Source organism: Lepidochelys kempii, unplaced genomic scaffold (assembly GCF_965140265.1).
Source record: "Lepidochelys kempii isolate rLepKem1 unplaced genomic scaffold, rLepKem1.hap2 scaffold_54, whole genome shotgun sequence".
In the NCBI taxonomy this organism is placed as follows: Eukaryota; Metazoa; Chordata; order Testudines; family Cheloniidae; genus Lepidochelys; species Lepidochelys kempii.
In genome coordinates, this window is record NW_027333639.1 from 217,336 (window position 1) to 361,514 (window position 144,179).

The 144,179-nt window shown below is 48.1% G+C and overlaps 4 protein-coding genes and 4 pseudogenes across 4 annotated transcripts; 2 read left to right on the top strand and 6 right to left on the bottom strand.

The window, feature by feature from the left end:
• Positions 1 to 675: 675 nt before the first annotated feature.
• On the bottom strand, positions 676 to 1,614 carry LOC140904642 (olfactory receptor 2AP1-like). The gene has a single exon (XM_073327072.1). It carries the CDS (start codon positions 1,612 to 1,614, stop codon positions 676 to 678), a length of 939 nt encoding a protein of 312 aa, XP_073183173.1.
• Positions 1,615 to 24,404: 22,790 nt separating this feature from the next.
• LOC140904649 (olfactory receptor 10A7-like) lies at positions 24,405 to 25,374 on the top strand. Its single transcript, XM_073327082.1, is given in 2 exon segments — positions 24,405 to 24,722; positions 24,724 to 25,374. Coding segments are annotated over 2 exon segments (969 nt in total).
• A 13,342-nt stretch (positions 25,375 to 38,716) lies between these two features.
• LOC140904631 (von Willebrand factor A domain-containing protein 5A-like) lies at positions 38,717 to 55,926 on the bottom strand (annotated as a pseudogene).
• LOC140904641 (olfactory receptor 6F1-like) lies at positions 55,596 to 85,844 on the top strand (annotated as a pseudogene).
• LOC140904650 (olfactory receptor 287-like) lies at positions 65,423 to 66,275 on the bottom strand (annotated as a pseudogene).
• Positions 85,845 to 88,327: 2,483 nt separating the features above from the next.
• On the bottom strand, positions 88,328 to 89,281 carry LOC140904647 (olfactory receptor 14A16-like). Its single transcript, XM_073327079.1, has one exon. It carries the CDS (start codon positions 89,279 to 89,281, stop codon positions 88,328 to 88,330), a length of 954 nt encoding a protein of 317 aa, XP_073183180.1.
• A 22,600-nt stretch (positions 89,282 to 111,881) lies between these two features.
• Positions 111,882 to 112,841, bottom strand: LOC140904646 (olfactory receptor 14A16-like). The gene has a single exon (XM_073327078.1). The coding sequence runs from the start codon at positions 112,839 to 112,841 to the stop codon at positions 111,882 to 111,884; it is 960 nt and encodes a 319-aa protein (XP_073183179.1).
• A 16,502-nt stretch (positions 112,842 to 129,343) lies between these two features.
• On the bottom strand, positions 129,344 to 130,300 carry LOC140904632 (olfactory receptor 14A16-like; annotated as a pseudogene).
• Between the last annotated feature and the right edge of the window lie 13,879 nt (positions 130,301 to 144,179).

Here is a 144,179-nt window from a genome sequence, read left to right on the forward strand (position 1 = left end):
CCTAGGCTTACATTGCAGTATAGGCACATCCTTATGCCCCTTCTACCCATTGCAAGATGGCATATAGTACAAGAGTGGGAAGTCCAGTACAATCTTCCCAGATATAAACTTATGGAGCTTTTGGGAATCTAGGAGATCAAGGAGAGAGAAAATATTTGAACCAGCTAATTCCACCCACAGGGATCTGAGGCCAGTGCCAAGTAAAACATGGCATTTTCCCAACTCAGAGAGAGCAGAGAAATAGATGAAACACGTATCGGAAATCTCAAATGTCGCCATGTGGAGTATAGAGTGCAAGACAGTTAAGGTTTCCAATTAAGGCAGTAGCAAGTTTCAGCTTTAGCCATGAATGGGAATGTCATTATCACAAAATGTAGTATGTCCTCACATTCCCCAAAGCAGTTCACATTGGCATGAGCTAGGGCCCTACTCGATGTAAACTTTTCTTACTCATTGAGCCACATAGATTCCTTCACAGATCAGTGACTCCATCTGAATTCATTTGAGCAACATATATTAACTGGTTTCAGAGTAACAGCCATGTTAGTCTGTATTCGCGAAAAGAAAAGGAGTACTTGTGGCAACTTAGAGACTAACCAATTTATTTGAGCATGAGCTTTAGTGAGCTACAGCTCACTTCATCGGATATTAACTTCATCATATCACTTCATCATATTAACTGATGACTTTTCTCAGGGCCTCCTTCACCTCTTTGTTTCGCAGGCTGTAGATGAGGGGGTTGACCAGGGGAGTCAGGACTGTGTAGAAGACAGAGAACACTTTGTTCAGGGCTACCGGTGTATTGGTTTTTGGTAGCAGATACACAGTCATTAGGCTCCCATAGAAAACTGTAACCACAATGAGGTGAGAGGAGCAGGTGGAAAAGGCCTTTTGCCTCCCGGTGGTGGAAGGGATTCTCAGGATAGTAGCAATGATACAAACATAGGATGTCACAGTTAATAGAAATGGGCAAGGCGAGTCGAGGGAGGTGAGTATGAAACTAACCAGTGTGATCGTGTTCGTGTCACTGCAGGAGAATTTTAGCATTGGAGAAAAATCACAAAAGAAATGGTCAATTTCACTGGGGCCACAGAATGTTAATTGTGACATAAAACACATCATTATTACACAAGTTAGGAATCCGCTTATCCAAGACCCCCCTACTAGCTGGAGGCACAACCTGCTGTTCATCAGGGCTGCATAATGCAGGGGTTTGCATATCGCTAAATATCGATCATAAGACATTGCTGCTAGGAGATAGCATTCTGTAGCTGCCAAAAAACCAAAGCAATACAACTGTGCAAAACAGCCACTGACAGAAATGGTTCTGTCTCCAGTCAGGAGGCTGGCCAGCATCCTAGGCAGGATGGCGGAGGTGTAGCAGGTCTCCAGGCAGGACAAGTTCCCCAGGAAGAAGTACATGGGGGTGTGAAGGTGCTGATCAGCCACAACTAGCGCAATGATGAGGATGTTCCCAGACATGGTCACAATGTAGATCACTAGAAAAACTAGGAAGAGAAGGATCTGCAGTTCAGGGAGATCCCCAAACCCCAGGAGGATGAATTCTGTGATGACCGTTCGATTGTCCTCTTCTGCTTTCTCTATGAGGTGCATCTAGGTACAAATAAAAATACTAAAACTCAGAGGTGGGACTTTCAAAGGCACAAACATCCCATCAACTTAAGCAAGGGCAGAAGGACAGATATCCAGAGGCATTTAGGCACCCAAAGTTGCAGATAGACGCCTAGTGGGATTTTCAACAGTATTTAGGCAACCTAGATTTTTAAAGCTATTTAGTTGCTGCGGCACTCAGCATCACAATGCCCAAGCCTAACTCACTTTTTCCCAGATTTAGGCACCAAGGAGTTTTCATTCTATTGACAGCCAATGGGATTTAGACTCCTCCATGCCTATATCCCTTTTGAAAATGGAATTTAGGCTCCTCAATCAGTTAGGCATTGTTGCAACACTGAGCTCAGCAACCCCAAATAGCTTAAAAAATCTGGGCCTGAGGGCTTTGCTGAATCAGGACATTAATTCAAGCTAAGCAGAGCCTCGAAGGATCTGCTGTTCCTCAAAGGATGGTAGCCACTGGGAAGTTTTAGACCACACTAAAAAGGTCAGCAGAGCTAAGAGTGAGTAAAGGAATTGCTTTAACAATAACGATCTTGCAGCCTTTCCTCACATGAATAAATCCACGAGGTCTAATTCTGATCTCACAAACTGTTTTTTTGCAATATTAATTTCTGCTAGAGATCCTCCCATTTTACAGCTTCCCAGGTGAGATCAGAATCAGGAGCTGTAAATTCCGTGTACATGTACATCCTACATGCTATGTATTTTATTTTTAAATAACGGACTGGCTGCACTGAATATATATTAATTATTATTATTATTTTAATGGGAATTGGGGGTCCAAATTCCTTAAGTGGGATAGACAGAGGAGTAGGTGTGGTTGATCTACTTTGTAATCTGGAAGAACACTGCAAAGAGATGATGCAGTGCTCAATGCCTCCCGACAGCTCTTGAGAGCTCTCAGCTGACACTCCGGTCAGTGGAGGAAAGGCTCTGCTGAAGACAACCAGCAGCTACAGGGTCAGGAACATGCACAGAACTTCCACTTTATGGGAAATCCAGAAGGACATTTTGAAAACAACTGAGGAAAGGAGTGAGAATCCATGTGAAAGAGGTGAGTTGTCAGGGAGACAGAAAGGCATGCAAGCCCTGTCTTAAGGGGTGGGGGATGGGAGATAAAAGCTATGAGAATTGCCCTGGGTACTGTTATGCTCACAGCATACAAACAGGGAAGTTAGATTAATACATCAAATACTCTCTCTGGAAGGTTGCAATGGAACATGACTTTATTGCATAAAATCCAGAACCCTAATGCACAAGAACCAAAACCTGAGAGAGAAAAAGCAGGCTGCTCCCTATGGCAGAGAGACCCAACTCACCCAACATTGCTCTAGGCTGGCTCTTTCCAGACTGACTGCTGAAAGACACTGATCTCATGCTTCCCTACAGAGCCCCCTGGTTTGAAAGCAGGACCAGGAGAACCCTTGAGAGTTTAAAGTGAGAGCATATAATTTTAACACAGTTTTCAATACACCACAGATGCCATAGAAACAGAGGGAAAGATACAGGCAAAGAGAGAGAGAGACCGACAGACACAGAGAGACACATGCAGACAGACAGAGAGACATCAGACAAATAGAGGGAGATGTGTGAAACACCCCTATTTAACATTAGAGATGACGGATTATTTTTCCTTCACAGAAATGTTTGACTTTTTGTGAAAAAAATTGACAATCAAAATGTTGTGGCTGAAAACTGAAAATTTTCCACCAGAAGCTGAAAGCTTTTGATTTTTGACCAAATATTTTTCAGTTTTTGGCTGAAAAGTTTTTGGGGTTTGGCCAATTTTTTTTTTAAATGAAAACATGCCATTTTCCAGGGAAAGCAGACACTTTTCATGAAAAATTCTCATTTAATTTGAAAACCCAATTTTCCATAACAAACAAACAAAACAGTTTTGAGAAGAAATTTTCCAGAAGCTCTATTTATCATAAGAAATGTAACACATCTGAAGAGGCAATATAAAAAAACCCCTCTGCATTCCAATGTTAGAGAAATAAAGAGACAAATTAGTAATACACTAGATCAGTAATGTACCACTGTAACCAATTTCACTCAAATGATCACTGAAACACCAAGTCAGCTGAAATGTGTCCAAGTTATCAGTTAACCAAGGCCTTGTCTACACTATGAAATTAGGTGGAATTTCTCAAAGTCGGTTTTGTAGAAGGCGTTTTTATACAGGCGACTGTGTGTGTCCCCACACAAATGCTCTAAGTGCATGTAGTCGGCGGAGTGTGTCCACAGTCCCGAGGCAATTAGAGAAGGTGTATCAAGCCACAGTCTGGCCATGAGCCACCTGAGCACAAGAATTGATTTTCCTTATGGAATTACAGAGCAGCTGATTTCGCACAGACACACCCCTGGAACTGCGACCTGAGATATTCTATCTACTACCCAAGATCCATAAACCTGGAAATCCTGGGTGTCCCATCATCTCAGGCGTTGGCACCCTGACAGCAGGATTGTCTGGCTATGTAGACTCCCTCCTCAGGCCCTATGCTACCAGCACTCCCAGCTACCTTTGAGACACCACTGACTTCCTGAGGAAACTACAATCCATCGGTGATCTTCCTGAAAACACCATCCTGGCCACTATGGATGTAGAAGCCCTCTACACCAACATTCCACACAAAGATGGACTACAAGCCATCAAGAACACTATCTCCAATAATGTCACGGCTAACCTGGCGGCTGAACTTTGTGACTTTGTCCTTACCCATAACTATTTTACATTTGGGGACAATATATACCTTCAAATCAGCAGCACTGCTATGGGTACCCGCATGGCCCCACAGTATGCCAACATTTTTATGGCTGAGTTAGAACAACGCTTCCTCAGCTCTCTTCCCCAATGCCCCTACTTTACTTGCGCTATATTGATGACATCTTCATCATCTGGACCCATGGAAAAGAAGCCCTTGAGGAATTCCACCATGATTTCAACAATTTCCATCCCACCATCAACCTCAGCCTGGTCCAGTCCACACAAGAGATCCACTTCCTGGACACTACAGTGCTAATAAACGATGGCCACATAAACACCACCCTATACCGGAAACCTACTGACCGCTATTCCTACCTACATGCCTCCAGCTTTCACCCTGACCACACCACATGATCCACTGTCTACAGCCAAGCTCTGCGATACAACAGCATTTGCTCCAACCCCTCAGACAGAGACAAACACCTCCAAGATCGCTATCAAGCATTCTTACAATTACAGTAGCCACCTGCTGAAGTGAAGAAACAGACTGATAGAGCCAGAAGAGTTCCCAGAAGTCACCTACTACAGGACAGGCCTAACAAAGAAAATAACAGAACGCCACTAGCCATCACCTTCAGCCCCCATCTAAAACCTCTCCAACGCATTATCAAGGATTTACAACCTATCCTGAAGGACGACCCATCACTCTCACAGATCTTGGGAGACAAGCCAGTCCTTGCCTACAGACAGCCCCCCAACCTGAAGCGAATATTCACCAGCAACCACATGCCACACACCAGAACCACTAACCCAGGAACCTATCCTTGCAACAAAGCCCGTTGCCAACTGTGCCCACATATCTATTCAGGGGACGCCATCACAGGGCCTGATAACATCAGCCACACTATCAGAGGCTCATTCACCTGCACATCCGCCAATGTGATATATGCCATCATGTGCCAGGAATGCCCCTCTGCCATATACATTGGTCAAACTGGACACTCTTTACGTAAAAGAATAAATGGACACAAATCAGATGTCAAGAATTATAACATTCATAAACCAGTCGGAAAACACTTCAATCTCCCTGGTCACGCGATTACAGACATGAAAGTTGCGATATTACAACAGAAAAACTTCAGAAACAGACTTCAACGAGAGACTGCTGAATTGGAATTAATTTGCAAATTGGATACAATTAACTTAGGCTTGAATAGAGACTGGGAATGGTTGATTCATTATAAAAAGTAACCTATTTCCCCTTGTTTATTCCCTCCCCTCCCCCCCAACTGTTCCTCAGACGTTCTTGTTAAACCCTGGATTTGTGCTGGAAATGGCCCACCTTGATTATCATACACATTGTAAGGAGAGTGATCACTTTAGATAAGCTATTACCAGCAGGAGAGTGGGGTGAGGGGAGAGAAAACCTTTTGTAGTGATAAACACCCATTTTTTCATGGTCTATGTGTATAAAAACATCCTCACTGTATTTTCCACAGTATGCATCCGATGAAGTGAGCTGTAGCTCACGAAAGCTTATGCTCAAATAAATTGGTTAGTCTCTTAAGGTGCCACAAGTACTCCTTTTCTTTTTGCGAATACAGACTAACACGGTTGTTACTCTGAAATACTCACCCAGCCACTATATCTCATCCACAGTATAAAAAGGGGCTTGGAAAACAACAGTGGGCTGAAAAGCAAGGGCAAAATTTCATAGAGAGGACTCAAATGCAGGCAATCAAAGAAACACTGAAACACCTTGTCTGGGACAGGATAGAATGGGAAATGCTCAGAAACCAAAAGAAAGAGAGATAGACAGACAAAGAGATAGATCCTTTGTATTTCAAGCGTTTTCCTAGTAGTACACTGCATGGTCTACAGTCCTTAATCAGCCTTCACTCAGTGAAAATTCCCATGCACCGAGAACAATGGAAGTGTGTTGGTTACAAACTGAGCAAAACCGTCGTATCTGAGCACCTCACAGTCCTTAATGTATTTATCCTCACAACGCCACAGTGAGATTGGAAAAGGGTTTTGTGCCCATTGTACAGAGAACGCAGAACTGAGGCCCAGAGGGCCAGGTTTGATAAGGTGCTTAGTGCCTAAAAATGCAAATCAGTGCCCAGTGAGATTTTACAAAGTCCTTGATCAGGCTCAGTGCCTAACTCCCATTGAAGCCAAAGGGAGTTAGGTGCCTAACCTGCTTAGATGCTTTTCAGCATTCCACCTGGTGCCCATCTACATCGTTTGGTGCCTCAACACCTTTAAAAATCTGGCCCTAATCAATTCCCCCAAAGGCCTCCCCAGGGAGCCTGCAGGAGAGCAGAGAATTGACCCCAGGTGTCTAACATCCCAGGTTAGCCCCCTATCCAAATCTATCCATAGCTATAGCTCACCACATTATTCAGTTTCCTGAATTACAAAATGATCTCTTATGATAGTGAGTTCCAGGAGACAAATACACATTATGTAAAAAGAAAATATTTCGTGTCTGAGTGTTAAAGGTGTTGCCTGTTAAGTTGATTAGGAGGTGCACCTGATGGAGTTTCTCTGTCCCATTCATTAGTCCTTAACGTCTCGCATGTCCCACCCTGTTCATCTCCTCTTCAAATTAAACTCTCCGAGCCTTTTCTGAGTCTGGGATATTCAAAGGGACCTAAAGAAATTAGGCACATGTAAGCAGTGTCAGGATGAGCTCCACCCTGACATCTGGTGGTGAGGTGTGGCAAGTTGTGGAAAAGAACTTCAGGGGCCGATCTCATTTGCATAGGCACACCCACTCCACCTAGAATGAGGCCATAGCTGCCCAAATGGTCACTTTGGCTGCTGTGGGATCCCCAGTGTCTCTGTTATTGGGGCAGGAAGAATAAATTGTTATTACCCTGATTATGGGAACTGTGTTTGGAACTGTACTTGGCCTTTTGTTATGATGGAGGGATTCACCATCAACTAATGGTTTCAGAGTAACAGCCGTGTTAGTCTGTATTCGCAAAAAGAAAAGGAGTACTTATGGCACCTTAGACTAACCAATTTATTTGAGCATAAGCTTTCGTGAGCTACAGCTCACTTCATTGGATGCATCCGATGAAGTGAGCTGTAGCTCACAAAAGCTTATGCTCAAACAAATTGGTTAGTCTCTAAGGTGCCACAAGTACTCCTTTTCTTTTTACCATCAACTAAATGGCACTCACTAGGCAAGGGTCATGGGTTCCAAAACTGTGTGAATTGAGAGAGGCTGGGGACAAGTATTAATACTTGGTGGCATGGGCCCCTTGGTGAGGGCCTTTCATGCTAATTGCACTTCCTCCTCTCTCCACTGTGGAATATCAGAGCTAATTTTGGTTTCATTAGAAGTCTAGTTACAGGCTGCTGAGCTCACTTTGGGCTAACAGTGCACCAGCACTGAGGCTCCCCTACTACAAGCTGAATTCACCAAAGAGCTGAACTGACTAAGAGCTGAAATCACTGAGTGTTGTGTTAAGTAGTGGGGGAGGCTGAAGATACATTGTGGAGCAGTTTGTGGGACGGCTGGAGTGCCTTGTGGACAGGCTGGTGGAGCAGTTCGTAGGACGGTGGGAGCTGCTTGTGGGCCGCGGAGCGGAGCCGAGCGGAGCGGAGCGAAGGAGTTTTGTGGGGCGGCTGGCGGAGCGGAGCGCCGCTATGGAGCTGTGGGGTGGTCAGCTTCAGATCATTTAAGGTGCCTCTTACCCCCATCCCATCTCCACCCAGGTTGGGACGTAAAGCTCCGAAGATAAACTTTCGAACTCTGGGGCTGCCCTGACTAGGGACAGAGACTTTTGGGTCATTGGACTTTTGGGACTTTGGGTGATTTCGGGTTGCTGGACTCAAGAACCAAAGGGAAAGGGCATGCCCCAATTTGCTTGGGATGGGTTCTTTTGCTCATGGGTTGTGTTATGAATCCTGTTGGTGGTGTTTCCCCAACATAATGCCACATTATTTCTCTCTGTTATTAAAAGACTTTTGCTACACTCAGACTCTGTGCTTGCGAGAGGGGAAGGATTGCCTCTTGGAGGCGCCCAGCGGGGGTGGTATATATTTGTCCCAGGTCACTGGGTGGGGGCTCGAGCCGGTTTGCATTGTGTTATTGGAATGAATCCCCTAGATATTGAACCCGGCCCTTGTTGCTGCCAACTGTGACGGGCAGAAGGGTTACACACAGTTGAAAATCAAGGGGATTTGGTCACCTGACTCCCTTGAAATTCCCAGTCCCATTAAACTCTGCCCATCCATGCATCTGCTTCTCTTCTCACCCTCTGCTCCATTCCCAGCCCCATGCAGCAAATGGGAAAAGAAGAGACGCTCTCCTCCCCCAGCTCTGAGACGGCAGGTGCAGCTCAGGAGCCTGCATGCCACAGCCAGCAGAGCGGGGCGTGAGCGCGCGCTCCTCATGCGAGTGCCTGAGACACTGAGAGCGTGACACTGACCAGCAGCGCAGCTGGGAAACTGCCTCTGCCCAGCGCCCTGCCCCGTGCACAAAGGGAACACCCCGAACAGCCACACACAGACCCCTCTCCCTTTCCTTCCCTCCCCAGCACCCTGAGACTCACACTACCCCCGCTGCACTCTGCAGCCCAGCTGAAGCGTGAGAGTGTCTGGGCCTGGATTTCGTGCAGCACCCCTGGTGCAACAGAACAGCTGGAACTCAATGCTCCCAGCCACGCTCTGCAGTGTCGCAGCTCGGCCCTGTTAGGGGCAGGGCTGAGGCATATCAGGGGCAGAGTAGGAAGTGAGAGGGAGCAGGATATGCACAGCTGCGGTGTGCGCCTGAGAGAGGCTCATTCCCACTATGGCACCGTTTCCTCCCTACGTGAGATCCCCAGGATCTGACTAAGGGCTTGTCTAAATGGAGAGTCAGATTGTGGCAAGCTGGGGGGTGAGTCTACAGCGCACTAGCCTGCCACGTACTAACACGCTGTGTGGACCCTGCTCCAGTGCACGAAACGTTCCCTAGTGCGCATTGACCTACCCCCATTTCAAACAGCGCTCGGGCAAAGGCCACTAGGGGACTTTTAGTGCTTGATAGCGGGGTCCACGCAGCCCCTTACTGCACAGCAACCTACAGCACAGTAGATTTCCACCCCAGCTTGCCACACACTAACTCCCTGTGTGGACAAACCCCAGGAAGTTCAGATTTACCTTTAATCCTCAGCAAGAAGTGGCGACCTCTCTGTTGACGCCGAGTGGGTGTGGGGATCAGGATCTGGTTTCCACTTCCATGCTGCTCCCCTCCGTGTCTCCTGCTCTCAGAGCTTGTCTACAGGGTGGGGAAGTGCACTCAAGAGCAATGGGATTTCTAAAGGGCACCAACGTGTGGCTCGTGAACGGGCTCGTGTAGACTCTTGCTGGCGCCCACTGAACGGTCCTTTGTGCACGACACATTGGGACACTTTAGAATTAACACCCCGCTGTTGTGCACAAGCGCCCCATATGGACAAGCCCTCATTTGCTCTGCAAAGACATCTACCTTCTACTGCTGCACTGGGCTGGCTCTTGATTTCTTTCTTGATGCACACACCCGTGTATATTACAAGAGACCTGCATGCCTCCTGCTCTGGAGCCTTCCAGGGTTTATAGGGGAAAGCAGCCTCACGCTGGCTCAGACAGCTGTTGGGATCTCCTCTGAGGCTGCTGCTAATGATCCCTCTGAAAGTGCCCTCAGGAGGGAATTCAATGCTATGGTGCTTGTTAAGACAGTGTAAACACAAAGGCCATTGACGACTGAGGCCTGGTCTACACTACAGAGCTCGGTCGATGCAAGGCATTTTATGTTGACCTAATTATTGAGGCGTTTACACTTAAATTTCATTCCCGCCAATGTAACTGCCCCGCTACGCCGACTTAATAACCCCACCTCCATAAGCGGCGTAGAGTCAAGGTCGATGTGGTTAGTGTCAATGTAAACACTGCATTGCTTATGTCGACTGTTACTGGCTTTCAGGAGCCTTCCCGCAATGCCCCACACTGACAGTGCAATCCGTGCACATGCTGCTGGTGAGATCATGCACCGCCGACACAAGGAGCAAAGTGCAAACACGCACAAGTGATGTAATTACTGCGGCGGCTGCATGCCGATGTCAGTTAGGTCGACTTAATTTTGTAGTGTAGACATGTCCTGAGTTAGAGAAAAATGAGTTCCTTAGGATTTGGCCCGTAGAAGTTATTCTTTGCTGACCATCTGGGCTAGATTGCCTATTCTGGGATGAATTAACAGGAGTGTTGTATGTAAGACCTGGGAGGTAATTTTTCTGCTCTACTCGGCACTGGTGAGGCCTCAGCTGGAGTAGTGTGTCCAGTTCTGGGTGCTGCACTTTAAGAGGGTTGTGGAAAAATTAGACACAGTCCAGAAGAGAGCAACAAAAATGATAAAGAGCTTTAGAAAACCTGACCTGTGAGGAAAGGTAGAAAAAATCGGGCCTGTTTAGTCTAGAGAAGCGAAGGGTAGGGGGGCTGTGATAACAGGCTTCAGAGCTGTACCAGGTTGTTAGAAAGAGGGTGATGATCCATTGTTCTCCATGTGCACCAAGGGTAGGACAAGAAGGAAACTATAACAAAACATGCCGAGGAGTGGGGAGGAGCACTGTGGAATCACAGAGCAACTGTGTGGCCCAGTGGAGAAACCACTGGATTGAGACTATTCCCAGATCTGCGACTGGCCTGTTGGATGGCCGTGGGCAACTCACCTCGCCTCTCTGTGCCTCAGTTTCCCATCTGTAAAATGGGGATAATGGTGTCAAGCTCTTGGCGATCTGCTGATGAAAAGCACAATATAAAAACTAGGTCTTTTATTACCGAGCCACAGTAGCACATCAACTGCAAACCTAGGTGAGGACGACAGCTGTCTAAACAGACAGTAACTCCCGCCAACAAACATTGCTCCTTCTGTTTAAAAAACTAGGAAATAAAATGTCACAAAAAACCTTTGTTAATGCAGAGTTAAGGTGCCCTGTGATAGCTAGGACCCTTCCCAAAGGCTGAGTTCAGCAAAAGTCTGACTTCTGAGAACCAGGAAATACAGAGAGAAGATAAATGCCCACACAACCTTAACACTTCCCTATTTGTGCGAAACCCCAAAATACCCACACCACACGCTCCCACTCCACCGTGTCACTGCAGTGGGCAGGTGCTCCCTGCCCTGGCCCTATGTTCAAACACTGATCCCACTCCCCCAACAGAATACCACACTTGTAAAGTGTAACGGCAACTTCACACCCTTTTCCAGCCCCTGAGTTGCTGAAGTCAGGGGAGAGTATTGTCATACTTTTCAAGACCACCTGGCTCACTCATGCCATCCCTGATGACGGGGAAAGAAGAGCTGTCAGGCTGTCTGGAGTGGCTGAAGAGCACGGGTACCAACCTCAGGGCAGACTGTTCAGAAGCAGGGCACAACCCCCACATTGGCTGTGAGTTCTAGACTTACATTTCACCAACCAAGTATCAAGTGGGAACTCCTTAAGAACTACAACAACCTTAACATGGAATCACAGACAGTCCCCTTGGGCACTCCAGTCTGTCTTGCCACCCAGGTGAACTTGCCTTTGCAATAGATGGCCCCTTACACCAAAAATCACAATATTCAGGTTATTCCCAGTCCCAAAGGACCAGTCACTTACCCCAGGTCAATTGCACTTTAGATATTACACCAAAGATGATTCTTGTAGCCAATCCTATAGTAAACTACCTAAGGATTTATTAGCTAAGAAAAACAAACATATCTATTCAGGGGACGCCATCATAGGGCCTAATCATGTCGGCCACACTATCAGAGGCTCGTTCACCTGCACATCTACCAATGTGATATATGCCATCATGTGCCAGCAATGCCCCTCTGCCATGTACATTGGCCAAACTGGACAGTCTCTACATAAAAGAATAAATGGACACAAATCAGATGTCAAGAATTATAACATTCAAAAACCAGTCGGAGAACACTTCAATCTCTTTGGTCACTCGATTGCAGACCTAAAAGTGGCAATGCTTCAACAAAAAAACTTCAAAAACAGACTCCAACGAGAGAGTGCTGAATTGGAATTAATTTGCAAACTGGATACAATTAACTTAGGCTTGAATAAAGACTGGGAGTGGATGGGTCATTACACAAAGTAAAACTATTTCCCCATGTTTACTCCCCCCCCCCAGCACTGTTCCTCACACATTCTTGTCAACTGCTGGAAATGGCCCACCTTGATTATCACTACAAAATGTCGTTCCCCCCCCCACCCCCGCTCTCCTGTTGGTAATAGCTCACCTTACCTGATCACTCTTGTTACAGTGTGTATGGTAACACCCATTGTTTCATGTTCTCTATGTATATAAAATCTCCCCACTGTATTTTCCACTGCATCTATCCAGGGAAGTGAGCTGTAGCTCACAAAAGCTTATGCTCAAATAAATTTGTTAGTCTCTAAGGTGCACAAGTACTCCTTTTCTTTCTACAAGGGAAGAGGCAATTCTTGATTTAATCCCAAGTAGAGCACAAGATCTGGTCCAGGTGGGTAAATATAGATGAACTACTCAGTTACAGTGACCGTAATGTAATTAAATATAAACATCCTTGTAGGGGAAAACCCCCACAGTAGCATTTAACCTCAAAAAAGGAGAACTACACAAAAATGAGGATGCTAGTTAAATGAAATTAAAAGGAACAGTCACAAGGGTGAAATGCCTGCAAACTGCATGGAGAGTATTTAAAAACACCATAATAGAGGCTCAAACTAAATTTACCCCCCCTCAAAGTAAAGAAAACCAGAAAAATGGCTAACAGCAAAGTAAAAAAGGCAGTTAGAGACAAAAAGATATCTTTTTACAAATTGGAAGTCAAATACTACTGAGGAAAATAGAAAAGAGCATAAACTCTGGCAAGTCAAGCATAGAAGTATAAGTAAGTGAGGCTAAGAAAGAATCTGAAGAACAACTAGCTAAGGACACAAAAACTAAAAGCAATTCTTTTAAGTGCATCAGAAGCAGGAAGCCTGACAAACAGTCAGTGGGGCCACTGGACAATCAAGGTGAGAAAGGATCACTCAAGGAAAACAAGGCCATTGCGGAGAAGCTAAACAAATTCTTTGCATCAGTCTTTACTGCAGAAGGTGTGTGGGAGCTTCCCACACCTATGCTATTCTTTTTAGGTGACAAATCTGAGGAACTCTCCCAGATTGAGATGTTAATAGAGGAGGTTTTGGACCAAATTGATAAATTAAACAGTAATAAGTCATCAGCATCAGATGGTATTCACCCAGGAATTCTGAAGAAACTTATATGAAATTGCAGAACTACTAACTGTGGTATGTAACCTAGCACTTAAATCAATCTCTGTACCAGATGAATGGAGGGTAACTAATGTAACACCGATTTTTAAAAAAGGCTTCAGAGGCAATCCTGGCAATTACAAGCTGGGAAGCCTAACTTCAGTACCAGGCAAATTGGTTGAAACTATAGTCAAGAACAGAATGATCAGACACACAGATGAACACAAAGTGTTGGGGGAAGAACCAACACAGCTTTTGTAAAGGGAAATCATGCCCCCCCCCCAATCTATTAGAATTCTTTGCGGGTGTCAACAAACATGTGGAAAAGGGTGATCCAGTGGATATAGTGTACTTGGACTGTCAGAAAGGCTTTGACAAGGTCCCTCACCAAAGGCTCTCAAACAAAGCAAGCAGAGAGGGGATAAGAGGGAAGGTCCTCCCATGGATCAGGAACTGGTTAAAAAAATAGGAAACAACGGGTAGGAATAAAAGTCAATTTTCACAATGGGGAGCTGTAAATTATGGCTCCTCCCAAAGATCTGTACTGGGACCAGTGTTGCTCAACATATTCATAAATGATCTGGGAAAAGGGGTAAATAGTGAAGTGGCAACATTTGCAGATGAGAGAAAATTACTCAAGAAAGTTAAGTCCAAAGCTAGGAAGGTGCATAGGAATCTGCCCCCAGAAAAGTCTGGAGAAGCAGCTGATAAGTAGTTGAGAAACTGAAGGGCAAGGTCCCTGAAAAAACAATGAGTTCTCAGAGAGAGAGAGAAAGAGAGAGAAAGACAGGAAGCGAGAAGGTGAGGGACAGACAGAGGATGAGTAACAAAGGAGATCTCACAAAACTGGGTGACTGGACGACAAAATGGCAGATGAAATTAATATTGATAAGTGCAAAGCAATGCACACTGGAAGACATAATCCCAATGATGCATACAAAGTGATGGGGTCTAAATTAGCTGGTACCACTGAAGAAAGATCTTGGAATCATTGTGGGTAGTTCCCTGAAAACATCTGCTCCACGTGCAGCGGCAGTCAGAAAAGCGAACGACGTTAGGAACCTTTAGGAAAATGGTAGATAAAAAGCCAGTAAATATCTTACTGCCTCTCTATAAATCCATGGTACGCCCACACCTTGAATACTGCGTGCAGATGTGGTCGCCCCCTCTCAAAAAAGATATATTAGAATTGGAAAAGGTGCAGAGAAGGGCAACAAAAATGATGAGGGGCATGGAACAGCTTCCGTATGAGGAGAGATTAAAAAGACTGGGACTGATCAGCTTGGAAAAGAGACGACTAAGGGGGGATAGGAGAGAGGTCTATAAAACTATGACTGGTGCGGAGGAAGTGAGTAAGGAAGTGTTATTTATCCCTTCACATAAAACAAGAACCAGGGGTCACCCAATGAAATTGATTCATTCTATTCAGCACAGCTTAATTTCTCAGCCATTTAAAGAAATCATAATCTAACGCATATCTAGATAGATTACTTACTGAATTCTAAGACTCCATTCCTGTTCTGTCTCTGGCAAAAGCATCACACAGACAGACTCTTTGTCTCTCCCTCCCTCCAGCTTTTTAAAGTATTTTGTCTCCTCATTGGTCATTTTGGTCAGGTGCCAGCGAGGTTACCTTTAGCTTCTTAACCCTTTACAGGTGAGAGGATTTTTCCTCTGGCCAGGAGGGATTTTAAAGGGGTTTACCCTTCCCTTTATATTTATGACAAGCTGTCAGGCTGTCTGGAGTGGCTGAAGAGCACCGGTACCAACCTCAGGGCAGACAGTTCAGAAGCAGGGCACAACCACCACATTGGCTGTGAGTTCTAGACTTAGATTTCACCAACCAAGTATCAAGTGGGAACTCCTTAAGAACTACAACAATCTTAACATGGAGTCACAGACAGTCCCCTTGGGCACTCCAGTCTGTCTTGCCACCCAGGTGAGCCTGCCTTTGCAATAGATGGCCCCTTACACCAAAAATCACAATATTAAGGTTATTCCTAGTCCCAAAGGACCAGTCACTTACCCCAGGTCAACTGCACTTTAGATATTACACCAAAGATGATTCTTGTAGCCAATCCTATAGTAAACTACCTAAGGATTTATTAGCTAAGAAAAACAAACATATCTATTCAGGGGACACCATCATAAGGTCTAATCACATCAGCCACACTATCAGAGGCTCGTTCACCTGCACATCTACCAACGTGATCTATGCCATCATGTGCCAGCAATGCCCCTCTGCCATGTACATTGGCCAAACTGGACAGTCTCTACATAAAAGAATAAATGGACATGAATCAGATGTCAAGAATTATAACATTCAAAAACCAGTGGGAGAACACTTCAATCTCTTTGGTCACTCGATTACAGACCTAAAAGTGGCAATTCTTCAACAAAAAAACTTCAAAAACAGACTCCAACAAGACAGTGCTGAATTGGAATTAATTTGCAAACTGGATACAATTAACTTAGGCTTGAATAGAGCCTGGGAGTGGGTGGGTCATTACACAAAGTAAAACTATTTCCCCATGTTTATTCCCCCCCCCCCCCAGCACTGTTCCTCACACTTTCTTGTCAACTGCTGGAAATGGCCCACCTTGATTATCACTACAAAAGGTTCCCCCTCCCTCCCCGCTCTCCTGCTGGTAATAGCTCACCTTACCTGATCACTCTTGTTACAGTGTGTATGGTAACACCCATTGTTTCATGTTCTCTGTGTATATAAAATCTCCCCACTGTATTTTCCACTGCATGTATCCAGGGAAGTGAGCTGTAGCTCACAAAAGCTTATGCTCAAATAAATTTGTTAGTCTCTAAGGTGCCACAAGTACTCCTTTTCTTTCTACAAGGGAAGAGGCAATTCTTGATTTAGTCCCAAGTGGAGCACAAGATCTGGTCCAGGTGGGTAAATATAGATGAACTGCTCAGTAACAGTGACCATAATGTAATTAAATATAAACATCCTTGTAGGGGAAAACCCCCACAGTAGCATTTAACCGCAAAAACTACACAAAAATTAGGAGGCTAGTTAAATGAAATTAAAAGGAACAGTCACAAGGGTGAAATGCCTGCAAACTGCATAGAGATTATTTAAAAACACCATAATAGAGGCTCAAACTAAATTTACCCCCCCTCAAAAAAAAAAAGTAAAGAAAACCAGAAAAATGGCTAACAGCAAAGTAAAAAAGGCAGTTAGAGACAAAAATTGGAAGTCAAATACTACTGAGGAAAATAGAAAAGAGCATAAACTCTGGCAAGTCAAGCATAGAAGTATAAGTAAGTGAGGCTAAGAAAGAATCTGAAGAACAACTAGCTAAGGACACAAAAACTAAAAGCAATTTTTTTAAGTACATCAGAAGCAGGAAGCCTGACAAACAGTCAGTGGGGCCACTGGACAATCAAGGTGAGAAAGGATCACTCAAGGAAAACAAGGCCATTGCGGAGAAGCTAAACAAATTCTTTGCATCAGTCTTTACTGCAGAAGGTGTGTGGGAGCTTCCCACACCTATGCTATTCTTTTTAGGTGACAAATCTGAGGAACTCTCCCAGATTGAGATGTTAATAGAGGAGGTTTTGGACCAAATTGATAAATTAAACAGTAATAAGTCATCAGCACCAGATGGTATTCACCCAGGAATTCTGAAGGAACTTATATGAAATTGCAGAACTACTAACTGTGGTATGTAACCTAGCACTTAAATCAATCTCTGTACCAGATGAATGGAGGGTAACTAATGTAACACCAATTTTTAAAAAAAGGCTTCAGAGGCAATCCTGGCAGTTACAGGCTGGGAAGCCTAACTTCAGTACCAGGCAAATTGGTTGAAACTATAGTCAAGAACAGAATGATCAGACACATAGATGAACACAACGTGTTGGGGGAAGAACCAACACAGCTTTTGTAAAGGGAAATCATGCCCCCCCAATCTATTAGAATTCTTTGCGGGTGTCAACAAACATGTGGAAAAGGGTGATCCAGTGGATATAGTGTACTTGGACTGTCAGAAAGGTTTTGACAAGATCCCTCACCAAAGGCTCTCAAACAAAGCAAGCAGAGAGGGGATAAGAGGGAAGGTCCTCCCATGGATCAGTAACTGGTTAAAAAGATAGGAAACAACGGGTAGGAATAAAAGTCAATTTTCACAATGGGGAGCTGTAAATTATGGCTCCTCCCAAAGATCTGTACTGGGACCAGTGTTGCTCAACATATTCATAAATGATCTGGGAAAAGGGGTAAATAGTGAAACGGCAACATTTGCAGATGAGAGAAAGTTACTCAAGAATGTTAAGTCCAAAGCTAGGAAGGTGCATAGGAATCTGCCCCCAGAGAAGTCTGGAGAAGCAGCTGATAAGTAGTTGAGAAACTGAAGGGCAAGGTCCCTGAAAAAACAATGAGTTCTCAGAGAGAGAGAAAGAGAGAGAAAGACAGGAAGTGAGAAGGTGAGGGACAGACAGAGAGAGCATGAGTAACAAAGGAGATCTCATAAAACGGGGTGACTGGACAACAAAATGGCAGATGAAATTAATATTGATAAGTGCAAAGCAATGCACACTGGAAGACATAATCCCAATGATGCATACAAAGTGATGGGGTCTAAATTAGCTGGTACCACTGAAGAAAGATTTTGGAATCATTGTGGGTAGTTCCCTGAAAACATCTGCTCCACGTGCAGCGGCAGTCAAAAAAGCAAACGACGTTAGGAACCTTTAGGAAAATGGTAGATAATAAGCAAGTAAATATCTTACTGCCTCTCTATAAATCCACGGTACGCCCACACCTTGAATACCGCGTGCAGATGTGGTCGCCCCCTCTCAAAAAAGAAATATTGGAATTGGAAAAGGTGCAGAGAAGGGCAACAAAAATGATGAGGGGCGTGGAACAGCTTCTGTATGAAGAGAGATTATAAAGACTGGGACTGTTCAGCTTGGAAAAGAGACGACTAAGGGGGGATAGGAGAGAGGTCTATAAAACTATGACTGGTGTGGAGGAAGTGAGTACGGAAGTGTTATTTATCCCTTCACATAAAACAAGAACCCAGGGCCACCCAATGAAATTAATAGGCAGCATGTTTAACACACACATACGGAAGTTCTTCTTCACACAACGCACAGTCAAGCTGCAGAACTCATTGCCAGGGGATGCTGTGAAGGCCAAAAGTATAACTGGGTTCAAAAAAGAATTAGATCAGTTTATGGAGGACAGGTCTATCCATAGCTGTTAGCCAAGATTGTCAGGGACACAACCCCATGCTCTTGGTGTTCTTAAACCTCTGACTGTCAGAAGCAGGGACTGGATGACAGGGGATGGATCAGTCAATAATTTCCCTGTTCTGTTCATTCCCTCTGAAGCATCTGACACCGGCCACTGCCAGAGACAGGATACTGGGCTAGATGGACCATTAGTTTGACCCAGAGTGGCCATTCTTGTGAGATTACGCTGTTTTAAAAAGTAACACAGCATCAATTCTCCTATGGAGGGAACCCAGAGGATCACCGGCAGCAGTCCCAAGGGAGATCCCAACAGCAGCGGCAAGGACCAGGGGCTGGCTGCTTTCCCTGATAAATACTGCAAGAATCCAGAGCAGGAGACATTAAGAATTTGTGTGAGGCCAACAATCAACCCAGGCAGCGAGAGATGCCGATCCCAGCAGCCACAGGCAGGTGTCTGCCCACACACTGGGACAAGAAGGCTGACTAACACCAGACCCAGTCACTGGAGATGGGGAGCTAACTGCTTCATGCGAAGGTTTGAAGGTAAGTGTCACTAGCCTCGGGGCAAATCCTCAGGTCCTTGTTCATATGCAGCCCTTGCTCTGAGACACCCCCCTTGGACAGTGTCCTCACACGCTGGGAGCTCTGCCAGAGTAAGGACTTCAGAGTTGCTTTCTTTGTGGTTCACAACTAGAAAAAATGATGAATCAGAACAGAGACCCAGCTATCATCTCTGCCCTTACTCATCCCTCTGTCTGTCCTCCCCTCATCCTCTTGCTCGCTGGCTGGCTGTCCCCATCTCTCTCTCCCTGACAAATCATTGTTTTCTCAGGGACCTTGGCCTTCAGATTTTCAGCTACTTATCAGCTGCCACTCCAGACTTTTCTGGCAGGCAGATACCTGTGCACCATCGCAGCCCAATCCTCAGATGCTTTATGTCTCATGCTGAGTATTTCCTCCCTGCATTTCTGTGGGACTTGAGGGCCCTCAGCATTTCTTGGGCAGTATTGAACACCCCACCGAAAAAGGGTGTACATTAGAAATGAACTGAATGGAGACTGGATTCCTTACAGATTAGGAAACTTTGCCCAAGCATTTACTGCTCTACCGTAATTTTTTTCCAGAGGATGGGTACTACAGCGGTTAGGGCACCAGCCTGTGATTTAGAAGACATGGGGGCTCTTCTCTGATCAGGCGCAGCCTCTTTGTATGACCTTGGATAGTCACTCAGTCAATAATTAATATTTAACAATAATCAATAATAGCTGGCAATTCATTATAAGCAGTTTCAGTGTTTCTGGACTAGTCATTAATGGGATATGAATGAGAGGAATCTGAGTATGCATCTACTCCAAGGGGTGGTTTCATCTGTGCCTTGGGCACGGCCATTGGCAGAGTCACTTTCCCATCAGTGCTGTTGGTCATTGTCACTCCCTCATCGCAGGCACTGACCTGGTGCAATCTCATTCCTGCCCTTCTCTGGGGAAGCTCATGTGTCTGACCCTCGCCCCCATCACATTGTTAAGCTGGAGCTCAGACTACAGTGGACAAGTAACTCATCTTCAGCTCCCAGCATGATGCTGCGGGGCAAGGGCTGATGCGATCCACCATTTACACTAGTTTAATCTGGCAAGTGACCTGTGCCCCGTGCTGCAGAGGAAAGCGAAACCCCCTCAGGGTCTCTGCCAATCTGACCTGAGGAAAAATTCCTTCCCGATCCCAAATATAGCAATCAGTTAGATCCTGAGCATGTGGGCTAAACCCACCAAGCAGATACCTGTGAAAGAATTCTCTGTAGTAACTCAGAGCCCTCTCCATCTCGTGCCCCATCACCAGCCACTGGAGATATTTGCTGCTATCAGTTGCAGATTGGCTACATGCTATTATAGTCAATCTCATCATACCATTCCCTCCACAAACTTGTCAAGCTCAGTCTTGAAGCCAGTTAGGTTTTTTGCCACCACTGCTCCCCTTGGAAGGCTGTTCCAGAACTTCACTCTTGTGATAGTTAGAAACCTTAATCTAATTTCAAGCATAATCTTGTTGATGGCCAGTTTGTATCCATTTGTTCTTGTGTCCACATTGGCACTTAATTTAAATAACTCCTCTCCCTCCCTGGTGTTTATCCCTTTAATGTATTTGTAGAGAGCAATCATATCACCCCTCAGCGTTCTTTTGGTTAGGCTAAACAAGCTAAGCTCTTTGAGTCTCCTCTCATAAGATAGGTTCTCTATTCCTTGGATCATCCTAGTAGCCCATCTCTGCACCTGTTCCAGTTTGAATTCATCTTTCTTAAACATGGGAGACCAGAACTGCACACAGTATTCCTGATGAGGTCTCACCAGTGCCTTGTATGATGGTACTACCACTTCCCTCTCTCTACTGGAAATACCTCACCTGATGCATCCTAGGACTGCATTAGTCTTTTTCACGGCTGCATCACATTAGCAGCTCATGGTCATCCTGTGATCAACCAATACACCCAGGTCTTTCTCCTCCTCTGTCGCTTCCAACTGATACGTCCCCAGTTTACAGCAAAAATTCTTGTTGTTAGTTCCTAAATGCATGACCTTGCACTGTGCACTATTAAATTTCATCCCATTTCGAGTACTCCAGTTTTCAAGGTCATCCAGATCTTCTTATTTGATATTCTGGTCTTCCTCTGCATTGGCAATACCTCCCAACTTTGTGTCATCCGCAAATTTTATTAGCACACTCCCACTTTTTGTGCCAAGGTCAGGAATAAAAATGTTAAATAAGATTGGTCCCAAGACTGATCCTGGATGAACTCCACTAGTAACCTCCCTCCAGCCTGACAGTTCACCTTTCAGTATGACCCATTGTAGTCTCCCCTTTAACCAGTTCCTTCTTCACCTTTCAATTCTCATATTAATCCTGATCTTCTCCAGTTTAACTAATAATTTCCCATGTGGAACTGTATCAAATGCTTTACTGAAATCCAGGTAGGTTAAATCTATTGCAATTCCTTTGTCTAGAAAATCAGTTATCTTCTCAAAGAAAGTGATCAGGTTGGTCTGGCACAATTTACCTTTTGTAAAACCACATTTATTTTATCCCAATTACTGTTTACCTCTATGTCCTTAAGTACTTTCTCTTTCAAAATTTGTTCTAAGATCTTGCATACAATTCAGGCCAAATTAACAAATCTGTAGTTTCCTGGCTCACTTTCCCCCCCTTTTTTAAATATAGGCAGTATATTTGCAATTCTCCAATCCTAGGATATGATCCCCAATTTTACAGGTTCATTAAATCCTTGCTATTGGGCTTGCAATTTCATGTGCCAATTCCCTTAATATTCTTGGATGGAGATTACCCAGGGACCCCGATTTAGTCCCATTAAACTGTTTGAGTTTAGCTTCCACCTTGGACGTGGTAATTTCGACTTCCATATCCTCGTTCCCATAAGCCACCCTGCCACTACCCCAAAGCTCTTCATTAGCCTCATTAAAAACTGAGGCAAAGTATTTGTTTAGGTGTTAGGCCATGCCTAGATTATCTTTTATGTCTACCCTCAGTGTTTAGTGGTCCCATTTATTCTTTCCTTGTTTTCTTCTTATTTATATGGCTATAGAACCTTTTACTATTGGTCTTAATTTCCTTTGCAAAGTCCAACTCCGCTTGCGTTTTGGCATATTCAGTTTATTCCAACACATTCTGACCTCCATGAGGTAGCTTTCTTTGCTGAACCATCCCATTTTCCATTCCTTGCAGGCTTTCTGCTTTCCCTTAATCACCTGTTTGAGAAGCTTGCTTGTCTGGGCTGGTCTGCAACCCTTCCTTATGAATTTTTTCCCCTTGCTTCAGATGCTGGCTTCAGATAGCTTCTGCTACTTCTACCAAGTAATTCCAAGTCTCCTCCACATTAAGATCCTGAAGTTCTTCGCGCCAGTCCACTTCCCAAATAATTCCCTTAATTTTTTTAAGTTAGCCCTTTTGAAATCAAACACCCTAGTTGCAGATCGAGTTTTGTTTATCCTTCCATTTAGTTGAAACTCAGTTAGCTCATGATCACTCGAACCAAGGTTGTCCCCTACAACCAGTTCTTCTATGAGGTCCTCATTGCTCACCCATACCAAATCTCAAATGGCATTACCTCTTGTTGGTTCAGCAACTATTTGGAGAAGAAATCTGTCAGCAATCACATCCAGGAAAACCTGGGCACTACTATTATTAGTTTCAGAGTGGTAGCCGTGTTACTCTGTAACAGCAAAAACAATGAGGAGTCCCTGTGGCACCTTAGAGACTAACACATTTATTTGGGCATAAGCTTTCATGGGCTAAAACCCACTTCATCAGATGCATGGAGTGAAAAATACAGTAAGCAGAATATATATTCTAGCACATGAAAAGATAGGAGTTGCCTTACCAAGTCGGGGGTCAGTGCTAACAAGCCAATGCAATTAAGGTGGAAGTGGCCTATTCTCAATAGTTGACAAGAAGGGGTGAATATCAAGGGAAGGAAAATTACTGTTGTCGTGCCAACAAAGCCAATGCAATCAAGGTGGCCCATTTCCAACAGTTGACAAGAAGGTGTGAGTATCAGCAGAGGAAAAATTACTTTTTGTAGCACTTGTCCCCCAGTCTATATGTGGGAAATCAAAGTCTCCCTTAATCACACAATTCACAGTAGTATTTGTTTCATTACAAACATTAACAAGAGGTCTCTATCCATATTGGATCCTGGTGGTCTCTAGCAGACTCCAAGATTATCCTGGGAGAACCTCCAGAAGCTTTCTTCCCCAAAGTGATTTTAGCCGAAACAGACTCTGTCTTATTGATTCCATCACTTCTAATTTCTTTACAGTCTACCTCATCATTAATATACAATGCTGCTCCACCACCTTTGCCTTTATTTCTAGTCTTTCCTGAACAGCATCCACCCATCAATACCTGTACTCCAGTCATGATTATTACTCTACCATGTTTCTGTTATCCCTATAATATCTGGTTTCACTTCCAGCACCAGTAGTTCTAGTTAACCCATTTTGTCACCCAGGCTCCTTGCGTTGGTGTACAAACATCTTATCTGGTGCTGCTTGGCTTCGCCCACGTTCCTTGCCTGATCGGGTACAGTTATTCTTCTTCCAGTGTCACCTATCTGACTGGTATCAGCACTATCCTTCCTCTGAATGTCCATTCTCCGACCCACTGTGGCTCCTTTCTCCATTGCTGTATCCTTTCTGACTTGATTTTCCGCCCTCTCAATCTTAGAATCAGGCATGGAGATTACCTGAGCATCTCCCCCAAGTTTCTAGTTTAAAACTCTTTTAATCAGTTGTGCCAACCTCCATCCCCAAATGGTCCCTTTTAGTCTTAAATCTAAGAATCAATTAATGAAAAAAGTTGGGGTATGGGGCAGAAGAGGGGCAAGTTAACAGGGTGACAGCTCTTTGGGGTGTGGGGGAATCTCTCTGAAGTGAAGAAGTTTCTCTGTTGTGAGAGAATATAAACCCAGCTCTCAGTTTGCAGTGGGAACTCTTAGGGGATCAAAACATGGAAATCTATCTAATTTCATAGTCCAGCCAAATCTTTTGATGTTCATTACTTTTCACGATCACAGGATGCAGCTCATGGAGAAAGGAGATGCGGAAAATGAAACAGATGTGACAGAATTCATCCTCCTGGGGTTTGGGGATCTCCCTGAACTGCAGATCTTTCTCTTTCTGGTTTTCCTAGTGATCTATATTGGGACCATGGCAGGGAACTTCCTTATCATTGCGCTAGTTGTGGCTGATCAGCACCTTCACACCCCCATGTACTTCTTCCTGGGGAACTTGTCCTGCCTGGAGATCTGCTACACTTCTGCCCTCCTGCCCAGGATGCTGGCCAGTCTCCTGACTGGGGACAGAACAATTTCTGTGGGGGGCTGCAAGACACAGTTTTTTTTTCTTTTGTTTTCTAACAACTACAGAGTGTTCTCTCCTGGCAGTGATGTCTTATGATCGGTATTTAGCCATATGCAAACCACTGCACTATGGAACCTGTATGAATGGCAAGTTGTGCCTCCAGCTAGCGGCTGGGTGTTGGATAAGTGGATCTCTACCTTGTACAATAATGATGCGTTTTATGTCACAATTAATTTTCTGTGGCCCCAGTGTAATGGACAGTTTTTTTTGTGATCTCACCCCAATGCTAAAGCTCTCCTGCAGTGACACCAGCCAGATTATGCTGGTTCTTTACATATTTTCCTTCCCAGATGCAGTTTCCCCATTTCTATTAACCTTGACATCCTATATTTGTATCGTTAGCACCATCCTGAGAATCCCTTCCACCACCGGGAGGCAAAAGGCCTTTTCCACTTGCTTCTCTCACCTCATCGTGGTAACATTTTTCTATGGGACCATAATGATTGTCTACTTGCTACCGAAATCCAGCAACCTGAGAGCCCTGAACAAAGGGTTCTCTGTCTGCTACACAGTCCTGACTCCCCTGGCCAATCCCCTCATCTACAGCCTGAGAAACAGAGAGGTCAAGGAGGCCCTGAGAAAAGCTGTCAGGAAATGTCTGGCCCTCACAAAGAAGTCAGACTAGTTGAATGAAATGAGGATCAATCAATCTGCTTTCTACTGTGAAAGAAGGAGGGTCTAAGTGGGCCCTGATACAGAAATGCAGTATACAAGAGATGTGTGTGCTTGTGCACACACACACCCACACCCACATATATATATATATATATAAATTTAAGAGTGATACAGATAGTTGGAATGTTGCAGGGGGAGGAGGGGAGAGAAGATTTTGACTTTTCATCAAAATAACTGAAACCTGAAAAATGAAAAAAAAATGCTTTTTGGCAACTGACATCTGAAAATCTTCAGATGGAAACTGTAAAAAAAAAATAAAAAAAAGTCATGCACTGTTGTGGCTGTGTTGGTCCCAGAATATTACAAAGACAAGCTGTGACCCTCTGTACCTCAAAATAGTACCCTGGACCCCCCTATTCACCACTGGGATAGGAGGATGCTGTGTTTGGTACAAAGTGTGCCTTGGGAGGGATCATTTGAGAAGTCTGGATCTGCTGAACATTACTATCCTGTTGAATTGTGGGTACTATCATTGTATGTGATGTTATGAAGAATTGCTAAATGTGTTACTGAAATATAGTGGGATTGTGAGATGGGCACAGCTGGCCTTTCAGTAACAACAAAGGGGCACCCATCGCTGGCCAGACAGGCGTTGATGGCCCATCAAGAAGAATCCACTCTCCCAGAGAATCCTCAGAGGGCAGGTACACAGTGGGTACTGCCCGACCCCACCTCACAGCAAGGATCTTTCTAGCACCTGGAGAGAAAGTATAAGGAGGGTCAATGACATCACCACTTGGCCTCTCTCCTCCACCATCTTAACACCTGGAAGATCGTCTGGAAGACAAAGACTTTGAACTGGGGAAAATTGGTCCCCTGCTGGGAAAGGATTCCAGCCTGTGTATAGAGAACTGTGAGCTGCCTGTAACATTTATTAGGGTGAGAAACTGTTTGATTCAAATGTTGCTTCATTTGTAGAATTTAGACTGCAAATTTATTTGTATTTCTTATGTAACCAACTCTGATCTCTATGCCTGCTTCTTATAATCACTTAAAATCTATCTATCTATCTGCAGCAGACTTTATATACACACAGAGATCATAAAACAATACCTCCTCCCACCCCACTGTCCTGCTGATAATAGCTTATCTAAAGTGATCATTAAGTTGGGCCATTTCCAGCACAAATCCAGGTTTTCTCACCCTCCACCCCCCCACACACAAACTCACTCTCCTGCTGGTAATAGCCCATCCAAAGTGACAACTCTCTACACATTGTAAGAAAACCTGGATTTGTGCTGGAAATGGCCCAACTTGATGATCACTTTAGATAAGCTATTACCAGCAGGACAGTGAGGTGGGAGGAGGTATTGTTTTATGATCTCTGTGTGTATATAAAGTCTGCTGCAGTTTCCACGGTATGCATCCGATGAAGTGAGCTGTAGCTCACGAAAGCTCATGCTCAAATAAATTGGTTAGTCTCTAAGGTGCCACAAGTACTCCTTTTCTTTTTGCGAATACAGACTAACACGGCTGTTACTCTGAAATTTGAGAGCATAGTGATTGTCTGGTTTCACCCACATAGCTGTTGTCTGGGCATTTGATTCACTGGATGAGGTACAGCACATGTCATGATAGGCACAGATAGGACCCATGGATCTTGAAAGGTGTGTTGGGGGAAGTATTGCTCATTGTAGCAGAGGAGATATGTCTGCTGCTTTTGCATCTGTTGTTCTGGCAGGGTCTGATGCGGCTTTGAGTTGGTGTGTCCTGATCTGTGGGGAACTTGCTTCTGATGGTGAGGTTGGAAAGGATGGAGGGTTGTCTGAAAGCCAGAAGTGGGGGTTCAGGAAAGATTTCTTTCAGAATGTGATCCCCATCGAGTGTGGATTGTAATTGTTTAATGATACTTTTCACAAAGCAATCACTCTACATCTGACCTCTCAGTCCTCATTCTCAAAAGAAATCTGCACAACCCTGTCAAAAGATGAGCCTGGAAAATTAAATTCATAACTTTGCAAGACACTAAAAATCATGAACCGAATAGAGACACTAGATTTATGGCTTATTACAACAAACTGTAACCAACTAACCCCCGCTCCCCCCCACACACACAGCTGCATTTCCCACCCTCCCTCCCATGACTGGGGGTGTGTGTGTCATAACCATAAGGGTAACCTAAAATTACAGGTAAGGAGGAACCTGGTTGGCACCTGACCAAAGGAACCAATGGGGACAAAAGATAGTTTCAAATCTGGGGCTGGGGGGGAGGCTTTGTTTTCAGTTCTTTGTTTCTGTGTTCCTTTGCTCTTAGGACTAAGAGGGACCAGACTTCAATCCATGTCCTCCAAACCATTCTGAGCCAGTCTCTCAACTTGTGAATTTTCCCTTTGCTGGAGGGAGGTTTATCCCTGCTTTGTTGTAACTTTGAAAGTAAGGCTAGAGTGGGTTCCTCTGTGTTTTGTTCATCTTTTGTTGCCCTGTAAAGTTATCTTCCAACCTGATTTTACAGAGGGGACTTTTATCTTTTTTTTTTTTTTTTTAAATCTTCTTTTAAGAACTGATTGATTTTTTTTTCAGTGTCCAAAGATCCAGGGATTTGGGTCTGTGTTCACTTTGTACCAATTGGTTAGGATATTGTTCTCAAGCCTCCTCAGGAAAGGGGGTGTAAGGGCTTGGGGGGGATATTTTGGGGGAACAGGAACTCCAAGTAGTCCTTTCCCTGATTCTTTGTCTAAATCACTTGGTGGTGGCAGCATACTGTTCAAGGACAAGGTGGAATTTGTGCCTTGGGAAAGTTTTAATCTAAGCTAGTAAAAATAAGCTTAGGGGGTCTTGCACATAGGTCCCCACATCTGTACCCCAGAGTTCAGAGTGGGGAAGGAACCCTGACAGGTGTTAATCATAGAATCATAGAATATCAGGGTTGGAAGGGACCTCAGGAGGTCATCTAGTCCAACCCCCTGCTCCAAGCAGGACCAATCCCCGACTAAATGGGACATTTCAACTTGAATGGTCCCCTGAAATGTGTTTGAACTATTTATGATAAACTATCTGTTCCACCTTGTACTTAGCTGTGACACCGAGTACATTTCCTAGGCTGAAGAGCTCTGTGTAAGCATGAAAGCTTGTCTCTCCCACCAACAGAAGTTGGACCAATCAAAGGTAACACCTCACCCACCCTTTTTTCCCTCTCTCTCTCTCTCTCTCTCTTTCTGAAAAAAAATGTTCTGTTGTTTTCAGTTTTCTGTCAAAATCTTTGGAGGTGGTTTGCACTGTGCTCCTTTCTACTCAGCTGAGGAAAGAGAGAGGGGCCCAGACTCACAATCCCCGCCCCGCCCATGTGCACACACCTACCCTCCACCCTGCAAGACTCACACTTCCCCGTTAACCCGCTGTTCCTGGGGGGAGAGGAGCTCCTAGATACATAGATTTTAAGGTTAAAAAAATCCATTCTGATCATTTTAGTCACATCTCCCGCATAGCAGAGGCTGGAGCTTTCCAGCCAGCGATTCCCCCCTCAGGCCCATCGCCCTAGGGGGCTGGTGAAGATACCCTTTGGGGGAGCTCAGGGAAATGGTCAGGCCCCACTCTCCGGCGTCGGGGTGGCTGTCTCTATCCCAGCCTGGTGCGGAGATGAGGCCCCAGCAAGGAGGGGAGGGAGGTTGGAGAGCCAGCCTGCCCCACGCTCACCCCACAGCAGCGTCCTGTGGGACTGGGCCCGGCGCCCTGCTCTGGCCTGTTGGCTCTCCCCACTCTTAGATTTGCTGGGTGGCTCATTCCAATGAGTGGGGCTCAGACCTCTGACCACCCCAAGGGGACAAGGAAGGGGAGGGCTAAGGAGGGGGAAAAAGGTCCCCAGCCCCACATACGGTGAAGGTAGGATGCTGGATGTCAGGGTAAAGGGGTGAGGGGCCCTGTGGGGGGTTCCGGGGTGAGCCCCAGGGGACCGGAGCGACTGAAGAAGGGAGAGGGGGGTTGGTGTAGCCAGGAGCTGGGGGCATTCGGGCTGATGGGTAGGGTAGATGGACCTGGGTGTTGGGGGCCGAAAAAGGGCCCTGGGGGGAGTCGGGGTGCTGGAGCGGTGGCAGGAGGGGCTGGGGTAAAGACAGAGGGAGGTGTGGGGAAGGAAGTGGTTTGAGGATGGTGGGGGATGGGGGCGTAGGGATGGTTTTCAGAGGTGGGTTTATTAGGCAATGGGGCTGGGGGGGGAGGACAAGCAGCGGCGGGGGGAGGTCTGGGTGGGGTGAGGGGGTGCTGTCAGGGTGATGTTTTCTGGGGGTGTGTAGTTGGAGGGGTGTGCCATGAGGTGGATATATGTGGGGAGAAGGGGGTTGGTGTAGTGTGGTGGGTGGGGGATGTGGCAGAAGGAGGTTTTGTGGGGTTTGGGTTTCTCCGGGGGTGGGTGGATGTGTTTACTTGGGGATGGGGTAAAAGGGGTTGGATGGATTTAAACAGGAGCTGTGGGGAGGGTTGGGGGTTATATGGGGGTCTGTGGTGGGGGTGTTGGCTGGGAACTGCAGGAGGGTATTGGGGGGGTCTGTGGCAGAGGGTTGGTTGGGGGGCTATGGGAGAGGGTTGAGGGGCACTGTGGGAAGGGATTAATTGGGGGGTCTATGATGGGGGTTTGGAGGGGAAAGGGAAGGGCGGTGGGGGGCTGGGAGCACAGGCAGCCGTGTGGCAGTGCCGATGGCAGCAGCTGGCTGTGTCTGTCTCCCTCCCTCCCCTGCAGCCCTTTCCCCCTCCCCTCCCCTCCCTCCCTCCATCTTACTCCCCACACCGGGGACAGGCCTGGCACGCTGGGCACGCTCAGGATGGACTCTGCCTGCAGCACCACACCGGGCCACGGGGACTCTCCCTGCTCATCCCTCTGCTGAGCAGCCAGCGGGCTCTCACCAAGCAGGAGGCTCGCTCAGATCTGGCAAGGGGTGAACCCCCTCTAGCCCGAGCCCACCCCTGGCAACACCCCTGGCTTGTCCCGGAGCTAGAGAGGATCTTTTAGAAGGAGGCATCCAGCCCTGATTTAAAGACTGCAAATGACCCAGAATCCACCACAGCCCTGGACAAACTGTTCCAATGGCCAATTGCCCTCACTGTTAAAAATGTGCCCCTTCTTTCTCACCCAAATTTGTCTCCCTTCTGCTGCCAGCCATTGGCTCTCATTTCGCCTTTGTCTAGGAGACTAAAGAGTCCCTGGCAACCATCAACGGAAGCTTTGCTCACCGTCTCCCTGTTCAGTAACATAGTTTGAGGTTCTTGAGTCTTTCACTGTAAGGTTGGTTTTCCAGATCCCCAAATCGTTCTTGGAGCACAGGTCAGCACCACCATGTTGTGCAATGGACACTTGACAAAATTACTGGACTTAGTGACAGACATTGCAGGAAGGATTATGTCTTTCAGTCATTCAACCCAGATTCCAATTGCCATGGACATTACAATTTTTACTACAGATACTTGTCTCCGTGTACGGACACGTTGCCTACCTCTGTCTTGGAGCAACTCTGAACCATTTACCAAGGGATGTGGTGGAGTTGCCATCATCTGGAGACTTTACAGGAAGGCTGGAGCCTCCTTCTAAAAGCTACACTCCAAGTAGGGTCATAATTGATTGACTTTCAATAATGAACATGCCTTTAGAGCAGGGGGACTGGATCCAGGGTCTCCCATGTCCTTGGGGAGTGCTGTAACCCCTGAGGCTCAGAGTTATGGGGCAGCTGTGTCTGATTCAAAAAGAGGGGCTGAGAGCCCCAGTCAGAAGTATGCACCTCCCTCCAGCCAGGATTTAGGCGCTGAACTTTTTGAGGGGGCAGGTTTGGGACACACTCCTCTTAGCATCTCCCAGGAACTACCTTAGGCGCCTGCCTGCAGAGCACGCTGGCTTTTGTGACTCCCAGTCTTAGTCCTGTCGCTCCCCATTCATTGTCCAGGGAGCCTGAGTACCTATCTCATCCATTGTGAACCCCAAGGATGTCCTTGCCGCTGACAAGCTAGGAGTTGCTCCACTCTAAGTTCCTGTGTGAATCATAGAAATGCAGGGTGGGAAGGAACCTTGAGAGGTCCTCACTGCCCGGGGCAAGATGACCTCAGTGCCCTGCTATTGACACAACCTAAATCAGTGGTTTCAAACCTGGGATCCGCACACTATGTCTAAGGTTTCCAAACGGGTTTGCACCTCCATTCAAAATATTTTAGAGGTCCGCAAATGAAAAAAAGCTTGAAAACCACTGACCTAAACGATTCTGTATTGGAACGGGTATTGACAGCAGTGAGATAGGATGTGAGAGTGGTCTGCGGCTTTAATGATGGGTAGGGAAAGTATAGGGTTAGTTGGTATCATGCATGTAACAGCGAAGGGATTGTTGTGACACAGGGGCCCCTTGGTGCCAACTGGCAAAGAGTTTGCTGTTTACAAGCAACTCCTGTCTCAGAACTGACAAACTCATTACAACTAATACATCTTTTTCAACGTGTTTATCCATAAAGGGTAGCATCCAAGGTGTCTACTGAAAGCTTGTAATGTACCGATACTCAATTATTGCGAGGTGTACATATAGGGAATAATGTAGCTATACTAAAAGTTTTGCCCTTATGGTCTTGGAGTAAGAGTTAGTCAGCAGGGAATCGTGTCTCGGTGATGGCCCATTTAACTGGAAGGGAGTTGTCATCCCTCCCTGGCTCATCTATTATGTAACGTTTCGCTCAATTGTCTACCAACCCAGAACAATCAACGGAAAGCCAAAGACACTATAAACATCAAAACCCCGTGGAAGCAAAAAAGACAAAATGACAGCAAGGGGACGGCCCTGTCTGGGAATAAAGACAAAAGACTGATTCTGTACATGACAGGAGAAAGAGACTGCACTCGTTCACTGAGGAGGTACCTGGCCGAGCAGGGGTACTTTATGAAAGACCAGGTCCTAGCTCCGTGGGGCCTGCAATCCCTGTGACAGACTGAACTTTGGGGTGAGAATCTACTTTATTAGATAGGAAAGGTGACCATGAGTAAGCTTAGGCCCTAGTTTGTGCTTTATGATTTTGTTTTGTATGTAGCCATTTGCTTCTATCACTCACACTTGTTTCTGTGTGAATCTCTGTTCTTTCTCAAATAAATTCCCTTTTGTTTTACTGTGACTGAACTCAAGTGCTGTGTGACAGAGGACCGGGGGCGGTAAGGTGAAACTAAGGAACCCAGCGATCGGGGTGGATGCCAGAAGGGGACACTTTGAAGGAACTCAGGAGGTGGGGTGCATCGATTGTGAGGCTGCAGGGCTGGTGGAGACCAAAGGAGAGCATCTGAGCCGCCAGTTGTGTCCGGAGCTCTCACTCAGCCAGCACAGGCAGGACTCCCTCGTGCTGGAGGCAGGGGGTAACAAGGTGATTCCCAGCCCTGGGCACCCCGAGAAGCATCATAGTTGTAAAAGTCTGGTTACATTTTACAGGGCCTGGCTCAGTACTGAGGGCCAGGCAGCTGTAGATATACCCGTCCATTGCCGTGACAAGGCAGAGAGGCAGCGTGTGTATTATGGTCATGGGGGAGGAGCAGCACGCACTGAGGGCAGAGTTAAGGTGACTTGGGCTTCTACCTTACCTGAAGTTTGAGTTTTGCTGAACGCAATGGTATGGAAGGGCACGAGCTTTCCCCTTAGCTGCACGGTTGTTCTGTGATTCCGCAGTGTTCCTCCCCATACTTTGGTTATAGTGAAGTGGCTTTCAACCTTTATTCATTGCAGACTCCTAAAAAATTTCCAAGGAAGGTATGCACCCCTGTGGAAATCTTACGCAGACTACGGACCCCAAAGGGGTCTGTGGACCACAGGCTGAAAACCACTGGTTTAGTGCAATAGCAGTGCCTCACAATGTTTGCAGTTGCTACCAGGACTGCCATGGCAAGTTTTAACAGAATCTGCATAAGCATGTGAATTTTAGAGCTCTTGGAGTCATCCACTTAACAAGAAGGGCTTCCCAACCTTGGCTAGGGCGGAGCTACCCTGGCACTCCATTACTGTATGAAGCAGGGGGAGAATGACAGGGAGAGGATCCACCCATCTATCTGCAGCAGATTGGGCTCAGAGAGGTGGGAAGTGGCCCACTCATCTCCCTGAGAGGTTCTCAGCTGAAAGAGAACACCCAGGAGGGCTCAATACAGCCTGAAAGCACAGCTCTGAGGCACGTGAACTGCCCCTGTTCACTTTAGTGCGGGTTCCCCTCCCCCCACCCCAGGGCTGGAGAGTTTCTGGTGTGTCAAGCACCCCCCTTCTCAGCAGTGTGTCCTTGGTGCATGCCCCAAACCTGCCTGTTCTCAGCTCCCCCATCCAGAGGTGCAAAGGCTCCCCTGATCCTGGCCCACAGAAAGGCTAGCTCCACCTGAACCTGATTCAGGTAGGAGGAGACTAGAAGAAGGGGTCAGACCCCCATAGGCAGGGCCAAAAAAATACTGCAGAGCTGTGTGGGGACCATAAATTGGAGTGACCAGGACATCTCTGTAAATGCGCATGAGCTAGCCCTGACCTTAGTACAGACACACACAGACTTTCACTGCCATTCAGCTGGTTGTGGACATCCAAATCCCCTCAGCACTTTTGAAATCTCAGCCTGATCTCCCTGGGAAGGGAGTGACTCAACGCAGGCACACCTCCTCCTAGCTGGTCTGGGAATCAGTTCTCTCCCTATCTGGTGCCCTCTTCCATGAGTTGCTCACTTTGTTACCCCTCCCTATAACTCAGGGTGCTCCCTTCTTGTGACTCAGCCCTCCGGCCAGGTCACTATGTGGCACCTCAGGGTAACGCAGTCCCAGCCGACAAGCTGTCCATCTGCCTTCTCAGGCAGCTTCTGTCCCAGCACCAGGCCCTGGGCCACTTTGCCGGTGGGGGGACCCAGGCACCCTCTGACTTGCAAGCTAGGCCTGCTCAGTCTCAGACCTGGTTGCTGCAGCCCAGCGCTCTATCTCCTTGCCTTCCCCTGGGTTCACCCCTGGAGCTTCCTCCATGCCCCTTTGCTACTTCACTCCTCTAGATCTCTTGTCAGACTCCCTGGCTCAGGGCACAACTCCAGGGCTTCTTTATCCCCCTGGATCTCCTCCTTGTCCCAGGCCAACTCCCTTTCTCTCCAAGGAACAACTGCAGACATCCTGCCTCCCAGCAGCTCATTCCTGCATGGGCTTCCTAGCTTGATAATGCTCGCCCAGCTCCTCCCACAGCTGGGCTTCACCTGCCATTAGGCCCTATCAAGCCCTGGTTTCCCTCCAGGTGCAGAATCAAAGGTTAATTGGCCCCTCCCAGCCCACATTAACCCACTCAGGGCTTGTGTGGGGTGGACACCCCATCACACCCACATACCCAGTGCAATTTTCTTGAGCTCAAAGTCCTTACAAGAAAGAGAAGCATGGCTAACCCCCTTTTGCAGACGGGGAAACTGAGGCACAGAGTCATGTGATTTGCTCAGGGTCACCCAGCTGGTCAGTGGTAGGCATGGAAATAGACAGCAGGCTCCCAGCTCCCCAGCTACTGCCTCCCAGGATATAAACACCAAGTTAGTGAAGAAAATGATAGAGCCCAGGATTGTCAAAGGGCCTCACGGGGGCCAGCTGAAATTCTGGGGGAGCTGGGCCTTTATATCCCTCTCAAAGACCTTTGAAAATCCAACCCTAATAGAGGGGATATAATGTCAATGTTTGGGTGTGGTTTTTTTTTTTTTGCATGTGTTTATTCTCCTTGACATGAGACAGGAGAGATTCTCTTGCCGTGAGCACCCTGACAATGCTATGAACTAAGGTGAATGGACGTTAACTAACAGAGATACATGTGTGATTAATTCAAAAGTTGACGTGGGAACATGCAGGTTTTTGGCAGGGGTTTCCCCAAGGTCAGACGGGCAGAGAGCCTGGGGTTTTTTTGCCTTCCTCTGCAGTGCGGGGCGGGGTCACTTGCTGACTTGAACTAGTGTAAATGGTGGATTGTCTGTCACTTGAGGTCTTTAAATCAAGATTTGAGGACTTCAGTAACTCAGCCAGAGGTTGGGGGTCTATTCCAGGAGTGGGTGGGTGAGGTTCTGTGGCCTGCGATGTGCAGGAGGGCAGACCAGATGATCATGATGGTCCCTACTAGCCTTAAAGTCAACGTGATCTCCGGGGGGGAAGACAGAAGCAGCACCCAGCAAAGCCCCCCTCAGCTGCAAGGGGTGCTGCAGGAGGCGATGGTGACCTGCTGTATAGCCTGGATCCATTTCATTTGAAACACATTAATTTCACTGATGCTCTGCTTAGGACAAAAATATTTAAAAAAACAAACAGAAAAACAAACCAACCCAAAAGGCTGCTTCGTTCTGTGCTCATTAAAACCATTCCTGTTAGCAAAGCTCCTTCTAAAAAGAACTCTCTCCAATGAGCCTTGCAGTGTCTGTGAGTGTACCGAGACCGACAGGAGGACGCGCTGATCATTAGAACTTCGCTTGTCTTAATGAGCACTCGGAGAAGGGCTCAGCCCAGCACAGGGCTGGGCCCCGCCTGGAGAGCTGACAACCCTCTCAAGCAATTACGGGCCAGCAGCAGAAACAAAGTTACTCGTTGCTTTAATGGGTCCCGCCGCGGGCCATTAGAATGGCAACACTGCTGGGAAATGCCAGTCTCGGTGGCAGTCTCGTGGGGACTGATTAGAACAGAAACTCAGAGGCATTGATTAAAGTTAGACAAAGGAAGGGACAGGCCTGTTCCTATGCAGATAGCCCTGATGGGTAAAGCCAAAGAAGTCAAGCCGTTCATTCCCAGTGCCTGTGACAGGTGATCCCCCCCTTCGTAAATTCCATCAGACCCTCAGGTAGTAAGGGAATGTGAGGGGCTTGCTGGGGGGTGGGGGTTGCAGTGAAACAGACATGTAAACAAACCTCAGTTTCCCACGAGGTTAGCAAAGGCATCACCGCCCAGGGGCACTAAGCAAAAGGCAATTCTGGGTTTCTAGGCCTCAGTGACTGACGGGCATTGCTGTCCTGCCCGCAACCCCTACTTTTGCCGATGTCCTCGGTCCTAACCCACAGCCCCCTTCTCCCCCACCCCGTTCCATCTCTGGGCTCACACACACAGCTGTGCTGCTGCCCCTCCATCCCGACCCGCAGCCCCCTGCGGTCCCAGCCCTGACTCCCTGACAGCTCTGCTGAGGGATCTCAGCCCTGACTGACAATACCCCTGTTGTGCCCGTCCTAACGCTGCCCATACATCACAGCAAGGAGCTGTCATTGCTGCCCTGCCCCAAACACACAGCGCTGACAGTTCCCGTCCGTCCTGACCCTCTGCGATCCAAGTCCACCCCCCACCAGAGCTCTGTCAATGCACCACAGTTGTGACCGGCAGCTCTCCTCCTGCACTGCTCCTGCCCTGTCTGCAGCACGCAGGCGAAGGAGCCTGGCCCAGGCCCTGCGTCCTCAGAGCTCTGGTATTTCTGTGGAGTTCTGAGCTCCGGCAGCCCCTGCCAGGCCAGGCCCAGGCCAGAACTGAGCTGTCTCCATGCCTCACAAAGCAGCTTGCACTTCTCCCCCCTCACCCACCCACTCTCACAGAACAAGTGTCCTTCCTTCCAAGAGGGCGCAAAAGGGAAATACGCATCCCGCCCCACACCCGAGTGAGGGAAGAGGACAGCAGGGATGCATGGACCTGCACCCACACACTGAGCAGGTCTCATTCCCTCCAGCAGGGGACAACAACAAAACACACACACACGAATACACAGAAAGAAAAGGAGGACTTGTGGCACCTTAGAGACTAACCAATTTATTTGAGCATAAGCTTTCGTGAGCTACAGCTCACTTCACAGTATGCATCCGATGAAGTGAGCTGTAGCTCACGGAAGCTTATGCTCAAATAAATTGGTTAGTCTCTAAGGTGCCACAAGTACTCCTTTTCTTTTTGCGAATACAGACTAACACGGCTGTTACTCTGAAACAAATACACAGGAGATCCCACAGCCTCCGGCAGGGGGAACACCCTCACACACATACTGTCCCAGATCCACAGGATCCATGCTGCACCCCCAGCTTTGGAACAGTCCCTTGGCGGATCCCCTTCGATGGGCCAGACCCCCAAAGGGTCTCACTCTCCCTTCAGGGGAGGCCACGTGGCCTCACCACCTCCTGGACTGACCCTCTGGGGCTCCAGCCCCCCTGCTTCATCCCATGAGCTCTGTCCAGCGGAGCCAGACTCCTGAGAGAGACGTGTCCACTGTGCAGGGACCCGGGCGCCTCCCCCAGGATTTGCGGTAACATTCGGGCAGCGTGTGCAAAACAGCTGGGTTTATTAGTCACGTAGACACAGCCTAGGAAGCTCTTAGGTTAGCAGAGAGAAATGAAGGTGAAAACGTCATCCGTTCTGGTCAGCCCGGGGCCCCACCCAGCCGCAGTGAACCCCATGTCCAGGCTATGTCTGTTGAACCTCTGCAGTCAGTTCCCAGGAGAGAGAGCGTCCGGAAGCCGCCTCTGACCCCCCAGCTCACCCCTTCCCAGTCCTCCGTTCTCCAGCTGGCAGGTGGGTGTCTTGGCTCAGCTTCCCTGCGAGAAGGGGGGAAATCCAGGCAGCGCTGGCATTGTCTCTCTGGCCCCCTTGTTCATCTGGGTCAGTTTCAACCAGTTCCTTAACGACTCTTCCTGCCACCCAGACAGGGAGCTGACAGGCACACTCCTCTGTCTTTTAGCCTTTCCTGAAAACACAGGGAGTCCTTTTCCCCGCACTGGGTAACCACGTGCCATAGAGGGGAAACCGAGGCACATAGTGAGGTCATAAAAATATTTCCAAAAATTCCACCATCCTCACATATATACATACACACAGAGCAATATATCACCAAAAATGTTAAACTTCTGTTACAGTTCTGGGTCTTCATAGTGTGAATCAGAATTCACCTTCCGTGACTTAAGTGGGGTTAATGCATTGGGGCACCTGAGACCCTGATTTGTCTCCAGAGGTCAGTTTCTAACCTTGGTCTCACTGGTGTAAGTTTGGAGAAGAAGAAGAATTCATAAGAATAGTCTGGAGCACGTGATGGGGATCCAAAGACCTTAGCTTTAATATCGGAGGTGGCCCTGACTGTCTTTGCGACCTCAGCCAAATCAATCACTCAACAGGTGCTTGCGAGGGGTACTGACCCAGGCGATCCCGGACGAGCCCCCAAAAATGTAACCCTTCTGCCCGTCAGAGTTGGCAGCAACAAGGGCCGGGTTCAATATCTAGGGGTTCCATTCCAATAACACAATGCAAACCGGCTCGAGCCCCCACCCAGTGACCTGGGACCAATATATACCACCCCCACTGGGCGCCTCCAAGAGGCAATACTTCCCTTCTTGAAAGCACAGAGTCTGAGTGTAGCAAAAGTCTTTTAATAACAGAGAGAAACAATGTGGCATTATGTTGGGGAAACACCACGAACAGGATTCATAACACAACCCATGAGCAAAAAACCCACCCCAGGCAAATTGGGGGCATGCCCTTTTCCCTTTGGTTCTTGAGTCCAGCAACCCCAAATCACCCAAAGTCCCAAAAGTCCAATGCCCCAAAAGTCTCTGTCCCTGGTCAGGGCAGCCCCAGAGTTCGAAAGTTTATCTGCGGAGCTTTACCTCCTAACCTGGGTGGAAATGGGACAGGGGTAAGAGGCACCTTACGTGATCTGAAGCTGACCGCCCCATAGCGGCGCTCCACTCCGCCAGCCGCCCCACAAACTCCTTCGCTTAGCTGCGCTCCGCTCCGCCAGCCGCCCCACGAACTCCTTCGCTTAGCTGCGCTCCGCTCCGCCAGCCGCCCCACGAACTCCTTCGCTCAGCTGCGCCCCGCTCCGCTCCGTCAGCCGCCCCACGAACTCCTTCGCTCAGCTCCACGGCCCACAAGCAGCTCCTGCCATCCACACACTGCGCCGCATCGAACTGCTTCACCAGCCGTCCCGCAAACTACTCCACAATATATCTTCAGGCTCCCCCACTACTTAACACAACACTCAGTGATTTCAGCTCTTAGGTGAATTCAGCTTATAATAGGGGAGCCCCAGTGCTGGTGCACTGTCAGCCCAAAGTGAGCTCAGCAGCCTATAACTAGACTTCTAATGAAATCAAAATTAGCTCTGATATTCCACAGTGGAGAGAGGAGGAAGTGCAATTAGCACTTAAGGCCCTCACCAGGGGGCCCATGCCACCAAGTATTAATACTTGTCCCCAGCCTCTCTCCATTCACACAGTTTTGGAACCCATGACCCTTGCCTAGCGAGTGCTACTTAGTTGATGGTGAATCCCTCCATCATAACAAAAGGCCACGTACAGTTCCAAGCACAGTTCCCATAATCAGGGTAATAACAATTTATTCTTCCTGCCCCAATAACAGAGACACTGGGGATCCCACAGCAGCCAAAGTGACCATTTGGGCAGCTATGGTCTCATTCTAGGCATGGTGGGTGTGCCTATGCAAATGAGATCGGCCCCTGAAGTTCTTTTCCACAACTTGCCACACCTCACCACCAGATATCAGGGTGGAGCTCATCCTGACACTGCTTACACACTTATGCAAAAGTTTTCAAACTCAGGTGCCTAAAGTTAGCCAGCAAAAATCCTTACTAATCAAAGTGGCCAGACTTGTAGGTATGCTGGGCCCCTGCATTTCTCAGTGACCTGTCTGGGAGCCAGGGCTGCCCAGCAATCCTGAAAAACACACCCAGACCATAACAGAGACATTAAGGCTAAGATTTTCAAACTGCCGAAGGGATTTGGATGCCCAATTTCTCTTCATTTCTAGGGGAGTTAGGCATCTAACTCCTTTAAGCACTTGTGAAAATTCCACAAAGCACCTAAATACCTTTAAAAACCTGTCCCTCTGGATACTAGGATTAGATGCTTTTGAAAGTATGTCCCATCTCCTCTCTGTGCCTCAGTTTCGCCAAATGGGGCTGAGGTCTACGGTTGGGCCAGATAAGAGCTAAGTTTGGCACTTTGAAAGCAGCTTTATAGAAGCTAGATGTCCAAATCCCATTGAAATTCAGTCGGATTTAGGTGCCTAATTCCAGCCTAATTATTATTAATTTTAGGTCCCCCAATTTGAAAATGTTGGCCACAAATCAATCTTCCTAAAACTGTTCATTTGGGAAAAGCAGAGGTTGCAATTTTCATTGAGGAGCAGGATGCTTAATGCTAAACGATTCTTTTGAACAGCCACGGATCAGTTTCACTAGGAGACGTATAGGTTCCCAGCTGTTCCAAGGCCGGAAGGGACCCCCGTGATATAGTCTGTTCTGGGCATAGCACAGGCCAGAGACCCTCACCCACGGACCCCAGCGTGGCGGTGACGGCTGAGCGTGTGTTGGAGGCATTGGACTGGCCCCCGGAACTCCCAGCTCAGTTCCTGGCTTTGCCCCAGACTCCCTGTGTGGCACTGAGCGCGTCACATAGGTTGATGTTTTCAAACTAAATATGATGGGAATTGTGTGCCCAAATCACCTTGTCAGGATTGGAAAATATCAACCTTAAACTCTGGCTCCAGCTGAGGATCTGGCCCACAATCAGCCGTCGCTCCATTGGAGTCGCTGGGCAGATCCCCAGGTGGTGTGACCCGGCCGTAGCTCCACTGGACTCATCTCATCCCTGCGTGTCCTCAGACACGACAGTGCTCAGAGGCATTTACCTACCTAGACAGACAGTGAGGGCAAAACCTGTCCCCACTGAGATCAAAGACCAACCTCCCATTGGCCCTGTGTCACCAGGATTGGGGCCTACATGCGTTCCCTGCTGGTGACTTAATACAAAGGCAAATCTCAGTGGGTGCCTGGGGCGCTGCGATCCCATCCACAGTCCAAGCGCCCCAACCAGCCCTTGCTGATTAGGAGTTTGGACTGACAAATGGGAAGCATTTGGAAGCGAACTGGTAAAGAGAAAAGATGGAGAATACAGCAGATCTCCATGAAATTCTGGCTGCTTCATGCGGTCGCCAGAGGGCAGCAAAGGATAAGGAATGAGAGGGAAGCAGCATTATAGGGACTGGATGGAAGGGGATGACTCCCTGGTCTCTTCTGGCCTTGGAAACTATGGGACCATCTCATCTTCCCTCATGTGTAACACAGGCCCTAGCACTGGTCGCATTCTGGGCTGTATTAACAGGAGGGTCGTGTGTAAGACGCGGGAGGTAACTGTCCTGCTCTACTCGGCCCTGGCGAGGCCGCAGTGGGGTACTGTGTCTGGTTCTTGGCACCACACTTAAGGAAAGATGTGGACACATTGGAGAGAGTCCAGAGGAGAGCAACAAAAGTGACCAGAGTTAGAAAACCTGACCTGTGAGGAAAGGTTAAAATACTGGGCATATTTTGCCTTGAGACCAGAAGACTGAGGGGGACCTGCTAACAGGCTTCCGATAAGCGAAGGGCTGTTCTGAAGAGGACGGTGATCCATTTTTCTCCATTGCCACTGAAGGGAGGAGAAGCAGCAATGGGCTTAATCTGCAGCAAGGGAGATTCAGGTTGGATATTAGGAAAAACTCGCTCTCCCTCTCTCTCAGGGTAATCGAGCTCTGGAACAGGCTTCCAAGGGAGGTTGTGGAATCCCCGTCACTGAAGGTTTTTAAAACCAGGTTGGACAAACACCTGTCAGGGATGGTCTAGGTTTACTCTTGCTGACTCAAAGATTAAAGGATTTATTCCAAGAGGAGGTGTGAACTATACATTTGATAAGTGAAGTTTCTTGCTCAGAACTATTTCTGCTACAGTAACTGACCAAGATGGTACCCATCATGTATCTACCCTAGGTATTATACCGCACCCAGCACTGTCGTATCCGACTCCCAAGTATTTTTCGAGTTATCCTCATAGCACAACTGGAAGTGGGAATATCATCAGCATCCTCATCACTATTTTTCAAAGGGGAAACTGAGGCACAAAGCAATGAAGAGACTTACCCAAGATGACGCTATGATTCAGTGACAGAGCTGAGAATCGAACTCAGCACCCATGTTCCCCAATCCAGGGCATCACTGGGATGCTCTCTGCAAGCCAGTCTTAGATATCGCACCCCATCAATATTTTGAGGACCACACTGTATTAAGTTTATGTATCATTGTGTGCCAGGAACTGTACATAACTCCATGGGAAAGGGCTATACCAGCTCCTCCAGGAACCAAAAATACCAGGGGAGGGGTGAGTAAAGCAAAGCAACTAACCATCTATGTCTACACTGCACCCTACGCCCGGGTTCTGACTCATGTCTGAGCCCAAGGCCCCCTTCTGCGTGCACACAGGTCAGTCTGACTCAGCGCAGGAAGCACTCAGGGCCAGGGTCCTAGGATGCTGCTCGGGGGATGGGTCAGAGCCCGACTCCCACTGAGACTCGGGTCCAAGCCCTGTCACCGTTCAGTGTGGATGCGGGTCAAGCCGCAGACCCGAGTCAGAAGGTCTGCACAGTGCAGTATGGACATGTTAGCACAGCTAACCCAGACCCAGCATTGTAAACCCAGGCTTCCAATGCAGCGTGGACACTCAAGCACGGGCTTGGAAACACTGAGTCCACAAGCCTGGGTTTACAATGCAGTGTAGACACCCCACCGCAAACTGATCCGCTCCCCAGAAGTTCCACGCCCTCACGGGGGTTCGCACACATTGGGTTAAGCTGGCTTTTCCAGAAACGAGGAAACAAAGAAAGGACTTTTGCTCTGAAAGGATGAGCTTGAACTGACTCGGACCCATCGACGGACAGGACCTTCTGGGCTGGCGGAAGCGTTGGAAAGACTCTGACCTGCTGGGACCCCATAAGACTGACGCGTGACTCCTGCTATGCTCAGCGTGTTTACATCGGTTTCTTGTCTTGGTTTCTCTGTGATGCTTTTACCACAGTAGAAGCCAGAAGTCCTGAGTCCCAGTCCCCACTACTCAACCCACTAGGCCACATTTGCCTCCAGGAACCAAAACAGAACCCGGGAACGCCATGGGCCAGTCCCCTGCTCTAGTCGCTAGCATGCCAAGCCCAAACAGAGCCAAGGAGAGGACCTAGGAGCCAGGACCAGACGGGAAGGGATGGGGCATTACAGGCTGGAGGGTTCATACATTAATGGGTGTGCTACAGTACGTGAGGCTGTCTTTGGTCACATATGTGTGAGTACAGACGGTCGTATGATTTTATTTTGTTATTCTGTGTGTGGATTTTCTATCTATCTATCTATCTATCTATCTAAAGGCTCAGGTATACAGACTGGCTCTGCTTCAAAGTCCACTAGAGTCAGCTGGAAGCTGGGATATCCAAAGGCACCGAAGGGAGCTAGGCAATTAGCTTCTACCAATGGAGTTTATCTAAAGACCACTGGAAAGACTCACGCCGGCTGGAGTTTTCAATGGGAGCTGGTTCCCCAGCTCTCTCTGAAAGAGCCTTTCCTCTGACTTCAGGTGGTTTGGACCAGGATAGGAGGTTGGCATTTTCAAAGAGGACAAATCCCCTGGAACTGGGTGCCTCAACCACTTCTTCCAAAATCCCAGCCACAGGGTTTAATTTGCAAAAGCCTAGTAATATGGGCTAAAATACTGTGCCCATTGAAGTCAAAGACAAAACACCCTTTGATTTCAATGGGGCCAGGATGTCACCGCTGGTATTGAAGTTCCCCTATTCATAGCGGGAAGTGAGAATTAAGATCTCTGAATTCCGTCTGGCCTTTGGGGAAATCTCCGTCCCAGGGCAGCATTCCTTCAGGCCTTAAGGCAATTAATCCATTACCTGGTATCTTAATCCTTCCCTGGAGTCGCTGCGCAATGTGGCTGTAAATTGAATTTGTTGAGTTGCCTTCTCAGACACGGAAAGGCTGAAATAGGGACACCTCCCAGCACAGAGTCATATGGTGCAAGCTGTTCAAAGGAGGTCAGTGCTGGCTAACATGAAGTGGGAAAACTGTTTGCTTCTTTCTTATGTTCCTGCAGTTTCTTGATAAAAATAGCACTTTCTTTCCAGGGAATTAACCAGCTGAGGTCTTTCATCGTTTGCTTGAGTCCCAGGATGTCCTGAGAAGGGCCCGGTGCTGTCCAGGATGGACACAGCGTGAGCATTAACCGTCGAGATGGACGGTCAGGTTTTGAAGCATTTCTTCCTGTGGTAGAGAATTCAGCAGCTGGTGAATGGGGACGGATTCACAACACGCAGCACGGGGCAAGCTTCCTCCATCTGCTGCCTGATTCCACCTTTCAGCCTTCACCGCGGAATTGCATTTGCCAACACAGCATTGTTCAGCTGGAAAATGTCTGACCAGCTCTAGTCTGGACCTAGGCAGAGAGGAAATGAAGAATTAAGCCAATCACTGTGCTCGTGTTTGCGTTCAGGATTGTCCAGCAAAGAGAAAACTGCCATTACGACAAAAGGAGGTCGTGTTTGGACAAGCAAAGATCCGGTTGGTCTGCCTGGCTGTCCAACAGTGGAACTCCGTGCAGATGGGACGAGGTTGACACTGGATGGCTCATGCAGGGCGAGGTCAGTGCAGCCACCTCTGGGGTGGGGGCCGGGGGCTGTTTACAGAGGGACCCCTCAGTCATTTGTAAAAAGCGAAGAAATGTGCAACATTGATGCAGGCGATCACGAGGATTCCCCCACAATGCGGAGAGGAGGCAGCGGCTGTGAGCAGCGTGGGGGTTATGCAACAGTGGGTCAGAGTGGGGTGGAGCTGGGGGGCAGCCATCGCTCCTCTTCAGCCAGCGGGAGGCAGATGCATCTGAATTGGTGGCAGTGGTGGGATCCCAGCTGGGGGTTTGCTCCGGGCTGGGCACAGGCTGGCCAGGTGGGTCTGCACCCAGTGGCCCCTGCTGGCCCTCGGGCTTCCAGTTGGACGCCCAGGGTAGTTTGGGGAGCGAGTGCGGGGATCCTGGAGGGGGCTCAGAGCCCGAAGATGGCAGGGCCATCGCTGCAGCCCAGCAGGGCGTTGGCAGCTTCCAGGCACTCGCTCAGCTGGGCCCCTGAAATGAGAGGGGGGTACTGGAGAGACACCAGCCTGGGGAACGAGGGGAGGGCCTGGGGGCAAAGGGAACAGAGCTCACAGCATGTGCGGGACTGGCGTGGGGGTTGGGAAGCTGGGAAGTAAAGGTGCTGGGGGGCGGGGCACGGAAATCCCAGAAGGGTGCTGGGATTGGGATGGGGAGAGGCTGGGGATGGGGGCTCTTGAGGGCTGGGCTGTGGGGCCCTGGGGCACAGGAATCGCAGGAATAGGGGCCCTGGGACCCATAGGGCACAAGCTCTCAGGGCCCTGAAGGAGGCTGGGCTATGGGACATGGTGGGCAGGCTCATGGCTCTGGGCCGTGGGAACAGGGGCATGAGGATGGAGGTTCCAGGGGCCCAGGCTCAGGGGCCCCATGGGGCAGGGGCTTTAGGGTCAAGTCCCTGGACCCTGTCCCTGCCCCCCACCCCACAGGCCCCCTCTCACCTGCTCAGTCCCGCACCCAGCCCACAGCCTTGGCCTCCAGCAGCTCGACTCGTCGGGCTGCCCCACGGCCTGGCCGTGCAGCCAGACCATGGCCAGCACTGTGGCCCAGATGCTGGGGGTCACGTCCTGTGGGGGGCAGGATAGAGACAGCCTGAATCAGCGCCCAGCCTGGCCCCCTCCCCTGACTTCCATCCCTCACCGAGCCCTCCTCCTTTTCTACGGACCCCCCACTCCATCTCCCCACCCCGACTCGGAGGGTTCCTATAGCCCCCGCTCCAGCACCGTGGACCCTCTACCCAGATGCCCAGTGCCATGTCCAGGGAGTGGAGAGATGGCCTGAGACAGAGCCCAACCTGGGCACCTCCACCTGGCCCTGGGCCCCCTCAATCCAATGCTCCGACCCCGTTAGGGGGTTCCCAGCCCCCCGATCTGGGCCCGTCTCGCCCACTGGGCTCCAGATTCAGGGGTCCTTTAATCCAGTCACCCACAGACTACCCCCCACCAATCTCATCTGGGAGCAGAGAACAGGCCCAACCCATGGCACCTGCCCCCGATCTCTCCCCTCTCCTCTGCACCCCCGCTCACCTCACTGGGTATCCTCCCCCTGGCGTTGGTCCCGCTCACCCCCAGCACAGCAGCCAGCCGGGGGTCCAGGTTCCACCAGACGTCGGCATTTTGCAGAGACACCAGCCTCAGCAAGGGAGACTCCTCCGGTGCCCGCTCTGGGGAGAGACACAGGGAGATGGGGCTGGCACAGGTTGTGGGTACAGAACAGCGACATGGCCTGTCCAGGCTGGGGGACAGCCAACAACCTTAACTGTCACCCTCTGTGTGTCCTTAACTCTGTCCCTCCAGGGGTGTCATTAACCTGCTCCTCTGCACCCTTTACCTGCTCTTCTGCACCCTTTACCCCACCACAGACATCCTTAACTCTGACCCTTCTTGCACCCATGGGATGACAATTAACTTTCAATCTGAGATGGGCACCCAACTCCCTGTGACTGTTCCTGCCCAGGCATTAATTCCACGACCCCACAGTGTTTCTCAAACACAGTCTGACCCCGGAACCATCCCCCACTACAACCTGCGATAAGGACCTATGTCTGGAGAGAGACACAAGAGTCTAAAGGGGTAGCGGGGGATGGGATGTTACAGAGTCTATATGATAGTATAGCCATGCATGGGCCAGGGTTACAGGGCAGAGTTAACGTTATCTGGGCTACAGTCACTTTGTATTTCCAGACTCTCCAAATGCAGGTTTTAAGGTAACCTTCACTTTAAAATTTCTGCCTTTCGTGGGTTTCTTCGTTTATAAACCAGAAGGTGCCAATAAAGACTTTTGCCCCTGAACTCGCCTGTACAAGCCTCCAAGCTCAGACCCAGCTTCACAAGGTTTTTTTGCCTGGGAATTTCCCTCTGGGTTTATTTCACAGAAAACTGCTCAGAGACATTCCTGTTAGGAAAAACTACTGATCCCACCCCCCTGCCGCCCCACACACACATACCCCCTTAGCTCACTGACACAAACCTTACACCCCAAATTCCACCTTCACAGAGTTTTTTGCCTGGGGGTTTCCTTATTTTTTTATTCATTTTCTTTCAACATAATTTGCTTCATGACACAAAAAAAAAAAAAAAAAAAAACCAGCCAAGAATTCCCCCTCCCTCAGCGACACAAAGGTTTTTCACCCAGGAATTTCCTTCGTTTTCTATGTCATTTTTAAAGACTTGCACAGCTCCATGACCTTCCGGGCACATGGGTCTCTAACCCGATGAAGCATCACCCTGGCGTTGGCCCACCCCCGGAGTCCTGACTCCCAGCCCCCTTCACCGTTCTGGGGTGCTGTCTCCGGTGGGACCCCCTGATTGCAGGACTGTCTGCCCTTGTGTTGGGCCCCCCCGGCTGAGCTTTGGGAGGCCACGGAGCCAGGACAGGCGCTTGCGAGGGAGGAGATGGCCGGCGCTGGACTTTGGGAGCTTCAGGCACGCGGGGCAGAGGTACTCACGTGCTGCAGCCAAGTCACGGGACAAGCGCCCGAAGACGCTGCGCTGGTTCGGTTCGTCCAGGCGCACTCCGCTCGCTGGCCGCTCGCAGATGGGGTCTCTCGAGACGCAGTCTATCATCTCCGTATAGTCCATGATGAAATCGAAATTTAGGGAGCAGATGGACATGCAAACAGACCCAGAGAAGCAAAGGGAGGGAAGAGAATTCCGCCCCCCCCAGCACTTAGAGCCAACGCACCACTGGGACCCCTCCTCCATACCCCCCAGCCCCTTTCCCCGAGCTGGGACCCCCCCACACCCAGCCCCATCCTCCTCTCCCCACAGCTCCATCACAGCCAGGATCTCCCAGCTCCTGCCCCTTCCCCGCTGGCTGTGAGCCCCAGATCCAGTCCCCACAGCCCCATTCTTCTTCCCTCAGCCAGGACCCCTCCTCCAGCCCCAAGGGATGCAGGGGTGGGTGCTGCGCTCCATGGATGAGGGCAGGATGCTGGGGGGCGAGAGGCCCCTACTAGCCAGGTCTGCTCATGACAGCAATGTGCCCGCCCCTCCTGTCCCTGCATCTGTCTGGGTCGGTCTGTCTGTCTGACTGGGTCTGTTTCTCTCTCTGCATCTCTCCGTCCTGTCCCCGTCTGGGTCTGTCGGCTGATTCTCGGTCTCTGTCCCTGTCTGACTCTGGGTCTCCGCATGCCTGTCTGTCTCTGTCCGTCTGTCTGGCACAGGTCCCACTCTTCCTGTGTGTGTGTGGGGGGGGGACAACACACCCCCGTGGGCTACTCCCCGTCTCGCCCTGCTCTCCCCATGCCCCGGAGGTATGGGGATTGGGGTCGCCATTGCCCTGGAGCAGGAAGGGGACAGCACAGCCCCCGGGAGTCAGGGGGGCAGGGAGAGGGGCAAAGGGACATTACCCCATAAACATGATGCCCCCTGCATGCCCCTTCTGGGTCCCCCCCTCTTACACTGGGATCCCCCCGTGCTGGGATCCTTCCCTGAATTGCCCCCCTCCCTGGCGCCAGGTTCCCCCCACCTCCCCCAGTGCCAGGTTCCCCCTCTCACCCGAATTCCCCCCACATGCTGGGTCCCCCCCCGGCGCCAGGAGCCCCAGTCCCTTCGGGGGTTACCTGCCAGCGGGACATCCCTCTCACCAGCAGCCCCTGCACCAGCTGCCCTCGCTCCATGTAGGCCATGAGGGAGCAGACGACCCCCGAGCTCAGGCTGGCCTCCAGTGCCCGGAGCCGGTCCCCCTCCGATCCTGTGCTCACGGCCCCCTCCAGCTCCAGCAGCAGCGACTTGGCGGCCAGCCGGTGAACGGGCAGCCTGTGCCAGGGAGAGAGATTCACGGGGTCAGCCCTGGACGCCTGGGTTCCAGCCGCTGCGGGGAGGGGTGCAGGGTCTAGCAGGATGGGGGGTGAGGGTGCCAGGACTCCTGGGTTCTATCCTGGCCCCGGGAAGGGAGTGCGGTCTAGTGGCCACAGAAGGGGGGCTGGTCCCATCCTGTCTCTGCTCTGCTGGGGTGAGGACGTGGGGGGGCAGGACCCAGCTGCCTGGGGTGGGGGATGGGAGCCAGGGGAGCATTGCTGTCACTTGTCTCCATCCTGTGGCTGCAGGGAGAACTGCGGCGTCTCCTTCTAGGTCTGGTTCTGGATGCGGTACTGCAGGGTGATGCCCCCCATGGGAATGTCTGGGGGCTGTGGGGAAAGAAAGGTGGTCAGAGGTGGAATGCAAGGGGGGAGAAGATGCCCTGGGACCCCTCAGACCCAGCTTACAGAACAAAGGGGATAAAGACACCCAATTAACACCAGTTGGGGGGCTGGCTTAGTAAGCCCAATGGCCGTCATTAGGATCCAGAGATAACAATCCCCATTGAGCTCAATGGGGCTGGGGTAGCACAGAGACTTCCAGCCCAGTGGCCATCATCAGAGGTCAGAGTTATCAATCCCCACTGAGGTCTCGTCTACAGGACATACTTTGGTAGAACTACATCGCTCAGGGGCATGAAAAATCCACACCCATGAGCGGCGTAGTTACACCGACCGTAGCCCCCCATGCAGACAGTGCTACGTCGGCAGGAGATGAACATTTGTAGTGTAGACCGGCCCTGAGACCAATGCAGCCAGGCTAGTACAGAGACCTGCAGCCCAATGGCCATCGTTAGGGGTCAGATTTATCAATTCCCATTCAGATCAATGGGGCTGGGGTAACACAGAGATCCCTGGCCCAATGGCCATCGTTAGGGGTCAGAGTTAACAATCCAAACTGAAATCAATGGGGCTTGGGTAGCACAGAGACCCCTGACCCAATGGCCATCGTTAGGGGTCAGAGTTATCACCCAGGAGGGGACTGTGGGGCTCCTGGCTCAGTCGCTGACCCCGAGCCCTGGGGGCATCCCAGGGCGGGGACCTCGCTCTCTCACCTGGGGTTGCCCGCGGAGCTGGGCATAGACGAGGCACCACTGCCCAGCAAAGATCACCTCGGGGTCCCAGTGCATCAGCTCAGCCTGCATCCCAGCTCAGTGAGATCTCGGTCACCGCCGGCTGCAGGGCCCGCTTCAGAGACTGCAGCACCTGGTGGGGGACCGGGACACACAGGGTGGGCCAGGATGCCTGGGTCCTGTCCCCAGCTCTGGGGGGGAGTGGGGTCTAGTAGGCTCGAGTGGAGGAGCTGGGAGCCAGGACTGCTGGGTTCTCACCTTGGGCTGGGTGCGATCCTGGCCGGTGATGAACTCGGCACTTCCCCCCACTGCCCGGGCGATGCCTTTGATCAGACGCCCCCGTCCCCGATGCCGAAAGAGAAGCACCTGCTGGGGGGCAGAGACCGGAGGGGGAGGGGCAGAGCAAGTGGGGTCCATCCAGTGCTGGGGGGGCAGGGCAGTTGGAGAGGGGCCAGTAGGGCTGGCTGGACTGGGGGGGCTCCCAATATTGGCAGGGCTAGGAGGCAGGGTGAGGGAAATGGTTGGGCAGATGCTGGGCACTATGGTGGTGAGGGTCCACATGATGGCAATGCGAATGGGGGCAGGGCTGGGGGGGGTTAGGCACCTCCAGTTACCTGTGGGTCCCCCGGTGACGCTGCACCTCTGCGATGATGTCCTGGGTGTTCTCTACCTCCCCGTCCATAAACACGAACAGCTGAGGGGGAAAGAGACGCTGTCAGAGCCGGGGACCCCAACCCCCCCAGAGACACCCCCTCCCTGTTGGGAACGGGAGCAGCCCCCTGGAGAGTCTGCCCCACTGACCCTCCCAGAGACCCCCAGCCCCATCCCTCCCCTCCCAGAGATCTCTCCTGAGGGGCTGACAGACAGGGACTGCTGACCTCCCCGATCTCTGTGATCCCCAACCCCTAGGCATGACCCCCACCCATCACCTGTTCACCGGCCCCTGGAGACAAGAACCCACCGACTGCTGTGGGCACTTTTCCAGGATCTCCCTCCTGACCCCCCCCTCCAGTGACCTCCCTGCCCCTCCGGGCTGCAGGGCACCCCCCAGAGCTGGGCACAGCACAAAGCGCTGCCCCTCCCTGCTCTATACAGAGGTACCCCCACGCCCCGGTTGCTACCTGCCACGCCCTGCTCACACCCCCAGGGGCACCAGCCCCTCTCCCAGGGTCTCCCCCTTGAACAGCCTCCGAGGGGAGCGGGGCGGGGGGGAGGGAGGGCAAGGAGGGGCCTGTAATGTCGTATGGCCCACAGCGACAGCTGGGAGCAAACACCCCATGGGCGGCAGCGGGGCCCTGGCAGTTGGGGGGTGCTCAGAGTTACTGCAGAGAATCCTTCCCAGGGGGCTGGCTGTGGGGGGTCTCGCCCCCATCCTCTGGGCAAGCTGACCCCCACGTGTGGGGTGGGGAAGGGATTTTCCCCTGGCTCAGACTGGCAGAGACCCGAGGGGGTTGGTCTCCCTCAGCAGCCTGGGGCACTCACTGGTTTGAACCGGAGCAACTGGGGGGAGTCGCTGTGACCTGACGCCTGTAACTCAGGGTTTGGGGGTGCCGGTGACTCAGCCTGAGGGGCGGGGCTGTCCCCGGGGGAGCGAGGGGCTGAGCAGTGTCACGGGGGGGAGGTGGGGCGGGCGAGGAGCTGGGGCCTGATGAGATGATCACGATGGTCCCTTCTGTCCTGAAAGTCTGTGAGTCTGTCCCCACAGGCCTGCATCCCTCTCTGAGACCCCCCACATCACCCCTCGCCCCCACAATCACTCTCCAAGCCCTCCCCTTTGGCTGGCCCCAGCGCCCCGGTACCTGGCGTGGGTGCCCGTCCCAGCAGGGGCTGCGGTAAATGGCTCGTAGCGGCTCCAAGATCTCGGTGCCCCCCAGGTGAGCCTGGAGCAGCTGGAGGCGCTGCAGGGACTCGGCCTTGGTCTGCTGGGTATTCTCCACGCTCTGCCTGCGGGGGGCGCCGACAGGTCTGGGGCTGGGACAGCCAGAGCCAGGGACACCCTGCCCCCAGCCAGCCCTGCCCCCTCACCCACCGACACTCCTGTCCCCTAACCAGCCCTGCCCCCTAACCAGCCCTGTCTCCAACCCACTGACACCCCTGCTCCCAACAAACAGACATGCCCTGACCCCCAACCCACCAATACCCCCTGCCCCCTAACCACCCTGCCCCCTAACCCACAGGCACCCTTGCCCCCTAACCAAGAGACACCCTCTGTTCGCTAACCAGCCTTGCCCCCTAACCCAGCCAGCCCGCTCCCTGCCCTTCGGACTCACGGGTAGAAGGACTCAAACTCAGACCCAAAGCCATAGATGTTGAAATAACAGCCCAGGGGCAAACTCTTCAACAGCAGGACCAGGGTCTCCCGGGGACAGACAGACGGATGGAGAGTCAGCCCCACGGGCCCAGCCAGCCTGGGCTGCTCCCCTGGCACGGCCCCATGGGCCCATCGAGCGCAGCCTCCCACCTGGCCGTCCCTTGGTGCTGTTGATGTGCTGGCGGGACAGGTCTCTGCGTCCATGGGGCAGGCCGTGCTGCCGGAGCGGCCCAGCAGGAGGACGAACTCCCCGGCTGGCTCTGGGCCGGCACCGCCTCAGGCATACTGGGCAGCAGGGTCATCATCACGGCCGGGTCGCCCATCAGGGAGCCTGCGGGGAGATGGGGGCCAGCCCCCAAATGGGGTGGGCATGGGGTCGAGTCCCTGTGGGCCGCCCCCTCAGAGCCCCATGACTCAGAGCCGCCCCCCAGAGACCCACCCCCACTGCTCTGTCCCTCCCCCACTCCCTCTCCCCTTAGATCCCCCCACCCCTAATACCCAGCCCCCCAGGGCCTGCTCTCCCATCCCCAGTTCTCCCCCATGCTTCCCAAACCTGCAGTGCTCCCCAGTGCCCGCCTGCTCCCAGACACCCCGCCCTGCCAACGCCGCTCCTCCAAGACCCCCCCCCGCTCCTGTCCCCTGACCCTCGCCTGCCCCCAGATTCCCCCAGCACCCACCTACATCAGTCCTAGGACCCCCCTTTCCCCCATCATCCCCCTCATTGCCCTGTGCCCCCCCCGATCCCATGTCACCGCTCAGCACCTACCTCACCCTCCCCAGATCCCCACCCCATGGATCCCCCTCTGCGCCCCCGCCCAGGGGTAGTAGGGTTCAGGATCCCCTCCCGCACCTGGCTCGGCTCTGGGCAGCCCGGCCTCCAGCACCGCGCTGGGTTTGGGTGGCTCCGTGTAATACACCAGCAGCTCCAACTCCCTGTCCCACGGGGGGGCCTGGGCCAGCGACACCTGGGGGGCGACAGACACACAGTCACCTCCACACGGTTCCGGGGGGGGCAAGGTCCCGCTGGCTCTCGCGCCCGGCTTAGCACCCCCCCATGGAGACGGGGTGAGGGGCAGACCCTGGGAACGCTGACTGGGCCCCCCGGGTTAGGTGGAGAGAAGAGAAGGAAAAACAACCCCAAAGGCCAACGCGGGAACTTGGATTTTCCTGGTGAAAAATTGCAAACATTTGACATTTTGGGGAGGCTAAATCTTTCCAATTTGGGGGTGACATTTTCCTGGTCCCCCCACCTCCATTTACTTCCACTGAGAAACAAGGCGAGGGAAAATCCCAGACACTAAAGACTTACAGAGCCCAGCGACTGCCAGGGATTGCATCCCCAAACTGGCAGATTTCAGCCTGTCCAGATTTTCCCCAGAGAAATTGGGAAATTCCCCAGATCCATTGGTGTCGCTCGATCCGCCACCCCCACAATCACCCAAAGAGTCTGGCCCATGTTCCCCCTTTCGGGACCCACCCCCTGCCCTACACCACATCTCTCACCCCCTGGGACCTTCTCCCCCAGCCCACAGCCCCGTTCCCTGGAATCCACCCCTTACCCCAGAACCCTCCCCCCTACCCCACCCCCAGCACCCTCCTCCCAGTGGGGATAGCCAGGACCCAAGTGTCCAGGTGAGCCCTTACCTGGGCAGCGGTAAGGTTCCCGGCTGTATAGCTCAGGGGGGTGAGGGGGCAGTTGGAGAGCAGTCGATGCCTTGGGGCGATTGCAGCATGGCGCTTAGGCTCAGGGTGTAGGGCAGCTCCCCGTGGAGGACATGCGGGACCTCCTGAGTGATGTTCTCCCCATCCCACCCTGCAGAGAGAGACACAGGGGTGAGGGCCAGGGGGCTGGGAGAGTGTGGGGAGGATAGGGGGTATGAGATATTGGGGGGTATTAGGCTGGGATATCAGGGGATTTCAGGATGGCTGGGGTGGATCACATATCCTGGGGCGGGGACTCCAGACCCTGGGGGGGCCACTTACCACAGGGAACACAGTAGTGGCCTATGGGGCATTATGGGGGCTATGTGGGTCTTTCACTGTGGGATACGTAGAAGGGGCTATGGAGGTTTCGGGGGTTATAGGCTGCGGGGTCACTCACCGTGGGGTGTGTAGCTGGGGTTCTGGGGGCTATGTGGTACAGGGAGTTATGAGGGATCTAGGGCACCTAAAGGTCTGGTCTCAACATGAGGCTTGTAAAAGGGGTGTAGCATGGCTGGAAGCACACAGCTGGGCTACAGGGTGCAAGGGAGTATGGGGAGATCTGTGGGTCTCACCATGGGGCGCGTGGGGGGGGAGGGCTGTGGGTCTCACAGTGATGGAGGTAGGGGATCTGTGGTTCTCACTGGAGGGCGCGAAGTGGGGACCTGTGCGTCTCACAGTGTGGCGTGTAAAGGAGGCGCAGGGGGATCTGTGGGTCTCACCGTGGGGCGTGTAGCGAGGGTGCAGCACAGTCAGCAGCACGTAGCGGGCGGCCCCGTCATGCTCCAGCGGCAGCTTGCAGGTGTAGCTCAGGGTCAGCATCGCCTCCTCCCCGGGGGGCAAATTCCCCAGGGAGCAGCTGAACACATTGCCCCCAGCCCCCTCCTGCTGAAGCAGGAACGAGCTCTGTCCCCCGGCCAGCGCGTCCCCGTACAGCTCCTGTGCCTGCCGGGAGAGACGGGGTCACCCCGAGATCCCCTGTCCCCCCGACCAGCACATCCCTATACAGCTCATGCACCTGCCGGGAGAGATGGGGTCACCCCGAGATCCCCCCAGCCCGGCCCCCTCCTCTCTTCCCCCCGGGACCCCTGCCCCCAGCACCTGTCTCTTGTCCCGCAGCTGGGCCTGGATCCAGGCCCCCCGCAGCTGGGCCTGGATCCAGGCCCCCCGCAGCTGGGCCTGGATCCAGGCCCCCCGCAGCTGGGCCTGGATCCAGGCCCCCCGCAGCTGGGCCTGGATCCAGGCCCCCCGCAGCTGGGCCTGGATCCAGGCCCCCCGCAGCTGGGCCTGGATCCAGGCCCCCCGCAGCTGGGCCTGGATCCAGGCCCCCCGCAGCTGGGCCTGGATCCAGGCCCCCCGCAGCTGGGCCTGGATCCAGGCCCCCCGCAGCTGGGCCTGGATCCAGGCCCCCCGCAGCTGGGCCTGGAAGGTGTCGACAACCGCCTCGGCGTCCATGGGGAATTTGAACATGGCCTCCACGGGCCCCAGCTCCTCGCTCCTGCAGAGCAGCCGGCAGCCCACGTCCGCCACAAAGCCTCGGATCAACACCGACACCAAGCTGCGGTGCAGGGACACTGGGGGGAGGGGGACGTCAGCCACAAGCCCCCCACGGGCACCAGGGGGAGGAGCTACGTCAGCCATGGGGCCACCCTCCCCCTCACGGCACCGTCCCCTGCAGCCCTGACTCACCCGGCTCCTTGGAGCTGGTCAGGAGGCCACAGCTCATCATCTCGGCTCCGGGTTCGGGGATCTGTGTGAGAGGAAGGTGGGGGGGTGAGATACAGGGTTCCCATGGAAACTGACGGGCATAGGGTGCCCTGACCCCCCCCACACACACACACACTCGGAGATGGCTCTGAGACCCCAGCCCCACCCCTCTGCTCAGCCAGGTCCTGTGGCAGGGAGTCCCACAGGCCCAAGCTCCTGAGATCAGAGTCACGGCTCTGCCCCAACTGCACCAGCCCCTGGCAGGGAGGGGCAGGCAGGGACTGGGGTACAGCTGGGAGTTGGGGGATGGAGAGAGAAACATAGGGGGGTGCCATATGGGGACGGATGGACAGATGGAAGGAAGGAGAGGTGCAGGGGTCAGACGGAATGAAGGGGGATGGGGGACTCGTGCGTTAGAACGAGAGGGCTGGGAGCCAGGACTGCTGGGTTTTATCCCCAGCCCCTGGGGGGGCGCCCTGGAACAGCGACAGGGGTTGCAGGGGACCCGGGTCGGTCACTGGGGGGTTGTTAACCCAGCTAGGCCCTTCTTCCCGCTGTCGCCCTGCAGAGAAGCAGAGGTTTGTGGAGCAGGCTCCAGTTCCTGGCCGTTCTTGGCAGGGATATGGCCCTGCTATTTACTCAGCTTTCACCCCAGGCTGGAGCAGTCGCCATAGACCCCCCCACCCCAACGGGGGTGAAATCCAGACCTTGGCTGCGCCCAGGGGCTCCCGGCGTTCTTGCTCCACGCCCCCGAGCTGTTCGGCCTGGGCCTTGGATTTGCTGCCTTACGACGGGGTAAGAGGACGGCAGCCGGTTGATTTCTCCCGCAGCAGAAATCTGGCTCTGAGGCGCGCAGGGAGTCTCTGCGGAGGAGCGGGGAGCTGAGAGTGGGATGGGGGCGAGGAACGCCAGAGCTGCCGTGAGTGAGAGGGGCTCCCAACCCCACTCTACGAGCCTCGTTTCTGCTGGCCACCACTCCAGCCCCCTGGAGAATTCCCAGCTGGAAGGTGGGACGGGGAGACTGGGATCACATGTGGGGGACGGGGAGGGGAACGTAGGCAGATTTCTAGACAAACCTCCCGCCCGGCTTCACACGTGGCCCAGGATGGAGAATCCACCCGAGCCCCCGGGGAGTTGGGCCAGCAGCTAATTCCCCCCCCTCCCCGCCAGACAGGTGAGCCTCCCTCCTCGCCTGAATTCATCTGCCTGCAACTCCCAGCCACAGGACAGGCCACGTCCCCCCCGCAGGTATTTACCGCCTCTCTGGGCTGCGCTCCCTAGGCTGGGAAAGGGCTGAGGCCAGGGCAGGGCTCCAGCGGGGCGCGGGGCGGGTCGGTTGGTCCCGGCACTGAACTCTGATGCCTAATTCCCCGCCCGGAGAAAGGGAGTCGGCGTGAAACTTCGGCCGATTCACAGGCGGCGGCTCCTGCTGCAGCCGCTGCTTCTTGGGGGGCGAGGGAGCCGCAGGGCGGGGTGGGCGGGGGTGGGGAGCTCCGACCCGAAATGGGACCCAGCGGACCCCAGGAGCCTGTGGGGAGCAGGTCAGGGCCGGTGCCCCCCGGTGCAAAAGGGGAGGGCTGAGATTTGTGTCGTCACACCGGCCGGGCGCCACGGGGATGGCCCCTGGGAAACCCACGCAGGGAGAAGCGCGGGAAGGGGGGGGTGGATGGGGGGGGCGGAGCAGAAACGTTTCGGGGTCACCTCCCTCCAAACACCCCCAAACCCGCCCGGCACGCAGGGCCCCGCAGCCAGGGCGGGGAGACTCTGCAGGGGCGAAGCCCTGAGTCGGGGGATGGGCCCAGACCAGGGGGTGGGGGGCCCTGGACATGGAGGGGGAGGGGGGGCTGGGGCCAGGCCCCCCAGGGGCAGGGGCTCGACTGCGGCCCGATCCGCACCCCCGGTACCTTCTCGCTCGGTCTCTGAGCCAGGCTGGGAGGGAAAGTGTCCCCGGAGCCCCGCCCCCCGCCAGGGAGCGTCTGCAAACGCCTCACCCCCCACCCAACCCAGCCAGGGAGCGTCTGCAAACGCCTCACCCCCCACCCAACCCAGCCAGGGAGCGTCTGCAAACGCCTCACCCCCCACCCAACCCAGCCAGGGAGCGTCTGCAAACGCCTCACCCCCCACCCAACCCAGCCAGGGAGCGTCTGCCAGCTCCCGGTCCCCAGCTTCTATAAACCAGGGACCGTCTGCACAGTTCGCTGCCCGCCCACCCGGGAGCCAGGGACTGTCTGCAAACTCTTCGCTCCACACATCCTGCCATGTCCCCCCATTGAACTGGGGCTGGGGAGGGGGGGTCTCCAAACTGCCCCTTGCTCCTTCCTGCCCTTTATGGCGCAAAAAGCCGGGAGGATTGTGGATGCAAATGTTTCAACTCCAAGATACCCCTTTCCCATCAGGGTATTCACCCCACACTCTCCATCCAGGGGCAGTGGTGGAAGAGGGGGGAGAACCCGTCAGTCGACCGTCACACCTGCCTCTCAGTAGCGAGAAGGCATCCGAGAGACATGAGGAAGCTCGGCTGCACGTGGGGAAGGCAGGGGGGAGTTTTTCCACCCACCGCGTTTCCTCTGGGGTCTCTGCAGATCCTGCTTTTAATGTCCCGCTGGATGGTGCTGGATCGGCCCCCCTGCCCTGAGTCCTCTGTGGGTGGGAGCCCAGAGCTGGGGCAGAGAGAGGCCCCACACACACACACACACAGCCGCACACCCACAGGCCTCTGGCCTGGGGGGACTAATTGTAATGGGGAGGTGGGAGGTCAGTCTCCATGGCCCCTCCAGACCTCGCTCTCTCTGCTAAGGCTGCCAATGAGGTAGCGCCCAGGGGCATGAGGGCATCTTCTCCCCTACGGCCTGAGCTGGGACCCACCAAATGGACCCCACAAGCAGGCGTCAACTGGGTTCGCTCTTCCACCCCCACGGAAGTGGCTCTGGACCGTAGCTGCTGCTGGGGCAGGTTCATAGGAGGCGCCTGTGAACGGGGCAGCCTGACCCACCCAGAGGATGACACGAGGGGCACCCAGGGATCCCCCCTTCCTTGCAATTCCAAACATCACAGTGTGAGAGGAGGGGTGTCCCCACCCCCACTCCCTGAGACCTCCTCACCCTCTCTGCGAGCATCTCAGCAAGGAAAGGAGAGGTTGTTACCTGCGGGGGACACCGGGCTGGGGAGAATCTGGAGAGAAAAGAGAAGAGAAGAGGTGAGAGCTCCAGGGAGGGGATGGGGGTGCAGAGGGCAGGAGGGATGCTGGGAGGGGGGGATCTCCAGACAGATAGACAGACAGAGGGAAGCAGGCCGAGGGAGGTCACTTACCCAGCACAAGTAGAAGGAGAGTTCGTGCCATCCTGAGCTGTTTGCTCTGGGGTGGGAGCTGGGTTCTCAGCTCAGCCACCGGCCCCGTCTGGGTGCAGGGAGGGGCACGGGCCCTTCCCCTCTGATGGAGGCAGAGGAAGTCACAGCCTTAGGCACAGTCACCGCTCAGCTCAGAGGGCCATTGCACTGTAACTGCAGTCCTCTTACTTTAAAGTGTAATGTGTATCCCTCTTTTGTATTTATATAGGGCTCATGTTGAAGGAGATTTTTGTCCACCCATTCTGTTCCTGTGAGACACTAGGGCAAATTCTCCGAAGTCAAGTGAGTTACACCAGATGTGAATTTGGTCCAATGTCCCTTTGTAACATCAGTACCCAAGCTTGTATCACAACTTGATAATCACTCCATAGGAAGGGTAAATAAGTCTTTAATTTAAATCCTCAGATCCTCAAACCATCAGCCTGGGATTTATATTGCATATTAGACAAAAAGTGAACAATAAAAATCATATCGTATGAGGTGATCAGGTCCCTCATTCACATTAATTGCTGTGTTTCTATGTAGAATCATAGAATCATAGAATATCAGGGTTGGAAGGGACCTCAGGAGGTCATCTAGTCCAACCCCCTGCTCGAAGAAGGACCATTCCCCAATTAAATCATCCCAGCCAGGGCTTTGTCAAGCCTGACCTTAAAAACTTCTAAGGAAGGAGATTCTACCACCTCCCTAGGTAACGCATTCCAGTGTTTCATCACCCTCCTAGTGAAAAAGTTTTTCCTAATATCCAACCTAAACCTCCCCCACTGCAACTTGAGACCATTACTCCTTGTTCTGTCATCTGCTACCACTGAGAACAGTCTAGGTCCATCCTCCTTGGAACCCCACTTCAGGTTGTTGAAAGCAGCTATCAAATCCCCCCTCATTCTTCTCTTCTGCAGACTAAACAATCCCAGTTCCCTCAGCCTCTCCTCATAAGTCATGTGCCCCAGCCCCCTAATAATTTTCGTTGCCCTCCGCTGGACTCTTTCCAATTTATCCACATCCTTCTTGTAATGTGGGGCCCAAAACTGGACACAGTACTCCAGATGAGGCCTCACCAATGTCGAATAGAGGGGGACGATCACATCCCTCGATCTGCTTGCTGTGCCCCTACTTATACATCCCAAAATGCCATTGGCCTTCTTGGCAACAAGGGCACACTGCTGACTCATATCCAGCTTCTCGTCCACTGTCACCCCTAGGTCCTTTTCCGCACAACTGCTGCCTAGCCATTCGGTCCCTAGTCTGTAGCTGTGCATTGGGTTCTTCCGTCCTAAGTGCAGGACCCTGCACTTATCCTTATTGAACCTCATCAGATTTCTTTTGGCCCAATCCTCCAATTTGTCTAGGTCCCTCTGTATCCTATCCCTGCCCTCCATCGTATCTACCACTCCTCCTAGTTTAGTATCATCCGCAAATTTGCTGAGAGTGCAATCCACACCATCCTCCAGATCATTTATGAAGATATTGAACAAAACCGGCCCGAGGACCAACTCCTGGGGCACTCCACTTGACACCGGCTGCCAACTAGACATGGAGCCATTGATCAAAATGGGCCAAAAGAAATCTGATGAGGTTCAGTAAGGATAAGTGCAGGGTCCTGCACTTAGGACAGAAGAATCCAATGCACCGCTACAGACTAGGGGCCGAATGGCTAGGCAGCAGTTCTGCGGAAAAGGACCTAGGGGTGACAGTGGACGAGAAGCTGGATATGAGTCAGCAGTGTGCCCTTGTTGCCAAGAAGGCCAATGGCATTTTGGGATGTATAAGTAGGGGCATAGCGAGCAGATCGAGGGACGTGATCGTTCCCCTCTATTCAACATTGGTGAGGCCTCATCTGGAGTACTGTGTCCAGTTTTGGGCCCCACACTACAAGAAGGATGTGGATAAATTGGAGAGAGTCCAGCGAAGGGCAACAAAAATGATTAGGGGTCTAGAACACATGACTTATGAGGAGAGGCTGAGGGAACTGGGATTGTTTAGTCTGCAGAAGAGAAGAATGAGGGGGGATTTGATAGCTGCTTTCAACTACCTGAAAGGGGGTTCCAAAGAGGATGGCTCTAGACTGTTCTCAATGGTAGCAGATGACAGAACGAGGAGAAATGGTCTCAAGTTGCAGTGGGGGAGGTTTAGATTGGATATTAGGAAAAACTTTTTCACTATGAGGGTGGCGAAACACTGGAATGCGTTACCTAGGGAGGTGGTAGAATCTCCTTCCTTAGAGGTTTTTAAGGTCAGGCTTGACAAAGCCCTGGCTGGGATGATTTAACTGGGAACTGGTCCTGCTTCGAGCAGGGGGTTGGACTAGATGACCTTCTGGGGTCCCTTCCAACCCTGATATTCTATGATTCTATGATCACTACCCGTTGAGCCCAACAATCTAGCCAACTTTCTACCCACCTTATAGTCCATTCATCCAGCCCATACTTCTTTAACTTGCTGACAAGAATACTGTGGGAGACCGTGTCAAAAGCTTTGCTAAAGTCAAGAAACAATACATCCACTGCTTTCCCTTCATCCACAGAACCAGTAATCTCATCATAGAAGGCCATTAGATTTGTCAGGCATGACCTTCCCTTGGTGAATCCATGCTGACTGTTCCTGATCACTTTCCTCTCATGTAAGTGCTTCAGGACTGATTCCTTGAGGACCTGCTCCAAGATTTTTCTGGGGACTGAGGTAAGGCTGACTGGCCTGTAGTTCCGAGGATCCTCCTTCTTCCCTTTTTTAAAGATTGGCACTACATTAGCCTTTTTCCAGTCATCTGGGACTTCCCCTGTTCGCCACGAGTTTTCAAAGATAATGGCCAATGGCTCTGCAATCACAGCCGCCAATTCCTTTAGCACTCTCGGATGCAACTCGTCCGGCCCCATGGACTTGTGCACGTCCAGCTTTTCTAAATAGTCCCTAACCACCTCTTTCTCCACAGATGGCTGGCCATCTACTCCCCATGCTGTGATGCGCAGTGCAGCAGTCTGGAAGCTGACCTTATGTCTTGCTATCACTGTACACTGAGTTGAGTACGTTGTGAAATCAGTAACTTGAAATATTCTTTTATCTTGTGAACCATCAAATGATATTTCCTGAATTGTTTCAGGTGGTCCGATGGTCCAGTGAAGCACAGTCTAGAAATTCCATTTGAAATTCATGTTTGCCAAGAGAAACCAAAGCTACCAGTAAAATTCTATTCAAGTATCAGGGGAAAGGAAGGTGAATTAACTGTATGGAGATCACAGTTAACAAAAATTATCTCTCTCTGTGTCCCCAGACACATCTATCTATCTAATCTAATTTCTTGTACTATCTAGGTATTCCAACAATAAATAAATCCAGACTGATCAAGTGCATAGTGTCTCACAAAAGTAGAAAGAAAAGGAGTACTTGTGGCACCTTAGAGACTAACCAATTTATTAGAGCATAAGCTTTCGTGAGCTACAGCTCACTTCATCAGATGCATATCGTGGAAACTGCAGCAGACTTTATATATACACAGAGAATATGAACCAATACCTCCTCCCTATTCTCTGTGTATATATAAAGTCTGCTGCAGTTTCCACGATATGCATCTGATGAAGTGAGCTGTAGCTCACGAAAACTTATGCTCTAATAAATTGGTTAGTCTCTAAGGTGCCACAAGTACTCCTTTTCTTTTTGCGAATACAGACTAACACGGCTGTTACTCTGAAACCTGTCACAAAAGTAGAATTCACAGAATAAACTAAATTGGTTGAGAACGATTTGGGGACATAATCTTCCTTGTACATATTACTTTCATAACCTTTACCATTTTGAAAACAGCCTCCACCAGGCCCAAAGTGATAGCTATCCACAAAAGCACCACATTTCGGAGGCACTTCCCTATTCTAACACCTGTGAGTGCATGGAAACGTTAGAATTTACACTCACAAAACTCAATGGGCTCAAGATTCAATGGAAACATGGACACTGCTTATGTGAATCAGTGAGTGACCACTTACAATGATCTTTATGTGAATATTAGGTAAATCAGATTGCACAAAATCTTAACCAGTTCCATGTTATTTTATGAAGCGATATTAATTGTACGTAGCACATCTGTATGTTTTAAGTACATTTGATTGACCGGATGCTAATCTACTGTAAATTGGCAGTTGAAGGTCTAGCCCTAGACAGCAGGCACGCCTCAAAGGATTTGAATGTTGGGTTAAGATAAAATTCTGGACAATGTAGGATGAAATCCCGGCCCCACTGAAATTAAGTTCTGTCGTTGACATCAGTGGGGCTAGGATCTTCTTATGATTTTTAATGTCTGTCTCACAATATTTGTTGTTTTTCTTCAAATCTCAACTGCTTGAAACAACATATCAGCTTTCATATTTTCTTTTACATAATCATTATCCCTCTCTCTTAGGTAGTTCTTTTCATCCATAGATCACAAAGCACTATATAAAGGAGGTGAGAATCATTATCCCCATTTTACAGATGTGGAAACTGAGGCACAGAGAGAAGCCATTTGTTAGGGGGCTTATTCCTTCACCCACTTACTTCCCTGGTCCTTCTCGTATGAACAGAGAGCAACAATACCCCAAGTCCAAAGGTGCACACAATTCTATGTTTATTGGGGTGAACTTCCAGCAAGCATGATTCCACTTTCCTTCCTTAGTGTCCCTCTTCCCAGCTCTGATACCATAGAGCCTTACCTATGTCCCTGTTCCCATTCCTGCCCTTAGCTAAACATGATTCCAATTTCCCCATCCCCATTCCCTGTTCCCATTTCCCCCTGCCCACACCCCCACCCACCCACTTCCTGATTGACTTGCGGACTATACAGCCCCCTAACACCATTACTTGCCCAAAGTCACCCACCAAGCCAATGGCAGAGCCAGGAATAGAACTAAGAACAGGAGTACTTGTGGCACCTTTGAGAGTAACAAATGTATTTGAGCATAAGTTTTCATGAGCTACAGCTCACTTCATTCTCCTAGTTGCAGTCCAGTCCTCTTGCCACCAGGGCATACTCATGGTTACAGAGAAAACCCTAAAAACATGAAGTGCACCCTAAAGACTCAAAAACCAGACAGCAAATCAAAAGAACCCAACATTTATTATTTAAAGCCAATCTCATGATTTCTAAAGACGTCTCCTCTCCTTGCTGAGATGCTCGCAGCGAGGGTGAGGGGGTATCAGGGAGTGGGGGGTGGGGATCCCCATCCTCTCACACTGTGATTTTAAAGGTGAGTCAGGACTAAGAATCTGGATTCAGTTTTGACATCATCAAAATTTTGTAAGCTATTCTCACATATTTTCAGTCCAAACCGGCAGAATCCGTGTGAAATCAATCTTTCCAAAGTTTTGGAATGCCCGTGTACTAAAAACAAAGAAAAAAAGAAGCCTACAAAAATACCCATCTGGGTTTTTACCCAGTCTGGAACTGGAACCAGAACTTTATTCTGAATCCCCTTCAAAATCCACTGGGGTCTTGATTTGAGGTTCCTGTGAGTTTATCTTACCTTGGTTTGGAAGGGTTAAATTTTTATCAGTAAATGTCAGGAAATGCCAGTTTCACCACGCAGAACATCAACCGACCAAAAAAAAAAAAAGGTCCGAAAAACCAGTTGTCATTAAATAATTATTCTCTGACCCACCTTGTTGTCTGACACGCCACAGTAATTTCCCACAAGTGTGAAAATAAAAATAGACAATATTTTTTTAAAAAATGCTTACAAATAAACCTTGATATTTTCTGTCAAAATTATAAAAAATAAAAATTGAATTCTGCCAAGCCTGTCGATATCTCTATCCTCTCCACAGGCCATGCTTTAATATAAATAAATAATTGGCACATGTGCAATTTGTTTCATTTTAAATTAAATACAAAGTAAGAGGATAATAATGCATAAGGGCTGGATTTTGAAAAGTATTTAGCTGCTTAGTGGGGTTTTAAAAAGCATCTAGGCCCTTAAAACTCATAGAAAATCCAATTAAGCACCTAAATACATTTAACAACCTGGCTGTAAATGTTCAAGGATGTGAGACACTAAGGACCAGATTGTTAAAGGTATTTAGTCACCTAACTCACATTGATTTCCATTGGAGTTAGGCATCTAATTACCTTTAGACTTCTGGCCCTCAGGGATTGTTGTTGTTTTTTCAGTACCCTATCAACTTTGGTATATCTTCCATGTTCAGACTCATTTTTCTTTCACCACATTTTCTGTGACAGCCAATGACCTCCAGCACATTTTGAAAAACATCGCTTCCCTGAATACATGCCTCAGGGCTTCTTTTACCTCTGGGTTCCTCAGTGTGTAGATGAAAGGGTTCAACTGGGGTGTGACAATAGTATTCAAGACGGTGACTATTTTGGTCAATTCCAGTGAGTTCTGCATGGAAGGGTTGACATGTAGGAAAATGGTCGAACCGTACCAGATAATCACAACTGTGAGATGAGAAGAGCAAGTTAAAAAGGCCCTTCTCCATTCCTTATCTGATGGGATTGTCAGTACAGTGGAGATGATATAAATGTAGGAGAGCAGGGTTATGACACAGGAGCCCAGGATGACGATGAAGGAGATGATAAAGGCCACCGGATCAATAAGGTAGGTATCTGTGCAGAAAAGAACTATCCACGGTGCTACGTCCCCAAAAAAGTGATGGATGACACTAGGGCACAGAAGGACAACCTGGTGATCAGAAATGCTGGGACAGAAATAGCCAGGAAACCACACAACCAAGAGCCAACAGCCAGCTGAGCACTCAAGGTGCTGTTCAGGATGGAGCTGTAGAGCAAAGGATAGCATATAGCCAAATAGCAGTCGTAGGCCATGACAGCCAAGAGAAAATCTCTGTGCATCCTAGGGAGAAAACAAAATACATCCGTAGGACACAGCTGACGAAGAAGATGGATTTGCTTTGGGACACAAGGTTGGCAAGCGTCTTTGGGATACAAGCTGTGGTCTGCCATACCTCCGAGAAGGAGAAATTGCAGAGAAGGAAGTACATTGGGGTGCGAAGGTGACGGCTGGTTGCCACTAGGACTATGATCGCCACATTTCCTGCAACAAGGAAAGCACAAAGAGCAATATCTGCAAATATTGGGTCCCAGGGAATCCCAGGAGAATAAATTCCTTCACACTGGTGTGATAGCCCTTTTCCAGTGCGGTCAGCTGTTTTACCTGCCAAAACAAATGAAGACATGAAATTAAACTGATTAAACACAACTGTGGCTTTGTGGGATGCAGATGATTTTGATGCACAGAAAGAGCAGATAATTAAAAGAGGCAGGAAATAATGGTTTAAGGCTGAAAATATCCTATTGCCAGTACATTTCTGGAGCCTTCCTGCTCACAGGGTGAATTTAAGCTTGTCCTAAATTTTCCTGTGGAAACTTTTTTTCCAGTGGAAAGTGGCTTTTGGACCAAAAAGAAACTTTCAGGATAGAAATTCCATTTTCAGGTGTTCCTTGAAAAAACAATTTTTAGTTTTTGTCAATGAAACATGTTTTTTCCACAGTCAGCATCCAAAGCCCAAGATTGATTTTATTTTAATTTATATTTTTGTTGTTTTAAATTGAAAATTTTCAAATAAAAAGATTGTTTTCTGGGTGTGTGGGGGGGGTGGGGGTGGGGGTTGTCCTTTTGATAAAACCCTGAAAAATTTCAACAGAAAAAACAACATTTTTCCTGTAAATTATTCAGGATTCAGGAGCCAAATCATTTTCAAATGAGACCTATGGGTGTTAGGCATTCAGCACAATCTGAGATTCCTTTAGAAGTGAATAAAACCCCATCGTCTCTTTTGAAAATCCCTGCTAAATAGGGTGAGCTTTTCAAAAGTTCTCAGTATAGGCCTATTTCTGCTCCCGAGGAAGTCAATAGGATTTTTGTCATTGAGTCAGTGGGAGCAGACTTAGGTCAATACTGAACACATGAGATTTGTACCTGTCAATTTCCTTCCTACAATGCAAGAGGACATTTAATTCTTTTTGTGCAGAAAGTCTCAGGTTCTAAGCCTGCTGAAGTCCCAAGTTGGAGCAGGGATGTTATACAAAGTTGCAGTTCAGAGGACAGCTACTCAATTTTGGAGCATAAATAACCATTTACATCTATAAACCAGCATTCATTTTGGGTGGTTGAAAATGAGTCAGTTGCAACCTCCTTTGACCAATTGAGACTGAGGTGTGCAAGGTCATGCAATGTGCCAATTACAGCAAAGCTCAGGGCCAGAGAGGATCAAAGAACAAAGGAAGCAATTTTCCTAAAAAAAAATCACAAAAAATGCATCCCTTTTTTATCAGAATTTTAAATTCTGATGAAGAATTTCATCAAAACTGTGAATTTCAAACATTTTTGACCAGCTGTGCCAGGAGTCTGCAATTCTTCTCCCCGTTTAGTCATTCGAACATACTTCTCAACCAGAACCGTTAATAGAACCCAGGAGCCCTGATTCTCAGCCCCCGCTCTGCTCAAACCACGATCCTAACTCCCCTCAAAGAATGGGAATAGAACCCAAGTGTACTGATTCCTGTTCCTTTGATACAACAGCTATTCTATGCATCCCTAAAAGAGCTCGGCACAGAATCCAGGTACCCTCACTCCTAGACACCTGTGCTAAGCAACAGACCGCAAGCCCCACAAATACAGCAAAACTGTAATATGCCGAGTTTCGAAAACACCTTCAGAAAAAATATCAGGTTCCCAGTGCTGGCCAAAAGTTTCCTTCACAGATGGATTAATGCTGAGGTCTCAAATTTGAGGCATTCAGCATTAGAAGCCACTTTTGAAAACGTTGTCCCTAACTTGAAATCTATCAATGACTTTTACAGTGAATGTTCTGAATTTTTGTTTGATTGCTTGTTTTGGGTGTTCTGATTTTTCATTTTTCATCACCTAAATTTAGTCCCCCTCCCTATTTGGATTTGAATTTGCAAAGGATCTGAAGGGAGTTATGAAATGTAATGGAGTTGGGTGCCTAACTCCCTCAGACAACTTTGAAAATCCCAGCCTTAAATATTTTATATCAAAGTCTAATCAACACGGGCAATCAACAATTATATTTTCTCCCTCTTCAGTATAAACCATTTATTTTGTTATGAATAATATCCTATGAATAACATCTAATGCCTTGATTCTGCAAACAGTTAATACATAAATAAACTTGCATATATAGACATATATAAAATAAAAATGCCTAAATTTACTCACATGAATGATTCCTTTGAAGTCAAGGGTTCCACTCACATGAGTAAAGTGAGGAAAATAAGTAAAATTTTTAAACATTTTTAAACAATGGAACTTACTGCAACTCATCATTCAGCAAATCTTCTCACTGGGCAAACCTTCAGCTGGTGTGAATTATCAATAGACAGGGCTGATGAGAGAGGGAAGGTGGAACAATTGTACTGAGGTCCTGAGCTCAGTGCCCCCGCAAAACTATCTATTTAGGGTGAAATGGGAGGGGGAAAACATAATTTACCGGGCCTCCAAATTTCTCTCAGCAGACCTATCAATGGAGCTACGATTATTTAGACCAACTGAGGATCTGGCTCTTTTTATTCAGTCTCTACTGATGGAAAGAGCTGAACCTAGCAAAATTTCCAGAACAGTTAAAACACCTGATTGACAAAATCTACTTGCCTGCCCTTTATCATGATGAAAATGATGAAAACAGCCGTGACATTCTATTTTCTCCATAAAAAGAAGGACTCATCTCAGCTGAATGGTAGAGTTAATCTTTTCAAGACTTTCCTCCTACTTTCAAGACTTTCAAGACTTTCCTTGTACCAACGAGACCGTATTGGCTTGCAGGGAACTGTATGCCTTTCACAGTAAATTATGTTAAAAATATTGAATTCCTTTAAAAAAAATACCTCGTTTGTAAGGTAGTGAACTGTAAGCACTCAGAACCAAGTTGGACACTAAGAAGACAATTGATTAGATAGATAGAATAGGATTAAAGTTCAAAATGATCTGGACAAACTGGAGAAATGGTCTGAAGTAAATAGAATGAAATTCTATGAAGACAAATGCAAAGTACTCCACTTAGGAAGGAACAATCAGTTGCACATATACACAATGGGAAATGACTGCCCAGGGAGGAGTACTGTGGAAAGGGATCTTGGGGCCATAGTGGATCACAAGCTAAATATGAGTCAATAGTGTAACGCTGTTTCAAAACAAAAAGCAAACATCATTCTGGGATGTATTAACAGGAGTGTTATAAGCAAGACACGAGAAGTAATTCTTCTGCTCTATTCCGCGCTGATTAGGCCTCAACTGGCATATTGTGTCCAGTTCTGGGCACCACATTTCAGGAAAGATGTGGACAAATTGGAGAAAGTCCAGAGAAGAACAACAAAAATGATTGAAGGTCTAGAAAACATAATCTATGAGGGAAGATTGGGGGGGAGGGGGGAGGGAAAGTGCTTGTTTAGTCTGGAGACTAGAAGACTGAGGGGGGACATGATAACAGTTTTCAAGTACATGAAAGGTTGTTACAAGGAGGAGGGAGGTAAATTGTTCTTATTAACCTGTGAAGATAGAACAAGAAGCAACGGGCTTAAATTGCAACAAGGGCAGTTTAGGTTGGACATTAGGAAAAACTTCTGAATTGTCAGGGTAGTTAAGCACTGAAATAAATTGTCTAGGGAAGTTGTGGAATCCCTATCTTTGGAGATTTTTAAGAGCAGGTTAGACAAACACTGTCAGTGATGGTCTAGATAATACCCTTTTAACAAAGTTAAAATAATTTTCTAACCTCAGATCAAGTTTGGTGGTTGCTTCAGATATTGATGGAAAATACAAGGTCTTTGGGAGAGGAAGAGTTATTTTGTAGATTTGCAAACTCCCTTATGATTAGTTCTCCACAGAATGTTTACATCCTTTCTGAGGTCATGTGAAAAAGTCACACATGAGCTACTTTCTGAGGAACAGTTTATGATCCCATGGGTGGCTGAACTTTCTGTTCAGCTCACAGTTGCTATCATGCATTACATTTGTTCTTGTTCACATTTGCTTGTACTAACAGAAGAAACTTCCAGTATGGGCAGGCTGTTCCCATAACTGCTTCTGCATGTGGCCTCTTACAGCTCTTTCTGAAGGACGAGCATTTGGTGAGGATTACCATACACTCGAGACTGAGACAGTCAGGTTTATTCATTCAAACCTTTCTTTGAACCAAAAGCAAGGGCCTGCACGTTACAATTACCATAAAAGCAATGAATGACAGATATACAGAAAAAAATATTGCCCAATTACCTTTTCTTGGGGGCGTAGTCACTGTTGATTTTTCCTACGAGGGTCTGACTATTCCCTTACACTCTAGCATATTTATACCTTTACATGTTATCTGACCGTCCAATCAACATTAAGCATTGTGTCTTACTTAACCCATAGTATATACATGTGCAGGCTTCAGTTTACAAAACTTTTTCTGTCCAGGCTACTTTCATGTCATCGTGTCCCTTTTCCAATTGGTTTATTTACTTGGATTGTACCACTCAAATATAGGGACTTTTCTGTTTTTCACAATACAGGGACTTTTTGGCAATACCTTTTATGTATTATACTGATTAACTTCCTTTTATCTATGTCCTTCAACACAGTACAAAATGCCTTTGTCTTACCCAGCTGCTGTAAGCATTCTTTAAACAAGTCTCTCCACACGGACGAATTTCGCAAGCAACACTCATGTCAAGCAAAGACTTGGCTGAAGCCAGTGAGCTTAGCATAAGTATTACCCTGGCCTGTCCACATTTATTCACCAGATTAGACCCATGTGTAGCACTCTTCCAACACCAGGCACTGGTCATTGTTACAGATGCTTTCCTTAGACTCCAACAACAGGGTGAAAACTGGTGACAAATGCAATGTTGATATTTCTCCACCACAATGTGAGCAAAGACTTACTAATTCATATCATACAGGTCATCAACTCACGATATCAACTGTAGATTTCTATCAACCTATGTCTTTGGTCCTGTGTCCCATGCTGAGATGAGGAGTCGAATTCACCCAGTGCACTACTGAAGACCTCCTTAAGTGATACTGTGAGGGTTAGGTGTATGGTAAGTACTTCTCTGTACAGGACGATTTTCACCCTAAGGCGTACGGAATCTGCCCACTGGCTCTGAACTGGAACAAGTCACAATTTCTGTATTCTAGCCACAAACACACATGCTCTCATCTTTGCAGCTCATTTACATTTAGGAGCTCTGACCTATCATTTAGAATGGGGTGTCCATGTTGCCAAGCCTAGCGATGTTATCATGAATCTCTTACGGAGTTGAGGGCCATAAAGTCACAGATCCTGATTCTCTTCTCACATGTATTACACTATTATGGGGAGTAGCTTCTGCTTTAGGGGCCAGTCCTACCTCAATTAAGTCCATGCCAAAGTGGACTGGTATTTTCAAATGTGCCTAAAGAAATTTAGGTGCCCAAATCTCATTAATTTAAATTGGAGTTGGAAACCTAACTCCCTTAAAAGAAAAGGAGTACTTGTGGCACCTTAGAGACTAACCAATTTATTTGAGCATGAGCTTTCGTGAGCTACAGCTCACTTCATCGGATGGCATGCATCCGATGAAGTGAGCTGTAGCTCACGAAAGCTCATGCTCAAATAAATTGGTTAGTCTCTAAGGTGCCACAAGTACTCCTTTTCTTTTTGCGAATACAGACTAACACGGCTGTTACTCTGAAACCTAACTCCCTTAGTCGCCTTCGAAAATCCCAGCCTAAATCTCTGGAAGGGGAAGGGAGATCAGGTGCATAATTTCAGCAATTATTTTACCCCTGACTTAAATTTTATTCAGTCCTTAGCCCAGCAAATTCCCATTGTATTTACCGGGATGATGCCTGATATTGCTCAGTAATTTTCACACCCATGTGGATGGCAAATGCTCTGAGCAATTCAGGATTTCATGATGTTAGCCGACGGCCAAGGATGTTTGGTGAGGTGCCAGCTATGCCCGTTTATACCATCCGTGACTTTAACCGCTAGAGCTCAGAGCTCCTTCGCAGCGGGCAGTCAATACTGACTGACAGGTGCCCCCAATGGCAGCACTAAGAGCCTCTCCACACCCGTGACTTTAACTGCTAGAGCTCAGAGCTCCTTCGCAGCGGGCAGCCAGGATTGACTGACAGGTGCCCCAAGAGTTTGCCCCGTGGAGGCAGCACAACTCAACGCTAGGCTCTTAGTACTCTCACCTAATGGCCAGGCTTTAGAGCCAAAACTGCTGAGGTTCTTTAATTGTGTTGGCTGCTTTACAGTAAACCAGAGAAAACAAGTCAGGCTTATGCATAAATGGTTACCAAAATTTATTAAGCTAGATTCTAATCATGTGGTTACAAAATTGCTAGTGCCTACTTATTTAAATGTAGAGATGTTACACATACAAACAAGTTACAAAACTGAAGCCACAATCCCAAAGAAAGAAAACAAAGTATAGAGCTCTATTTCAAAATATGTGTACACTAAAGATAGGAGATCAGGTGTGGGTGCTTCTTACCCTCCTTGCATCTCTCGATTCCAGCGGTGCCAAGCCAGGATCGGTCACTCAATTCCGCGGAAAGACGAATAAGGGACAAGGCGTAGGGACCCTCTTAGCTGCAGAAGCCTTGGGAGGCTGTCACTTATCTGACCAGCAGATAGATAGTGAAAAGCACTCAAAAATCATGGTGCTGTAGGTCCCCTACTTATACCTCTGTACTCCTTTATTCTCTTTCTCCTTTCTTATGCCAAATTGAGGCTGGTCTGTCGGGGTGACGCCAGCTTTCGCAAGAGTAGTTTACACTTGCAAAGGAGAGAAACAATAAGTTTCGACTACTGGACATTTCTTTTATCAGGGTAAATATTTTCCCACCTAGGATGTTGGTGTGTGTGCATCACACTATTTAGTTGGGGCTAAGAGCCATGTCTGTCACAGGGCCTCTGCCTGCTGTGAGCTTAATCGTCGTATCTGTTCCCAGAAGCACATTGTAGCAGCACACCTGTGCTTTCACAGCTTCAAAGGCTGTGCTTGAATATATGTTAAGTGCCCTGTTCCTGCTTCCTCCTGTGTTTCCAGCAATGCTGGTCTGAGGGGGGGGGGGGCTGGCTGTCTGGCTACACATGAGCACGACAACCCAGTGGAACTGGGTAGCTAAGCACTAGGGCTGAGATCCTCAAAGGTATAAAGGTGCTAAAGAGACAAACAGGTGCCTAGCAGGATCTTCAAAAGCACCTTGGTGTCTAACTTCCATTGAAGTCCCTAGAATTCAAACTATACGACATTCAAGCACACTAGGGAGCCTTAGGCTAAAATTTCCTAAAGCACCTAGGTGACTTAGGAGCTTAAGTCTCATTGGCTCTTTAGTCAATTAGCTGCACTTGAAAATTTAACTGTCAATCCTATTTTCAAAAGTGATTTAGGGCCAGATTAGTTGAGGTATTTAGGCACCTGGTGGGATTTTGAAAAGCACCTTGGTACCTAAAACATTGATTTCAATGGATGTTAGGCCACTAAAAGGTTTGAAAATTCCACTAGGTGCCTAAATACTTTTAAAAATCTGGCCCTAGGGCTTGTCTATACAGAGAAGACACAGCAACTTAACTTCAATATGTTTATTTAGTCCACTGCAACTTTTGTGCCTTTGTGGACTCTTAGGTTGAAACTGGTTATATCAGTTCAGTTTGCACCTGAAAATTGATATACATGAGGTTTAAACCAATATAATATCCACACACAAAGTTGCACTGTTTTAGCTAAATTGGTATAAAATCACACCTTTCATTATGTCAGTACAACTTTTTGTGTAGACTGGAGGCAAATATTTCAAAAGCACCAAAGTGTCTTAGAACCAGATTTTCAAAGGTTATTAGGTGTCTAGTGGGATTTTCAAAGGCCTAGGCACCTAAACCCCATTGAATTCAATTGGAGTTATGTGCTTAACGTACATAGGTACTTCTGAAATTCCCACTAGGTGCTTATCTGCCTATCTTCAGACGTCTGAATGTCTTTAACCTCTGGTGCTTTATACTTCTGTATCTTAGACCACCTATTAGGTTGCCTAAATGTGGACGTAGTTGCCTAACTTTGGGCAGCCACTTAGGGCCAGATTTTAAAAAGTATTTAGTCACCTAGTGAGATTATTAAAAGGACATAGGCACCTAACATCCACAGAAATCAATGAGTTGTAGGTTCCTAGGTGCTTCTGGAAATTTCAATAGGCATCTAAATACCTTGAGAAATCTGGCCTTTTGTCTTTTACAAACGGAGAAACTGAGAACTTAAACAATTTCACAGTGGTCCATCAGCAAGTCAGTGGAGACACAGAACCAAGGTCTCCTAACTTCCAGTGCTCTTCTTTAAACAAGGACACCGTCCTTACTAAGCCAGGGGTTTGGCACATTCTTGAGAAGACAATGAAATTCTGTTGAGACCAAATCCCAAGAGCACTTCTGAGGAATATAAATTAGTCTTATTTCTTGGACCTGTTGAGTTGCCATACATAAACGAAGCAGGTAAGGGAAAAAGACAGCAGGGTGATGACAAAATGGTAATGCAATGAGATTCTAATCAATATAGAAATTTATGCAATAAGTAGGAAGATTTTGTGTATGAAACCTTTAAATGTTTGATTTATAGCTGGAGGAAAAAATATGGCTCGCAATGCATTTTTTTCCTCAGAATCCAAGAACTCCTCATTCTAAGGAGAGAATATAATGTGTGAAGGGGGTCTGTTCTGGCTAGTTCTGTCAGCAAAAGCTAATAAGTTAGGTCCACTAGAGAGAGAGAGAGAGAAAGAGAGAGAGGATCCCAGAAATATACTTTAAACCACTTGTATTAAGACATATTTTTTGTATACTTGGTAATGTGACCTACTGGGCCATATCTGTTTGGAAGGAATAGGTTTCCCAGTGAGTAATTGGTTCATCTGTAACATACTTCCTTCTCTCTCACTTACTTTCTCACTTTCTAAATTTCATTCATCTTTTTCAACTCTTGAATGCATAAGAGAAAATAACTATATGATAGATCTGTGGAACTCGCTGCTGCTGTAATTTATTGAGTTGCTTAGATAAGAATGTAAAAATGGATTGGATATTTCTCTTAGAGGTAGACTTAGGTTTTCATAGCCACAAATGCCACATGGATGCCCACTCCTCATTCATTTTCACGGGCATTTGTTTGTTTAAGAACCAGATTTTTAAAGGTTTTTAGGCACCTAATGAGATTTTTAGACACATCTAGGCACCTAAAAATCCTTGATTGCAATGGGTATTAGACACCTAGCTGTTTTGAAAAATCCCAGTACACACCTAAAAGCCTTTAAGAATTTGCCCCATAATCCCTTAGGCAGCTTTTGAAATCTCAGCTGTAGCCTGGTCTGGTAGATGGGAAATAAGGAGTTGGAGTTTGTCCCAGCTCTGTCACTCATTTACTGTGTGAAAGTCAGATTAACTGTCTGTGCCTCAGTTTCCCCATCTGTAAATAAATGAAATAATACCATTCACCCACCTTGGTAAAATGGTTTGAAATCTACAGGTGAAAAAGCACCATGAATTTCTTCACAAGTCTACTAGAGTGAATGAATAGAATAACTTTGACTTCCTCTGTCATTGGATCAGGCCCTCTGTAACTATGAAGTTTAGGGTATTAGAAGGCAGGAGATCCTAGTCTCTGTTCCGGGCTTTTCCCCTGACTTCCGATGCATCCATAAGCAAGATCCTTTACCCCTCTGCCCTAATTTCTCCTCATATGGCAGAGGATTGATAATGATTAATTATTTACTAAAGAGGAGCATTGGGCCCATTCCAAACAACACTGAAGTTATGGCTACAAAGGGAGTTCTTTTCAACCTGTTGTAGAATAAAATAGCTTATGACTGGACAGTGATTTGAAGATGTAAAGCGGTTTATAAATACAAGGTATTATTATTTTTGCCAGACTAGCTCAGATTAGCATAAGGAGGATAATCATTATGGGTGCGATTTTTAAAAGAGTCTGTGGGAATCAGGCATTTACATTCCACTGAATCACAATGAGATTTGAATTTTTAATTGCTTTGAACTCCTTTGAAAATCCCATTGCACAGTGACAATCAATCGTTTATCCTTGAGGGCAAAGTCTTATTTCTGTCTCAGCTGAGCATGGAATGTGCCTCTAAGGACTGGCACCGCAAAATCAGGTACATTTATTTTGGTTTATAATTTCTTCTTTTGTAAAATGGGGACAATGACCCTGACTCCAGTTGTAAAATGCGTTGAGATCTACTGATGAAAAGAATTGCACAAAAGCTAGGGATTATACTTAATGAGCATTGTCAATTAAGCACTGTCTGGTACATAATTCTTTATGAAATTCTTGTTCTGTTCTCACTTTTATGTTAATATGTCATGGATAGGCTTGGCAGCATTTTATTTTTATTATTTATAATTTTGATGGGTACTGTCAATGTTTATTTTTAAGCATTTTCTCCACTTTTTATTTATTTCAGTGTTCATAGTTGTACAAAATTATGGGGGTGGGGCATGGGAGACTGTCAGACAAATGATAGTTAACACTGAGTATCAAAAAGTGAAAGCTCTATAAACCATTGAAACACAAATTGTCAACATCACGTGTTAAACTATAGAAAGTAAATATCCTTAATTCAACAGATCATACCTGTTTTTACTGTTCATTTACTAATCCATTTGTAAGCCGAATTCAAAAGTCTAAATCACTGGATTTTGACTCTAATAAGTTCTCCTGCAGTATTTTTCTTACTTTGCCTATCTGTAAATTTTGAGTTTTATCGATGGAAATACATTTTCATCTGTGTGTGTGTGTGTGGTGAAATCGACATTTACCAACATTCACCAATACAAATCTAATCCTTCCAAGCCTAGTCATGACGTCTGTTGCTTGGTTGTTAGAATTTGATCCTGGGCAAAATGTAAAATCAGTTTTAATGTTCGATACAAAGGGGGAGATTGTCAAAGGATTTTCAATGGGAGTTGGGCCACAGAATTGCCCTCTTTGCCTCTGAAAATCTTCACCAAAGACAAAAATCATGGTCCTGGACTCAGAAGAAGACACATAAATAACCCCAGTGTTCCAAAGGTGTGTATTGGGAACGGTAGCTGAGTTCTGAAATGAGCTGGAGAATGGAAAATGAGGGAGGATCTAGGAGAAAAGATTAGGAGTTCAAGTTTGGCAATGTTGTGCTGGAACTAGAGATCATGATTCTCTGCCTTGGAATATACCAATGTAAAATGTTCATCGTAGAGCTTTTGAGGAACAAAGACAAGTCCTGCCTGCCGCAGAGCACAGCAGAGATTCATGAAGGAGAAAATAGCAGAGGACAAGACTGACCCATTTACCTTAATATTAGAAGAAAGGAAATTTTCAGGGAAACTGGGATATTTTTCTTCCTATTCTTCTTCATGCTAAAATCCGTAGAGCTGTTAAAATGGGATTTGCATATCAGTGATTCTCCAGAGTGCAAGTCAAGATCATCCCTTAAATATGGACATCCAGAATCAAGGGAAATTCTACATGCCGTGTGTCCATAACCTAACGCAGTTCAATGGGTATTGGGTACCAAACTCTCTTAGGCCCCTTTGAAAATCCCAGCTAACAGCATGGAGGGACTTTTGACAAGGAATAGCACTGGCTGAAGATTGAATGAACAATTAGTAGATCAAAAGTGTCATCAACATTTCAAATGTCAATGGGAAAAATGATGAAATGATCATGATCCCCTTCCCTTCCCTTGCTCTGTTTCTTGACAAACTCTAGTTGTAAGTCATAGCTGATTGAGGCTTAGGGAGATAGGGGAGGTGGTAATAATTATTCAGGCACTAGGATTCTGACTTGAACATTCAAGGAACATCCAATAATGCATTTTAACTGTTTAACTCCATGAGCATCTCTTGTGACCTACAGAATTCAAGACTGGGATAGAGATGGAAAACTGATTTGGTGTGTTGGTTTTTACCCTCTGAGTCCTGGATTTCCCTATTGCTGCTATTTGCATACAGAAGGAAGCGTCCACTCCCATGGATGATGAGATTGTTTCTCATCAGGGGGACTGAGAAGAACAGAATTCAATACAAAGTATCATTTGTTTCTCCAGATGTTAGAAACTCTGTGGACCAAATGAATTTGGTCACTGTGTGGGGTGGGGTAAAATTTTCAACAGCAGCTAAGGGCCAGATTTTTAAAGGTATTTAGGCACCTAGTGGGATTTTCAAAAGCATCTAGGTGGCTAAAACCCACTCAAATCCACTAGTACCTCAGGAGGATGTTAAACAGAAGCTACTAAAGTTAGACATTTTTAAATCAGCAGATCCAGATAACCCACATCCAGGAGTTTTAAAAATGCTAGCTGAGGAGCTCACTGGGCCTTTAGTGTTGAAACACTGGAAGAAAGCTAATGCTGTGCAATATTGAAAAAGGGTAAATGGGAGGACCAAGGTAATTATAGGCCTGTCAGCCTGATAGGCCTATCAGGCAAGATAATGGAGTGGCTGATTGTGAGGTTATTGACATAAGCTGGGACCATATAGATCATTGTTGCTACCAAAGTCCTGTAGTGGCACCAATTCTTGTATAAAGGGAGTCAAATAAGGTGTCAAAGACAAGGTTATGGTTTGCTGGTTCTGATTATGCTGTCTATTTGTGTGTATTATTTTTGTAGTTAAAGTTATGAATATTGGCTCTATACTGACTGTATTTCAAACTTATTCTACGCTTCTCCGTGACACCCCAGACAAGTTGGTATCAGCTCTGCCTAGCCTGCTTGATGGCCCATTAAGGACCATCCGCTATACAATTGACCCACTGAGAGAATGCAGACATGCCTTGGGACTCAGCAAGGTATGCAGGGACCTGCCTATGGACAGAACTCTGAGGTGTTTCCAGGCTAGGTGTTGGACAGCTTGTCTTTGGCACAAAGAAAGAAAGACCACATGGCAAGAGACTATAAAAAGCTGCTGCAGCTCCCCCATCTTGTCTTCAGTCCTGCTTCTTACCTCTGGAGGGACTTTGCTACACTGAAGCTCTGAACCAAGGTCTGAAAGACCCATCCCTGCTGTGGATGTCCTCCAGAGACTTGATTTGAACCTGCAGTTTATTCTCTCACTGCTGCAAGCCTGAACCAAGAACTTTTCCATCACTGTGTGTAATTGACTCCATTGAACAAATTCTAGCTCTCATCTCTATCTTTTCTTTTTATGAATAAACCTTTAGATTTTAGATTCTAAAGGAATGGCAACAGCGTGATTTGTGGGTCAGATCTGATTTGTATATTGACCTGGGTCTGGGACTTGGTCCTTTGGGATCGAGAGAACCTTTTTTCTTTTACTGGGCTATTGGTTTTCATCACCATTTGTCCTCATAATGTGTGGCACTGGTGGTGATACTGGGAAACTGGGGTGTCTAAGGGAATTGCTTGTGTGACTTGTGGTTAGCCAGTGGGGTAAAAGCAAAGTCTTCTCTGTCTGGCTGGTTTGGTTTGCCTTGGTGTGCACAGAAACCCCAGCCTTGGGCTGTAACTGCCCTGCTTGAAGCAATTTGTCCTGAATGGGCACTCTCTGTTGGGTCCTGCCAGAACCAGCATCATTACACTGATAGGTTTCAGAGTAACAGCCGTGTTAGTCTGTATTCGCAAAAAGAAAAGGAGTACTTGTGGCACCTTAGAGACTAACCAATTTATTTCAACCTCAGCCTGGTCCAGTCCACACAAGAGATCCACTTCCTGGACACTACAGTGCTCATAAACAATGGTCACATAAACACCACCCTATACCGGAAACCTACTGACCGCTATTCCTACCTGCATGCCTCCAGCTTTCACCCTGACCACACCACACGATCCATCGTCTACAGCCGAGCTCTGCGATACAACCGCATTTGCTCCAACCCCTCAGACAGAGACAAACACCTACAAGATCTCTGTCAAGCTTTCTTACAACTACAATACCCACCTGCAGAAGTAAAGAAACAGATTGATAGAGCCAGAAGAGTTCCCAGAAGTTACCTACTACAGGACAGGCCTAACAAAGAAAATAACAGAACGCCACTAGCCGTCACCTTCAGCCCCCAACTAAAACCCCTCCAATGCATTATTAAGGATCTACAACCTATCCCAAAGGATGACCCAACACTCTCACAAATCTTGGGAGACAGGCCAGTCCTTGCCTACAGACAGCCCCACAACCTGAAGCAAATACTCACCAACAACCACATACCACAAAACAGAACCACTAACCCAGGAACTTATCCTTGCAACAAAGCCCGTTGCCAACTGTGCCCACATATCTATTCAGGGGACACCATCACAGGGCCTAATAACATCAGCCACACTATCAGAGGATCGTTCACCTGCACATCCACCAATGTGACATATGCCATCATGTGCCAGCAATGCCCCTCTGCCATGTACATTGGTCAAACTGGACAGTCTCTACGTAAAAGAATAAATGGACACAAATCAGATGTCAAGAATTATAACATTCATAAACCAGTCGGAGAACACTTCAATCTCTCTGGTCACGCAATCACAGACATGAAGGTCGCTATCTTAAAACAAAAAATCTTCAAATCCAGACTCCAGCGAGAAACTGCTGAATTGGAATTCATTTGCAAATTGGATACTATTAATTTAGGCTTAAATAGAGACTGGGAGTGGCTAAGTCATTATGCAAGGTAGCCTATTTCCCCTTGTTTTTTCCTACCCCCCCCCCTAGATGTTCTGGTTTAACTTGGATTTAAACTTGGAGAGTGGTCAGTTTGGATGAGCTATTACCAGCAGGAGAGTGAGTTTGTGTGTGTATGGGGGTGGGGGGGTGAGAAAACCTGGATTTGTGCTGGAAATGGCCCACCTTGATTATCATGCACATTGTAGGGAGAGTGGTCACTTTGGATGAGCTATTACCAGCAGGATAGTGAGTTTGTGTGTGTGGTTTTTGGGAGGGGGGTGAGAGAACCTGGATTTGTGCAGGAAATGGCCCAACTTGATTATCATGCACATTGTGTAGAGAGTTGTCACTTTGGATGGGCTATCACCAGCAGGAGAGTGAATTTGTGTGGGGGGGTGGAGGGTGAGAAAACCTGGATTTGTGCTGGAAATGGCCCAACTTGATGATCACTTTAGATAAGCTATTACCAGCAGGACAGTGGGGTGGGAGGAGGTATTGTTTCATATTCTCTGTGTGTATATAAAGTCTGCTGCAGTTTCCACGGTATACATCCGATGAAGTGAGCTGTAGCTCACGAAAGCTCATGCTCAAATAAATTGGTTAGTCTCTAAGGTGCCACAAGTACTCCTTTTCTTATTACACTGATAAGGGACTCAATTAATAAAGAAATAAAGTAATATAATTAATGTAATTTAACATGGGTTTATGGTAAATAGATCCTGTCAAACTAACTTGGTATCATTTTTGATGACATTACAATTGTGATTGATAAAGGCAATAGTGTTGATATAATAGACTTCTCTATGGCATTTGACTTGGTACTGCCTGACGTTTTGACTAAACAACTAGAAGGATACAAAAATAACTTGGCACACAATACATGGACCAAAAAGCTGGCTAACTTTTTGGTCTCAAAAAGTAATTGTAAAAGGGAATTGTCGTAGAACAAGTATGTTTCCAGTGGGGTCCAAGAGGGTTCTGTTCATATCCTAACGCTATTAAACATTTTTTCATGACATGGAAGATGACATAAACTCATCACTGATAAAGTTTGCAAGTGACACAAAAATGAGGAAGTAGTTAATAATGAAGAGGACAGGGTTACAGAGGGATCTGGATCGCTTGGTAAGCTGGGCGCAAGCAAACAATATGATTTTACTATGGCTAAATGTGAATGTCTACATCTAGGAACAAAGCATGTAGGACATACTTGCAGGACGTGGAACTCTATTGTGGGAAACAGTGATTCTGAAAAAGATTTGGCGGTCATGGTGGATAATCAGCTGAACATGAGCTCCCAGTGTGATGCTGTGCCAAAAGGACTAATGCAATTCTTGGATGCATAAAGAGGAAAAAGACTATGTCCAGTTCTCATGTCAACAATTCAAAAAGAATGTTGATCAATTGGAGAGGGTTCAGAGAAGAGCCATGAGAATGATTAAAAGTTTAGGAAGCACGCCTTATAGTGACAGACTCAAGGAGCTCAATCTATTTAGCTTAACAAAAAGAAGGTTAATGGGTGAATTAACCACAGTCTATAAATTCCTTCATGGTCTCTTCAGTCTAGCATAGAAAGGGATAACACCATACAATGGCTGGAAGTTTAAGTTAGGCAAAATCAGACTGGAAATAAGGCGTACAGTGAGAGTAATTAACTTTTGGAGCAATTTACTAACGGTCATGGTGGATTCTCCATCACTGAGAATTTTTCAATCAAGATTGGATGTTTTTCTAAAAGATCTGCTCTACAAATTATTTGGGAGAAGGTGTATGTCCTGTGTTATACAGAAGGTCAGACTAGATGATCACAATGGTCCCTTCTGGCTTTGGAATCTATGAATCAATGAAATCAATGAGTTTAGGTGCCTTGGTGTTTTTGAAAATCCCCGTACATGCCTAAATACCATTTAAAATCTGGCCCTGGGTGACTTGAGAGCCTACATCCAATTTTCAAAAGAGCTTTAATCTTTCAGAACCAGATTTTCAAAAGTAAGAAGATGTCTAAAGCTTCAGATAGATGCTTAGTGGGATTTTCAAAAACACCTAACCAGATTAGGTGCCTAACCTGCTTAAGCATTTTTGTCAGTCAGCACCGTTGACATCTAAACACTTTTGAAACTCTAGCTCTTAGGCTCCTAAGCAACTTACCTGATTTTGTAATAGGATTTAGGCTTCTATATCATTTAGGCAGTCTCATAAATATAACGGGAAGTATACAGTGCTATAAAATCCCTCTTGGACAGAGGCAAAAGCCTTTCACCTGTAAAGGGCTAAGAAGTTAAGATAACCTCCCTGGCACCTGACCAAAATGACCAATGAGGAGACAAGACACTTTCAAAGCTGGAGGGGGAGGAACAAAGTGTCTGTCTGTCTGTCTGTGTGATGCTTTTGCTGGGAACAGATCAGGAATGCAGCTCAGAACTCCTGTAAAAAGTTAGTAAGTAATCTAGCTAGAAATGCGTTAGATTTCCTTTTGTTTAATGGCTGGTAAAATAGGCTGTGCTGAATGGAATGTATATTCCTGTTTTTGTGTCTTTTTGTAACTTAAGGTTTTGCCTAGAGGGATGCTCTATGTTTTGAATCTGATTACCCTGTAAGGTATTTACAGAGGTGATTCTTTTACCTTTTCTTTCATTAAAATTCTTCTTTTAAGAACCTGATTGCTTTTTCCTTGTTCTTAAGATCCAAGGATTTGGGTCTGTGTTCACCTGTACAAATTGGTGAGGATTTTTATCAAGCCTTTCCCAGGAAAGGGGGTGTAGGGCTTGGGGGGGGGGATACTCTGGGGGAAGACGTCTCCAAGTGGGCTCTTTCCCTGTTCTTTGTGTAACACTCTTGGTGGTGGCAGCATAGGGTTCAAGGACAAGGCAAAGTTTGTACCTTGGGGAATTTTTTAACCTAAGCTGGTAAGAATAAGCTTAGGGGCTCTTTCATGCACGTCCCCACATCTGTACCCTGGAGTTCAGAGTGGGGAAGGAACCTTGACAGGCACCCTTGAAAATTGTACCTGTGATGTCTAACAATCCATGTAACAAAGCTTCTCCTGAATTATGATCTCTTGTATCTTGACAGACGGAGCCTGTGACTGGAATAGAGAAGGAAAACCACTCCAGGATACAGGAATTATCCTTCTGGGCTTCCCCTGTAGTCAATATTTGCAGATCTCTCTGTCTGTGGTGTTTACCATGATGTATGTCCTGACAGTTGCAGGAAATGTTGCCATCCTAGTCCTAGTGAGGGCCAGCCATCAACTCCGTACCACCATGTACTTCTTCCTTTGCAACCTCTCCTTGCTGGAGATATGATACACCACAGCCTGTGGCCCCAAGACCATTGCGATTTTCCTGGGGAAAAGCAGGACCATCCCCTTTAGTAGCTGCATCCTGCAGATGTACTTCATTTTCTCCCTGGGTTGCACAGAATATTTCCTCTTGTCTGCCATGGCCTATGACTGCTATCTGGCTATTTGCTACCCATTGCACTATAGCACCATCATGAACAGCATCTTGTCTGCTCAGCTGGCCCTTGGCTCCTGGCTGTGTAGTTTCCTGGCTATTTCTATCCCAGAATCTCTGAGAGTTAGGTTGTCCTTCTGTGGCACTAATGTCATTACTCGTTTCTTCTGCAGCATGGATTCCTTAATCATTCTCTCCTGCCCAGACACCTATGTGATAGAGATGGCAGCTTTTATCATCTCGATCATCATCATCCTGGGACTATGTTCAATAACTCTGTTCTCCTACATTTACACCCTCTCCACCATACTGAGAATCCCGTCAGCCCAAGGCCGGCAAAAGGCCTTTTCCACTTGCTCTGCCCATCTCACTCTTGTGATTATATGATACAGCTCCACCATCTTCCTGTATGTCAGGCCTTCCAAACAGAATGCCTTGGACATGAACAAGCCTGTCAACACTTTGAATACTATTGTAACTCCGCTGTTAAACCTCTTCATTGACAGTCTGAGAAACAAAGAGGTGAAGGAGGCTTTATGGAAGGTATTCAGTGGGATATGAAGTTGTTTTTGAATGGCTTAGATGTTACTGGGTATGATTCTCAGCCTGTGCTCATGTTCCCTTTGGTAGTAACCGTCCTTGTTGTTGTGCTTTTAATCCTGGTTCCAGTTTTACATTTACAACTTTTGTATTTGGGTAAAATGTTCAGAAGTGCCTAAGGGCCAGATTTGCAAAGGAATTTGGGCACCTAAAGATTCAGATAGGCCCCTAAACACCATGAAAGATGTGGTTTCTAGGGGCCTAATTTTTATTGAAAATCTACTGGACGTGAGCTCCTAAGGGCCATATTTTCGAAGATATTTAGGTGTCTAAAGATGCAGATAATTGTTTAGTGGGCTTTTCCAAAGCACTTCAGCAGATGAGGCACCAAAATCCCATTGATTTCAGTGGTAGCTACAAATACTTTCGAAAATCTGTCCCTTAAAATCTCTCGAGAGGTCTCATCAACAGCCCATTAGCATCAATGAACATCTTTGAACTGAATTAAATGGCCTTTCGATCAGGCCCTATGTGGACATTACTTTTAGCAATTCACATTTAGGCCCCCATCCTGAGATCCTTACTCAAGTGCTAAATTATATTATTTTGAGTCGTCCAGTTGACTCTAATGGGACTACTCACACTAGGAAAGAAAGCCTGTGCATAAAGCGTATGCAGGATCAAGACCTTAGTGACTCAGAAGTTTGTCCTAAGTTTAAATTTGTAGCAACTCCAGAGTTTTCATTATCTGTGATGTATGACTGGTTGGCCAATTCACACGACATTGTGTCTGTTCCCTGGTTCAATAGCTGAAAAATTATTAAACAGCAGACAAAAGAACAACATGCAGGAAATAAAGAATGATGAACAACAATGGTGGATTTTTTTTTTAATTAGTGAAGAATTTTAAAAAATTAAACTTATTTCCCTTTTTAAGGGTTCTAAGTTTGGAGGTCCTACATGTTGGTAAATGGAAACAATTCAATAATGTTTTTTATAAAGTTTTCCATTTAAATGTTGTCAAAAATTGAAATGAAAATTTTAATTAAAAAAAGAAAAAAAATTCACTAAATCAACAGTTCTTTACAAAAATTTTCATTTTTGAAAATGGGTCATTTTTCAACAAAAAGGAATTACAAGGGAGAAGTTCAATTAATGGTGATCAATATGTTTTCACAGAATGTTTTTTATCAAATGAACTTGATCTAACTGTGACATTTCTGATTGCTAAAGGCCATGGTGTTGACATAATAGACTTGTATTTTTCTAAAGGTTTGATTCAGGCTAACATCACAGTATTTAAAAATAACACTACACAAAAACAATAGTAAATTGATTAAAAACTGGCTAACTGATAGCTCTCAAAACATAACTCTTGATGGGAACTGTTCATTTTAATGGGTGATAGATGCCTAGATGCTTTTGAGAATCCCACTAGGTTCCTAAATACCTTTACATATCTTGCCCTTGATGCCTGACTTATTTGTATTTTTGTATATTTGTATCTAGACCACTCTTATCATCAGAGTGTAAATAAACTTTAACTTTTACCTTTGTATCCCCCTACCTTTTGGAAAGTGTTTTACTTATTAAGGCTGGGGATTTCAAAGGAGGTAAAGATGTAGGCTGGGTTTACCAAAGGAACCTGAGAGAGTTTTAATAGAATTTTTGAACCTATGTCCCTTTGACATCTTTGGAAGTCCCAGCCATAATTAGAGCTGGTTGGAATTTTCATTGTAGAGGAAATTTCAATAGTTTGAATTTGGTTTTTATCCCAAATCTGGATGAAAATTTAAAACGTGCTGATACAGACTAATACGGCTACCGCTCTGAAACTTGTATTTAGCTGTGACATTCTGAACACCTTCCCCAGACCCGAAGAAGAGCTCTGTGTAAGCTTGGAAATTTGTCTCTCCCAACAACAGAAATTGGGCCAATACAAGATGTTACTTCACCCATTGCTCGGAAAACCCCAGCAAGGAGATGACATACGGGCACGCCCAATAAATGAGAAAACACTGACAATACTGTCTACCCAAACACTCAGCATCTCCCCAGGCAGAGGAACCAGAATGGAGATGGGGGGGGCCAGGGGGCCATGGCCCCATCACTTTTAAAAGTGGGAGGGCTATGTTCTCCCACTTTTTACTGGCCTTAAGGGTGAGCGATGGCGGGGAGGGGGCAGAGAGGAGCAAGTGTGGGGAAGGGCCTTGGGGGGAAGAGGCAGCATGAGGGTGGGGCCTCAGGGGAAGAGGCCGTGTGGGGGTGGGGCCTTGGTTCAGGTGTCGGTGCCCCCCCCCCGACTTCTAGGGAGCTTCTAGCGCTCCTGTCCCTAGGCACTCCCACCTCATAAAGAAACAAAACAATCCACCAGTAAAAAGAAAACAAAAAAAACCCCTAAAATAAAATTTAAAAAATCTGAGAAAGAAGCAAGAACCAAACAACTGCACTGATACCACAATCATATTTTTACCCTGAGGGGAAGAACAAAAAAAGGAATGGAGTCTCTGGCTCCTCAGGGTCTACTAGGGGCTTTGCTATGGCTCCTGATTTTACGTGGAAGGTGCTCAGATAGCATGGTGATGGGTGACAGTGTGGAATCCTACGATAGATAGATAGATTAGATTAAATAGAACAAACTCCTGCAAGTCCTTCTTACATGGGATTATGGCTGGCACCTGACACAGGGTAGGACTCTGCACTTAAATAGGTACCTTGTCTCTTTGTCATGTGCTAAAATTAAGACTTCCAGACCCACCAGCCATGCTCCCCCTCTCCCCCCCATCACTTCCAGACTCCCTATACAGCAAAAGACTTGTTCCATGCAGCAGGGCCTGTAGGTGAAAGGCAACAAAAGTCAAAGGCCCCAGACTTCAGTCTTGATTTGTCTGAGTGATAGTCCTTCAGCAAAGTAACAGGCACCTTTCTCAGGTAGGAGGAGAGCTGCCATGAACAAAGAGCGATAGACTGCTATTGAGCAAGCCCAGACTTCTGCAGTCACCATGTCAATATTTACCCAGATAGCAAAACACAGAGTTCATGATCTGATGCTGCCATATCCCACTCTGTCACACCAGCAAACAGAAACCCAAAAGCCATCATACCCCAAGCAAAGTTTTGACCCCCAAAAAGGAGAAGAACCAGAGACACCATGAAGTCCACTGGGTACTTTCTAATGGCTACTGATTTAATGTGGAAGGTACTCAGATAACATGGTGAGGGGTGGCAGTATAAAAGCATGAGATAGATAGATTTTCATCTTACTTATACCGGTATAAACCTGGAAGAACTCCACTGACTTAGTGGAGTTAGTGTGGATTTACCACTATACATACAGCATTTTGCATAAAAAAATCACACGCCATATTCTTATGGGGACAGTAATGTCATCAGTTGATTGTATTTGCTAAAAAAACACAGATAAAACCATGTTCATCAGAGAAACGCAGACATTTTATTCTTGTTGAATAACCTCCACCCAGTCAGTTTCCTCAGGGAAGCTTTGATTTCCTTGTTCCTTATGCTGTAGATGATCGGATTCATCACTGGCGGCAGCACGGAATAGAGAACAGCCACCACGAGATCCAGAGCTGACGGAGAGCTGGAGATGGGTTTCATGTGGGCAAAGACAACAGTGGAAAGAAACATGGAAATTACAATGAGGTGAGGAAGGCATGTGGAGAAGGTTTTATGTCGGCCCTGCTCAGAGGGGATTCTCAATACCGTGGCGAAGATCTGAACATATGTCACAATTATAAAAACAAAGCAACTTAGGGTTAAACACACACCAAATTCAATAACCCCAACTTCACTGAGGTACGAGTTAGAGCAGGCGAGCTTGAGTAGTTGGGGGATTTCACAGAAGAACTGATCCACCATGTTGCCTCCACAGAAGGTTATCAAAAATGTGTTCCCGGTATGCAATGAAGAATAGAGAATTACACTGATCCCGGCACTGGCTGCCATTTGGACACAAGCTGTCCTGTTCACTATAGTCTTATAGTTCAGTGGTTTGCAGATGGCAACGTATCGATCATATGCCATGATGGTGAGTAAGGCGAAGTTGGCTCCAGCAAAGAAGATGAGGAAAAAGACTTGGGTGACACATCCAGCATAGGAAATGGACCTGGTGTTCATAAGGGAATTGGCCATAGATTTGGGGATGGTGACAGAGATGGAGCCGAGGTCTAGGATGGACAAACTCATCAGGAAGAAGTACATGGGGGTGTGAAGGTGGTGGTCAAGAGCTATGGCTATGATGATGAGAAGATTCCCTGTCAGGGCTGCCAGGTAAAGCACTAGAAACACCATGAAGTGCAAAATCTGCAGCTCTCGAACATCAGAGAATCCCAGGAGAAGGAACTCGGTCACGGTGGTTTGGTTGGACATTTTCTTTCTTAGTTCATGGTGTGATGGCTGTGGAGGAAAGGACAAGAGCAATGGTCAGGGGTATAGTGAGAGAGGGAGTGACTGATTCCCCTCTCCATGATTTCTCATGGTGTGAATGTCAAAGGGACACAGCACTTGTCACTTCCATTGACTGGAGTAGTGAGGGCTCCTCACCGCTCACAACCAGAGCACTACTCTGGTGCGTTATCACAGGAGTGTAAATTGGCATCGCTCCCTTAAAGTCACTGGAGCTGGGTCAGTTTTACACCATCTGAGGATCTGGCCCAAGATGTGGCTTGATCAAATGCAGGATGAAAGATGGAACAAAGTACAACCCAAATCCAACAATCTGAGCCAAAATTATGCCCCTATTGCTACAGACAGCAGGCTCACAACTTGGCCAACTCAACTACTAAAATGCCAGCACAGTCTGATTCCCACTTAACTGAGAAATACAGCACAGAATCACCCAGCTTCCCACATGGCAGCTTTTCTGTGATGATTCCACCCCAACATCCCACATACCGCCTGATGCCTACTTACACGTTGATTTATGGCACCAGATCCCAGCTGCACTCCCATTGCTGGGTGATGCTGGGCTGGTCGCATTGCTAGGTTGTGTGGTTCCCCCCTGTGACTTTATTTCTGTGCTGTGTGAGTCAGGAGACTTCGGTTCTAGTCTTCCCTCTGTCACTTTGTGACCATGGAGCAGTCACCGCTGCCTCTCTTTCCTCCCCTTCCCTTTGTCTGTCTCGTGTACTTTGAATGTGAACTCTTTTGGGGATGGATTGTGTCTTCCTGTGTGCATGTTCTGTGCACATGTTGACAGTATTTTTGTTTAGCAGGCAGCAGTGTGGGACAGAGGCTATGATGGTAGAAGTGGAGATCTGGGTTCTAGTTCCATCAACCTCCTGCCTGTCCTTGGGTAGGATAAAGAGAGACAGCCTTTGTCTGGGAGCTTCGACTCTCAGGGCTTTAGTTTAGAGAGGTTAGTATGTTTAAAACACATTCTCTGGGCTACCAACTTTGCTACTTACTCAGTTTTACCATCCTGCAGCTACCCCTTTGAAACAGACAAACACGGTTGCAATAGAGGGAATGGGGTTGGAAATTATGGTGTTATTGGACAATATTCATGTTCCCCACCCTGCCAAAAAGCTAAGTTTCCAGGTAGGAGTAGTCAGACAATTTCTACTTTACTTCAAAGGAAAATTCAATTTTCAGTTGAATATATTTTCATGGAAAGTCTCTGATATCCATAAAAATGAAAACTTTTTTTGATTATGCCTAAAAATTTTCAGGTTCCAACAGTTTTAGGCTGAAGCTGTTTGGTTCTCACAACCTCAATGAAAAATCAATTTTTTCTGGTGGAAAAAAAAATCTGATCATCTCTAGATATCTGCATAATTTGATAGTAAAAGTCTTAAAGAGTTCTAATTGCAATTCATATTTCTGATATTATATTTGCCCCATATATTAATACTCTAACATATTTAATTGAAATAGAAAACTTACTTTGTTGGTCTTTATTCCAATTTGCGTTGCATTTGATCCGACTGTGTTAGGAATCATTGGTCATTATCTATCTATCTATTCACCCACTGCCAGGATTGTTTGGTTCTCTCTCTCTCTCTCATGCCCCCATCACTGTAGTATCCACCAGCTGTTGTCGCATCCCTTCGCTGGATGTCCTGAGTTGCAGGGGGTCTCTCTGCAGTTCCTAGCACAGATGGGCGCTCCCTGCTTCCCTCCTAGGGCAGGCTTGGGTGAAAGTGATGGACTAAATGGGATCAGGGACTGAAAGTCAGTCCCAGCTCTCGAGCTGATCCTGGTTTGTGCCAGCTTCAAACAAGGGCACAGCCCAAGATATCCCTGCTCTGGGGCTAAATAGCTGAATCTGATCTCCAGGGCTGTGAGCCCAGCTCTGCTCTCACCTCAGGAGCAAACCATCCTGACAACCTGCCCTAGCTGACCCTAACCCCCCAGAGGGGGAACAGCACCTGCCCTGCATCTCACATGATGAGAGCATCTCTTGAAGGACCTTTAGCTAAAAACAAGGCAGGGCTGGATCACAAAGGGGGTCCCCACAGGATGGCAAAATAAAACATATATTTGTAGCACAGACATGGGATCTACAATAGCTAAGAACCGCTTGGCATCAGAGTCTCAGATGGCCTGGAATAGCCTGTTCCTTCATTAACTCCACGTAGTCACCTCTAGGGGAGCAGAGGTGTTTTTCTCCTGCATTGCACCAGCAGCTCTTGGGATGCAGCCACCAGAGGAACAGACAGCTCAGGCTGCCCTGGCTGCTTGAAGTTCCTCACTAAGAGACAAACACTAAAAACTAAGGACCAGGTCCTGAGCTGGTGTAAATTGATACACTTCCATTGACTTCAGAGTAGCGTGGGCATCTGATCTTCAACTTTTATTGGGATGAATAGCCCAGGTCTTTTCCTTTCTTTCTTTCTTTCTTTCTTTCTTTCTTTCTTTCTTTCTTTCTTTCTTTCTTTCTTTCTTTCTTTCTTTCTTTCTTTCTTTCTTTCTTTCTTTCTTTCTCAGTAGTAACATTTTTTTCCTTCCGGCAGACAACATTAAAATAAAAGGCTCCTTTGGCTGCAGATGCACTGTTTAAAAATGTGTAATTTACACGAGACATTCATGTCAGAGAAACTGATGAAATACAAAGAGCCAGAGAGTAGAAATCAGCCCGAGACCTATTGGAATCAATGGTTCTGATCCTCAGCAAGTTCAAATCAGGGTAGCTCCACTGGAGTGAATGGGTCAATGCCCCAGTTTCTGTAAATCACCTCTAGCTGCGTTGGACTCAGAGGGTCCAGATCCCCAAACAGCTGTTGTGTAAATCAGCCCCAGCCCCACTGAAGTCAATTAGACCAGTTCCTCAGCGAATGTAAATTGACAGAGTGCTATGGAACTCGGCCAGGTTACATGAGCTAAATATCTGTGCCATGATGTCGAGTTTTTTGTTTGTTCCTGTCTCTGAGATTCTCATTGCTGAACTTCACAATCCCATCTCAATGCTCCTGGAATATTCCAATAGCAGGGTTCATAGAAACCTGCAAGATGGGTACCCAACCAGTAAATGAACTGATGAATATTATTACCATCACAGCAATGCCCTTCTAGTTAAGGTTGCATCATGACTTCTGTTTAAAGGTCCTCCTTTCTTAAAAAAAAAAGAAAAAGGAAAAAACAGAAGATAAGCTTAGTCATATTCTTTTGAAATTTAATGTGCCTTAGGAGGGTGCAGGGTTGGATTAGTGACTTAAATGTGGGGTCATTTGAGTGAAGGGTTGTGGAGATATGAGCCCAGTTACAAGTTTCTAGGTTTGTTTATTTTGCTCAAAGCTAGAGATCAAACTATTGATGTGATGCAGGTCAAACTGGTCTCAATCTGTCTCATTTTACCCAAGGTAGTGCATGGCCCCCACTAAATCTTGGGGGACCCAAAATGAGAATGGAATTTAAGAAAGTCTGCGTGTTTGATTGTGCTCTTGTGCCAATACAGAAGGAGGGCTAGCGGATTTCCATTCCCGACATTTTGTATGGTTTAAAGCTCAGTTTCTGGAAGTGCACTAGAAGCTGAATGGTTACTTGGATAGCTTTGAAATTTGGGTGCCTCAGGCAGGCACGGGGTAGCATTCGAGTTCCAAATTTGTTGTCATTTGACCAAGGGCTTCTGGAGTTATAAGCCCCTCCATAACTTCCAGTTTCCTTCTGCTGCCTTGTACTGTTAAACTGCGAGGTACTAATGGCTGGATCAAATCACAGACCTCATTGAGATTGACGGCTGTGAATTCATCCTTCAATTAACATAACTAACAATAAGTTAACCAAAAGCCCCCACCTTAAGCTTTGCCTACACTACCAGTTTTGTCGGTCGGGATGTGAAAAAACCACCCCGACCGACAAAAGTTTGACCGACCCAAGCGATAAGGGAAGAAAGATCCGAAGGGTAGACACGGCAGTAAAGGTAAAAGCTGTAAGGTCCATAGTGTTGACATGGCCTAACTCTGTTGAGTTACTCACTGGGTGAGTAAGAGGAGAAACAACTCCATTTACTCGACTAGAGTTACTCTTTATTTACACCAGGCTGAAGGCGAGCAGAATGAGTCTCCCTGAGTCCAGTGGAATCACTCCTGGTTTGCATGGGGGGAGCGTATCCGCACCAATGACCAGTGTGGGAACACACAGGGATGCCATTAAAGTCTCTCTGTTTGAACTAGGGTAAGTCAGCTTGGAAGCCCCAGCCCATGTTTGTAGCTCTCTCCGTTCCTAACTGTGCAACCCTGGACTAGGTCACTTCATTTCCTTCCCCACCTACATTTCCATCCATACAAATGTCCTTTGCTTGATGTGGCCACCTCTCCATGGAATGGGAGAAAATGAAACAAAAACCTGTGAAGTGAAGAAATTTCATTGAAGAAATTTGCTCTAATGAACACACGGCGTGCACCTCTATGATCAACCCCTGGAACTGCTGAAGTCAGTGGGAGCATTGCTAGTGACGGCAGTGGGATCAGGACCAGGCCTTCCCTGCTATGTCAGAGCTGAGGGTTGTGTGACTGACAGAAAAAGACTATTTCTATCAGGAAATTGCAAATTAATTTGAGATGGGCCCAGCTCAGACACTGGGCTCTTTCTTGGGATCCTCACTTCCCCAACACTCAGGCGAAGGGGCTTAGGATCTGAGGTTCTGGTTCCACACTAAAGCCCATCCCTACAGAATCCACCTTTACTTTGACTGGCAACAATTGGCTCCTTTGATGGCTATCGCAATCTCCATGGCGAGACCATGTAGTGAAGGGGACTGGGAGCCCGATCTACCCTCTCCCATTTTGAGATGATCTCTTCAAGTCCGCGCTGGTCCATGGTCTCTGCTGAGGCTGCTCACAGGGGATTAACACATTCTAGTTTGGATGGATGAGATGTTTGGTGAGTGCTTTCATGACGTGTCCAAGGAAATGAGGCACAAAACCAATTTTTCACAGAGCTCAGAAGGAGAGGACATTGGGGCACTGCTCACTGGGGCTGGGTTGAATAGGTGACCTAGACATGAAAGCAGCTGCTTCATCTGTTATTTCCCAAGCCAGCATGTCCCATCCTGTGCCGAGATGGCTATAGCATTCATGTGGACATGCGGTGTGAACTGAGACCTCCTCTCCTTTCATATGTCCAGTGCTGGAAGCGAAGACCAGGGACTGTCCTGCTCTCTAAAGATGGCTTTTCCGGGAACAGAGAGACAAGATGAGTGAGGTAATATCTAGTGAGTAGAAAACAGCTCAATAGAGTGGGCACCATGTATCCCGGGTACTAATTGTTGATTTCCATGGAGAGGCCCCAGGAATGGGCTTGGCCCTCTGGGGGGACCTGTAACCGACTCTGCAGCATCCTGTGTAATTAGAGCAGAAGCAAGGGGGTGTGGGTGCTGTAGAATCTGGAACAATACAGTGGACACTTGCTCGAGGATGCGAGCTATGACAGGGATTTTCAGAGTGGTTTCAGGGAAACAGGTGCCCAGTGCCCATTGTCTGCACAATGGAAGTTAGATGCTTAACTTTCTTAGGGTATGCCTACACTACGAAATAAGGTCGATTTTATAGAAGTCAATTTTTAGAAACTGATTTTATTCAATCGATCGCGTATATCCCCACTAAGCGCATTAAGTCGGCAGAGTGCGTCCTCAATACTGTGGCTTGCGTCGACTTACAGAGCGGTGCACTGTGAGTAGCTATCCCACAGTTCCCGCAGTTTCCGCTGCCCATTGGAATTCTGGGTTAAGCTCCCAATGCCTGATGGGGCAAAAACATTGTCGCACGTGATTCTGGGTACATGTCGTCAGGACCCCCCTTCCCTCCATCCCTCCTTCTGTGAAAGCAACGGCAGAGAATCATTTCGCGCCTTTTTCTCTGGGTTACCCGTGCAGATGCCATACCACGGCAAGCCTGGAGCCTGCTCAGCTCACCGTACATCTCCTGGGTGCTGCTGGCAGACGCGGTACTGAATTGCTACACAGCAGCAGCCCCTTGCCTTCATGGCAGACGGTGCAGTAGGGCTGATAGCCGGCGTACGTCTCCTGGGTGCTCCTGGCAGACCTCGGTGAGATCGATCGGGGCGCCTGGACAGACATGGCGCTCATCCTCTTAGAGCACTGAATGTGAGCCAGAGACTCCAGGTCATTCTCTTCTTTAAGTTTCATCTCATGGAGATTCAGTCCTGCCTGGAATATCATGCGAGCTGGAGGCTTCTGCCTCAGGCTGCTCTCCCAGCCGGCAGCACCGCGCGGTCGCACCTACCCAGCTATGATTTAGACCAACTGAGAACCTGCCCCTTCACTTTTAAGAAACCTGTGTAACCCTTCTGCCAGTTGGAGTCGGCAGCAACAAGGGCCGGGTTCAATATCTAGGGGGTCCTTTTCAACAATGCAACACAACACCGACTTGAGCCCCCAACTAGTGACCTGGGACAATTACACATCCCCCGTTGGGCACCTCTAGAGGTAACACTTCCCCTCTCACAAGCACAGAGCCCGAAAGTAGAAAAGAAACTTTTAATAAACAGGGGGAAAGTAAGCTGCCATTCATTTGGGAAAACACTGCAAGCAGGATTCATAACATAAACCATGAGCAAAACACCCACCCCAGAGTACATTGGGCAGGGTCCTTTTGCCTCAGGTTCTTAAGTCCAGCAACCAAAAGTTCCTGTAACGTGCCCTTCCCTTCACCGCACCCCACTCACAGCTGTTGTCCTTGGTTAGCAAAGACCCAGAGTTCAGAGGTGCATCTGTGGAGTTCACCGCCCACCCTGGTGGACGGAAAGAAAGGCACCTTGCTCTCTCCGCTGTCCAGGCATTTGCTCTGGCCTCTTCCGCTCCGCCCCACCCAGCCAGCCAGCCACCCACAACTCCACTGGCCTTTGGCACCCATGTCCCCTGCTTAGCAAGTGCAGTTAACTTGAGGGTGAGTTCCTCAGTCAGGGCATGTCAAGCACAGTTCTGCTGCCTTTGATTCACACAAGAAGGATACACAACCCTTTATTACCCCTGCCCCAATAACAAAGTGTCTTGTGATCCAACACCAGCCAAAAGTCATCATTCGGGCAAAGCATTCCCATCATGCTGTGTGCCTAGGCAGAGAGGGAGTGTGTGATGGTGTTCCCCGGGCTGCAACCTGGGGCTGTGGGATGGCTGTGGCTCCTGAATTCACTAGCCTGGTGTGTCTCTCACTGTGCTCTGCTAGCGACTAACAGCAAACCCGTCCAGGTGCTATCACTCAGTCCAGAAGCATGTGAAGCCCCACACCCAGCTAGATTGCATGAATGCTCCCAGAGCCACTTGTGAATCACACAAAGAAAGGCACCAGCCAGATCCCCCCAGCTCCCAGCCTTGTACCTCAGGAATATACCGTCTTGCACTGCTCAAGGCATTTAGGCACCTACCGATGGAGACAGGCACCTACGGAAATTAATCAAAGCTCCTAAGTAAGCCCAGGTGGCTAAATCCCATGGACGTTCAATGGGAGTGAGGCACCTAACCTGCTTAGGTGCTCTTGTAAATCCCACTGGGCACCTATTAGAATAGGTAGGTGCCTAAATCCCTTTATAATCCTAGCCCTGTGTCTATCTTCTCAAGTTTTAAGGCCTGGGCTTCACCTGAACTTCAGAAACATTACCCCTATCATTTGCAAAAGAGTCTATTGGAGCAAACCTTGGGTTTCTACAACTGATACACCACCATCTGCATCCCTCTGCAATAGCGACCACAGTGGACCTTTTCCAGGGAAATGTAGGTGCTTACAGGGTTAGGCAGCCGCTGCGCAGAGCTTTTGAGGATGTAAATTTTGGACTTGGGCACCGAAATGCTTTTGCGTATTTAGCCCTCGGCTCCTGTTCATTGGGGCTGGGTTTGGACAGGTGACTTAGAGGTGAAAGCAGCAACTTCATCTCTTATCTCCCAAGCCAGCCTGCCCCATCCTGCTCGACAATGTTTGTAGCATCCACGTGGAAATGGGGTGTGAACTGAGACCTCAGCTCCTCTCAAATGTTCAGGGGCCGAAGGCGAGGGACAGTCCTGCTCTCTCAAGTTGCCTTATTGGGGCACAATCTATTCCCAGACCCTGCCACAGCGTGGTGCACACAGCACGGTGTGCCAGGGACATAACATCAGCCCAGGGATTCAGTTACTGAGAGCAACCAAAGCATTCAGACCAAGTGGGGCATCCCCTAGGAAACCCCTGTGAGGAGCACAGAGCTGTGATTATCCCCAGGGGGCATTAGCAGGGGAGAGAGTAGAAAACAGCTCAGCAGAAGGGACCCATTGTTTCATGATCTCTGTGTGTATATAATGTCTGCTGCAGTTTCCACGGTATGCATCCAATGAAGTGAGCTGTAGCTCACGAAAGCTCATGCTCAAATAAATTGGTTAGTCTCTAAGGTGCCACAAGTACTCCTTTTCTTTTTGCAAATACAGACTAACACGGCTGTTACTCTGAAACCTATCATTGTATCCTGGGTGCAAAATCACTGATTTCCCTGGAGAGACCCCAGGAATGGGCTTGGCCCTCTGGAGGAACCAGTGACCGACTCTCCAGCATCCTGTGCAATTAGAGCAGACACAAGGGGCTGTGGGTGCTGCAGAATCTGGAACCGTACAGTGAACTTTCATTGCGGGCCATGAGCGGTGACAGAGATTTTCAGAGTGGCTTCAGGGAATTACATGCCCAACTCCCATTGACTGCACAAAGGCAACTAATGTCCTTAAACCCTTTTGAATATCCCAGACTTAATATACAGAGATTTCTGTCTTGTCCCCTTGTATCCTAATTTTCTTTGCACCACCCTAACCCTAAGCGGCCAGATGATTAGCCCAAGGTTCTGAAGTCTGACATTTTTTAGTAGTACATATAGAAGCCCAGGTGGCAGCTGTGTGATTTTCCCTCACTCCCCACTTCCCGCTCGTGTGCTTCTCCCCTGCCCTGGAGGGACCCTTGCTATATAGGACAGAAGATTCCTTTCTGCATACTTCTGAACCTCTCTATAGTAATGGAGCACAAGAGTGCAAATCTATTTCCAGTGATGCCTACGTTTGTGTGTTGGAGGCATGTCTTCTAGAAACCGCACAAAGACCCCCAGTCCATTTCTTAAGGCCACCATGAAGCCATCACAAGGCACAAACTTCGATGCTTATGCCAACATAGTCACTCGCGGCCTAGCGGAGGAATGGTCCCTGTGCACCCCTAGGCAGTGATGAAGGCAAGGCTGGATGTTGAACACTGCACAGCTCAGGGATGGATGTTTCTGTTTGGCCAATGATGAAGAGAGGGAGCCATTTGTAAAATCTGACAATAGATCATTTTCCACTTGACAAAGCCCTCAGCTGGCATTTTCAAAGAGGCCTCATTTTCAAAGCTACCCAGCTACCACTGACTGTCAGCTATCCAATGAATATCAGCCTTTCTCGTGTACCCTGCTGGGACCAGATTGTTCTGCATGATCTAGAGGTGAGGTAGTCCCTATCTCAGCTGAGATGGGAGCAGCCTTATATTTTAAAACCTCAAACTCATGAGTCTTTGGTCCTGGGGTCTGTGTCTGGCTCATTTTAAAGGGACAGGGCCATTTGTAGAACCCGTGTCTGGATACGGCTGCAGTTTACAAAGCCCTTCAGTGTTAGGAAGGGCTCAAAAATACGGTTTTTGGATCTGTCTTCAGTCTTCTGGGATGATATTGTTAAAGCCTCTTCGGGACTATCAGACACTCAGGGCTAGATTCACAGAAGGAATTAGGGCCTGATTTTTTTAAGGTATTTAAGCATCTAGTAGGACTTTCAAAACACCCTTTGATTTCAATTGGATTTAGGTACCTAAATGCTTTTGAAAATCCCACCAGGCACCTAAATACCTTTAAAAATCTTGCTTTTAGGTATTCTAACGATGAGCATTGCAGCACCTAACATTTAGGCACTTAGAAAATCCCCATGATTCCTAAAGCCTGTATTTGGAGCCCAGGCTCCCTGTTCAATGAATGGGGAGAGGTAAACACCTAAATGGGATCCACAGTTGCCAGCATGCGGTGGGGAGGTGCCTAACCTGACCACTGGGAGATGATGACTAGACTCGGGTGTGCCACGCTCCGCCCCCTCACAGAGATAGTTGCCTATGTCGAACTGTTGGGTGGCGCCTATCCCTGCTTGTGATGCATACCTGGGAACCCTCTCCTTGGGTCAGGCCCCTCCGGTGTTTTGTGTGAGAAGGAGAAGGCCCTCCTGTTTAACTTTTAGCCCAGTGGTTAGGGTACTTACCTGGCCATGGGGAAACCCCCAGTTCAAGTCCCCCTCTGCCTGAGGAGGAGAAGGGATTTGAAAGGGGATCTGCCACCTTTTGGGTGAGTGTCCTAATCACTGGGCTGTGGGATATTCCGACGTGGGGCTCCCTCAACCTCTCCTGTTCAAGCTGTTCCACTTTGGATTAAATCATTAAAGAATCATTGGTCAGAGAGGGAGAGAGAGCATATGAGAATTACCCTGTAGCCTGGTGGTCAAAGCACTCACCTGGGAGACCCCGTGTCCAGACCCCCTGCTCCAATAACTCTTTAATTATTTTTCCAGACTGGAACAGCTTCAACTGGAGTGACTGTGGGAGCCTCACATCAGAATACCCCTAACACTGACGACATGGACAGTGGCACAGCATCCTTTCTCTGTGCAAGTCCTTGTCAATGTTGCTCTCTCTCTCTCTACTCCATTCATCGGTGTGGTGCCGAAAGTCACTGACACGTCAGGTCCCACAATCCTAATTTTTGAAAGAAGCCAGACGGGGAGAGTAATTCCAATGCACCAATTGCAGGGCTTTATTTGACTGGAAAGGAGAGAAATGGAAAGAGTGTCAGGGTCTGACACCAGTTTGGGGTTATCCTTAAGCCCTATCCATATCCCTAACCCATATTCAACAGGGACTTAAACATGAGTTTACCTTTAAACCTTCAATGGGGCCACTCATATGGTTGAAGATAAGAACGTGCTGAAGTGGCTGCGGAATCAGGACCATTGTACAGAATATTCAAAGGAAATGAGTTTTAAATTCATAATCATGAGTGTTTGGAGCAGATCCTCAGCTGGTGTAAATTCTCAGAGATCTATTGACTTCAATAGAGCTATGCAATTTAAATCAGCTGAGCACTGGCCTGAGGCCCGGCTTGACTCAGCCTTGTCTGGGATGATTTAGTTGGTGTTGGTCCTGCTTTGAGCAGGGGATTGGACTAGAGGGCCTCCTGAGGTCTCTTCCAACCTGTCTGTGATACTTCCAAGCAAACCAGAGTATGTTAAAAATGTATCCGGTCAAAACAGCTCAAAGTTCAAACACTAAGTGCATTAGGATGAGCTGTTTGTAAATGAGCGATGGAGTAAGATATAGTCATACAAAATATTTGCGAAATAATGTGTAATAAGGAGTACTTATAAGAAAATCATGATCTGGACATTCATTAACAGGAAAAGAAGCACAATAATTTGCACAATAATTTCCATAGATTATTCATTATCTAGTGTGACAGGGTCAGGCCAGATGGTTACAGGAGAGTAGTAGAAGGCAGATATATTAGCCCCAGGTTAAGTAGGTCCCTTTCCTCTGGGTAAGGTAACAGGGAAGGTTTTTTTTAAAACAAAAAGAAAGTTTATTGGTAACGCTTACAGAATTACCAAAGGAAACAAAACAACTATGCAACAAAACAACGCAATCAGAAGGTATAACACAGCAGCTTTCAGGAGGGAGAAGTGTTCAGGCTAGCCTGGGCCCAGAGCGGGGGGGCTTCCTCGACACTCGTGGTCTTCCACCCTCCTGAGTTACCTGGTGGCCTAGAGCGGGGGGGCTTCCTCGACACTCGTGGTCTTCCACCCCCTCGAGTTACCCAGTGCCGCGCCCAGTGTCACCGATCCTCCCTCTCCTGAGAGTGCCCGGTAAGATGGGCACGGCTGCGGGGTGGGCGGTTTAGGGAGGGGGGGGTAGACACCCATGTATTATAGGACCCCTCCTAGATGACAGGAATGATGGTATCCACAGCGGCAATGGCTGGGGCTGGCGTCTCTCGCTCTTCCCCTCAATCAAAGGGTCAGACGGAGGGAACCGGACGGGGTCACCGAGCAGAGAACCCCAGACAGCGCCCACCGCTCCTCGAAGGCTTCAAGGGAGTCGGTGGACGCCGCCCAGAGGAACTCCGCTCGGATACGTGAGTGTACTGAGGATCGGAAAACGGCCCCACAATCGCAGGACGTTTCATGGGCCAACCTCCTCTCTCTGGTTTTGTAAATGGCTGTTTTAGCCAAAGCTAGGAGGAGGTTGACCAGAAGATCCCGCGACTTTGTGGGGCCACGAATGGGAAGTGTATAGATAAAAAGGTGGGGGGAAAAATGAAGCCAGAAGCGTAATAAAATATTTGTGAGGAGCCGGAAAAGGGGCTGCAATCTGGCGCACTCTAAATACACGTGCACCAGGGTTTCCCTCACATTACAAAAAGGACAAGTGTCCGGAATGGGGGTAAACCGTGTCAAAAACACGCCCGTGCTCACAGCTCCGTGAAGGAGCCGCCAACTGATGTCCCCGACGGGCCTTGGGACCAGGGTGGAATACAGGCTGGCCCACCGAGGTTGCTCACCCTCCAAAGGTGGCAGGAGATCCCGCCACTTTGTATCGGGGCGGGACACCAGGGTGTGGGCGTGAAGGGTGTGAAGCGTAAGTGTATATAAATATTTCCGTGAAGCAATTTGAAAGCTAACGGGCTGCAGTTCGTGCAGCCGGCTTGCAGTGAAAGGGTGAGGGGTGTGTTGGGATCTCTGGGGTGGGGGCCCGATGGAAAGGTCCGGCGGGCCTGGGGTAAGGGATGGGCGGGGTGTGCCCTCGCACAAGGCTCGGCTAACATAAGCCCGAGCAGCGGGGGTCAAGGCGGCCTTCACCTCCTGAAGTACGCGCCGGGGGGTACGGAGGCTGGAGAGCCCCATGCGCCGAGCGAGCATCAGGGGATCCAGCCAGTCTCTCCGGTCGTAGTCCAGGAGGTCTCCGACCCTCGTAACTTCCGCCAGGACCAACCTCTGGCGCACCGAGCGGGACTCCGCCACCTGCACACGGAGCTGGGGGTTGTGTAGCAGGGGCTCCGTGAGGAGATCTGCCCCCACGGTGGCCGCCACGGACCTGGTTGTTAGAAACAATTTCCAGGTCCGGAGGAGGTCCTGGTAGAAGACCGGCAGCCCGGAGAGGTTTCGCGGAAAACCCCTCGGAGAAAGATAAAAGAGCTGCCGGTCATATCGAAACCCTTGGAAACGGCGCAGGAAGGCGTGCGCCAGTATGCTCCACGCCGAACTACTTGCACTATAAAAGAGCCTCTGCAGGGCCTGGAGGCGGAAGACGCGGACCTGAGTGTACAGACACTTCAGGCCCTGCCCTCCTTCCTTCAGGGGTAGATGAAGAACTCCAACAGGGGCCCAGTGCATTCCTGACCAAAAAAACTCTAGAATCAATCTCCGGAGATGGGTCAGGAAACCCGGGGCCGGGGCTAGGGTGTTGAGCCGGTACCAGAGCGTGGACAGGACTAGTTGGTTAAGCACCAGTGCTCTCCCTCGGAGGGAGAGACATCGAAGAAGCCTCGTCCATCTCCGGATCCGCTCTATCACCCCGCCCTCTAAATTTTGCCAGTTCTCCGGCGGGGAAGGATGCGTGGCGGAAAGGTAAACGCCGAGATAGAGCAGTGGACCCGCACTCCACCGGATGGTCTGAAGTGCGGGTGGGAGGGAGCTCACCTGCCGCCAGTCCCCCACCGCCAAGCCAGAGCTCTTGACCCAGTTGACTCGGGCGGAGGAGGCTGCCGAATAGATGGCTTGGCATGCCTCTACTCGCGCCAAGTCGCCCGGGTCCTGGACCACGAGAAGTACGTCATCGGCGTACGCCGACAGGACCAGCCGCAGCTCCGGCTCCCGCAGCACCAACCCTGTCATCCTCCTACGGAGGAGACAGAGGGAAGGCTCGATCGCCAGAGCATACAACTGGCCCGAGAGGGGGCACCCTTGCCGCACTCCTCGCCCGAAGCTGACCGGTTCAGTCAGGGTCCAGTTGAGCCTAACCAAACACTCCGCGGAGGCATACAGCACCCGGAGAAAACGCACAAACTGAGGTCCAAATCCAAACGCCTGCAGAGTGCTCAGGAGGTACCCATGGTCTACTCTATCAAACGCCTTCTCCTGATCAAGAGACAGGAGGGCGAACGATAGACCATCTCTCCGCCCGAGTTCCAAAAGGTCTCGGACGAGAAAGAGGTTGTCGAAAATGCTGCGACCCGGGACAGTATAGGTCTGGTCTGGGTGGACCACGTCCGCCATCACGGACCCCAGCCGCAGCGAGATTGCTTTCGCTACGATTTTGTAATCCGTGCTAAGGAGTGAGACGGGACGCCAGTTTCGTAGATCGCGGAGGTCCCCCCTCTTCGGCAGCAAAGCGAGCACCGCTCGCCTGCATGACAGAGGGAGGACCCCGCTCTGCAAGGACTCAGCCCAGACGGTGACTAGGTCTGGGCCGAGAATGTCCCAGAACGCGCGGTAAAACTCCACGGTCAGCCCGTCCATGCCCGGAGATTTATTGGTGGGCATGCGACGGAGGGCTTCCGAGAACTCGGCCAGGGTGAGAGGCAGCTCTAGTCGGTCTCGGTCGCCCACGCTGACCGTGGGGAGTTCCTCCCAGAGCACCTCGCAAGCGTCAGGATCGGTCGGGTCCGGGGAGAAAAGGCTTGTGTAGAAGTCACGGGCCCTCCCACACATCTCCTCCGGACCCGTGAGGGGGGTGCCGTCTTCCGCAAGAAGGCAGGTGACGTGTTTCTTGGCCCCCCTCGTTTTCTCCAGGGCATAGAAGAAGCGGGAGCCGCGGTCCATCTCCCGAAGGAGGCGGATGCGGGATCGAACGAAGGCACCTCGGGCCCGGTGGTCCTCAAGGGCCCGGAGCTCCTCCCGCTTCTCCCGGCACGCTCCGCAGAGGGACGGGTCCTCGGGATCGGCGGCCAGGCGCCTCTCCATCTCTAAGACCTCCCGTTCCAGCTGCTCTATTGCCGCATTTCGCCGTCGGCTGGTGCCCCGAGTGTAGTCACGGCAGAAGAGCTTGGCGCGCACCTTCCCGAGATCCCACCATCGCCGCACCGAGGGAAAGGCACGCCACTGCTCTCGCCAGGCCAACCAAAACTCCCGGAAGGACATCACAAAGCTCTCGTCCTCCAACAGGCTGTTATTAAAGTGCCAATAGGCCGGCCCCGGTCTCTCTGCACGGAGGGAAACCATTACAGCGACTAAATGATGATCGGAGAATGGGGCCGGCCGAATGGCGGAGGAGTGGGCCTGTGAAAGATGGAAACGGGATAAGTAAATACGGTCCAACCGAGAGTGGTGTGACCGATGGGCCTCCACCCGGACAAAGGTAAACGTGGAGGTGTCATCTGGGTGATGGTCACGCCAGACGTCCACTAGGGAATGATGGTCAACTATCCCTTGGAGAATATTCGCAGCGGCCGGACTCGGTTCGGCCCCTGAGCGGTCCCGTTCCTCGAGGGTGGTGTTAAAGTCCCCTCCCAGGACCAGGCACTCGTGCGAATCCAGGGTGCTGAGAAAGTCGGACACCTGCTGATAAAATTGTGGCCGCCTGGAGCTCATCTGCGGGGCATAGATGTTAACAAAATTAACCACGAGCCCCTCCATACGGACTCGAAGGTGCAGCACGTGGCCCGGCACGGCCTCATTGACCCCTAGCACCTCAGGCCGTAGGTTGGGGGAGAATAGGGTTGCCACTCCAGCCTGCCAGGTCGCAAAGTGGCTAAAGTATACCCCTTCCCCCCACTCCAGCCGCCACCTGTCCTCGGCGGCCGGGTCTGTATGGGTCTCCTGCAGGAAAACTACAGAGTACCTCCCCTCCCGAAGGTAAGAGAGCACCTGGGACCTGCGGAGAGCCATCCTACAGCCCCTGGTATTCAGGGTCGCAATAATAAGAGGCATCATACGGAGGGCTGGGGGGGTGGGGGTCTTGTATTGGCGGGGGGGTTCAGGGCCCCCGGCGGGTTGCGCAGCAACCCATGACCCATCCCGTGGGTGAGTAGATCGCTTCGGAAGCTGCGGGCTCGCTCGTAGGCCGCAGCACCGCGCTTTCCTTGCCCCCTGCCCTCCTTCATAAGGGCCTTTGTGGCCTGGAGGAGTTGATCAAAGTCCCCCCATAGCCGAAGAGCCAGCTGTGCCCTATTGCGGGCGCCACGGGAGTGCTCTAGGAACTTCCGTAGCGCATGCCGCAGCTCATGGGGGGGTGGGGTTACAATTCCCGAGGTATTCCCTAATGGGCCTCTTAATACAGCCTCGTGGTCCGCTAAGGCAGGTAAACAGGGTGCGGACCACCGACGGGGCGTCTGACAGGCTGGGGTTATTAAATTCATTTCACGCCTTGGGGTGGAGGGGGATGGCAGGGGAAAAATTGCCACTCCTAACGGGTCGCGACTAGAAAGTGCAAAGACTGCTCCCTGGGGGGAGTCTGCAAAAGGCGGAAAGGAAATAACCCCAGGGGCGGCATTAACATTGCAGGAGGAGGGACCTTGGGCAGGGGCAGGGGTGGGAGCAGGGGCAGGGGTAAGGCTCTGGGGTGCAGGAGGCGAACAGCTAAAGGAAAGTGCCTCCTGAGCAGAATCAAGGGTTAAGGGGGAAGGGGAGGGGCTCCCAAGAATGCTAGGTGCTGGCTCCATGGTGATTTTAGCGGTCACGGCATCAGGTGGTGGACCGCCTTCTGCAGGGTGCTCACCCGGGAAGGCAAAAAGGGGGAGGGAGCATGGGGAAAGGGAGGCTGGGGTAAGGCTGCCCAGCTCGAGGCCGGCCGGCAGCAAATCATCCCCTCCCTGGGTGACCGGGGTCAAATCTAGGGCCTCAATCTCCGCATACACGGAGGAGAGGCCAACTCCTGCCACCCCGGGGGCCTCTCCTCTAGGGCCAGCCTCAACGGCCGCCTCGGGGTCCGCGGGGGGTTCGGGTAGCATCCAGGCAGAAGGGGTGTCCTCAGGAGTCTCGGAGGGGAGGGTTTCCCGTGGAGGGGGGATTCTGCCCTCCAATGCCAGTCCGTCTTCCCCTCCCGACACCGGCGGATGGATCTCGCTCGCGGCCGTGGCGGGAGGCTCGATAGCAGTGCCTCCTTTCCTGGTCTTCCGGGGGGCTTCCGCGTCGGGTGGATGCAGCGGAGCTCGAGCCTTCCGCTTGCCTCGCTTCCCCTGGACTAGGGTCCATCCCTCCATGGCATCATCTGGGGGCTGGTTAGCAGGGGTCGTGTCGGGGGGCGGAGGCGATGGTTTAGGGGTTCGGGGAGGTAGCGGTGGGGCAACATGAGGGGCGGGGGCTTCTCCTTGGGGAGGGCCCTCTCTTATACCCGATAATATCCTTGCCACACCCTCCTCCATGGGCTCTATTGGGGTGGTACTAGCAAGGGTGGAAACCCCTTGCTCGCCCGGGCATTGTAGGGAAGCTATCTCTTGGGCCCGGACGGGAGCAGCGATGGGTCGAGTAGGAGGAGGGTTGGTTCCTAGTACTGGGCAGCCAGGGGCGTCGGCAGCGACGGGGCCAATGTCCTGCCGGGTCTCAGGGGTTTCGGGTGCCCCTCCCCCCCGAGCCAAAGGGCAGTCTCTGCGGACGTGCCCCGCTGAGCGGCAGAGGTAGCACCGGGCCTCTCCGGTAGAATAAAAGACCCGATAGCGGGCTCCCTCGTAGGGGACTACAAAGGACCCCTCAAGCGCCTCTCCGTCACGCGCCCCTGCCGGTGGTAGAAGCTGCACTTGCCGGCGGAACGAAAAAATGTGACGGAGGGTGTGGTCCTTGCAGCCCAACGGGAGAGGGCTGATAACAGAAACAAGTTTCCCCAGGGTGGAAAGAGCGGGTAACAGGGCAGCATTGGGTAAGAAGGGAGGAACGGAGGTAAGGACGAGGCGAACGCCCAGGTCTTCTAACGGTTCTAGGGGGACAAACACCCCCCCTACCGTCAGGCCCCTCTCCACCGCCTCCTGGGTGGCATCCTCCGAGGCTAAGAAGAAAACGACCTTCCCATACATCTTGGAGGCCGCCACAATAGCCGTGGGTCCTACCACCTTCGCCAACGCCTGCACGTATGTCTCCACGCGGGGCGAGGCGGGCACCAGGAGGCAACGGACGCCGTGCTTCCTGGTCAAGGCGGGGAAAGGGCCTCGGCCGCTGGTGATGGTGGCAGAGGCAGCGGGGGGGCGAGATGACGAGGCGGCAGGCAGCGGGGAGCCCGCTGCCGCCCGGGCATACGTCCTGGGGGCCGGGGGAGGGACAATCGCAGAGCTGGTGGAGGGAAACGCTGGGAGGGGCGCCACGGTTGATGACGAGGCCGCAGCGGTGGGGGCAGCTCCCGTCATGGAGGGCTCAGTGGTTTTAGCGGGGCCCTTTCCCTTCCACCCGCCCTGGCCCTTCTTGCGAACCGGGGGGGGTTTCCTAGAATCTGGGGGGGTGGTGGGTGCAGCAGCAGCAGCAGCAATCACCCCGGTGCCTCCTGCCACCGGTGCCTCAGCAGGGGGGGTGGCAAATACCTTAACAATAGTAGTAGGGGGGGGACCTTGGGGGTTGGGCAGGGGTGGTGGTGGGGAAGGGACAACTAATTCTAATAAAGCAGTCTCGCCCCTCTCGTTCCCCGCCATTGTGAGCAGGGAGAGACAGGGAGACACCGGAAGGAGAAGGGGGGAGGGGAGAAGGCAGAATAGCCCCTCCCTCCGCTGGCTGCGGACGGGAAGGAAAAAAAAATGCCGAGGGAGGGGGGCTGGGAGGAAGGGGGGAACAAAATCGGGGTCCAGTAAAAGGGGCAAGTTGTAGGATAAGCAGTCCGGGGGGGGGGGTGCAGACCCACACACGTTTGTCCAAAGAGTCTCGGTTGGTCGGTTGTTAGGTCCGGTCCGGAAGGCAAAGTTCAAAGCAAACAGCTGGATCCGAAGGGAGATGGCAGATTGCCAGCAGGGACAGACTGCGGGGGGGCCGTGACAGTTGTAATAACGATGGGGGGGTAGGGGCACCGATGGATCGGGGGTGGGGGTCTCCACGCCACACCCCCTGTGCTGCCACAAACGCAAGTAATCACAGTCAAACTCCCCCCTACGAGAGTATAATTCAGAAAGTTACTCAGTCTTACGGCCTCCGTCACGATAATTTATATTATTTCTTCTGTCCGATGGAATCTCCGTCTCCGGCTGTGTTGGCTGTGTTCCAAGTCCTCCGGTATGTTAAGAATGCTATAAGGTCCGAGCTACTGGCGAAACGGCTGGGTCTGGGGGTGTCCACTCCCCCCTCCGGACAGCAAAATCGGCAATCTTCCCCCCCCTCCTCCGGGGGCTCAGCTGAGGCAAATAGCTGCGCCCGAAAGCAGGCGTGGGGGGGGGGGTGGCTGGCAAAGGACGTAGACGGAAAAAAACACAAAAAATGAAAAGAAAAAACAAAAAAGCGTCTGGCCCGGTCGGGGGGGGACTAAGGCAGGTGCAAAAAGTAAGAAAAATCCGGGCCAGGGGGCTTTAGGAAAGAATAGAAAGCAGATAGCTGAGGAGCAAGCAAAAGACGTTCCGTTTCCTAACAGGGAAGGTTCCAGAACAATCAGGAACCTTCTGGAGACAATTAAGACAGACAGGCTGATTGGCTGCAGGTGTTCTAATCAAGAAGCTGCTAGAATCAATTAAGGCAGGCTAATCAGGGTACCTGGGTTTAAAAAGGAGCTCACTTCAGTTTGTGGTGCACGTGTAAGGAGCTGGGAGCAAGAGGCGCTAGGAGTGAGAATGTGGACTGTGGGAGGACTGAGGAATACAAGCATTATCAGACACCAGGAGGAAGGTCCTATGGTGAGGATAAAGAAGGTGTTGGGAGGAGGCCATGGGGAAGTAGCCCAGGGAGTTGTAGCTGTCGCACAGCTGTTCCAGGAGGCACTCTAGACAGCTGCATTCCACAGGGCCCTGGGCTGGAATCCGGAGTCGAGGGCGAGCCCGAGTTCCCCCCAAACCTCCCAACTCCTGGTCAGACACAGGAGGAGTTGACCTGGACTGTGGGTTCACGAAAATGGCCAAACTGCCAACTCCTGGTCAGACACAGGAGGAGTTGACCTGGACTGTGGGTTCACGAAAATGGCCAAACTGAGGGCTGCCGTGAAGCTCCAAGGCGAACAAATCCGCCAATAAGCGCAAGACCCACCAAGGTAGAGGAGAAACTTTGTCACACTAGCTAGCTAGCTCACGTAATTCACAATCAAATAGAAATCTATCATTATCACTAAATGAGGTTGTGAGTTAAGACAAGGAATGGTCCTGTCTGTCTGTCTCTCTAGCTAATCACATACTCTGCTTTTGTCTGTCATATACGAAGTGTACTCAACCATGCACAAAGATGATATTCTAATACTACTAACAGGCCAACTTCTGAGATCCTTTCTCAGCTTAGGTGTGAGTACATCTACACGGGAAGGCGTATGGAACACCAGATCAGTGCACATGATGGCACTTGTCCACTTACACCAGGGCTAGAACAAAATGACCCCAGACAAAAAGACAAGAAGACCCCAGACACCAGTGTTCATGTCACTTACTTTAAAACAGTCTTTCCACCATAGCAAGAATGACACTGTTTTTACATCCCCACAACAGAACGGATGTGGACAAATTGGAGAGAGTCCAGTGGAGAGCAACGAAAATAATTAGTGGGCTGGGGCACATGACTTATGAGGAGAGACTGAGGGAACTGGGGTTATTTAGTCTGCAGAAGAGAAGAGAGAGGGGGGATTTGATAGCAGTGGTGGCAGATGACAGAACAAAGAGCAGTGGTCTCAAGTTACAGTGGGGGAGGTCTAGGTGGGATATTAGGAAACACTATTTCACTAGGAGGGTTACCTAGGGAGGTGGTGGAATCTCCATCCTTAGAGGTTTTTAAGGCCTGGCTTGACAAAACCTTGACTGGGGTGATTTAGTCGGCGTTGGTCCTGCTTTGAGCAGAGGATTGGACTAGATGACCTCCCGAGGTCTCTTCCAACCCTAATATTCTATGATGCTATACTCATTTAGGTTAAAATCATAAAAAGATGCCTAACGTATTGTCAAGGTTCCTTCCCCACTCTGAACTCTAGGGTACAGATGTGGGGACCTGCATGAAAAACCCCCTAAGCTTATTCTTACCAGCTTAGGTTAAAAACTTCCTCATGGTACAAACTTTGCCTTGTCCTTGCACCCTATGCTGCCACCACCAAGTGTGTTACACAAAGAACAGCGAATGAGCCCACTTGGAGACGTCTTCCCCCAAAATATCCCCCCAAGCCCTACACCCCCTTTCCTGGGAAAGGCTTGATCAAAATCCTCACCAATTTGTACAGGTGAACACAAACCCTTGGATCTTAAGAACAAAGAAAAAGCAATCAGGTTCTTAAAAGAAGAATTTTAATGAAAGAAAAGGTAAAAGAATGACCTCTGTAAAAATCAGGATGGTAAATACCTTACAGGGTAATCAGATTCAAAACATAGCGCATCCCTCTAGGCAAAACCTTAAGTTACAAAAAGATACAAAACCAGGAATATACATTCCATTCAGCACAGCTATTTTACCAGCCATTAAACAAAAGAAATCTAATGCATTTCTAGCTAGATTACTTACTAACTTTTTACAGGAGTTCTGAGCTGCATTCCTGATCTCTTCCTGGCAAAAGCCTCACACAGACAGACATACCCTTTGTTCCCCCTCCTCCTCCAGCTTTGAAAGTATCTTGTCTCCTCATTGGTCATTTTGGTCAGGTGCCAGCGAGGTTATCTTAGCTTCTTAACCCTTTACAGGTGAAAGGGTTTTGCTTCTGGCCAGGAGGGATTTTACAGCACTGTGGAGAAAAAGGTGGTTACCCTTCCCTTTATATTTATGACACATATAATTAATAATACAATAATATCCCAACAATCTACACATAATCATGTCAGTAGGAACTAAGCCATGTATAATCCTCTTTTGCACTCTTTTGTCATTGTGGGGAGCAAACCTTCAGTTCGCTCAGAAAACTCCATCAAAGAGATGACATATGGATACTCCCAAGAAGGGACAAACATTGAAAATCCCATCTCACCAAACACTCACCATCTTCTCAGGCCTTTCCACCGCCAAAACCTCCTAAAACAAACAAACAAACCAAACCACCAATCAACCAGTTAAGCAAAAATAAGCTAAAAATCTGACAAACAAACAAACAAAAAACACAACGAACAAATGCATCGATACCTCCATCTGAGTTTTTATCCCAAAATATAAGAAGAGCCAAAGACCTCACCAGGGACTCTGCTATGGCTACTGATTTTATAGGCAAGGGTCTCAGGTAGTATGGTGATCGGTAGCAGTATATGATATATTCCAATCTTATTTACATTGGTGTAAACCTATAGAAACTCCTTTTTTTCCAGAGTCATGTTTGTCTCTATCTTTACTAGTGCAAATACCCAATTCCGCATAAACAGAGTGCACAGTATTTTCTCATGGAGGCAATAATGTCATCAGATTTTATTTATAAAGAAATACAGAATGAAATTGCTACCGAAGGAGACATATGGACATTTTGTTCTTAGTGAATAACCTCCAACCTATCTGTTTACTCAGTGCACATTTGATCTCTTTGTTTCTCATGCTGTAGATGATCGGATTCATCATCGGTGGCAGCACAGAATAGAGAACAGCCACTATGAGATTCAGACGTGAGGTTGAGCTGGAGGTGGGTTTCAGGTAGGCAAAGGTTGCAGTACTAAAGAACAAGGACACCACGGTGAGGTGAGGGAGGCAGGTGGAGAAGGCTTTATGCTCACCCTGCTTAGAGGGGATTCTCAGCACTGCTTTGAAGATCTGAACATATGACACAATTATGAAAAGAAAGCAGCTTAAGCCTAAGAATGAACTAAAGATGAGAAACCCAACTTCAATGAGGTACAAGTCAGAGCAGGCGAGATTGAGGAGCTGGGGGATTTCACAGAAGAACTGATCCACCACGTTGCCTCCACAGAAGGAGATTTTAAACGTGATCCCAGTGTGCAGTGCAGAGTAGAGAATTCCAATGATCCAGGCACTGGCTGCCATTTGGACACATGCTGTCCTGTTCATCACTGTCTCATAGTGCAGTGGTTGGCAGATGGCGACGTATCGGTCGTACGCCATGCTGGTCAGTAAGGCAAAATCTGCTGAAGCGAAGAAGATGACGAGAAAGACTTGGGCAACACATCCAGAATAAGAAATCAATCTGGTGTTCGTGAGGGAACTGGCCATGGATTTGGGGATGATGACAGAGATGGAGCCGAGGTCTAGGATGGACAGATTCATCAGGAAGAAGTACATGGGAGTGTGAAGGTGGCGGTCAAGGGCTATGGCTGTGATGATGAGAAGGTTCCCCAGCAGGGATATCAGGTAAAGCAGTAGAAACACCACAAAGTGTAAAATCTGCAGCTCCCGAATGTCAGAGAATCCCAGGAGAAGGAACTCGGTCACAGCAGTTTGGTTGGACATTTTCTTCCGCACTACACTGTGCGATGTCTGTGGAGGGAATGAGAAAGAAAATGGTCAGGATTAGAGCGACAGAGGAAATGGCCCTGATTCCCCTTTCCCTAATATCTCATTCTATGAATCATAGAATCATAGAATCATAGAATATCAGGGTTGGAAGGGACCCCAGAAGGTCATCTAGTCCAACCCCCTGCTCGAAGCAGGACCAATTCCCAGTTAAATCCCAGTTAAATGAATGTCAAAGGTGCACAGAACTCATCACTTACAATGAGTAGGTGTTGTTAGTGCTCCTCGCCTCTCACAATCAATGAGTCATGTTACCACACTAGTGTAAATTAGGTCAGCTCCTTTAAAGTCAATGGAGCTTCGTCACTTTATCTTATCTGAGGATTTGGCCCAAGGTGTGGCTTGATAAAATGCAATATGAAGGATGGAACAAAGCACACTCCAAACCCAACAATTCTCACAACTTGGGTATGAAACTGATAAACTAAAATTCTAACACAGCCTGATTCTCACTTTGCAGGGCAATATGATGTTGACTCACCCAGCATCGTAAATAGCAGCTCATCTGTCATTTTTCCACCCCAAACTCTGTGCATAGAGGCTCGTTGGAAATTTTCAGCTGTGTTCTTTTTAATGGAGATTGGTTTTTAAGCTAAATAACAACACATCTCAGAATCTGTCTGCTTTTCTCAAACATTTTGGGATTGTTTTATAAAAAAAAAATTAAAACTTAAAAAAACAAACTATATTGGTTTTGGAATAAAAAAAATCAGTTTTCAGCAGAAAGTTTTCAGTTGCCAAAAACTGGGGGGGAGGGGGGGGGAGAAATGGATTTAGGGTGTTCAGTGAAAAGTAAAAATTTTCCTGATGGGAGAAAAATTCCAGTCAGCAGTAGGTATTTGATTAAACTGATGGGAAAGGTCTTAACCAGTTCGTATTGTAATTCATATTTATCATCTTAATTCTTCCCTGTATGTTGATTCCCTAACACATTTAATTGACATAGCAAACTTCCTGTGCTAGTCTTTGTGGATTTTTTCCCAATGGAAGACACATTCAGTCATCCAGCACTAGGATTTTTTGGTCACTATCTATCTATATAGCAGAATCTAGAAGCTAATGGCACAGGTATCTGAGAATCCTTTCAGCCTCATTCTGCAATTGAACTAGACTCAAACCGATTGCTCTCTGCAGACGAGCTGTGAGTAGCTGGCATTGAGCTGCACTGACATTAAAGGACTGATGCTGTGGGAAGGTGATTTATCCATATCTATTTCCTGAGGGCTAGCAGGACTCACGCCCTGGAGTCCTGCACAGCTCAGAAGCAGAGATTCAGAGGCAAGGGCACAGAAACAAAGGTGAGAACACCAAAAGGGCCATTCAGACCCTCTAGTCTGACCCCAGCATAACACAGGGCGTACAGTCGCCACCGGGGTTCCCTGATTCCAGCCAAGCTTCTGTGTTATCTGTGGGTCAGGATTAAAAGATAGCACCTAACCTGCTCAGATGCTATTGTAAATCCCCAAAGGCGCCTTTCTCCTTCTTTAGGTGCTTAAACCCTTTGTAATCCTGGTCCTGTGTCGATCTTGTTAACTTCCAAGGAAATCCTGAAAATATGGGTTCTAGTCCCATTTACCTCCTGTATGTCCTTTGGCAACATTGAAATAGACTGGCTTTAACTGGTGGTTCAACTCTGAGTCTAAAGGTGCTGGTGTGCATAACATATCAACTGTGGCTATCAGCTCTGCTGCTTATTCAATTTTGACCTTCCAGTAATTATCCCTTTGACACAGAAACAAACCCAGTTTCAAGAGAAAAAATGGTTTTGAAATTATGGTATTATTGAACAGTATTAGTGTTCCCCTCCCTTGTTTAAAGTTCCATTCCAAATTAGAGATGTTTGGAAATTTAGATTTTTTTTGTAGTAGTAGGAAAATGAGTTTTTTGTAGGAAAATGAGTTTTTGAACTAAACAAAAATGTTCAGGGAAAGTATCCCCTATACTCAGATATTTGGTTTTGTTTTTTTGAAATCTGCAAATCCCAATATTCTTTGGTTTGCAATGTGCAATTTCCAGTTTGTAGTAGTTCTTAGCTGAAAAGAAATTAGTTGTTGGTTGCTAAACCCTGCAAACGTTTCTGATTTCTGATGCAAAGTCATTGTCCACCTTCTTTTTCTCTGACTGGATCTAGATGTCTGACTAGAATGAAAGTTAACTCCTTAAAGAGTTCAAATTGTAACTTATATTTCGGTTCTTACATTCTGCTGAAAAGAAATCTGACAGGTTCTAGCTGTTTGATAATAAAAGTCTTTAAAAGTTCCAATTGCAATTCATATCTCTATTATTAAATTTGTCTGTATATTAATACCTTCACATGTAGAATTGAAAGCAAAAATGTAGTCTGTTGGTCTTTGTGGATTTTTTTCCCAAAGTGCGATGCTTTTGATCCTCCAGTGCCAGGATTCTTTGGTCATCTCTCTCTCATGCCCCATCACTGTATTATCCAGCAGCAGTTTTCATGTCCCTTCGCTGGATTTCCTGAGTCTCTCTGCAGTTCCTAGTAGACAGGGATCCACTCCACAGAGGGGCGCTCCCTGCTCCCCTCCTTGGACAGGCTTGGCTGGGAGACGAAGGACTAAATGGGATCAGAGACTGAAAACTCCTCCCAGCTCTAGAGCTGATCCTGTCTTGTGCAGGGTTCAGATATTGTCACAGCCCAGGATGTCCCTACTCTGGGGCTAAATAGTTGAATCCGGTCTCCAAGGCTTTACGCCCAGCTCTGATCTCACCTCTGGAGCAAACCACCCTGACAACCTGCCCAACTCTAACCCCACAGAGGGAGAACAGTACCCGCCCTTTATCTCACTTGATGGCAACATCCCTGGAAGGACCCTTGGCTAAAAACAAGGCAGGGCAGAGGCCCAAAGCATGTCCCAAGGTGTTTGTAGAATGAATCATAGAATGAATGAATCATAGAATCTCAGGGTTGGAAGGGATAAAACAGCGATTTCTAACAGAGACACATGATCCACAATAGCGAAGAGCCTTGTCGCACCAGAATCTCAGCTGGCCTGGAATAGCCTGTTCCTTCATTAACATCACGTAATCACTTCTGGGGGAGCAGAGACTTTTTTTTCCTCCTGCATTGTATCAGCAGCTCTTGGGATGCCTCTGCTAAAGGAACCCACAGCTCAGGCTGCCTTGTCTGACTGAAGTCAGTCACCAAGAGGTACCCAGAGGTGAAGACTAAAAACTAAGGTCCAGGTCATGGGCTTGTGTAAATTGTTACACTTCCATTGAGTTCATGGTAGTTTGACCTATTTACGCCAACTGGGAATCTGGGCCTTGGATTTCCGTCGAGCGATGTCAATTTACATCAGCTGGGGATCTAGCCCATTACACAGTTATAAATCCATATTTTTTGCCTGCCAATGTGATCCGAAGCAGATTCAAAAGTTCTGAACCCGTCTGCACTTTCTTAGCTCTTTGTCCCATGGGTTTAATTACAAGTGTAACTTTTATTGGTGGCGAAGAATGGTTCAGTCCCTCTAGGGATAGAACTTTGGAGGAATTCAGTGTTGCACAGTTTTCAAGTATATCATCTTCAACTTCTGTTGGGATGAATGGCCCAGAATCAATCTTTCTTTCTTTCTTTCTTTCTTTCTTTCTTTCTTTCTTTCTTTCTTTCTTTCTTTCTTTCTTTCTTTCTCAGCCATTACATTAATTTTTCTCTTACTACAGACAGCACTAAACTAAAAAGCTCAATGGGCTGCCGATGCAACGCTGCATGACTTTTAAAAAATATTTATTTCACATTGGTCGCCCAGCAGGTGTAAATTGGCTGTAGCTCCTTTGGAGTCAATGGGCCCTGCTGCCTATTCTGCAGAGTGTTAATCGCCCACTTCATGTTAAGTGGTCTCCTACGATATGTGTGATCCCCTTATGCATAACAATCTGTCCCACCTTGTACTGATCTTGGACACTATGGTTCTCTTCTCCAGACCAGAGGAAGAGCTCTGTGAAGCACGAAAGCTTGTCCCATCCACCAACAGAAGTTGGTCCAATAAAAAATGATACCTCACTATCTTTGTCTCTCTCAAAATCTTGAAAAGTCTTGCAGGATGGGAAACCCATTTCCCACCCAGCTGCATTCTTCAGGTATTCTTCCCTGCTCTGTGCCTGGTTACCCTGTAGATCGAGATAACAATACAACTTAGCTGTAGATCTCAAAGTGATTTATCACGCCGGGTCAGTATCATCATCCTCATTTTTCAGAGTGTACAGAGAGGGGAAGTGACTGGCCAGAGGTCACACAGCAGCTCTGAGGAAAATAACCCAGGTGTCATGAGTCCCAGGGCCTTCAGGTATGTCTACACGGGGATAAAAGCCCTGTGGCATGGCTTCGGCAAGCCTGGGTCATCTGACTCGGGGTTGCAGAGCTTGGACTGTGGGGCTTAGAATTGCTGTGTAGGATCCTAGAGCTCGGGCTCCAGCCTGGGTCCGAATGTCTACACAGCAATTTTTCAGCCCCGGAGCCCAAGCCCCATGAGCTCGAGTCGGCGGATCCAGGCCAGCCATGGGTTTATTAATCCCTGTGGTGACATACCTGAGTAATGTCACTCCCTCTGGTCACGTAGCAATTGTGACACTGACAGGCCAGCTCAGGTCAGAGCAATAGGCCAATTCATTTGTGTGTTGTTAGGGCTTCCCCTACCCTCCCTTGGTTCTTGTTATGCAGACAGAAAGCAGGTAGCCAGTGTCCAAACTGCCGGCAATGCATAACCACAGCTCTTTACACCAACAGAGCTTCCTCTCCTTCCTCCTTTGTAGTGGGCTTAATTATACCTGTAGTGTACGCCCCGGTACCCTGAACCCTGGTACCACCCTTGCAATTTATGGTCGTATTCCGTTTTGGAGGGTCTTGAGTGTGGGGGCTTCGGTACCACCCTTTTTGTACCCTATGGGAGGGGTAGGGAGTGAAGTTATGCACCGGTCAAGGTTACCTTTTTCATTGGTTTTTAGTGTTCCTTATAGCTTCCCCCCATCTCCCTGGCCCCTTCCAACTGGTTACTTGACCTTGTCTTGGGAGAGGAGTCAGGCAGCCGTCAATTATACACTCGTATATCAAACTCCCGCCATATCCAGCAACACTGGAACCCTATTTCTTATCTTTCCTCTTTGTATTGAAAAACCCCCATCTGTAGGCAGAAGCAACACACAAAGGTGTCCCATCCCCCCCCCCCCCCCCTTGTTCACATATGTTGATAAGGGTATAAGACACAAACAATTCTATTTTAAAAACCTCAAAATTCAAGTGGGCAAACAAAACCCAAAATTCTATCTCAGGCAAATAAACAGGACTACATACTATATTACCATCACTAACGTGTGACTATCAAAGAAATGTTAAGTGTACTAATTCACTCAAGTGTTAATTTATTTCAAAGGAAATGGGAATGATATTGCCTTCACTTATCTGTAACCCGTTGTATGCTATCCCTTTAAATTATGTATATCCCTCTACTTAATTAACCCTAGATCAAAAGTGTGAATTTATTTGATGTGTGAACTTCATGAAAACTAAGGAAGGATTGTTGTATGCTGTTACATTGCAATTTACATTGCCTGTATCCCGGTAATTACGTTTGCCCATCAAATGCAATTGGAGCCTTGGAAATGTAAATGAAGAACATGCTACCTTCAAAGCAAGGGTCATTGTGTTGGACAAAGAGAAATCCACAGACCCAGTCTGCGTTTAGTCATCAGAGGAAAAACCCATGCTGTGATGGAAACACTTGCCAGATTGCTTTCTGGGGAAGACAGATGTGAGAATGGATCCAGGGAATGGTTCTGTCTTTCTGAGCTGTTTGGACACTTTCAGGGAACATTCCAGATGCAAGCAATGTGCCAGCAATGCCCCTCTGCCATGTACATTGGTCAAACTGGACAGTCTCTACGTAAAAGAATAAATGGACACAAATCAGGTGTCAAGAATTATAACATTCATAAACCAGTTGGAGAACACTTCAATCTCTCTGGTCATGCGATTACAGACATGAAAGTCACTATATTACAACAAAAAAACTTCAAAAACAGACTCCAACGAGAGACTGCCGAATTGGAATTAATTTGCAAACTGGATACAATTAACTTAGGCTTGAATAGAGACTTAGAATGGATGGGTCATTACACAAAGTAAAACTATTTCCCCATGTTTGTTTATTTCTTCCCTCCCCCCCCCACCGCCACGCTGTTCCTCAGTTGTTCCTGTTAACTGCTTGAGATGGCCCACCTTGATTATCACTACAAAAAGTTTCCCCCCTTCTTGTTAACTGCTGGAAATGGCTCACCTTGATTATCACTACAAAAAGTTTTCCCCCTCCCTCCCCCCACCCCACTCTCCTGCTGGTAATAGCTCATCTTAATTGATCACTTTCCTTACAGGTTTGGTTTTTTGGTTTGGTTTTTTTCTCATGTTCTCTGTGTGTATATATATATGTCCTCACTGTATTTTCCACTAAATGCATCCGATGAAGTGAGCTGTAGCTCACGAAAGTTTATGCTCAAATAAATTGGTTAGTCTCTAAGGTGCCACCAGTACTCCTCTTCTTTTTGCGAATACAGACTAACACGGCTGCTACTCTGAAACCTGAAAAGATGCAAGACAGAGATCCCCAAAGTTATCTTGGGTAACCCTGAGAGACTTATGGAAAACTAGCAGATACCACATCTCTGCTGTCACTTTGGACTGACAAACTTGGACTGTTCAAACCTGTTCATGTATTTTACCTGCTTTAAACTCTCAATAACTTTCATTTCTTTTCTTAGCTAACAAAACTTTAGTTAGTTTACTAGAGAAATTTGCTGCCAGCATTGCCTTTGCTGTGAGATCAAGAGTATCCATTGACCTGGGATAAGTGACTGACCCTTTGGGGTTGGGAGTAACCCAATAGAATGTGATTCTTTGTTTTAATAACCTTTTATCACAAAGTCCAGTTTATCTGATTGATAAGATTGGCTGGAGATCCTAGGGGACTGTCTGTGACTCCATGGTAATATTAATATAGTCATCCAGGAGTTCACATTTATTACTGGCTTGGTGAAATCTAATTATCGAATATACCACCAGTTTGGGGTGTCTGCCCTGTGTTCTGACCGTCTGACCTGAGATTGGCACTCATGGTTGTGAGCCGTTCCAGACAGCGTGACAGCAGGAATTGAGGTCCAGGTGGTTTGGATGCTAACCTGGAACCTGAGAGACCCAGCTCAGCTACCTGCTTTGCCATGAGTTTCCTGTGTGATCTTGGGCACGTCATTCTGTCCGGACAACAGTTCTCATCTATAGCATTGATATAATAGTACTGCCCTGCCTTGTAGGGTTGGGGTGAGGATAAATATATTAAAAAGTTAATGATTAAAACAGAGGTGGTTGGAAGCTTTGTTTCCTCATGAAACTTTTATGGTTTTTTTGTTAAATAAAATCCCCAACATTTCTCAAATCTGAACTTTTTTGTCTGAAAACTGTCAAAAAACATTAAATTAAACTAAACTAAATTAAATTAAATTAAAAATACAATTTTAAGGCAAAGCTATTTGTTTTTCCAGTTTTCATTTCTTTAAATGAAAAACAGAAAATGTTCAAGGAAAGTGAAGACTTTCTGTGAAAATTTTGTTTGGTGAAACCTGCAATTTATACATTGGAAAACATCATGATGGAATGCAGTCATGGCAGCCATACAGACACTTTCGATAGACAGAGCAGTGAATAATGGAACTTTTTTTCCTGATCATTGTCAAACTCAGATTCAAGACTCAGAAGGTTTGTCAGACCACTCTGTTTATTAGCAAAGCGCTTTGCCAATGCACCCAGATATGTGTGCCTCTTGCAAAAGCTCAAGCTAACTTATTTAAACAGATAAGCCAAAGCCAATTTAACATAAGAGACAAAAGGAAGCAGAAACTGACAAATATACGTACATATCTTATTTGCATATTAACGTTTATCAATCTCCTACCTCAGTAGGAGCTCTAAGTTAATTAGTTTGAGGACCCATTGTCTCACACTCTTTAATGTTTCTCTTCCTGACAACTATATTTCAACAAACCCTTCAAGCAGCATTTCTTCAATGAATTATAATTTCAATATATTTCATTCTACTTTCACATCATCTATAGAGTTGAATTATAACAGTTCCGTCCATTTGAAGCTATCATGAGGCTGATGTCGTTCTCAGATTAAATTCATCCATGGGCACCATTTAATTTGATGCCTGAATGGGAACTGAGTTCTTCTGAGCTTGCCTCTGGGCATAAAAAATAAGTTACATTTCATGTTCAGCACTGGATGAGTTGATTTTTCACCTGCTGTGAAGCACCAAGTATTGGCTATTGCCCAGAGCCACCAACTATGTCAGTGGCAAAACCAAAAACCAAGTGTTATGAGAGCTGGGTGCATAATACCTTGGAGGACCTGGGCCTGGAACAAGTTCCGAACTCCTATCTACTGCACTAACTTCTTTAGATTCCCTTGAAAATAAAAGCCCAAATATGGAATTTTTTGCACCATTCTGGAGTCCTTTCAGGATGCAGAATAAAAGTGACATTTGAAAATGTGGCTCAAAATAATTCTTGCAAATTTTGTTTTAAAATTAACAAGACAGCAAATACAAAAGTTGAAGGACTCCTGAAATGAGCTGCACTTGGAATGGGAGGAAATTATGCATTTTGAGGCATCACCTTTGAACAGACTCAAATCTCACTATCTTAGGAGCTGCAGGAAGACAGCAGCTTTTGATCTTTATACCAGGCTCAGCGGTAAGTCCTTATTAATGTTCACTTCCAAACACACACGCACAAAATCATATTTTCCCATAAATATGCAATCATGTACCCGTAGAAACACACGCACAATAATCCACAGTCATAACTCTCATGTAGTCACACAATATTTTTCACTAATAAACACACAATATTGTGTATTCACAAACACAACAATAATGCACACTTGGACACCAGAAGAAGCACTGACAACACATACAAAAGTTACGCAATATTTTTCATTATAAACACATGATATTGTACATTCTCATGGACACACACGAACAGAAAACTCACATGCACTTTGATTTCAGCTCAGGTATACACTCACAATAATGTACACTGACAACACCACACATGTGAGCAGTGTACTTGACTAGCAAACACACACTGAAAGCAATGTCTCAGTACATTGAACTTATCATGTAATCTCACAAAAAGAAACACATAAGCCAAATCGACACTAGAAATTTTCACCATCATAGCAATGTCTGCTTGGAAGTGTGATTTTTTGGGCAACATTTCTATACCGGTAAAACCCCTCGTGTAAACATGGTTAAACCAGCTTACAAATGCTTCTGCGGTGTGGCTTGTTTCTCTCAGCCCTGGTCTACACTAGGACTTTAGGTCGAATTTAGCAGCATTAAATCGATGTAAACCTGCACCCGTCCACACGATGAAGCTCTTTATTTCGACTTAAAGGGCTCTTAAAATTGATTTCCTTACTCCACCCCTGACAAGTGGATTAGCGCTTAAATCGGCCTTGCCGGGTCGAATTTGGGGTACTGTGGACACAATTCGACGGTCTTGTCCTCCGGGAGCTATGGAGATGGAGGCAATACGGAAGCAGGTTTTGGGGACGAAGAAGATGATGAGGAGGAGGAGGTTGTAGATATCTCACAGCAAGCAAGTGGAGAAACCGGTTTTCCCGACAGCCAGGAACTGTTTCTCACCCTGGACCTGGAGCCAGTACCCCCCGAACCCACCCAAGGCTGCCTCCTGGACCCAGCAGGCGGAGAAGGGACCTCTGGTGAGTGTACCTTTTAAAATGCTATACATGGTTTAAAAGAAAGCATGTGAAAGGATTACTTTGCCCTGGCATTTGCGGTTCTCCAAGATGTACTCCCAAAGCCTTTGCAAAAGGTTTCTGGGGAGGGCAGCCTTATTGCGTCCTTCATGGTAGGACACTTTACCACTCCAGGCCAGTAACACGCACTAGGGAATCATTGTACAACAAAGCATTGCAGTGTATGTTTGCTGGCATTCAAACAACATCCGTTCTTTATCTCTTTGTGTTATCCTCAGGAGAATGAGATATAATTCATGGTCACCTGGTTGAAATAGAGTGCTTTTCTTCAGGGGACACTCAGAGGAGCCCATTCCTGCTGGGCTGTTTGCCTGTGGCTAAACAGAAATGTTCCCCGCTGTTAGCCACAGGGAGGGGGGAAGGTTGAGGGGGTAGCCACGCGGTGCGGGGAGGCAAAATGCGACCTTGTAACGAAAGCACATGTGCTATGTATGTAATGTTAACAGCAAGGTTTACCCTGAAAGAGTGTAGCCACTGTTTTATAAAATGTGTCTTTTTAAATACCGCTGTCCCTTTTTTTTTCTCCATCAGCTGCATGTGTTTCAATGATCACAGGATCTTCTCCTTCCCAGAGGCTAGTGAAGCTTAGGAAGAAAAAAAAACGCACTCGCGATGACATGTTCTCCGAGCTCATGCTGTCCTCCCACATTGACATAGCACAGACGAATGCGTGGAGGCAAATAATGTCAGAGTGCAGGAAAGCACAAAATGACCGGGAGGAGAGGTGGCGGGCTGAAGAGAGTAAGTGGCGGGCTGAAGACAGGGCTGAAGCTCAAATGTGGCGGCAGCGTGATGAGAGGAGGCAGGATTCAATGCTGAGGCTGCTGGAGGACCAAACCAGTATGCTCCAGTGTATGGCTGAGCTGCAGCAAAGGCAGCTGGAGCACAGACTGCCACTACAGCCCCTGTGTAACCAACCGCCCTCCTCCCCAAGTTCCATAGCCTCCACACCCAGACGCCCAAGAACGCGGTGGGGGGGCCTCCGGCCAACCAGCCACTCCACCACAGAGGATTGCCCAAAAAAAAGAAGGCTGGCATTCAATAAATTTTAAAGTTGTAAACTTTTAAAGTGCTGTGCTTAAAGTGCTGTGTGGCATTTTCCTTCCCTCCTCCACCACCCCTCCTGGGCTACCTTGGTAGTCATCCCCCTATTTGTGTGATGAATGAATAAAGAATGCATGAATATGAAGCAACAATGACTTTATTGCCTCTGCAAGCAGTGATTGAAGGGAGGAGGGGAGGGTGGTTAGCTTACAGGGAAGTAGAGTGAACCAAGGGGCGGGGGGTTTCATCAAGGAGAAACAAACAGAACTTTCACACCGTAGCCTGGCCAGTCATGAAACTGGTTTTCAAAGCTTCTCTGATGCGTACCGCGCCCTCCTGTGCTCTTCTAACCTCCCTGGTGTCTGGCTGCGTGTAACCAGTAGCCAGACGATTTGCCTCAACCTCCCACCCCGCCATAAACATCTCCCCCTTACTCTCACAGATATTGTGGAGCACACAGCAAGCAGTAATAACAGTGGGAATATTGGTTTCGCTGAGGTCTAAGCGAGTCAGTAAACTGCGCCAGCGCGCCTTTAAACATCCAAATGCACATTCTACCACCATTCTGCACTTGCTCAGCCTGTAGTTGAACAGCTCCTGACTACTGTCCAGGCTGCCTGTGTACGGCTTCATGAGCCATGGCATTAAGGGGTAAGCTGGGTCCCCAAGGATAACTATAGGCATTTCAACATCCCCAACAGATATTTTCTGGTCTGGGAATAAAGTCCCTTCCTGCAGCTTTTGAAACAGACCAGAATTCCTGAAGATGCGAGCGTCATGTACCTTTCCCGGCCATCCCACGTTGATGTTGGTGAAACGTCCCTTGTGATCCACCAGAGCTTGCAGCACTATTGAAAAGTACCCCTTGCGGTTTATGTACTCGGCAGCTTGGTGCTCCGGTGCCAAGATAGGGATATGGGTTCCGTCTATGGCCCCACCACAGTTAGGGAATCCCATTGCAGCAAAGCCATCCACTATGACCTGCACATTTGATATCAGCAGATCTTTGATTGCGTGGGCTACTTGCATCACAGCAGCCCCAACAGTAGATTTGCTCACTCCAAATTGATTCCCAACTGACCGGTAGCTGTCTGGCGTTGCAAGCTTCCACAGGGCTATCGCCACTCACTTCTCAATTGTGAGGGCTGCTCTCATCTTGGTATTCATGCACCTCAGGGCAGGGGAAAGCAAGTGCCCTTACACATGCGAAAGTTTCGCAGCCACTGGGAATCGTCCCAGACCTGCAACACTATGCGGTCCCACCAGTCTGTGCTTGTTTCCCGAGCCCAGAATCGGCGTTCCACAGCATGAACCTGCCCCATTAGCACCATGATGCATGCATTGGCAGGGCCCATGCTTTCAGAGAAATCTGTGTCCATGTCCTGATCACTCACGTGACCGCGCTGACGTCGCCTCCTCGCCCGGTATCGCTTTGCCAGGTTCTGGTGCTGCATATACTGCTGGATAATGCGTGTGGTGTTTAATGTGCTCCTAATTGCCAAAGTGAGCTGAGCGGTCTCCTTGCTTGCCTTGGTATGGCGTCCGCACAGAAAAAAGGCGCGGAATGATTGTCTGCCGTTGCTCTGACGGATGGAGGGGCGACTGACGACACAGCTTACAGGGTTGGCTTCAGGGAGCTAAAATCAACAAAGGGGGTGTCTTTACATCAAGGAGTATTTCAGGCAGGACTTCACGGAGGGTTCCAATAAGAAATGGTGCACCTAAATTATTGTTCTTATTGGAACAAGGAGGTTAGCCTGGCCTCTGATTGATACATGGCTAGATTTACCTCGCTGCACCTTCTCTGTGAGTGACTGCAGTGTGACCTAGAGGAATGAGTCCCCTAGACAGGGGAGGAGGCAAATGAGTACAAAACAAATCTGGTCTATTTCTTGTTTTGATCCACTCCATCTATCTTTTACATCTTTGGCTGGCAGCAGACGGTGCAGAAGGACTGCTAGCCATCCTCATCTCTTGCCTGCCCAGCAGAAAATGGTGCAGTACGACTGCTAGCAATCCATATCACCTGCCTGCTCACCATAAGACGGTTCAATAGGACTGACTGCAGGACTAAAGAGAATGACCTGGTCAAGTCACTCCAAATTTAGTCCCTGCGTCCATGTCTGTCCAGGTGCTCCCAGACGACGTGGCCAGGAGCACCTCAGACACGACAATGACGGCTACCAGTCGTACTGTACCGTCTGCTGCCACAAGGCAAGGGGTTGCTGCTACTGTGTAGCAAAGCCGTACCGTGTCTGCCAGCACCCAGGAGACATAGGGTGACGGTTACCTGAGCGGGCTCCATGCTTGCCGTGGTATGGCGTCTGCACAGGTAACTCAGGAAAAAAGGCGCGAAACGATTGTCTGCCCTTGCTTTCACGGAGGGAGGGAGGGAACGGGGGCCTGACAATATGTACCCAGAACCACCCACAACAATGTTTTAGCCCCATCAGGCATTGGAATCTCAACCCAGAATTCCAATGGGCAGCGGAGACTGCGGGAACTGTGGGATAGCTACCCACAGTGCAATGCTCCGGAAGTCGACTCTAGCCTCGGTACTGTGGAAGCACTCCGCCGAGTTAATGCACTTAATGCACTTAGAGCATTTTCTGTGGGGACACACACACTCGAATATATAAAACCGATTTCTAAACAACCGACTTCTATAAATTCGACCTAATTCCGTAGTGTAGACATACCCTCAGAGAACCAGTGAAAGTAATAGCAGCAAAACTACTAGTCCATTTACAGTAGGAGAGTTTGTTTGTATTGCTATATCAGCAAAACTTTTCCAGTGTAGACCTTGCTCTACCTTGTCTCGCTAGACATTCTCCCTCTTCTTCTCATATAAACACACACACACTTACACGCACACAGATTCTCCTTCATTTACAGCCACTGGGTAAAATTATCATCCCTCACCCACTTATTTAGGTACCAAAGTTTTATTTTCAAACATGACTTTGGCACTTCTACATATAATACGGCCATATTTTTAACGATATTTAGGTGCCTGTGGAGGATTACCTAAAGAACCTAGATGCTTAATACCTATAGAAATCAATGGGTGTTAAGTGATAAGATGTTTTTGAAGATCTCACAACGCACCTAAATACCTTTAAAAATCTGGCCTGAGTGACTAAGGCATGTTGCACTTGTCACAGAAGTGCTTTTGCAAATGTTACCCCTCGCCATGAGGCAGCCATCAGGCAGAGGCAGATCCGATTGCTCATGATAGTGAGGTATTGCAGCAGGTATGAGATGCCATTTCGAAGTCTGAGGACATGGTATCAAAGAAGAAGAACTCCATGCAGTCCATCAGGCAGTGGAAGTAGGCCTGGGCATGGTAGCTAGGGAAGGAACTCGTCTCCTGATTGCTCACCATGGGGATGACCATGCTGGTGAGCAGGACGTCCAGGAGGGAGAGGTTGGTGAGGAAGCAGCACACTGTACTGGTGAGTCTGGAGAAGAAGACCCAGAGATTCTGGCTTTGGGATAAACTGTTATTTCATGTTAATCATCCAGAACCCAGAAAGGGAGAATAATTCCAGTGCACCAATTGCAGGGCTTTATTTGACTGGGAAAGGAGAGTACCTTGCACAATGTCAGGGTCTGACACCCGTTTGGGGTTATCCGTCAGCCGTATCCATAGCCCTATCCCATAACCAACAGGGACTTAAGTATAAGTTTTTCTTTAAACCTTCAATGGGGCCACTCATGTGTTTGGACCAGAGCCTCAGCTGGTGTAAATTCTCAGAGATCTATTGACTTCAACAGAGCGATGACAATTTAAACCAGCTGAGAATTAGAGCCCTGGTTTTTCAGGAACCCATGTGTGATATGTTCATTTATTCAGAGAAACAAAAACCAGCATGTTTAAAATGTATCCAGTCAAAACACCTGGAAGTCTAAACACCGAGTACTTTTGATGAGCTCTTTGTAAATGAGCAATGGAGTAAGACAGAGTCATAAACAATCTTTGCTAAATAATGTTTAATAATGAGTACTTATAAGAGAATCATGAAGTGGACAAAGACGATCATTAACAGGAAGAAGCACAATAATTTTCATCCATGATTTGTTATCTAGCTAGCTAGCTAACATAATTCACAATTAAAGAGAAATCTGTCATTATAACTAAATGAGGTTGTGTGTTAGGAGAATAAATGATCCTATCTGTCTGTCTCTCTATCTAATCACATGATCTGTTTTTGTCCGTCATATATGTAGTGTACAGAACCATGCACAAAGATGGTATTCTAATAGTAACAACTTCTGAGATCCTTTCTCAGCTTGGAAATGAATTAGATCTACATGGGATAGCGTATGGAACACCAGATAAGTGCATGTGACGGCACTTTTCCACTTACATCAAGGCTAGAACAAAATGATCCCAACCAAGTAACTTACGCCAGTGTTCATGTCGCTGCTGAGTGTAGCCCAGAGACTTTGGGCCAGAACCTCAGAAGTATTAAATTGGTGATGTGAATGTGTTTACTCTACATTGGTGCTGGTTCAGATGAGCTGGGATATCAGACCCTTACATTTCTGTCACACTCACTTTCTCCAGGGGTCTGTCAGCCAATTCTGGATCCTTGTGTAGACAGGCTCTTGGCCAAATCCTAATTTCTTTGAAGTGAGGGGCTAAACCTCAGTGACTTCAATGGGATCCAAACTTGGCCTCATTCTCCCAAGTTGGATTTTCTTTAGAAAACATTGGAAAAAGTTTCTCTTCAAAACAGTCTTTGCACCATAGCAAGAATGGCACAGCTCTTACACAGAGAAGATGGGTGAGGTAATAACTTTAATTGGAAGATCTTCTGTTGGTGAGAGGGACAAGCTTTTGAGTTACACAGAGCTCTTCTTCAGGTTAAAATAATAAAAGACAGCTACCTGAGGCTCTTTCTCCCCTAACACATCATTCATAATACAACAATATCCCAACAGTATATACATAATCGAGTCAGGAGGAACTTAGCCATGCAGAAACTTCTTTTGCACCCTTTTATCATTGTGGGGAGCAAACCTTCAGCTCACTCAGAAAATCCCATCAAAGAGATGACATATGAACACTCTCAAGAGAAGGCAAACATTGAAAATCCTGTCAGGCTAAACTCTCACCGTCTCAACAGGCCTTCCCACCTGCAAACCCACCTGGAACAAAGAAACAAATAAAAACAACAAACAACTCAACAAAATTAAACTAAAAAACTGACAAATAAACAAAAACCAAAGAACAAATGTGTTGATACCTCCATCAGAGTTATTATCCTGACAAAGAAGAGCCAGAGAACCCACTAGGAACTTTGCTATGGCTACTGATTATCACATAGAATGGTGATGTCTAGCGGTACATAGATAGATAGATTCCAATCTTAATTACATTGATGTAAACCTAGAGTAACTCCAATTTTCTTGGGTTAAATTTGTCTGGATTTTTATGAATGCAAATACCCAATTCTGCATAAAAAGATTGCAAAGTATGTTCTCATGAAGGCAATAATGTCATCAGATGATTCTATTTATAAAGAAACACAGAATGATCTTGTGATCAGTGGAGAAATATAGACATTATATTCTTGCCGAATAACCTCCAACCTATCAGTTTACTCAGTGCACCTTTCATTTCCTTGTTTCTCATGCTGTAGATTATCGGATTCATCATTGGGGGCAACCCAGAATAGAGAACAGCCACCAAGAGATTCAGATCTGAGGTCAAGTTGGAGGTTGGTCTCAGGAAGGCAAAGGTGCCCGTGAAAAGGAATAAGGAGACCACAGTGAGGTGAGGGAGGCAGGTGGAGAGGGCTTTATGCTGGCCCTGCTCCGAAGGGATTTTCAGCACTGTTTTGTAGATCTGAACATACAACACAATTATAAAAGCAAAGCAGATTAAACCTAAAAGCACATGAAAAGAAATAACAACAATTTCCCTGAGATACAAGTCAGAGCAGGCGAGGTAGAGGAGCTGGGGGATTTCACATAAGAACTGGTCCACCACGTTGCCTCCACAGAAGGATATTGCAAACGTGTTCCCGGTGTGCACTGCAGAGTAGAGAATAACACTGATCCAGGCACTGGCTGCCATTTGTACGAAAGCTCTTCTGTTCATTACTGTCTCCAGTGCAATGGTTGGCAGATGGCAATGTATTGATCGTACGGCATGATGGTTAGTAAGGGAAAATTTGCTGAAGCAAAGAATAAGAAAAAAATGATTTGGGTTTCTCATCCAGAATAAGAAATCGATTTTGTGTTCATGAGGGAATTGGCCATAGATTTGGGAATGGTGACAGAGATGGAACCACAGTCTAGGATGGACAGATTCATCAGGAAGAAGTACATGGGGTTGTGAAGGTGGTGGTTGCGGGCTATGGCTGTGATGATGAGAAGGTTCCCCAGCAGGGATATCAGGTAAAGCAGTAGAAACACCACTGCTTTGTAAAATCTGCAGCTCCCGAACATCAGAGAATCCCAGGAGAAAGGATTCGATCATGGAGGTTTGGTTGGACATTTTCTTCCTCAGTACACTGTGATGGCTGTGGAGGGAATGAGAAGGACAATGATCAGGACTAAAGTGACAGAGGGAATGGCCCTGTTTCTCCTTTCCCTAATATCTCATTCTAGGAATGTCAAAGGTACATAGAGCTCATCACTTACAATGACTAGGTGTTGTTAGTGCTCCTCACCTCTGACAATCAATCAGTAATATTATCACACTTGTGTAACCTCCTTCATCACTTTACCCAATCTGAGGATTCGGCACAAGGTGTGGCTTGATAAAATGCAGAATGAAGGATGGAACAAAGCACGCTCCAAATCTAACAGGTCTTGCAAAGAAGGTTCCTCCATTGCGACCAACACCAAGCTTACCACTTGGGCATGAATCTAATAGAATAAAATGCCAACACAGCCCCGTGTCTTCTGTGTAAGTTCTGTACACCCATTTACACCATTTATACTCAGCCAGCAGCAGTGTGGAGCTAGTCCAGGAACTCTGGGTTCTACTCCCAATCAGCTCCCGTGTGTCCTTGAACGGGGTCAGGATAGACAGGCTTTGGCTGCTTGGTTCAACTCTAACCCAGGGTTTAAAGGGGCTCTTCTGTAAAAAACATTCTGTGTGCTGCCAACTTTACTGCTTATTCAATTGTTACCTCCACACAACTATCCCCTTGAAAGAGAAATCACAGAGATGAGATCGAATCAATGAGTTTGAAATCAGGCTCTTGTCAGGCACTATTAATGTTCCTCAGTTTATTTAACATTTACTGCTGGTTGGAAATTTTTAGCTGGGTTCTTTTTAATGGAGATTGTTTTTTCAGCTAAACAATACCGCCAGCAACAACATCTTAGAACCTGTCTGTTTCCCTCAAACATTTTGGGATTCTTTTTTAAAGAAACTGAAAACTCGGTGCAAAAGTTCCAACGAGCGCGCAGGAAGCCGCTCAGCCCTGCTGCGCTGTGGGTGGCGGCGGGAGCCCCCGGGCTGTTTTAAATTGCCCGGGGGCAGCAGGTGGGGCCGGGGGAAGTGTGGGGGGAGTGTGTGTGTTGGGGGGGGGAAGTTGGAAACTTTGGTGGAGCCGGACCCCTGGGACAGGAATATTCCTGGTGCCCGGGCTCCACAGGCCCATAGAACTCGCCGCCCATGTCAGGGAGGGACCTTCAGGCTGTTGCTGAGGGACAGAGCCAGCCTTCCCTCAGGATCTGCCAGATAAAGGACCTTCCTCTTGCCAGGTCTGCCCACAAGTGAGCTGTTCTGCTCCCTTTTAAATCCTCCCTCCGGTCTGTGCCTACCCTGCAGATGTGTTGGGGTGGGTCTGGCTGAGGCCAGAGCAGTTCCTTAACCCCTTCTTGCCCAGTGTGGGATTTGTATTCCTCATCACAAGTCCAATCAGAGGGGGGAAACCCTTGAAGGTACAGCATTCCATACTGTTAACGGCTAACAAGCCTAGCAGGCCTGAGGGGCTATTTCTGCAAGTAGAGCTTTTTGTTCTATTGGTACTTTTATCTAATTCTTCAGATGTATTCTTTGGGTAGCAAATTATTACCCCACCTAGCAGTAACAATAGGAATTTTGAATCCTTGATTTTATCCTGGTTTCTCTTGAACTCCTTGGAAGGTGACTTTAGATGATGCTTCATGTAGCAGACATTCTTTTGCCCTGTGTCATCCTGGCATCTCTGTTGCTGGGCTCGGGAGGAGGGTTAGAGAGAATCCACTCTGCAGTCTGCAGAAGACTGAATTCTAATTCAAAAGTTTGTTACTTTTTGTCCTGATTTCCTTCCGCTCCTGGAAGGTGATAGTTGGAAATTTTTTTTGAAGCATGAATTCTGGATGACTTTTTCAAATGTTTGGGTAGAGAGAGCTTTTGTAGGTCACCCTCCCCTTGTCCCCGGTATCTCATAAAACCATTGCACTCACTGCTGTGCTGTTCACACACCATTGCCCTCAATAGCTCCTCCGTGTACTTTGATGTGATCCTATCACATGCCTGGAAAATTACTTGGTTTTCTGATAGTTCTAAAATATTAAGGGATTCCCCAAAGTCAGAGCCAGGATTGGTAAAGGTCCCCAAAACACAACTTCAGCCTACTCTGCGTCAGCCAGATCCAGCGTCTTAATTATCTGTAATTGATTTAAAATAAAACAAGAGGTTGATGCTCAGTCAACCCGTGAAACTCTTTGCCAGGGGATGTTGTGAATGCCAAGACTATAACAGGGTTCAAAAAATAACTCTAGAAATTGATGAAGGAAAGGTCCATCAATGGCTATTAACCAGTATGGGCAGGAATGGTGTCCTTAGCCTCTGTTTGCCAGAAGCTGGAAATGGTCAACGGGAGATGGATCACTTGATGAATACCTGTTCTGTTCATTCCCTCTGGAGAACCTGGCATTGGCCACTGTCGGAAGACAGGTTTCAGAGAAACAGCCGTGTTAGTCTGTATTCGCAAAATTGGTTTTCTCACCCCCCCCCACCCCATACACACATGGACTCGCTCTCCTGCTGGTAGTAGCTTATCAAAAGTGATTTGATAATTCTGCAGTTTCCACGGTATGAATCCGATGAAGTGAGCTGTAGCTCACGAAAGCTCATGCTCAAATAAATTGGTTAGTCTCTAAGGTGCCACAAGTACTCCTTTTCTTTTTGTCGGAAGACAGGTTGCTTGTGCCTCTGTGAATCTTCCAGGCACGGAAGTGAGATGGAGAGTACACGAGAATTTATGAAAGAGTGATCTAGAAGCATTCCACAGTGTGGACAGACAGAAAGCAAAGTGCGGGATTCTTCCCCCCACCCCAGGCAGTACAATGAATATAGCCTCTGTTTCCTTCCACTGGAAGACACTTGCACACCTGCTGGGCCAAGACTGCTGCGTGGGACTGCGGGTGCTACAAGTGGCCAGCAGTGGGCCAGAAGAATGAGGACCGTGCAGGAGGTTTGCCAATAGAGGCAAAGAGAAGCCAAAAGCACCTGGCTTCCAAAAGAGCCAAGGAGGAGAAGGACACAATCCATCAAGAGAGACTGCTCTAGAGGTTCCTGGATGAAGAGAGGTGGAGCAGACAGCGGGACGGATTGCTCAGGGAGAGAATGCTGGGTATGTGGGCCAGCAGGGTGATTCATCCAGCTCCGTGACAGAGCCTGCACCAATGCATGTGCCAGCTGCAATGTCTGCGGGTGCACAGGTACCTGTAGACAGGAGAGTGGAATGGTGTCCCTGGTCCTGGTTCACAATGGTTGGAGGGTGGAGTTTCTAGCAGGGCCAGTGAACAACATTATAAGGAGGGTTTGTTTTCCAAACTATTCACAGTTGTGTGTCTGAGAGAAAGATTCTTTAACCCCTGTCCAAGGGATGGACCCCTGTCTCCAAGACCAAGGAGGTGGCAGAGCGCAGACTGGTTTATGACATATACGACATCTTTGCTGGTCAGCCCTGAACTCTGAATTCCATGATTCATCTTCTTCTGATACTTAATAGCTTTTCTATTTTGGCTGTAGCGATTCTTCAGAAGCTCGGCCAAATGTCAATCCCACTCCCACGTGGCACCTCAATTTCCCACTCTCTAGAGTGGAGATAATTCTGACCCACATTCAGAAAGTAGTTGATCTTCTCTCTTTCTTCCCAGGTCCCTGCCCTCCATGCCCCGCCCCGGCCTCTGTCCTGTTCCCCAAATTTCCATGCCCATGTTAGTGCCCGTCTCACCCCCCTCAACTTGCAAGGTCTCCTGCCAGCAAAGGGAAGCTGCTCCCGGATCTGGAGCTGCCTTTGTATGTCCTGAGGGCTGTCCTGTACCATGGTCACCATGGGCAGGTAGTTCTATCAAGGCCAATAGTATAGCGGTCAATATGTTTCCAGTATAGGGTGGTGTTTATGTGACCGTTGCTTATTAGCACCGTAGAGTCAGGAAGTGGATTTCTTGTGTGGACTGGTCCAGGCTGAGGTTGATGGTGGGATGGAAATTGTTGAAATCATGGTGGAATTCCTCAAGGGCTTCTTTTCCATGGGTCCAGATGTTGAAGATGTCATCAATGTAGCGCAAGTAGAGTAGGGGCGTTAGGGGACGAGAGCTGAGGAAGCGTTGTTCTAAGTCAGCCATAAAAATGTTGGCATACTGTGGGGCCATGTGGGTACCCATAGCAGTGCCGCTGATTTGAAGGTATACATTGTTAGGATATAGATATTCAGGCCTGTCTGTAAAGGCCTATACTCTAAGAATTTAGGTGTATTCTTATCACTTGGCTAGTGATAGAGGTATAAAAGAAAGAATCAAAACCACTGTCTGCCAGTGTAAGGGCCTTCTCTTACTGTGACAGTTTGTGACAGTTAGGCTCAGGCCTTTGGCTAAGCAGCAGAGGCAGCCATAAGCTGGGAAGCGAACGGTCACATCCTCACATTCCAAACTAGTCACATTGAAATAAGGTGCTATTGGGCTGTTAGGCACTATCAGGACAGGATTGTATTCCTATCACCTCCAGAGAAAGGGAAGTGCCTAGAAAATGTAAAAGGAAACTTAGTTTGATAGCATCCTGTCTGGCAAGAACTCACTTATCAATAGCTGGGATGTGAAATCCTCACTTCTGTATTGTCTTGTCATTATAGTTCCCACTTTGCTGTTGTTTGTCTGTATAATCTCTGTCTGGTTCTGTGATTGTTCCTATCTGCTGTATAATTAATTTTGCTGGGTGTAAACTAATTAAGGTGGTGGGATATAATTGGTTACATAATCATGTTACAATATGTTAGGATTGGTTAGTTAAATTTCAGGAAAATGATTGGTTAAGGTATAGCTAAGCAGAACTCAAGTTTTACTATTTAATCTGTAGTCAATGAGGAAGTGACTGGGTGTGGGTGGGGGTGGGCATGTGGGTGTGTGAGATGGGAACAGGGAATGGGGGTAAGAAAATTGGAATCATGTTTTGCTAAAGGGGGAGATGGGAACAGGGAATGGGGGTAAGAAAATTGAAATCATGTTTTGCTAAAGGGGGAAATGGGAACAGGGAATGGGAGTAAGGAAGTTGGAATCATGTTTGGCTAAGGGCAGGAATGGGAACAGGGACACAGGTGTAAGGCTTTGTGGTGTCAGAGCTGGGAAGGAGGATACTAAGGAAGGAAACTGGAATCATGCTTGCTGGAAGTTCACCCCAATAAACATCGAATTGTTTGCACCTTTGGACTTCGGGTATTGTTGCTCTCTGTTCATGCGAGAAGGACCAGGGAAGTAAGTGGGTGAAGGAATAAGCCCCCTAACATACATTGTCCCCAAATGTGAAATAGTTATGGGTGAGGACAAAGTCACAAAGTTCAGCCACCAGGTTTGCCGTGACATTATCGGGGATACTGTTCCTGATGGTTTGTAGTCCATCTTTGTGTGGAATGTTGGTGTAGAGGGCTTCTACATCCATAGTGGCCAGGATGGAGTTTTCAGGAAGATCACCGATGGATTGTAGTTTCCTCAGGAAGTCAGTGGTGTCTGGAAGATAGTTGGGAGTGCTGGTAGCGTAGGGCCTGAGGACAGAGTCTACATAAGCAGACAATCCTTCTGTTAGGGTGCCAATGCCTGAGATGATGGGGTGTCCAGGATTTCCAGGTTTATGGATCTTGGGTAGCAGACAGAAGACCCCTGGTCAGTGTTCTAGGGGTGTGTCTGTGCGGATTTGTTCTTGTGCTTTTTCAGGGAGTTTCTTGAGCAGATGGTGTAGTTTCTTTTGGTAACCCGCAGTGGGATCAGAGGGTAATGGCTTGTAGAAAGTGGTGTTGGAGAGCTGCCCAGCAGCCTCTTGTTCATATTCCGACCTATTCATGATGACGACAGCACCTCCTTCGTCAGCCTTTTTGATTATGATGTCTGAGCTGTTTCTGAGGCTGTGGATGGCATTGTGTTCTGCACAGCTGAGGTTATGGGGTAAGTGATGTTGCTTTTCCACAATTTCAGCCGATGCACGTTGGCAGAAGCACTCTCGGTAGAAGTCCAGTCTGTTGTTTCGACCTTCAGGAGGAGTCCACCCAGAATCCTTCTTTTTGTAGTGCTGGTAGGAAGGTCTCTGTGGGTTAGTATGTTGTTCAGAGGTGTGTTATATTCCTTGAGTCGGAGATGTCGAACATAGGATACTAGGTCACCACAGAACGGTATCGTGTTCGTGGAGGTGGAGGGGCAGAAGGAGAGGCCCCGAGATAGGACAGATTCTTCTGCTGGGCTAAGAGTATAGTTGGATAGATTAACAATATTGCTGGGTGGGTTAAGGGAACCACTGTTGTGGCCCTTTGTGGCATGTAGTAGTTTAGATCGTTTAGTGTCCTTTTTCTTTTGTAGAGAAGCAAAGTGTGTGTTGTAAATGGCTTGCCTAGTTTTTGTAAAGCTCTCCAACACCACTTTCTACAAACCATTACCCTCTGATCCCACTGAGGGTTACCAAAAGTTAGTGCCTGTCTCACCCCCCGCAACCTGCAAGGTCTTGTGCCAGCAAAGGGAAGCTGCTCCCAGATCTGGAGCTGCATTCGCATGTCCTGAGGGCTGTCCTGCACCATGGTCACCATGGGCAGGTAGGTCATGAACCTCTCTGTCCCAGCTGCAGGATGGTCTCTCGTTCATGCTCCCTCAGGCACCTGGAGATGGTGAAATAGGGCTGGGGTTGGCGGAGCAGGAGAACACCCTATGAGGTTAAGAAATGGCAGGGAGAGCCTTTTCCCTCCTTGGGAGATTACGGTGTCCCTCTGTGGGGACTCCCTTCCTGGCAGATGCTATGCTTTCGTTCCTGGACACTGCCAGGAGGCCCAGCTCCCAACCCTAGCAGCTTGGCTCTTCCATCCCCTACTCTATACCCAAACTGCCTTGAAAGGACTATCCAAGCCCCTCCCAGGCCTGCTCCCATTGCCGGTCTCTCTCCTGGCTGAGCACAGGCTGTCCTTATATCGCCCAGCAGGCCTGGATCCTAGTTACATGCTACTCCTTCTCATGTGACTGCCTGCACTTATTCCCTTCCCCGGGGGATAGGTTCAGTTGAGCTACTCCCCCTTTCATGGCCATCTCACCCTGGGACAGCCTGAAACTGGAAACCTGTGCTCGAACGGTAACTGTTTGCTAGGAAAGGTGCTGAAGACACAATGGAAGAGGAAATCCTTTGGACTGGATTGAAATTATTCCAAAGGAAAGTGAATGAGAGAAAATGCCCAGCGTTATCCTCCTAGCAAAAGAAAAAAATTAAGGTCCGAAAGGACCATTCTGTCCATCTTCTGTGTAACACAGGCCCAAGAATGGCACCGAGTGCTTCCTCCAGAAAACCTACTACATGGGACTGAGCCAGATCACATCTTCTGGAAAGACATCTCCATGCGTTCGATCCAGTTGGTCAGAAAAAATCATTCTTCTCCAGTGACGTGAAGTTAAAGGACACGGAGAAGAAGAAAACCTCGGCTCGGGTTGTTACTGGAGCTGAAGCAGAGAGGCCAGGACAAACACAGCTAGGGCCCAGGACTGACTATCAACAGATCTGCCATTTTCTATTCCTGGCTTTTTGACCATGAGCGAATCTCTTTGCTTCTGTGTGCCTCAGTTTCCACCACTATAAAATAAAGCTACTCAAGGTTCTGTTTTTTTCTCTCCTGTTTTTCAATGCAGGACACTTAGATACATTTGGGACCTGTCTACGCTATCGGTCTAGAGTGTCTTTGTAAGCTGATGACCCCCACATGTTGTTCAGAAGCTATGGATGACACAAGCTCCTACGTTTGTTCTGTGCTTAGTCGCGAGGGCACAGCTGGGCAGGGCGGCCTTTTTTCGCTGTGCTGTGTGGAGCAGGTTCTGGGCACTAGGGATATGAAGAGGCTCTCAGAGATTAATTCTTGAAAATAAATATCAATGAACTGCAACCCAAATAAAAAAATCACTTCTGCTAACATTGGTGGGTGATAAAATAGTAGCAGAGTGGTAATTAATGTTGGGGAGAGGGCAGTGACACAGAGCAATCAGATCCCTTGATAAGTTGGACCCATTCAAAGAAAACAAGTTGGAAAAGAACCAAATGAAGAGTCCTATAGCTAGCGACAAAGCATGCAGGCCACAGCTACAGAATGGGGAAGTGTATCCAGGAAAGCACTGACTGAAGAGGATTTCAGGGCCATACTAGGCAAGACATTCAACATGAGCACCCCGGGTGATGCTGTAGTAAACAGGGCTAAAGCCATCATTAGATGTATGAAAAGAGCAGTGAGGAGCACAGGGAGGTGACACACCATGAGGAAGACTGATCTTGGAATACTGCATCCAGTTTTGGTGTCCATCTTTGAAAAAAGATTTTGAAATATTGGAGATGGGGCAGCAAAAAGCAATGAAACATTTTGAGGGCTGGAGAAAAGTGCCTGCTAGTGAGCTATTGAAAGAGCTCAGCCTGTTTAGATGATAAAAAAGATTGGGAGGTGACATCACTGAAGTGTTGAAGTGCCTTCATGGAGAGAAAATATCGGGTAGGATAGGGCTCATTAATCTAGCAGAGAAAAGCACAACAAGACCCAGTGGCTGGAAACTCAAAAGAGACCAATTCATATTCGAAAGAGGGCACGCATATTCAACAGTGAGGATGAATCACCAAAGGAACAAACTAGAAAGGGAAGTGGTGGGAATTCCCCAACTCTTGATGTCTTCTAATGAAGATGAGATGACTTTCTGGAACGTGTGTAGTCAAAAACTAGCTACTGTGCTCTACCGAAAGCATGTGATATGCAGGGGGTCAGATGACATGCTCCAATTGTCTCTTCTGTCTATAAAGTCTGCTAATTTATGAAAAACTGAGCATAGCATGGGGAGAAGCCTCTGATGTTTTACTGTGTTCGGCTTGAGCCCACAATGAATGCTCATTGCTTGGGGTGATCCAGGGGAAGAGGCTGAAACATCCAATGTGGCTGGACAGGGACAGGACATCAGCACTGCAAGGGAGGGGTGGGTGTGGCAGTGACATCACAAGGGCCTTTGGCAGGACCTCAGCCTATTGGACAAAGGTGGTGGGGAGGCGATGACCTCACAGAGAGATCTTGACATCAGCCAGGCAGGACAGGGGTGCAGGACAGGGGCAAGCTCGGAGATCCCTGTGGCTTTGCTTCAGCATGTCCCCTTCTCGAGGTCTCTCCTGGAGGACTGAGAAAGCATTCACTTTCACGTACGTGAGCAAAAGGAGGACCCACTTCGGAGTTTTCTCCTTTTCTTTTAGTGGTTTTGCTCGAAAACAGACGTTCCTGTAGAGAAAGTAAGAGCCTCAGAGAGGTTTGGAACCTGTTCAGTCTGATCCACCAGGTGCCGGCTGATTTTTAGGAAAGGAAAACATTAGATTGTGGGGGCAGTATTTTATTCCCGACCTAGGACTTTGTCCCTTAGAATTACTGGGGACATTGGGGGTCTCTTTTTTGTTTTCCTTTTTCCTCTCTCCCTCCTACCTTTCTCTTCTTGCTTCCTTTGTCCTTTTCCTCTGCTCTTCTCCACAGCGGGGGCTGTGGGGGGTTGTGGGAGGCCCTCACAGAGAGGTGAGATTGGAATAGTGCTCTGAGAGTGATCCCCTCGGTGGTGACCCGGGTCATTCTTTGGGCTATTTGAGGAGAACCCTTAGCCTCCCACCCCTCAAAGTCTCAACCTTGATTGGCTGAGGAGGGGGCTATTGACAGGGAGGCAACTCTGGTCTTTGTTGTTCTCTTTTATGACCAAGCAAATAAGTCACAACCAGTTATATGTCTGACCAATGTGGATGCTGCTCTCCATTCATTGTCTCGGAGCAGTTCATGATCCTCTTGAACATTCCAATTCTTCTGAAATACTTGCTGAATAATTACTAGGAACAACTTTTGGTCTGTAGCTCATTTGAGACCAACGCTGCTACTGACTGGCTGCATCAGCTAAGACAAGTCCCTGCTCCTTTCTCAGCCTTCGTTTCTCCTTCTGTCAAGGACGAATAACAATCCTCTCCCACCTACCTCACCATGGGTGGATGCTGGGGATCCACTGAAGAGTGTCACTTGGAGCAGTAAGAAAAGGAGTACTTGTGGCACCTTAGAGACTAACCAATTTATTTGAGCATGAGCTTTCGTGAGCTACAGCTCACTTCATCGGATGCATGCCGTGGAAACTGCAGCAGACTTTATTTATACACAGAGAATATGAAAAAATACCTCCTCCCACCCCACTGTCCTGCTGGTAATAGCTTATCTAAAGTGATCATCAGGTGGGCCATTTCCAGCACAAATCCAGGTTTTCTCACCCTCCACCCCCCCACACAAATTCACTCTCCTGCTGGTGATAGCCCATCCAAAGTGACAACTCTTTACACAATGTGCATGACAATAAAGTTGGGCCATTTCCTGCACAAATCCAGGTTCTCTCACCCCCTCACCCCCCTCCCAAAATCCACACACACAAACTCACTATCCTGCTGGTAATAGCTCATCCAAAGTGACCATTCTCCCTACAATGTGCATAATTAAGGTGGGCCATTTCCAGCACAAATCCAGGTTTTCTCACATCCCCCCCACCCCCATACACACACAAACTCACTCTCCTGCTGGTAATAGCTCATCCAAACTGACCACTCTCCAAGTTTAAATCCAAGTTAAACCAGAACATCTGGGGGGGGGGTAGGAAAAAACAAGAGGAAATAGGCTACCTTGCATAATGACTTAGCCACTCCCAGTCTCTATTTAAGCCTAAATTAATAGTATCCAATTTGCAAATGAATTCCAATTCAGCAGTTTCTCGCTGGAGTCCGGATTTGAAGTTTTTTTGTTTTAAGATAGCGACCTTCATGTCTGTGATTGCGTGACCAGAGAGATTGAAGTGTTCTCCGACTGGTTTATGAATGTTATAATTCTTGTTAGGATATAGATATTCAGGCCTGTCTGTAAAGGCCTGTACTTTAAGAATTTAGGTGTATTCTTATCACTTGGCTAGTTAGAGGTATAAAAGAAAGAATCAAAATCACTGTCTGCCAGTGTAAGGTCCTTCTCTTACTGTGACAGTCTGAGGCCCTGTTCTTAGGCTAAGGCCTTTGGCTAAGCAGCAGAGGCAGCCATAAGCTAGGAAGCGAACAGTCACATCCTCACATTCCAAACTAGTCACATTGAAATAAGGTGCTATTGGGTGTCAGGCACTATCAGGACAGGATTGTATTCCTATCACCTCCAGAGAAAGGGAAGTGCCTAGAAAATGTAAAAGGAAACTTAGTTTGATAGCATCCTGTCTGGCAAGAACTCACTTATCAATAGCTGGGATGTGAAATCCTCACTTCTGTATTGTTTTGTCATTATAGTTCCCACTTTGCTATTGTTTGTCTGTATAATCTCTGTCTTGTTCTGTGATTGTTTCTGTCTGCTGTATAATTAATTTTGCTGGGTGTAATCTAATTATTGTGGTGGGATATAATTGGTTAGCTAATCATGTTACAGTATGTTAGGATTGGTTAGTTAAATTTCAGTAGAATGATTGGTTAAGGTATAGCTAAGAATATTACTATATAAATTAGGGGCAAACAGGAAGTAAGTAGGGATTCGAAAATAAGGAAAAAGGAACTTGTATTTAAGCTTGCTGGAAGTTCACCCCAATAAACATCGAATTGTTTGCACCTTCGGACTTCGGGTATTGTTGCTCTCTGTTCATGCGAGAAGGACCAGGGAAGTAAGTGGGTGAAGGAATAAGCTCTCTAACACAGACTAGGGGGTGTCCTATCACACTGAGCCATAGCAGATTATGACCTAATATTCAATTGGATTTGTATTTTATTCTTTTGAAATTGTGAAGAGCAGCAACTACTTAGCTCAGACTGAAGCATCTCATCTAATTTTCTAGGTCATAGTGTCTCCCCTTTGTGTACGACGAGACAGTTTAATGCACTGTGACAGACAGGAGATGCTCTTGTTTTGCAAACAAACATTTTTGCAAAGAATTTTCATCCCACTTGTTATGATTTCAAGAAACAAAGTGGTTTTGCCTGAATAGATTTTCTGACAGAAAATGGTTTGATGAAAATGTTCACACCTGATTTCCTGGGCTCTATCCCTGCCTCTGGGGGGTTGTTGTCTGTTAGTCAGAACAAGAGTCAGGACTGTTGTCTTCTCTTTCTGGCTCCATCACCACTTTGCTGTGTGACACCTTGGGTAGGTCCAATGGGAATAAGGTCAATTCTCTAACTCCAGGCAGCAGTGAGCCTGGGTGAGATAAGGGATGTTAAGGCCGTCTGCAAAGGAGAAAGGGATGTTTCCAGGTGTTGAATGTCAAGAATTCTAAACTTTCATAAAATGGCTCGTCTCAAGAAACAAGAACTAGTTGGGGCCAAACTTTAACCATTGTCTTTTTTAAAGCCCATTCAGGGATGTGAGTCCCAGAGAGCCATAGAGAGGGGGATCAACTTGCCCAAAGTCCCACAGTTCAGTAGGCAGCAATGGAAGCAGGAGTGACCCTCCCTCTCAAAGGCAGGGGGACCAGACATTAGGGCCTGGTTGCAATTGCCAGCTGTGGGAGGGAGTGTGCGGCAGTGGTTAGTGAAGGGGTCCATCCATGGCTCTGACACACAGTGTGAACCTGTGCTCGCAGCTGAGGCCCGTTTGCCATCAGTAGGGTTGGGGTCCCATCGCTGCAGCCCAGCGAGGTTGGGAGGCTCCAGGAAGGTGTGTAAAGTGCTGGGATGTCAGGATCCTGGAGGCGCTGTCACCTCCGCTCTAGGGCAGTGTTCTGCACCCCCCTGCTGCTGGCTGAGATTCTCCGTCCCTTGGCAATCAGACAGACTCTTGTTTTCACAGCCAGTCGATGGCCCTCGTGTCATCACCCTGCCTGCTGGCTGGGCAGGGTAACTCCTGAGGTCACCACCCTCTCCAGCCTGCCTTGGGCTTGGAGAGTGAGGAGGAGGGCGAGGGACGTCTGCTGACCCTGAACATCTGCCATCCATCATCCCATCACTGAGAGCAAGTGAGTGGCATTCAGGTTCCTTGGTGTCTTCCCCTGTCTGTGTGGGGAGAGGCAGAAACAGGGGGAGAGAATATCTCCAAAGGGGGATTTCATTTGCAAACAGCCCCCAAGAGCCCCTCACTCTTAGACTGGGCAGGAGCTTCTCCAGAGCCATCTCCAGTGTGTTTGGAAAGGGTCCAGCAATGGGGCTCCCAGCCCTTCCCTTGTGGGACACTGTTCCCCAGGCTGAGAGTCTCTGAGCTGGGCCAAACCCTGTGAGCTGCTGAGCCTGGAAATCAATGGGGAACGAGGAGGGCCCTGGTCTTCCTGTGCCTAGGGTCTTTGTGACTTTGATGTGGGGAATGGTTTCCCAGGAGAAGTCCGCACTCCTGGCTTCTGTACATTCTCTAGCCTGGGCGGGAGAGTGGCCTGGGATAAGAGGAGGGGGCTGCTTGTCCAGAGTAACCGATGGTCTTTGGGACTGACCCCATTGCTGGAAAAGGATGAGACTTCCTGGCTATTGCAGCAGCAGGGATTACGAGGGGGAACGTTGGGAGCAGATCATGGAATGAACTCCTGCCCGTGTGTGTAGATGGCACTCCCTGCACTCCTGTGGGGGCAGAGGGGGCGGCTGTGGCTGGAGCAGGGAGGAGGAGGGACGGAAAAGGGCCAGGAGTGAAAGGCTGCCTTGAGCCCAGACTCACCCCTGCTCCCTGCTCGGTTCCAGGATGGCCAGGCTCCTGCGGATGTTCAGGAGGAAGGCTCTGCAGGTGGCCCCAGAGCCTGAGGGAAGCAGCTGCCATCTTCCCAAGGGGCAGAGCAAGCCCTGCGTCCCCGCTGGCGGGGAAGCAGGTCCCGTCCAGGCCAGACGGCGGAAGTGCCCGGCCTTCTGGAAAAGGACCCCGGCTCCCGGCGCAGGCGCCGAGCTGGGAGAGGCCCCGACCAGGCCCCAGTGGAGCTGGCCCAGGCTGCGGTTTGGCAGA

What these genes read in the sequence shown, in the direction of transcription:
- LOC140904647 (XM_073327079.1), bottom strand. Translation starts at nt 89,281, where the DNA reads ATGTCCAACCAAACCACCGTGACCGAGTTCCTTCTCCTGGGATTCTCT.
- LOC140904646 (XM_073327078.1), bottom strand. Translation starts at nt 112,841, where the DNA reads ATGTCCAACCAAACTGCTGTGACCGAGTTCCTTCTCCTGGGATTCTCT.
- LOC140904642 (XM_073327072.1), bottom strand. Translation starts at nt 1,614, where the DNA reads ATGCACCTCATAGAGAAAGCAGAAGAGGACAATCGAACGGTCATCACA.